The sequence below is a fragment of the Bos mutus genome, unplaced genomic scaffold, assembly GCF_027580195.1.
Source record: "Bos mutus isolate GX-2022 unplaced genomic scaffold, NWIPB_WYAK_1.1 CTG230, whole genome shotgun sequence".
Lineage (NCBI taxonomy): Eukaryota > Metazoa > Chordata > Mammalia > Artiodactyla > Bovidae > Bos > Bos mutus.
In genome coordinates, this window is record NW_027219740.1 from 2,160 (window position 1) to 131,189 (window position 129,030).

Genomic DNA, 129,030 nt, shown 5'->3' on the forward strand with positions numbered 1-129,030 from the left:
AAAGTAAATAAGCATTATTTAAGATTACAGAACATGTAAAAGCTCATTCTGCCTCCACAAAAAAATAACCCCTCACTGTTAGATTTTGCTATTCTGATGTCCTTAAAACATGGCAACAGTCTACTCCTAAAATGGGGAATTAAAAATGCATGAACAGTAGCTGTAAATCAAGAAGTCAGGGCTATGGGAAATCCAAGGCGGCCGCTTGGCTTTTGCCGGCTCCCTGACAAACCTCATTTTTATTTGATGGGTTAAAGCCTTCCCTGGCTTCAGGGCTAATGCCCTCACAATGACAAAAAATATATATTTCACTTAATATTAAGTTCTAGTTTCATTAGTTAAGGTCTGTGTTTACCACGACTCACTTCTGAGATCATTCCTTGTTGTTACGTTATATTGCTAAACGGTTTAATTAATTAAGTTATTTAAAAGGACGCTCTAAGTTTGTTTTTAAAGCTTATCTCAGTAACCAATCTTTGGATAAAGGTCAGGTCCTCCATGATGTACAACCAGGAGATTAACAACTGGCTATAATCACTTAACTGTGTCAGATGACCTGGGGTATACTGGGCTCTACCTAATGAAAGTTCTTGACTTAAATTCTTGCTTGTGACCTTACTAATACCTGCTAGCTATATTATTTTCCATGTTGCTTGTTACAGAAGATTGTTTCTTACATTACTAAATGTGTGACTGACGTGATAAAATGCTGATATGCAATTCCTTATGCTTTTGAACTGTGGTGTTGGAGAAGACTCTTGAGAGTCCCTTGGACTGTAAGGAGATCCAGCCAGTCCATTCTAAAGGAGATCAGTCCTGGTTGTTCTTTGGAAGGAATGATGCTAAAGCTGAAACTCCAGTACTTTGGCCACCTCATGTGAAGAGTTGACTCATTGGAAAAGACTCTGATACTGGGAGGGATTGGGGGCAGGAGGAGAAGGGGATGAGAGAGGATGAGATGGCTGGATAGCATCACTGACTCGATGGACATGAGTCTAAGTGAACTCCGGGAGTTGGTGATGGACAGGGAGGCCTGGTGTGCTGCAATTCATGGGGTCGCAAAGAGTCGGATACGACTGAGCAACTGAACTGAACTGATGAGATAAATGAATGTAATAATGTAACTCTAGATATGGAAAGAAGCAACAAGAGGGAATATTCTCCTGGGCCAAGAGGCTAGTAAGACAGGTATGGTCCTGAGACTTTTGCTACTTGCAAGCTCTGGTCTAGTAACAGCACACAATGGCCTGTCAATGGGATCTTCATTAGACCTGGGACACAAGGGCCCTGAAATGCCCCCAAAGCATGGTCAAATATGTGGTTATGAAGGACCCTGCTGACTGGAAGTTGGCCCTTGCCAGCTGTCTCTACAAAGATTACATCGTGACCACTGCAAGCTGCTGACCTTGAAAGGAGTTCAGGGTGGAGATCAGAAATAAGGCACTCTGTGCTCTGGGAATAACCCAGAAGGACCAGCCTTCAGAGAGTCAGATGTTTTCAGGTAAAGGTTTTTATGAGCCCAGCTTCTCGCCTTTTCTTGCACCTAGAGAAACACTAATGTCACAACCCAATGTCTAGTCCTGGTTCTCCTGGCTAGCTCCTCGGGAGCTTCTCTGCTTCTCTCAATCTTTGGGCCATGTATCTTTAACTTTCTTGTTAAGTTTGTTTCTTCTAGAATACAACAAACCTCCAAGTGATAGTTTGACAAGAATATTCCCTGGCCAACACCCAGACAATGATGAAACAAGCTGCCTTATCATTCCATGGACTCTCATCTCCCTCCGTAAATGCATCCTGGCAGAGAGCAGGCAAAGGGAACCTAGAGCCCCATGATGCCCCTACAGCCTGAAGAAGCCAGAGTGGTCATCACCCTTTCCCCTGAGACCAGGTTCCCAAATGCCTGAGAAGGGAAATAGGTAGATCGTTAGATGTGAGCAGTGTATCAAAAGGGGCCAAAGAATTGGCCCTAAAAATAAAGAGAGGGAGGACGGTGGAGACCCAAGGACGGAAGAGCAGAGAAAACCAAGGAGGAAGGGAAGTCAGGAATGAGAACCAGACCCTGATCGTCCTTCCCTCCCCCACGGTGCAACTACTAACGGATTTCAGGTCCTCCTGAGCAGTACAACCTGTCTCCCCTCCTAGCCCATAAGGAGAAGGTCTTTGCCTTACTCTCCGCCCCCGCCTTCTCATCCAATCAGCAATGACCCGCAAGACCCCTACCTGCTCCCTGTACCCTGGTTATGAAATTGGACTAAGGGCCCCTGTTTAAAGACGGTTCTCTCTTGAGCTGGCCCACTGTTCTAATAGCGTCTCCCATGCTAATAAACTTTATTTCCCTCTCACTCTGTCTCATGTCAGGAAATTCTTTTCCAACCAGTGCCCAGACCATGACAATTTTCCTTACTGTTGTTACAAAATACTGATTAAATTTTCCTATCTAAAATAGGAATGTCTGATTTACTTACAGGCATGACTATAACTGACACAGGAAACCCCACGAGGCTATCAGGGGATTTCTCAGAAGAAAACTACAGGCTAGGAGAGAGTAAAATGAAATATTCAGAGGCAGAGCAATAAAAATTGCCAGCCAGGAAAACTCTATTCACCAAACTTATCCTTCAAATATGAAGGGAAAATAAAGGTTTTCCTAAGGAAACGCTGAGGGAGTTCATCACCACCAGACCTGCCTTGCAAAGAATGCTGAAGAAGTTCAAGCAGAATAAAAAAGATGCAAAGTAACACATGAACACATACAAAAGTATATAACACACTAGGTAAGGTAAAAATGTATAGTCAGATTTAGTTAATTCCAATTACTTAGAAGAATGGTATATTAACAAGCTCAAGTATAAAGGCTCAAGGAAAGGATGACTAAAAGTAACTACAGCTAATATACCTTATCACCAAACACACAGCATAAAAGAGAGAACCGGAACATCAGAACATTGCAGAGGAAGAGTTAAATGGCGGAGCCACTTTATTGGCTAAAAAGCCAGGTTGCCATCAGCACAAGACAAACTGTTTTAGGTATAAAATTTTAATGTAAGCTCCATGATAACCACAGTAAAAATCTAGAGTAGATGCAAGAAATATAGAAAGGGAAACAATACCCTGATGAAAAGCCACCAATTTACAAAAGTAGGCAGAGACAAAGGGAAAGGGAATCAATGGAGACAAAAAACAACCAGAAAGCAATCACTCAGATGGCAGGAGTCAGTTCTTACATATCAATACCCAGTCTAAATGCAAATAGAGTGGGTTCACCAATAAAAAGACACAGATGCTTAAAAAAAAAAAAAACCCAACTATATGCTGTCTACAAGAAACTCACTTCAGCTTTAAGGATACACAAAGGCTCAAAGTGAGGGGATAGATAAAGGTATTTGACAGGAATGAAAACAGAAAGAAAGGGGGCATAGTAATTCTTATATCAGACAAAATAGACTTTAAGAAAAAACGATAACAAACATCAAAGGAGGCCATTGTATGACAAAGGGTTAATACATCAAAAAGTATACACACACACACATACATATGCAAAGATATAAAACAACATTGGATCACCTAAGTATTTTAAGCAAATAATAACAGATCTATAGGGAAAAAAATAGACAACATTACAACCAGAAAAGACTCATGAATAGACATTTTAGAGAAGCCAACCCGTGTGTGATCAGATGACAGAGACTCAGCAGGCTCATTAGGCACTTGTAATCATTCTTTCTGTCTGAGTAGCTCTCTTTTGGATGCCCTGCCCCACACATATCACCTTCTGTGCCTCCCTGGCTCACCTGTGTTCTCAGATCAGGGCTTTGCTGGGCTGCATCTGGGTTCCCCTCCCTGTACCTGCAGCATGGAAATTGCCTGAAGGCAGACAGCTGGGAGTCTTCAGATGGATTTGTGTATCCATCTTCACTCTAGGAACTAAGTCCTGCATAGCCTGCTGTCCAGGACCTGAAAACAGTTGTTCCGAGTATTTTGTTCAGCTTTCTAATTACCAGTGCCAGGTGAGGACGTTCAGATGCTGTTCCTCTTAAAGCTGGAAGTGGAAGTCACATTTTATTTTTACAGACACTCTTTGAATCAGTAATTCTAAGTCGGGTAACCATATATGTTTGAAAGTATCTTTTGCTTCATTTTCTGTGTTTTGTTCTTGCAAATGTAAAAACAAAACCAAATATCAAGAGACACACTAAAACAGGTTTTGTTTTCTGTTTTTCCTGGTTGAACTTTATGCCAACAAATCCTAGGTAAGGACTTAGGAAGCTGCAACTCCAGGGTGGCAAGAATAAAGCAGCAGCATGCACCTCCTGCAGCACGGCAAAAAAAGGCTCTCTGGTACCATTAAGATCCCTGTTGATTGCAGATCCTGTGATCTTGTGCCTTGACTTACTGTGTATTGTCACCCTGCTTATTTAACTTATATGCAGAGTACATCGTGAGAAACGCTGGGTTGGATGAAGCACAAGCTGGAATCAAGATTGCCAGAAGAAATATCAATAACCTCAGATATACAGATGACACCACCCTTATGGCAGAAAGGGAAGAACTAAAGAGCCTCTTGATGAAAGTGAAAAAGGAGAGTGTAAGATCTACCTTAAAGCTCAACATTCAGAAAACTAAGAGCATGGCATCTGGCCTCATCACTTCATGGCAAATAGATGGGAAAACAGTGGAAACAGTGGCAGACTTTATTTTGGGGGGCTTGGAAATCACTGCAGATGGTGACTGCAGCCATGAAATTAAAAGAGGCTTGCTACAGCTGCTGCTAAGTCACTTTGGTCGTGTCCAACTCTGTGCGACCCCATAGATGGCAGCCCACCAGGCTCCCCTGTCCCTTGGATTCTCTAGACAAGAACACTGGAGTGGGTTTCCACGTCCTTCTCCAATGCATGAAAGTGAAAAGTGAAAGTGAAGTCACTCAGTTGTGTCTGACTCTTAGCGACCCCATGGACTGCAGTCTACCAGGCTCATCCGTCCATGGGATTTTCCAGGCAAGAGTACTGGAGTGGGTTGGCATTGCCTTCTCCGAAAAGACGCTTACGACTTGGACAGAAAGTGATGACCAAACTAGACAGCATGCTAAAAAGCAGACACGTTACTTTGCCAACAAAGATCTGTCTAGTCCAGGCTATGGTTTATCCATGTGTCATATATGGATGTGAAAGTTGGACTATAAAGAAAGTTGACTGCTGAAGATTTGATGCTTTTGAACTGTGGAGACCCAACCACTCCATCCTAAAGGAAATCAGCCCTGAATATACATTGGAAGGACAAATATGAACCTGAAACTCCATTACTTTGGCCACTTGATGCAACGAGCTTACTCATTTGGAGGTCACCTTGATTTGCCTGTGAGTGTGGGACCCCAACCTAGGTGGGGCCTCAGGGGCAATTGCTACTGAATAATGACATTAAAGCAAGTGCATTCCAGCCCTGTGTGACTCTCAGCACACGAGAGACTGGGAAAGCTATCTATCTTGGAGGAAGGAAAGGCAGGCGAGAGAATGTGTTTTCAGGGCTCTCCTCGCAGCTGGGGTTTGGCTCCCCAGAGGTCAGACCACCAAGCCTGCTCCAAGGGCCTCAATTCCCAAGTCAGGGCCGTGTGTCACCCTACACTTTCCGAGCCTTGCAAACACATTTCTAGGTCAGCGCAGTACTGCCCATGGGGAAGGAGGCTTCAGGAGTATATCAACACAACAGCGGGGTGCCATGCTGGGGTCACCTAGCCAAGGGCACCTGGCACCTCCCATGGGCCCCCGGCAAAGAGTGGCAGGAGGAGCCCTGGCTTGCGAAAAACCGAAGCAGAGAGCACAGCTAGCTCTGGTAGAAGGAAGCAAACAGCCACGGGAGGCCTTTGCAGGCAGTGGCTGGGCCGCCCCACGTTAGGGCTCCCTGGGCAAAAATCACTAAAAATTGGTAACACCAACAATGTTACACTAATAATTTAGAAAGTATTCCTGATTATGTGTTGAAAACAATTCCTGTAAAACCATTTGTTGCTGTTCACTCACTCAGTCGTGTCTGCCTCTTTGAGACCCCATGTGCTGCAGCATGCCAGCCTTCCCTGTCCTTCTCTGTCCCCAGAGATCGCTCAAACTCAAGTCCATTGAGTAAATGATTATAAAGGACTCTACTTTTTAACAGACGTGTATTCTAACTACAAGTGTACTTTTTCACTTTTAGAAAGTAGTATTTGAAAATGAACAAGTTACACATGAATCCAAAATTTGCCTAATTCACAAATAGAAATATTTAATTTCCTCCACTTTTCTATCCATGGAATATCCTGTTTAGCTTTGTATTATATTTAGCATAATGAACATTTGTTAAAATAAATGTCTATTAAAACAAATAAAATGTTACATATTAAAGTTTTACTCCACTGAGAAGTAAATATGGGAGCAGGGTATTTTAAAATGTCTTTATTCTCTCTATTATTTAATATGACTAAAAATAATCTAAACTTAAAATATTACATATATTTATAAACATTATTTTTATTAAACCTCAATTTTTGGCTTCAGAAAATTATAAATAGTCAGACAGGAGAGTTTGAGAGGGGATATATTTATTTGTTCTGATATTCTGCTTCAGAACTTCTGGGGAACTTCCCTGGTGGCTCAGACGGTAAAGCGTCTGCCTGCAATGCGGGAGTCCTGGGTTCAATCCCTGGGTCAGGAAGATCCCTGGAGAAGGAAATGGCAACCCACTCCAGTACTCTTGCCTGGAAAATTCCATGGATGGACGAGCCTGGTAGGCTACAGTCCATGGGGTTGCAAAGGGTCGGACACGACTGAGTGACTTCACTTATTCTGCTTCAATGAGCAATAATTTCTCAAGTTAAAACACACACGTTTTGGGGAAGGAGCCAAGATGGTAGAGGAGTAGGACGGGGAGAACACTTTCTCCCCCACAAATTCATCAAAAGAGCATTTAAACGTCGAGTAAATTCCACAAAACAACTTCTGAATGCTGGTAGAGGACATCAGGCACCCAGAAAAGCAACCCAACTCTTCGAAAGGAGGTAGGAAAAAATATAAAAGACAAAAAAAGAGACAAAAGAGGGAGGGATGGAGCTCTGTCCCGGGAAGGGAGTCTTAAAAAGAGAGAAGTTTCCAAACACCAGGAAACCTTCTCACTGCCGAATCTGTGCCGAGCTTTGGAAGCACAGAGGGCAACATAACAGGGAGAAAAAATAAATAAACAATTAAAACTCGCAGATTGTGAGCCCTACGGTAACTCCCCCAGTGGAGAAGCAGCGCAGACGCCTGCACACGCCATTAGCAAGCGGGGGCTGGGCAGGGAGGCACGGTGTGGGCTGCATTGCTCAGAGTAAGAATCTGGCCTGAATACCCTGAGCACTATCTGAGCGAAATTATTTGGGCTAGCAAACCAGACTGTGGGATATCTACCACGCGAAAAGCCAGCCCCAACCTAAGACATCACCTGGCCTGCGCACGGAACAAAGGACTGAACAGAGATAGCCGGCTGCAGACCTTCCCCCTCTGGTGACAGGCAGCCAGAGCCGGAAGGGGGCAATCGCAGCCCCAGAGAGACATTATCTATAAAACTGTAAGCAGGCTTCTTTGCTAATTAAAACTTCTTGGGGGTCTGGATGGTCAACATCTGCCTGAGAAGGTGCACCGGTTTTACACCCAGATAACCGAGTGGCGGGGAGGCAATAAGTCGCAGCATTGGCGCTCGCCAAACACCTCATCACCTGAGCTGCTCCGACCTGGGAAGAGCACAAAACTCAGGCCCAACTGAGTCTGCGCCTCTGAGGACTACCCGAGTGCCTGAACCTGAGTGGCTTGGACCTGGGAGGTGCATGCAGCCCAGGGCCGGCCTCGGATTGTTCTCAGTGGAACAACCTAGAGCCCGAGCAGTGTGGGCAGGGAGGCTACACGCACCGTGAGCGGGGACAGACCCAGTGTGGCTGAGGCACTGCGAGCGCACGCCAGTGTTATTTGTTTGCAGCATCCCTCCCTCCCTCCCCACAGCGCGACTGAACAAGTGAGCCTAAAAAAAAAAAAAAAAGTTTCCCCCCACCGTCCCCTTTGTGTCAGGGCGGAAGCCAGACACTGAAGAGACCAGCAAACAGAAGAAGCTATGACAGAGGGAAACACCTTGGAAGCTACAGGCAATAGATTAAAACCCCGTGGTTACTATGGACTACATAGGAAGGGGCCTATAGATCTTGAGAAATATAAGTCGGACCAAGGAACTAGCCAAAAATGAACTGAACCCACAATACTCACAACAAAACCAGAGAAAGTCCTAGATATATATTCAACTGGGGCTGGGGACAGATTCTAAGGAGGGTCTGTGCACCCTGGTATTCATGAGAATGTGATGTGTATATGAGAGTTTTCTGAGACACTTTCACCAGGGAGTCTACTTCCCTAAAGTAATAGCCACTGTTTCACTGGTACATGTGTGTGTGCTCAGCCACTTAAGTCGTGTCTGACTCTTTATGACCCCATGGACTGTAGCCCACCAGGCTCCTTTGCCCATGGGATTTTCCAGGCAAGAATACAGGAGTGGATTGCCATTTCCTTCTGCAGGGGATCTTCCCAACCCAGGGAGCAAACCCGGTCTCCTGCATCTCCTGAATTGGCAGGTGAATTCTTTATGCACTGAGCTACCTGGAAAGCCCACTTCATTTGTATCTAAAGTCATATATAAACCATGTCAGATCAACCAGATTATATATTGATTGATTTTATATACACACACACACACACACACACATACACATATTGATGTTTTTGAACTGTGGTGTTGGAGAAGACTCTTGAGAGTCCCTTGGACAGCAAGGAGATCAAACCAGTCAATCCTAAAAGAAATCAGTCCTGAATATTCATTGGAAGGACTGATGCTGAAGTTGAAACTACAATACTTTGGCCATCTGATGTGAAGAACTGACTCATTGGGAAAGACTCTGATGCTGGGAAAGATTGAAGGTGGAGGAGAAGGGGACGACAGAGGATGAGATAGTCGGATGGCATCACCGACATGATGGACATGAGTTTGAGTAGGCTCTGGGAGCTGGTGATGGACAAGGAAGCCCGGCATGCTGTAGTCCATGGGATCGCAAAGAGTTGGACACGACTGAACGACTGAACTGAACTGATATATATGGCTGATCTATAGATAGATAAGATTATATCTAAAAAATTCCAGAAGATATAAGTCCCCATTTGGTTGCACTTTTTCCACTTATGCATAACCTTATACTAGAAACAATGCATTAAAGAAAAAGTTCATTTACATGAATGCACTTCCATTTGAAATATAACATCGGTAAAGGTTTAAAACAGAACAAAGTTGAAATTCTTGGCTTTTTTGTGGAATAGAGTTGCAGTTTCCCTTGCTTATCAAAGACGCAGCATATAACACTCAGTGCATCCCATGAGCACTAGCAGGAGGTTTCATCTCACACAGTTCTCCTTGCCACTTTCAGGTCTGCATTCTCTCCATCACTTCAGGGCCCCTCCAATCTCCTGGCCTCACTGGCTTCCATCAGCCAATGTAGAGTAAGAACAGACGAGCTCTATGAGAACACAGAGGAAGCCCACATACCTGGGACATCTGGGCCACCGTGTTCCCCTCAGCCCCCATTAAGACCATGGTCAGGACAGGGAGGCTCAGCGGAGAGAAGAACACGTGTCACGAGTGGTCCTCTTCAGCCAACATTTTTAATAAGTTGAAGGCAAAAGTGCAGTTTGCTTCACAGAGAGCATTCATCAGTGGAGGTCTGTATCAAAAGCCAAACAGAAGCACATCAACCATGCCCTCCACTAGTCACCCGCTCATTCATACCCCATCTGTGGACACTGGGTGTGGTCAGCAGAGTAGCTGCACCCTCAAACATCCACATCGAATCCCAGAAACCTGTGGGTGAGACTGAATGAAGGATCGTGCGATGGAGAGAGTCACCTGGATCACCGGGTGAGCTCGGTGTAATCACGGGCTTCTTATAAGGACTGGAAGGGACTTCCCTGGTGGTCCAGCAGTTAAGCTCTGCACTCCCAATGCAAGGGGTCCAGGTTCAATCCCAGGTCAGAGAACTAGATCCCAAGTGCCAAAACTAAGACTTGGCACAGCCAAATAAATCACTATTTTAAAAAAATCAAGGCAAGAGGGTCAGAGGCAGAGAAGGAAATATGAAGATGGAAGTAAAGATGAGGATGATGTGGGGGTCACAGATCAAAGAACAGCCTCTCGGAGCTGCAAAATGCAAGGAACTGGACTCTGCCCTAGAGCCTCCAGAGGGGGGAGAAAAAAAAGTAGCTCTGCCAACCTCTTACAGAACTCTGACCTCCAGAAGTATGAGATGAATCCCCCTATTACTGATCGTTCTCCCTCAATTTGGCATCTCTGGCATAATCTTGAAGCAACGTTCCCCCCTGGGAACACAGATGGGATATGAAGCTCAGATCTCAAGTCATCAGGTGAACACTTTGAATCAGGCACTCATTACAGATCCAGCCTTGACCTTTCCCCAGCTTAACTAAACTACAGACAAGATTCTTCTCGCCTCTAATCCCTGACCTCCCTTTCCTTAAAGAACTTACTTTAGGCAATTGGTCATCTTAAGGTTTTTCTTTGCAGTCTCTTATGGGTTCTGCAGAAGTGGAACCTCTGAACGAATGGAGGACAGACTGTATTCAGCATCTTTTTCTCCCGGGGGCCCTGAATGCCGGCCACCTCCCTGGTCCACCCTCTACCTCTAACACATACATACATCCGAAACGGAATTTGTTCAAAGATCGTTTATGTTGAACTTTCCTTGTAAGATTCTGGAGGAAAGAAAACCAAGGTGAAAAACAAAGGCCATAATTCCTGACTGGGAGCTCCCACCCTTGGGGAGATACGCAGGCATAAATGTTCAGTTTCAAGCCAGCTTTGCACTCTATACCAGGATAAACAACAAAGTGCTAAGGACACCAACAGTAAAGCGGAAAGAATTCTCTGCAGAAGCCCAGGAGAAGGGGAGCAGTAAGCTGGTTCTCAAAGACGGGGCAGGAGCTCTGGAAGGCAGAGTGTCAGGGCCAGCAGGTGCACAGGATGGAGAGGAAGGGCCGGGTCTGCATGGAGCCCAGGAAGCACGTGAGCTCAGTTTCCTATGAGAGACACGGGGCATGAGACCAGAAAGAGGCGCCCCACATACCAGGTTGAGAGTTTGGAACATGAGCTATGATCTAGGAAGCCAGGCACTGTTCTCAAACAAACGTTTTATATGAGTTTTAGAAGAATATTGTGGCTCATGGTTTGGTGTAGAAAAAAACTGGGGATCCCTGCTACTGACCAGCACCTCCCCAACACAGCAGAAAGGTCTGCACTAGAGAGTGGAAGACGGAACTGCCAGGCTGGGGGGCTGGTCACCTGAGGACAAGGAGGACGGAGTACCATGCTGAGGCTCTTAGCTAATCCACCCAAAGGGTGGGACACCAACCACAGGAAGGTGTATGAATCAGCTTGGAATGGGGAAGGTGCTACATTCCATTTGAGATGAGTGGAACATACCATTTCAAGGGATCCTGTGACAAAGACAGCCCAGGGGTGTTTGTCAACATAGAGAGGGGGCTTGCGATGACTAAAAGCTCTAGAGCAAAAGACTGACAGCCCTCAGTCTACACCTCATTCCAGGAACCTCTAGGTAAATGGGTGAAATTAGAAAGAACAAGTGGAGGCCTAAGAGGCGGCGGGGGGAAAATCCACTTCGTTCTGGGAATTTCCAATGTTTGGAGGTAGTGAGAGGAAAAGCCAAGAGACTGGGACCCGACAATCTGGATGTCCTGGGAGAACCGGACATAAAAGAGGGACCAGGGACCTGGGGAGGATGGAGGAGGACAGGAAGGCAGCACCCCGGTCTGCCCTGGGGAGCGGGCTGCAGAGGGCAGTTTGGACTTCAAATCCCTCAGCAGAGTTAGTGGGAGCAGGAGCCAGGGCGCTGGCGTATCGGGGGAATGTAGAATCCATTCTGTGGCTGCTGCGGAGCCCAAACGGGAAGGAAACTCTTTTACGCGAGAGAGAGGGCCTCACTGGTAGCTCAGCTGGTAAAGAATCCGCCTGCAACAGGGGAGGCCTCAGTTGGGAAGATCCCCAAGATCCCTGGAGGAGGGCACCGCACCCCACTCCAGTATTCCTGCCTGGATTTCACCTGGATCTAATGGACGAAGGAGCCTGGCGGGCTACACACAGCCGATGGGGTCTCACGGAGTCAGGCACGACTGAGCGACTAAGCACAGCGAAACAGAGACAGGAGTCCATGAGTAAAAATAGATGAAAGATGTTAAAGAAAAACAAGAAAAAGAATGCAAGAAATGCAGAAAGAAAGAAGGGAGGGACAGAGGGAAGGAGGAACAGAGAGAAGAATGTGGAGGAACAGGAGGGGAGGGGAGGCGGCTGGTCACACCCGATGAGCTGGACCGCAGCGGGGCCGCGCTGGTCTGGAGGTGGCCGGCACCCAGCACCGCCCGGAACTCGCCCGAGGCTCCACTCCCGCCTGGAACGGGGACCACAGACGCCCACAGATCCTCACCCCCGCCAGGGCCCTCCCCACGTCCTTCTCCAGGAACCACAGCCCAGGCGGAGCTCCGGCCGCGCCCTCCCTGCCGGCAAACCGCCGCGCAGTGGAGGGACCACCCTGTGACCAGGGCGGATCCGCGCTCCTGGGCTCGGGTCTCCCAGCCCCACCCTTGGAGACTCACCTTTGAGGCCCAAACCAAGCGGGCCGGGGTCCCCAGGGTGCGGCGGGGACCGGGGCGACCCCAGCCCCGCGGCCCTTCCGCCCGGACACCTCCGGTGGTCCTTCTGGTCCCCTCGCTTCCCTGACCACGGCTGCCTCCGGCCTCCCGCCGTCCCTGCAGCTCTCCGCCTGAGCTCCAGGCTCCAGGAGGCCGCCGGGGGACCCCGAGGGCTCGGGAGCGCCCCCACACTGGGTATCTGGGAGATTCCTGCTTCCCCGGCGGCGGCGGCTCTTCCAGCTGGGTGGATGCTTCGCGTCCGCTTTGATTCTGGCCGGGCTTCCGGCGATTACTCAGAACTCTGGGAGACGGCCGGCTTGTGCAGTGGCTGGACCGTGGGCACAGCCGAACCTCGCGCGTGTCCCCCTACCCCGGCCCGAGAGCGGACAGACTGGCGGCGGAAGCTTGCGCCTGGGCCTCTGAGGGTGTTTGCGGAAGGCCTCTCCAATTAGGGAATGCGTGTGCTTTCCTGGGTTAATTTGCCGCAGTCTTAGCTCATTTAGTGGGCTTCCCAGGTGGACCTAGTGGCATAAAGAACCTCCTTGCCAATGCAGGAGACATAAGAGATGTGGGTTCAATCCCTGGGTTGGGAAGATCCCCTGGAGAAGGAAATGGCAACCACTCCAGTATTCTTGCCTGGGAAATCCCATGCACAGAGGAACCTGGCGGGCCAGGACTGAAGTGACTTAGCAGGCACGCACAAGCTTGTTTGATATGCCTTGTTTAGTACGCCTATGGAAGAGCACTTTCAAAATCCAGATTCCAGTCTGTCTAGTTATATTTTTAGCCATGTTATTTACCTTGTTGTTGTTTAGTTGCTCAGTCCTGTCCGACTCTTTGTGACCCCATGGACTGTAGCCCTCCAGGCTCGTCTGTCCATGGGATTCTCCAGGCCAGAATACTGGAGTGGGTTGCCATTTCCTTCTCCAGGGGATCTTCCAGACCCAGGGATTGAACTTGTGTCTCCTGCTTTGGTTTTCAGATTCTTTACCACAAGAGCCACCAGGGAAACCCATATGCTCTTTAATTACTATACTGCTTTTCCAATTTTTTAAAAATAGTTTTGTTTTCCCTGGGGGAAAAAAGGAAGTTAACAGACCATGATTATTATCTATTTTCTAAAGTCTGTGATACTTCTAAAAAGGCAGGCTATATATATATATATACATTTGCACTAAGGGAGAAAAACAAATATCATCAGCGAATATTTTAAGCCTCATTATTGAAAAAGTCTGATGAGTGCACACACATACGTGTGTGTCCAGGATGACTGCAGTTTATTTTGCAATCACTCTTTGCACTAGCATCCACTTTGAGTCTATTTCCCCCTTGAGTTTGTAAGCTCCATGACTCCAAGAGACAGGGGTCCAGGGTGTTTCTGTTTGGAAACATAGTCTTCATGCCCTAAGTATCAACTGATACAGCACAGATGTCTAGTAACCATTTTGTAAATGAATGACTGCCTGAATGCCTCCTCAGTTCAGTTCAGTTCAGTCTCTCAGTCGTGTCCGACTCTCTGCAACCCCATGAATCGCACCACACCAGGCCTCCTTGTCCATCACCAACTCCCAGAGTTTACCCAAACTCACGTCCATCGAGTCAGGGATGCCATCCAGCCATCTCATCCTCTGTTGTCCCCTTCTCCTCTTGCCCCCAATCCCTCCCAGCATCAGGGTCTTTTCCAATGAGTCAACTCTTTGCATGAGGTGGACAAAGTATTGGAGTTTCAGCTTCAGCATCAGTCCTCCCAATGAACACCCAGGACTGATCTTCAGAATGGACTGGATGGATCTCCTTGCAGTCAAAGGGATTCTCAAGAGTCTTCTCCAACACCACAGTTCAAAAGCATCAATGCTTCGGCACTCAGCCTTCTTCACAGTCACACTCACACATCCATACATGACCACTGGACAAACCATAGCCTTGACTAGACGGACCTTTGTTGGCAAAGTAATGTCTCTGCTTTTTAATATGCTATCTAGGTTGGTCATAACTTTCAGAATGCATCTTACTAACCTGCAATCTCTAGTATCATCCTTTTTCCTCTTTGTTTGGAAAATACTGTGTTGAATATTCTTTGACTGTCAGCTTCTGACAGAGTCACTCTGGTCTTCCTTTATCTTGGCTCGGTTTCCAGGCTCCCTGTTCACTTGTTAGCCTACTTTTCTTTTGAGTCCACATGACACCTAAAACATAAGGACTTTTAATTTGGTAGAACACGGACACAGGGATTTATTTCATTGTCACTTGATGTGAGGTGCTACGGGTAGAGGCAAAATGTCTCATGACCATGTGATAAACGTCGTATATACTACGATTGCCCTTCTTTGGAGCTAAAGCAAAGGACCCGGGTCTCCTGTATTGCAGACAGATTCTTTATAACCTGAGCCACCAGGGAAGCCCAAAGTATAGGATCTTTTTTTTTTTTTTTTAATTCTATGATACCAAAACAAGATCTGATACAGAAAACACATTTTCTTGTACTAATTTATACACTGCTCATATCAGATCCATAGTAGATTATATCTTTCACTTAGTAAATTAAAATGGAAAAAAGCAACTAGAATGATACACTCAGTCTCTAAAATTAGAATAACAGCTGATGAGACTACCAATAAGACATTGTGTATGAGCATTTTTAGTAGAAATTGGAAAAACACAGGCAATTTTGTGGAGATAAAATGTTAGTAAGAATATCTTCTTATACCCAACAATATACATTTATATAAATTAGAAATTTACTCTTCTAGTTTATAAGATTTTTAAAAGCAAAGATGTTAATGTGACAACTGTTACCCATAGTAATTCTTTCTAATAAAATTTTTATTTTAGAATACTTTTAAATTCACATATCAATATCAGTGATATCATTATATCACCTTTATAAAGATTTTTCTTCACTCAATGATGCATGTGAAATATAAGCGACAATGGAGATACAGTGACCAGGTAGGTCAAGCATTGAAGGCATTTGATTGAATAACCGAATTTCTGAAAAGCAAATAAAAGTCACATTAAAATGTTAAAAAAATTAAATTTGCATTCTCTCTAACTATATAGGCCTGATAGGATCACTAGAATATATTATTTCAAGATAATCTTTCTAATATGTATGCATACGAAAGAGTCAAGCTACAAACTGGTTGTATTGTAATTGTGTTTTCCATCATATGTGTATTTTTCACACTTTAGATGCTCTTGTTTGATGAGAGAGATGCAGGGTTTAGGGGGAGCAGAATCTCCCATAAAATAAAATGCCGTTGGTTTTGTTGTGCCTGATGAAGAAGAGGAACGGGTGGTCTGCATTGAATTCGATGGAGGGGAGTTTAATTCTTACACTCACTTCACTCCCAGTACCAGCTGCAGCCTCTGTACCTTGTTCATTTATTTCCACAAAACACTTATGGAAAACACTGGACAGAAATAGGTTTCTCTCTGAGGACATTCCTGAGAAATCAGCTTTGCTCTGGTTAAAGGCATCGCTCATCCCCATACTGCTCAAAGTTGACTTGAGATCGTAAGTCTCTTCCAGCTTGAACTTGGGAAGGTTTAACTGCACGTTGCACAACTCCATCATGTCTGCGCTGGTCCACTCACTCAGCTTCTCATAGGTGATAGCCTTTTCCAGCTGCAATTTGGAGCCAATGAAGAAAGAATCAGTAATTTCCAATTAAGAAATAGGAAATAAAGGTTGAGTGAAATCTCTAGATATTACATAGATGAATTATAATCACTCCCATTACCAAAGGTAACAAAACACACACATTTGGAATTTTTTTGTTTATAAAGAGATCTTTCACACTGTTGACATATCATTTTGCAGATTAATAGTTCTCAGGATATAGGCTTAATAAGTTAGACCTTGATTCAAAACAGAAGTACTTCTATGATATTTGCAAGACAGCAACTACATACACAAATATACTAGTATAAATATACATTTAGATGTCATCAACACAAAAGCATATACTCTAGGACACGTTGTACGCCAGGGAACCAAAAAAATTATTTTTATTAGTTGTATTAACTAGTTTAAAACTAGTTTATTAACTAATAAACTAATTCAATAACTAATTTATTAAATTAGTTTCATTAGCACAGTATACAATCCTTCAAAAACAAAATCTGAGATAAAATGCCTATACTCTATAATTACACCAATATGAAACTAGTAATTATAAATTATGGGGAGAAAAAGAATAGTAAAGAAAGGAAAATCATTCTATCTTAAGAGTAATAACTTTTTAAACAGTGATTTTGAAGCTGCTTTTTCTCTTGATATTTAAATTTTTAAAACAATAAATATATATGTATATACACATATGCATTACATATATAGGATAAAAAGCAACGTTTGATTTTTTAAATAACATGTTTGTTTAAAGCACATGGTTTTGCTAATTTGGAGTTTTCTAGATCCAAGTATTGCTATCAAAGACACATATGTAAATGATGTGCATTAAGTGACAATGTTTCAGGTCAGGAACTTGCACTTTGTAAAAAAAAAAAAGGCTTATAATGATGTAACTCTAATGGTTTAGTGTTCACACTTGGTTTTACCATCCTCTCCAGTTTCACAAATTTTATGACACTATCTAGAGATCTTTCTAAACACCAATAGGAAAGTGGTAGCAGAAATATAAACAATCTGGCACACATGAGAAACTACACACAGTGCACAGAAAGACAGACCACTGATTGCACGTGAATCGCTCAGAAATGTAGTCTGGCCAAAATCAGGCTTCAGTTCAGTGCAGTTCAGTTCATCGCTCAATCGTGTCTGACTCTTTGCGACCCCATGAATCACAGCACGCCAGGCCTCCCTGTCCATCACCATGTTTAACTGGTGAACAACTTAAACAATAACCTGAAGATGCACTGATACAGACTATATCTTCTGAAGAGTGTTTACTTGATAAAAAGCATTCTTTAAAAAATGTTTTAGACTCTGTTTATGTTTTTAAATGTATGTCTAAGGCTAGCTTAATGCATGTGACTTAAAAATTAATTAGGTAGGTTCTACCAGAAGGAGAAAAAAGACCTATACTACCTGAAAGATTGTTATGATCAATCTACACAGCTTTGTTACTCACAATAAATATTTCTAGCTGTTGTTTGTGTGGCTACCCAATGCTAAAGGTGTCTGTAGACTACTTATCCTTCCTGAGAAATAGTAACATCAACCTTACAAAGTTTTGTAAAGCTTAAGTGATACGTGAAAATACAGTAACTAGGGTTGAAGATGTGTTGGTTGCCCCCCTGTGCAGAAATTCAAAAACAGGGAGATCATATCTTTATAAGATCATATCTTTTTTCCCAGGAGGGATAAACACTAGAACCATATTCATGTCAGACTGATGTCTCTTTTTTTAAGTTATTTTTCCATGCAAGTAAACATTCCCAAGTGGTGCTAGTGGTAAAGAGCCTGCCTGCCAATGCAGGAGACACAAGAGACACAGGTTCAATCCCTGGGTCAGGAAGTTTCCCTGGAGGAGAAAATGGCTACCCACTCCAGTATTCTTGTCTATAGAATCCCATGGACAGAGGAACTTGGTGTGTCAATGGGGTTGCACAGAGTCAAACATGACTAAAGTGATTTTGCATGCATTTGCAAAATAGACATAGACTCACAGAGAGAAAACAAATGTTACCAAAGGGAAGAGGAAAGGAGGGAGGTATGAATAGACTGATCCCTTTACCTGATCCAGTCCATCAACGTCTTCTGGCAGCAGTATGAGCAGACTGAGGTCACGGCTCTCATAGTAGAGTTGAAGGCCCATGGCTTGTGGACTTTCTATGTAAAATACTTGAAGTTTTTCTTTCATGGACATCATTTGCACTGGTTTGCTTGTAGTCTGTAGAATATATGCAGCAAAATCACTGGGGAGGTATCTCACCAAATTCTTAATTCTTTAGCAACATTGGTTCCCAGCCATCTGTGACACTGACAAAGATGATGATCCTCTGCTAAATGCTGAATAAAACTATTCAAACTTGCTTTCTGGAAATATGTGTTCCACTGATAACATCGTCAATAAATGATGTGAGAATTTCTTTCTCTGACAGTATTATGGCATCCTCTATGAATCATGGCAAGCTGGATTGTACCAAACACTTAAAACAATATATAATCTTATGCAAACTATGCAAATACCAATGATTCAGAAACTAAGTTGCATTTCAGATGCAAACATTTGAGACAGCCTTTTAATATCATAAAACTGAAATCCACTAAGAGAAGGAAAACACAAGCAATAAACTAGGAGCGAAGAATTGCAAAATATGTGTTTGGTAAAATACCAGTATCTGAAATTTGTGAAGAACTCTTAAAACTCAACAATGATAAAGCAATGAACCCTGCTTAAAAAATAGGCAAAAGATCTAAACTGATACTTCATCAAAGGAAGACCTACAGCATGTGAAAAGATGTTCAATCCTATGTGCTTAGGCAATTGCAAATTAAAACAGTGAAGATTAGCTGTGGAGTGTCACAGCTAATAGAAAGGCCAAAAGTTCAAAACCCTGATGACACAAACTTCTAGCTAAGATGGAACTGACATTCTCTGCCAGTGGGAATGCAAAGTGGAAGCCACACCAGATGGCAGTGCAGTGGTTTCTTCCAAAGCTAAACACAACCTTACCACATGATCCAACAACTGTGCTCCTGGGTAGTCACCAGAATGAGTTACAAACATGTTCATGCAAAATCTTGCACATATATGTTTATAGCAGTTTGAGTCATAATTGCCAAAAACTAGAAAGAATCAAAATGCCCTTCAGCAAGGCAAACGGATCAACAAAATCTTAAATCCATACAATGGGAGATTATTCAGCAATAAAGTGAAATGACCTGTCAAGCCACAAAAAGTGGCTTTAAATACATATTGGAGGAACTTTAAATACATATTGCTAAGTAGAAGAATGTGGTTGCACCTTCAAGAAGATTGCATACTATGTAATTCCAATTTTACTGCATTCTGGAAAAGGCAAAACTATACAGACAGTAAAAAGATCATCAGTTGCGAAAGACTTAGAGGGAGGGATGAATGTGTTGAGTACAGGGCATTTTTAGGACAATGAAATTATTCTGTACGATACTGTAATGGTAGATACATGACATTATGAAATGTCAGTAAAGCCAATGGTAAACAAAAGCAAAACCGTGCAATTCAGACATTTTATACTTGTTATTTATCCACTCTATGTGGTGCTAAATGTCAATCACAAAGCCCTACCTTTCTGCTAAGGTAGTGGCCTCGTGACCATGGCTGTTCACTCAGGATGCTCTGTGTTGAAATGATTGTCTCAAGGATAAGCATATGGGTGGGACCAATCAGAGTCTTCTTTGGGAGCATTCTGTTAGAGCTAGCAGCCAAGACTCTCTCTGTATTAACAATAGAGTTGTGAAGCTAGAATAAAGGGCAGTCATATTCCCTGGTCATATGGATAAACTCCATCCTTAATATCAGAGAATGAGAGCAATAATGATGGCTCAAGGGTAGAGGCAGAGAGGACAGATTATGTTTGAGACTCTAGAGGTCCCACTCCTGGTTCCTCTTAGTTTCTTTGATGTTGTTTAGTTTATTAGTCATGTCTGACTCTCTTGTGACACCATGAACTATAGCCCACCATTGTCTTCTGTCCATGGGATTTCCCAGGCAAGAATACTGGAGGTATTTACTTCTCCAGAGGATCTTCTTGACAGAGGGATTGAACCCACATCTCCCACATTGGCAGGTGGATTCTTTACCCCGAGCCATCAGGGAAGCCCTTGAGCTAACACTAATATAATTCTCATGTCACTGGAGCTAGTTTGGAATGCTTTCCTATCACTTGCAGCTGAAAATCTCTACTGCTTTTATCAAGCCAAGTAACTATCCAGCTTATTTCCAGTTAGCCTGTAGGATTACAAATTCAGTCCTTTCTACATCTTTTCCCCACTGATCATCTGAAAATTGCCTATTGCACACAACCTATTGCACACAACCTATTGTTACAGCCATAAGTCATCAGCAGCAGTGTTTAAGTGAGATAATCCACCCAGGACTAAAACATTTTCACAAACTTTGGCAGTCAGTTCTTTACCTAAGAATTTGGAATGTGACCTATCAAACTCATCTCTAGAATGGAGATCAGACTTCAGATTGAGAGAAGAAGGATGAGAGAAACAGAGTTGAGAAGATAGAAGATGAATCCTGACAATATTTGAATCTTCGTTTCCATTCAATTCTCAAGACCCAGCCACATTCCAGCCCTTGGGTGTATCTGTGACCTTCTGTTCATCTCCCTTGTTGCTGAAGTGGTTCCTACTACAAAAACAAATGCTCTGTGTGCCAGCCCAGAGGGAAAACTTAAAGAAAGAGATGAGATTTTAAAATGTTTTTTATTTCTTTTTCTTCTGGAAAAGTAAGAGTTTGGTGTAAGATGATGCTAGTTTAGTAGAACAAGAACAGAACTCGTAAGTGAAGAACGTGGAATCATGGTTCCGGCAGCCTTCTAACTGAGGCACAGCTCGAGGCACTTGAGGCTTCCCCAGCGGCTCAGTGGTAGAGCATCCACCTGCCACTGCAGGAGACACAGGAGATCCAGGTTCAATCGGAGACCCAGGTTAGATCCCTGGGTCAGGAAGCTCCCCTGGAGGAGGAAATGGCAACCCACTATTCTTGCCAGGACACTCCCATAGAAAGGGGACTCTGGCGGGCTACAGTCTGTGGGGTCACAAAGAGCAAGTAACACACACACCCCTCAACACTGGACATTTAAAGGTTGGTTCCTCTATTGACCAGAGAAACTATAATGAAACCAAAACAAATAAACTTGAAATGAATCTAGCCACTTAGCCCCACTGCACTTCTAACTTGGAAAATAAATGCAATAACTACCTTACCTACTCTACCATGATCGCAGCGAGGGGTGAGTGATAAAATATGTGAGATTAAAACAATGAAAGGGCAACGTCCAGGTGGGATGAAACTGGGGCTTTTAGGTCAGTCATCCCTGCCCGAGTAAAGAGCCATCATTTACAGGAACAAATATTCAGATAGAATGAATTTAAAATAGAATTTCATTTGCAATGTCTTATAAAATACATACTGGTTATTAACAGGCTCCTACCTTGTTTATTTTGAAAGACTTTTCTGTGGTATTTTGGACTAAGAATTGATGTTCCCAGACTCCTTTAAAGTAAAGGGCATTCACCAGAACCATTCTGGTTGTAGGATCCACTGCATCATCAGGTAGGAGATTTAGGATTTTTCCTACAAAAGCAAAGGGACATATTTCAAATGATATAGTTATGTCCTGGTGAAATGCCACACTTATAAAACTTATGATTATGAAATACTGTTAAATGGTAACATCTTATACCCAGAAAAATTCAAACCAGGAATTCAGTATTGATAGAATACCATTAATATTAACAGATCTACTTAGATTTCTTCTTCTAAAAGATAATTTTTATGTAGACCATTTTTAAAGTCCTTACTTAATTTGTTACAGTACTGTTTCTGTTTTATGTTTTCATTTTTTGGCCACAAATCATGTGATATCTTAGTTCCCCAACCAGGGATCAAACCCATACCCTGTGTTTTGGAAGGCAAAGTCCCAACCCCACTGGACCACAAGAGGTGTGCCCTGTTTAAATTATTTCATCTGTTGTTCCAATAGTGTCCTTTTTTTCTAGATTAGAAATCAATCCAAGAGCTCAAGTTGCATTTAGCTGTCATTTCCTCTTAGTCCTCTTTAAGCCAAGGCAGTTTCACATTCATTCTTTGTCTTTCATGACCTTGATACTTTTGGAAAAAAAAAAATTGTAGAATGCTTAACTCTCTGCTCAGATTTTTCTGATGCTTCTTCAAGATAATATTTAAGTTATGTATTTGGGGGAGAATATTGAAGAAAGTGGGGAAAAACACTAGACCATTCAGGTATGACCTATATCAAATCCCTTATGATTATACAGTGGAAGTGAGAAATAGATTTAAGGGACTAGCTCTAATAGACGAGTGCCTGATGAACTCTGGACAGAGATATGTGACATTGTACAGGAGACAGGGACCAAGATCATCCCCAAGAAAAAGAAATGCAAAATGGCAAAATGGCTGTCTGGGGAGGCCTTACAAATAGCTGTGAAAAGAAGAGAAGCGAAAAGCAAAGCAGAAAAGGAAAGATATAAGCATCTGAATGCAGAGTTCCAAAGAATAGCAAGAAGAGATAAGAAAGCCTTCCTCAGTGTTCAGTGCAAAGAAATAGAGGTAAATAATAGAATGGGAAAGAATAGAGATCTCTTCAAGAAAATTAGAGATTCCAAGGGAATATTTCATGCAAAGATAGGCTCAATAAAGGACAGAAATGGTATGGACCTGACAGAAGCAGAAGACATTAAGAAGAGGTGGCAAGAATACACAGAAGAACTGTACAAAAAAGATCTTCGTGACCCAGATAATCACGATGGTGTGATCACTCACCTAGAGCCAGACATCCTGGAATGTGAAATCAAGTGGACCTTAGGAAGCATCACTACAAATGAAGCTAGTGGAGGTGATGGAATTCCAGTTGAGCTATTTCAAATCTTAAAAGATGATGCTGTGAAAGTGCTGCACTCAATATGCCAGCAAATTTGGGAAACTCAGCAGTGGCCACAGGACTGGAAAAGGTCAGTTTTCATTCCAATCCCAAAGAAAGGCAATGCCAAAGAATGCTCAAACTACTGCACAACTGCACTCATCTCACATGCTAGCAAGTAATGCTCAAAATTCTCCAAGCCAGGCTTCAGCAAAACGTGAACCATGAACTTCCAGATGTTCAAGCTGGTTTTAGAAAAGGCAGAGGAACCAGAGATCAAATTGCCAACATCTGCTGGATCATGGAAAAAGCAAGACAGTTCCAGAAAAACATCTATTTATGCTTTATTTACTGTGCCAAAGCCTTTGACTGTGTGGATCACAATAAACTGTGGAAAATTCTGAAAGAGTTGGGAATACAGGACCACCTGACCTGCCTCTTGAGAAACCTGTATGCAGGTCAGGAAGAAACAGTTAGAACTGGACATGGAACAACAAACTAGTTCCAAATAGGAAAAGGAGTACGTCAAGGCTATATATTGTCACCCTGCTTATTTAACTTATATGCAGAGTACATCATGAGAAATGCTGGGCTGGAAGAAACAGAAGCTGGAATCAAGATTGCTGGGAGAAATATCAATAACCTCAGATATGCAGATGACACCACCCTTATGGCAGAAAGTGAAGAAGAACTAAAGGGTGTCTTTATGAAAGTGAAAGAGGAGAGTGAAAAAGTTGGCTTAAAGCTCAACATTCAGAAAACTAACGTCATGGCATCCAGTCCCATTACTTTATGGCAAATACATAGGAAAACAATGGAAACAGTAGCTGACCTTATTTTGGGGGGGGGCATCAAAATCACTGCAGATGGTGACTGCAGCCATGAAATTAAAAGATGCTTACTCCTTGGAAGGAAAGTTATGACCAACCTAGATAGCATATTCAAAAGCAGAGACATTACTTTGTCAACAAAGGTCTGTCTAGTCAAGACTATGGTTTTTCCAGTGGTCATGTATGGATGTGAGAGTTGGACTATGAAGAAAGCTGAGGGCCGAAGAATTGATGCTTTTGAACTGTGGTGTTGGACAAGGCTCTTGAGAGTCCCTTGGACTGCAAGGAGCTCTAATCAGTCCATCCTAAAAGGAGATCAGTCCTGGGTGTTTATTGGAAGGACTGATGTTGAAGCTGAAACTCCAATACTTTAGCCACCTGATGGAAGAGCTGACTCATTTGAAGAGACCCTGATGCTGGAAAAGATAGAGGGCAGGAGGAGAAAGGAACAACAGAGGATGAGATGGTTGGATGGCATCACCGGCTCAATGGACATGAGTTTGGGTAAACTCCGGGAGTTGGTGACGGACAGGGAGGCCTGGTGTGCTGTGGTTCATGGGGTTGCAAAGAGTCGGACACGACTGAGTGACTGAACTGAACTGATTGCTGTTGTGGGCTGAATCTTGTCCTTCCCAAAAGATACATTAATTCCTAACCCCCAGTCCCTGTGAATGTGATCTCATTTCAAAATAGGGTCTTTGCAGGTGCAATCAAGTTACAATGAAGTCATACTGGATTAGGTTGGGCCTCTAATTCAATGACTGGTGTCCTTATAAAAGGAGAGAAATTCGAACACAGACACACAGACTGTGAAAACACAAAGACAAAGGAGAGGAAGAGTAGAAAGCCATGTATCAACAGAGGCAGAGATTGGAGAGATGCTTCTACAAGCCAAGGTTTGCCAGCAACTATCAGCAACTAGGAGAGAGGCATGGAATGGCTTCTTTCCTAAAATTTTCCAAAGAAGTGGAAGCCTGGCATGCCACAGTTCATGGGGTTGCGAAGAGTGAAACTCAGATTAGCGACTGAATAACAGTAGAGCCCTGTCAACACCTTAACTTTGGATGTGCAGCCTCCAGAACTGTGGTGTTGCATGTCTAGCACTAAGTTGTGTCTGACTCTTTGCGACCCCGTGGACTGTAGCCCGCCAGGCTCCTGTGTCCATGGGATTTCCCAGGCAAGAATACTGGAGTGGGTTGTCATTTCCTTCTTCAAGGGATCTTCCCACCCCAGGGATGGTACCTGCATCTCCTGCATCTCCTTCATTGGTAGGCACATTCTTTACCACTGAACCACTAGGGAAGCACCAGAACTATCAGAGAATATATTTCCATTGGTCTAAACCACACAGTTTGTGGTCATTTGCTATGACAGCCCTCAGATTTATGGCACATTTCTATCATCATAGGAAAGTCCGGACAGCTCTGTGATCTGGTGAAATGGATTCTGTCATTCTCCTTGAGTGCATCAGCCTATATGGGGAAGATGGCAAGACCCTTATGCAAACCAATCTTGTGAGCATCAGACATTTACTCTCTACTCAGCTCTGAAAGGATTTGCTTCGGTGAAAGACAGCATATGAGTTGTTCCCTGTCTTCCTGTCCATAAGGCCCTTTTCTGTCTTCTAGGGACCCAAGTAGGCAGAGGGTAGGCATTTGAGAGCTGAGATTTAATTCAGCTCCGGCACTATAATTGCTTCTACATCTACTGGAAAGAACCCTCTGTCAATGCAGGCAGACATAAGAGACATGGGTTTGATCTCTGTGTCTGGAAGATTCCCCTGGAGGAGAGCATGGCAACCCACTCCAGTATTCTTGCCTGGAGAATCCCATGGACCAAGGAGCCTGGCGGGCTACAGTCCACAGGGTCGCAAAGAGTCGGACATGACTGAAGTGACAGCACAGCTACTGTGTTTAGTTTGTGTTGTGCATTTCAATGTGCTTTTGCCTGTACAATCACATTTGGTTCTCACATGAACTGGAACAATGTAAGTAGTTTCTTTCTGTAAATACAGGCTAATCTATAATTCTCAAACCAGACTCACATTTGGATGAATCCAAATCAGGCGTAAGTTAGGAAAAACAGTCACTCCTGCCTCAGCATGGCTTCTGAATCACTGTTGCTGCTGCTGCTAAGTCGCTTCAGTCATGTCTGACTCTGTGCGACCCCATAGATGGCAGCTCACCAGGCTCTGCCATCCTTGGGATTCTCCAGGCAAGAACACTGGATAGGGTTACCATTTCCTTCTCCAATGCATGAAAGTGAAAAGTGAAAGTGAAGTCGCTCAGTCGTGTCCAACTCTTAGCGACCCCAAGGACTGCAACCTACCAGGCTCCTCCATCCATGGGATTTTCCAGGCAAGAGTACTGGAGTGGGTTGCCATTGCGTTCTCCTCTGAGTCACTAGTTCAGTAAAAAAAGAACTGAGAATGTAGGGCTGCCAGCTTCCTCAATTCACTTCAATAAACATCAATGTTCTGAACAAATACCATAGGCGAGGCTATTATTTGTTAGTGATTCAAAGCAGAAACTCAAATAAGGTAGTGTTATTGCACTTAGGTCTTTGAATCTAATGGGAGAGGTAGGGACGTCAATGAACAACTGAACAATTGTTAGTTTTAGGAACGACATGGTAAGTGTCAAGGTAAAGGTTCCCAAAGGGGCTTTGAGAGCAAGGAGGAAGGCTCTTTGTCTGAGGGAGGCCCTGAGTTGTTAACCAGTGGCCATGAAGGGGCTGGGAGTGGCAGGAGAGGGGCAGTTTCTGATTGAGGGGACACAGGAGTAAATATGTGGGGGTGTGAAGTAGCACAGGAATCTTCTGGGATTCTGTGCCACTTGAAATTCCTGAGCATTAGTTTTGAGTCAGAGAATGATAAGAGTTGGAGTGGAGAGACAGGCAAGACCCCATGGTCACGCTGAGCTTCTATATCAGTTTAGGGAGTTAGGATTCATCTTTTACTACAGGTCCAGGTAACTGACTATCTTGGTTTGTCCAGGCCTGAGAGACTTTCAGAAAATAAAATCTGGAAATTCCCAGGCAAACTAAGACAAAATGGTCACCAGAGCATAACGTATGCTGTGTTCCCAAGTTTGGGATATAAATGGAATTGATGTGTGAAAGTTTCAGGGCAGCCACTTAAAAGCAAAGAGGCTTTATCTTCCCTATTTCCTGCTGACTGTGACACTGACAAACATTAAGAATCATCTCCTGTGTGCACAATCTCAGTGGTGTGCCACTCTGCAACCTCATGGACTGTAGCCTGTCAGGCTTCTCTGGAATTCTCCAGGCAAGAATACTGGAGTAGATTGCCATTTCCTTCTCTAGGTGATCTCCCCAACCCAAGGACTGAACCCAAATCTCCTGCATTGGCAGATGGGTTCTTTACTACTGAGCCACCAGGGCAGCCCAAGAATCATCTTAGACAAATATAAAAGCCACATCTTGAAGATGCAGCTCTAATCCACAAGGTATATCTCTGGAAGGCCTCTGGGAAGAGAATGCTTATCTATCCTGTGATGATTAGGTCAGAGATAAACTATCTTTTTTGGACATGAATCTGAGCAAACTCTGGGAAATGGTGAAGGGAAGGCTGGTGTTCTGCAGTCCAAGGGGTTAAAAAGAGCCAGACAAGACTTAGCAACTGAACAACAATAGCAACAACAAACTTCTATCCTATTACTAGGATAGTTACTGCATTTTAAATCTGTTCTAATATATGACCTTATTCTGGAACTTACTTAAGGTTATACAGTATATTTAATGCCACACATTCATTATTCATTAGCAGCCACTTTTCTTTAGAAACCACATGTGCATCAGTATTCCAAAACTTTTTGCATTTCTCTAGAGTCCTCTTTGGAATTAGTAGAGTGTGATCATTCTCTTGTTTACTTGGTATTAATTAAATGGTTGTCTTATTTGTTTTAGATAAGACTTAGAATAAAAACAAATGTTCTGAATAATTAGAATATGCCCACAGTTCTATTTAAGAAATGTACATACTGAACACATAACACAATTCAAAATGATAAAGTAATACTTTTCAAAAATACACTGGTGATCACCTTGCAGAAAGCTTACCCTCAGTCTGTTTTTCAACCCAAGAGTTGATCTCCTTTCTGATTTGGTCAGAAGCTCCTATAAAGTTCACAGACTGTGGCTCTGCACCAAAATATGTTTTCACATCTTCTAAATATTTCTGGAAGATATAGGTAAAATCTCCTTTTGTAGATTTTTTTTTTATCAAAGCTGAGAAATCAAGTCTATTTAGATTGAAAAAAAAAAATACAGCCAGATGGATAACTGCAAACTCTCACCCCATTGTTTTCTTCAGTCTTCCATACTCCAGCTATGGTTAAAACTAAGCTCCCCTGTGTAAACTTAGCTGGATGCAGACTAGCCATGCAGAACTGCAGTTGTGGAAGGAAGGCCTGCCCCCTACAGCTCTGGAGCCCCCACATCCATATATATATGTGCCATGTGTCATGTGGGATCTTATTCCCAGGAGTCTTCTCCACTGTACAGCTTGACTTTTTCTATTGCTATCCTTCTGTCCTATTCAATTTCTTTACTTCTTACCCACAGGGCACCTGGGTCTTCTGGCTCTTTTCTGACACATGCCAAAGAATGTGACAGACAAACAGGAAGAACTAAATGTTTGGCCGGACATAGAGTTGACTCGGGAGAAGGCAATGGCAACCCACTCCAGTACTCTTGCCTGGAAAATCCCATGGACAGAGGAGCCTGGTAGGCTGCAGTCCATGGGGTCGCACAGAGTCGGACACGACTGAAGCGACTTAGCAGCAGCAGCAGCAGCAGCAAAGTTAACTCCTCTGAGGATCTGCATTGTGGGGTCTCAACCATCAGAGAAAAGAAGTTGACTTAATTGCATGTAAATAGCATTTTCTATAGTCATAATGTGAAGTGATTTATCTGATCCTAAAGTCAGCTTTGCTCTTGAGGACAGAGTCTCCAGCCACCCTCTGATGACGATGCCACCCTCTGCTCCTTCAGACTCACCACATGGAACTACTCTAGATCTTTTGTTCTATTTCCCAAGAAACAAATGTTGGCCCAGGGTTTATATAAACCCCATTTCTCTGTGTGTTAGTGGGTTGTACCCCTTTATTCTGGGCATAAAATTCTGATCACTAGATGTGGTTTGAGATACATTGTTGGTTTCCTTTACAACTTGACACATTGGTCAGTTTAAATGATTATCAGAAATACTGACCACAGACATCCTATACATTAAGATTGTCCCGGGATCCCTGTAGAAAAGCACAAAGCGTCTGATTGGTCTCACATGGCTCTTTCTTTCCCATCAACTTAAAATAAGAGGTTTGCACTTACCTTGTGAAATGGAAAAGTTTTCTCCCCGTAGATCCTGTTGGCTGTTTTAAGTATGCAAGCATGGCTGGAACTGTTGATTTCTGAAATAAGTGTCTGGAAATCAGAGTATATTTCTTCAGGCTTGCCCACATTGAATTCCTTTCAAAGAAAAGAAATTGGTCAAATAAAAATGTTGAAAAAGAAACACATGTATATGAACAATTTAGAATAAAAGAAATTATTTCACGTTCATGAACTGATCATGAAATCAACTGCATGGCAGGTAAATGTTTTCTTTGGTGTTCTTAGTGCAGGATATAAAAGTTGTTGAGGCATAATTTGCTTCACACTTAGTATGCAAAGATAACAGCAAGGTTGAAAGTGAAATAGTTTTGAAGGGAAAGAAAGGGGAAAGAATATAACTCTTTCAAAAAGTGTAGACAGTGTACTCTAAAATTTTCCTATAGTTTTAATATCTTTTTCTAAGAAAAATGACCTATTAAAGGTTGTTTGATTTAGCCACTAAAAAAAAAATGCTAAAAGTACCTTCTCCTTAATTATCAAATGGATATTGAAATATAAGACATACCATTTTCCTTTTCTTTTCACTGTCAGGACAAAATTTGCTGTCCTGGTCTCTGCTAAATTGAAGAACCTATAATTTCAATAAAAAGGCAATACATGAGCACATTTTGCAGAGGTGTGATCATTTGAAATACACATCAGTAAATATAAGACTGTCATTCCCATAGCTGCAAAACATATGATTAATGAATCAAGGGAGCTCTGATTTGACTTAAACGGTATATTACCTGGACTAACAGAGTAAGTCAAGAGCTGCTTTTAAATAAATTTTTAAGTTGAATTTAAGTTGTTAGTCTGTTTACTTTAATACTTGGCATTGGACATTGAAAATAACATTGGGAATAGCCTTAAATGTAAAATTCTCATGTTTTCCATGGTTCGTTTTTATCTATCATTGTTTGAGAAGAAAGCTAAGTATTCAATTAAGTGCATCATTTAGCCAGTTTAAGCAAAAGCCACCATTGCCCTAATTATCTGGAAAATTCAGGAGTTTTAGTTGTTTTTTCTACTTAAGTGCTTCAGTTCTCACTGCCGATCATCATCTGACGATAGAGTCAGAGTCTTTGTGTTCCCCCAGCATTTATGTGAAATTCACAGGAAGGATGTGGACTCTGTTTCTCTTAAATTGTCCAAGAGGAGGAAGACACTAATTATACTCCCACATGCGTCCTGGATGCAGCTCACAGAAAGGAACAGACTACTGAATGGCCTTCACTTTCACTTTGCTATATAAGGCTACACACACACATAGAAACACTGTGATTTGAGAATGCTTACATCAGATTAACTGCTTATACAGTAATCAGTTTAGTTCAGTCACTCAGTCATGTCCAACTCTTTGTGACCCCATGGACTGCAGCACGCCAGGCTTCCCTGTCCATCACCAACTCCCGGAGCTTGCTCAAACTCATGTCCATCGAATCGGTGATGCCATCCAACCATCTCATCCTCTGTCCTGCTGTTCTCCTCCCACCCTCAATACCTCCCAGCATCAGGGTCTTTTCAATTGAGTCAGTTCTTCACATCAGGTGGCCAAAGTATTGGAGCTTCAGCATCAGCATCAGTCCCTCCAATGAATATTCAGGACTGATCTCCTTTAGGATGGACTGGTTGGATCTCCTTGTAGTCCAAGGGACTCTCAAGAGTCTCCTCCAACACCACTGTTCAAAAGCACAACTCTTTGGTGCTCAGCTTTTTTTATAGTCCAATTCTCACATCCATACATGACTACTGGAAAAACCATAGCTTTGACTAGATGGACCTTTGTTGGCAAAGTAATGCCTCTGCTTTTTAATATGCTGTCTAGGTTGATCATGGGCTTCCCTGGTGGCTCAGTGGGTAAAGAGTCGGCCTGCAGTGCAGGAGAACCATTTTCTATCCCTCACTTGGGAAGATCCCCTGGAGAAGGAAATGGCAACCCACTCCAGTATTCTTGTTTGGAGAAGTCCATGGACAGAGGAGCCTAGTGGGCTACAGTCAATGGGGTCCCAAAGAGTCGGACATGCCTGAGTGACTAAGGTGACCAGGTTGGTCATAGCTTTTCTTCCAAGGAGCAAGCGTCTTTTACTTTCATGGCTGCAGTCACCATCTGCAGCGATTTTGGAGCCCAAAAAAAAAAAAAATAGAGTCTGTGTACAGCCTTGACATACTCCTTTCCTGATTTGGAACCAGTCTGTTGTTCCATGTCCAGTTCTAACTGTTGCTTCTTGACCTGCACACAGATTTCTCAGGAGGCAGGTCAGGTGGTCTGGTATTCCCATCTCTTTTAGATTTTTCCACAGTTTGTTCTGATCCACACAGTCAAAGGCTTGGCATAGTCAATAAAGCAGAAATAGATGTTTTTCTGGAACTCTCTTGCTTTTTCCATGATCCAGTGGATGTTGGCAATTTGATCTCTTGTTCCTCTGGCTTTTCTAAATCCAGCTTGAACATCTGGAAGTTCACATACTGTTGAAGACTGGCTTGGAGAATTTTGAGCATTACTTTGCTAGCATGTGAGATGAGTGCAATTGTGTGGTAGTTTGAGCATTCTTTGGCATTGTGCTTCTTTGAGATTGGAATGAAAACTGACTTTTTCCAGTCCTGTGGCCACTGCTGAGTTTTCCAAATTTGTTGGCATATTGAGCGCAGCATTTTCACAGCATCATCTTTCAGGATTTGAAATAGCTCAGCTGGAATTCCATCACTAGCTTTGTTCATGGTGATGTTTCCTAAGGCCCACTTCACTTCTCATTCCAGGATGCCTGGCTCTAGGTGAGTGATCACACCATCGTGATTATCTGGGTCATGAAGATCTTTTTTGTATAGTTCTTCTGTGTATTGTTTCCACCTCTACTTAATATCTTCTGCTTTTGTTAGGTCCATACCATTTCTGTCCTTTATTGAGCCCATCTTTGCATGAAATGTCCCCTTGGTATCTCTAATTTTCTTAAAGCGATCTCTAGTCTTTCCCATTCTATTGTTTTCCTCTATTTCTTTGCACTGATTGCTGAGGAAAGCTTTCTTATCTCTCCTTGCTATTCTTTTGAACTCTGCATTCAAACTGGTGTATCTTTACTTTTCTCCTCTGCCTTTAGCTTCTCTTCTTTTCTCAGCTATTTGTAAGTCCTCCTCAGACAACCATTTTGCCTTTTTGCATTTCTTTTTCTTGGGGATGGTCTTGATCACTGCCTCCTGTACACTGTCACAAACTTCCATCCATAGTTCATCAGGCACTCTATATATCAGATCTAGTCTCTTATATCTATTTCTCACTTCCACTGTATAATCATAGGGGATTTGATTTAGGTCATACCTGAATGGTCTAGTGGTTTTCCCTACTTTCTTCAATTTAAGTCTCAATTTGGCAATAAGGAGTTCATGATCTGAGCCACAGTCAGCTCCTGGTCTTGTTTTTGCTGACTGTATAGAGCTTCTCCAACTTTGGCTGCAAAAAATATAATCAATCTGATTTCAGTATTGACCATCTAGTGATGTCCATGTGTAGAGTCTTCTCTTGTGTTGTTGGAAGAGGGTGTTTGCTATCACCAGCGCGTTCTCTTGGCAAAACTCTATTAGCCTTTGCCCTGCTTCACTTTGTACACCAAGGCCAAATTTGCCTGTTACTCCAGGTATCTCTTGACTTCCTACTTTTGCATTCCCATCTCCTATAATGAAAAGGACATCTTTTTTGGGTGTTTGTTCTAGAAGGTCTTGTAGGTCTTCATATTCATAGAACCACTCAACTTCAGCTTCTTCAGCATTAGTGGTTGGGGCATAGACTTGGATTACTGTGATATTGAATGGTTTGCCTTGGAAACAAACAGTAATACTGTTCTACTATTTTAATGCTCTTCATGTATTCATTAGATTCACCCAGACAAGCAGGGACTGAACAAAGTAACAACCAAACAAAGCATGAGAAACAGATTTCACCTGATTTTTTTATTTGTGTCTTTTTAAATCAATTTATTATTATTTTGTTTATTTATTTTTGACTGTGCTGGGTCTTTGCTGCTTTGCGTGGGCATGTGGGCTTTCTTTATTTGAAGTGCCTGAAGGCTACTCTTTGAGTGGGGCTTCCCTTGTTTTGGAGCCTAGGCTCTAGGTGCACAGGCTACAATAGTTGCCCTGCAGCCTGTAGGATCTTCCTCGAGCAGGAATCAAACCATGTCCCCTACATTGGCAAGCAGATTTTAACCACTGAGCCACCAAACAAGTCCTCTATTTGTGTTTTTAAGAAAATCCTTCCAAGATTAGAAAGATGATGACTAACTCTATTAAAGTACGAGCCATGACTTTCTTGAAATATTTTAATAATCAGAATTTTAAAAAATTTTGACATTGAACCAAACTTGATAACCTCATGTCTCCGTCTGATTTTGCCAGAGAACACAGGTTCTTAAATAGTTTTCCTAGAAACAGTTGTCTGTTGATTCACTTTCTCAGCCTTACTTTTTAAGGTCTGGAAAATGTGTGTGTGTTTTATTTTGGAAGACATGATTGTAAAATGTGGACTATTTGGGTTCCAGGAGAGGAATGAAGGTAAAAGCCAAATAAAAGCATTTCATTTTAAGCCAGTAGAGGATAGTTGACCTTTCTTACTCACCTGGGCCATTTGGGCTGCAGTGGTCCCTTTGGTGCCCAAATACACCATGGCCAAGGAGGCTGAGATCCCCCAGGGAGAAAAGAAGATATTTTTACCCTCAGCAGATTCAGCTAGCTTTTTACTAAACTCCAGAGCAAATTGGTTGATAGATTTTGCTAGAAAGTCCATTGGGAAGATCTAAGAAAAATAAAGCAGAGTTAAAGAACATATTAATAATCTTTTCCATTTATTTTACTTTTTTTAAATGGATTTTTTGGCTTACACAATTATCTTTTCTATCATCCTTCATTGAAATGACAAAAGAATGTATTATCCAACCTGATTATATACATAATAACCTATGTAACAATCTATATGGGGCTTCCCTGGTGGCTCAGTGGTAAAAAATTGGCCTGCCAATGCAAGAGACATGGGTTCAGTCCCTGAGTCAGGAAGATCCCTGGAGAAGGAAATGGCAACCTACTCCAGCATTCTTGCCTAGGAAATCCCATGGACAGAGGAGTCTGGCAGGCTACATTCAATGGGTCACCAAGAGTTAGACACGATTTAGCAACTAAACAACAACAATAATCTATATATCTGTATTTATGCCCTCCTAAGAGCTGAATGAAAATAATTCCAGTATTATTTTAAATCTTAGAAAACTGAAGTCCAGAAAGTTTGAGAGAACACCCTCAAATTCTAGCGCTGAAACACCTGAGAGAACACCTGGATTCTGGTCAGTTGGGTCTTCCTGTTGAAATTGCCAGTTTAAATTGCAGTAGAATCAGCCAAGTGCTTCTTTTCTATACACCACATACCTGCTGGCTTCACCAGTAAATGAGGAATAATTATACACCTTTTTGACTTTGTACTTTTTCTCACTTATCTTTCATCCTTATTTTTATACTTTTTAACCTTGTTTATCCATGCGCACCTTGATAGATGGTATCCTGGTTCTTGGAGAGCCTTTATCCTCCTTCATAATAAGATGAAACCCAACCCTGCTCCATACCTTTTCCTCTGGATGCTTTTTCTGAACTTTGGGGTTCACAGGAGCGTGTCTACCACCAAAGTCCCATAAGGTAGCTTTTGCCACTGCCTGGTGCTTATCACACTGCTAGTTCTGTTTTCATATGTTCGTATCTTTTCATCTCTAGAACAAGTTCCCTGAGAGCAAAATTTTCTTATTCTGCTTTGTGCATCTGCTAGCACCCATCTCAGGACTTTGTACAAAATGGAAACTTCCAAATATTTATTTATTTTTTATTTAGAGTGTTTATAGTTAAGGTTCTAGTCACCATTTTTAAAAATCTATTTAAACTTGAAACTTTCACAGTCTAGTGGAAATGCTTATAGAGAAGTAGAGAAGTCAAGACTCTTGTCTTTATTCTCACTCACTTGAGACCCCCTGAAACCAATCATAATGAACAAAGAAACTCAAGCTTTCTCATTTTTAAAAATATTGTATTCAGTTTCTAAATTTCACCTCTAATCACCCTGATATTCTCATTTAAGATTTTTAAAACTGGATTGCTATCAAAGAAATACTGAGTTTAATCTATTGCGATTTTATAGCCAAATAATTTCTCAAACTGATTAAATAATTTAAAATAAACCAAATTCCTAGGCCTAGAGATTCCTATTAGGGTGAGTAATGTATAGAACTTGGTCTTGCACTGATATCATGTGGCCCTCTGAGAAACCTAGAATGAGAACTTTAGAGAAGTCAGGAGATCTCTCTAGCTAAATGGTTGAATCAAGGGAGAGACATGTGCAGACAAAGTCTTGATTTCTTCATGACTTGAATTAACAGTGATACTGTTGAAACCCCTCCTAGTCATAGGCTTACCCTTAACCAAACAACTTCTCAGCCTTTAAATCATCTCTAGTCATAGCTTCTACCTATTGCAGAAGCTGATGATAATTCTAGGCTAACACTATTTTATTAAATGAAAAAAGCAGCAACCCTTGTTTTGTAATAACTCTACACCCTCATAAAATGTTTGAAATTTACATATAAGCACTTTCTCCTGACAGATCCAGTGCCATCCTGGAAATAAGCTCCCTGTTTTCTTTATAGCTATATCCCTTTAAATGATGTTTTGTTTACTACCTATATATTAAGCTTTATCTTTTATTTATTTTTTTTTAATTAATTTTATTCTATTCTCAAACTTTACATAATTGTATTAGTTCTGCCAAACTTCAAAATGAATCCACCACGGGTATACATGTGTTCCCCATCCTGAACCCCCCTCCCTCCTCCCTCCCCACACCATCCCTCTGGGTCGTCCCAGTGCACCAGCCCCAAGCATCCAGTATCGTGCATTGAACCTGGACTGGCATCTCGTTTCATGCATGATATTTTACATGTTTCAATGCCATTCTCCCAAATCTTCCCACCCTCTCCCTCTCCCACAGAGTCCATAAGACTGTTCTATATGTCAGTGTCTCTTTTGCTGTCTCGTATACAGGGTTATCGTTACCATCTTTCTAAATTCCATATATATGCGTTAGTATACTGTATTGGTGTTTTTCCTTCTGGCTTACTTCACTCTGTATAATAGGCTCCAGTTTCCTCCACCTCATTAGAACTGATTCAAATGTATTCTTTTTAATGGCTGAGTAATACTCCATTGTGTATATGTACCACAGCTTTCTTATCCATTCATCTGCTGATGGACATCTAGGTTGCTTCCATGTCCTGGCTATTATAAACAGTGCTGAGATGAACATTGGGGTACACGTGTCTCTTTCCCTTCTGGTTTCCTCAGTGTGTATGCCCAGCAGTGGGATTGCTGGATCATAAGGCAGTTCTATTTCCAGTTTTTTAAGGAATCTCCACACTGTTCTCCATAGTGGCTGTACTAGTTTGCATTCCCACCAACAGTGTAAGAGGGTTCCCTTTTCTCCACACCCTCTCCAGCATTTATTATTTGTAGACTTTTGGATTGCAGCCATTCTGACTGGTGTGAAATGGTACCTCATAGTGGTTTTGATTTGCATTTCTCTGATAATGAGTGATGTTGAGCATCTTTTCATGTGTTTGTTAGCCATCTGTATGTCTTCTTTGGAGAAATGTCTATTTAGATCTTTGGCCCATTTTTTGATTGGGTCATTTATTTTTCTGGAGTTGAGTTGTAGGAGTTGCTTGTATATTTTTGAGGTTAGTTGTTTGTCAGTTGCTTCATTTGCTATTATTTTCTCCCATTCTGAAGGCTGTCTTTTCACCTTGCTAATAGTTTCCTTTGATGTGCAGAAGCTTTTAAGTTTAATTAGGTCCCATTTGTTTATTTTTGCTTTTATTTCCAATATTCTGGGAGGTGGGTCATAGAGGATCCTGCTGTGATGTATGTCAGAGAGTGTTTTTGCCTATGTTCTCCTCTAGGAGTTTTATAGTTTCTGGTCTTATGTTGAGATCTTTAATCCATTTTGAGTTTATTTTTGTATATGGTGTTAGAAAGTGTTCTAGTTTCATTCTTTTACAAGTGGTTGACCAGATTTCCCAGCACCACTTGTTAAAGAGATTGTCTTTAATCCACTGTATATTCTTGCCTCCTTTGTCAAAGATAAGGTGTCCATATGTGCGTGGATTTATCTCTGGGCTTTCTATTTTGTTCCATTGATCTATATTTCTGTCTTTGTGCCAGTACCATACTGTCTTGATAACTGTGGCTTTGTAGTAGAGCCTGAAGTCAGGTAGGTTGATTCCTCCAGTTCCATTTTTCTTTCTCAAGATCGCTTTGGCTATTCGAGGTTTTTGTATTTCCATACAAATTGTGAAATTATTTGTTCTAGCTCTCATGAAGAATACTGTTGGTAGCTTGATAGGGATTGCATTGAATCTATAAATTGCTTTGGGTAGTATACTCATTTTCACTATATTGATTCTTCCAATCCATGAACATGGTATATTTCTCCATCTATTAGTGTCCTCTTTGATTTCTTTCACCAGTGTTTTATAGTTTTCTATATATAGGTCTTTAGTTTCTTTAGGTAGATATATTCCTAAGTATTTTATTCTTTTCGTTGCAACAGTGAATGGAATTGTTTCCTTAATTTCTCTTTCTGTTTTCTCATTATTAGTGTATAGGAATGCAAGGGATTTCTGTGTGTTGATTTTATATCCTGCAACTTTACTATAATCATTGATTAGTTCTAGTAATTTTCTGGTGGAGTCTTTAGGGTTTTCTATGTAGAGGATCATGTCATCTGCAAATAGTGAGAGTTTTACTTCTTCTTCCAATTTGATTCCTTTTATTTCTTTTTCTGCTCTGATTGCTGTGGCCAAAACTTCCAAAACTATGTTGAATAGTAATGGTGAAAGTGGGCACCCTTGTCTTGTTCCTGACTTTAGAGGAAATGCTTTCAATTTTTCACCATTGAGGATAATGTTTGCTGTGGGTTTGTCATATATAGCTTTTATTATGTTGAGGTATGTTCCTTCTATTCCTGCTTTCTGGAGAGTTTTTATCATAAATGGATGTTGAATTTTGTCAAAGGCTTTCTCTGCATCTATTGAGATAATCATATGGTTTTTATTTTTCAATTTGTTAATGTGGTGTATTACATTGATTGATTTGCGGATATTGAAGAATCCTTGCATCCCTGGGATAAAGCCCACTTGGTCATGGTGTATGATCTTTTAATGTGTTGTTGGATTCTGATTGCTAGAATTTTGTTAAGGATTTTTGCATCTATGTTCATCAGTGATATTGGCCTGTAGTTTTCTTTTTTTGTGGGATCTTTGTCAGGTTTTGGTATTAGGGTGATGGTGGCCTCATAGAATGAGTTTGGAAGTTTACCTTCCTCTGCAATTTTCTGGAAGAGTTTGAGCAGGATAGGTGTTAGCTCTTCTCTAAATTTTTGGTAGAATTCAGCTGTGAAGCCGTCTGGACCTGGGCTTTTGTTTGCTGGAAGATTTTTGATTACAGTTTCAATTTCCATGCTTGTGATGGGTCTGTTAAGGTTTTCTATTTCTTCCTGGTCGAGTTTTGGAAAGTTGTACTTTTCTAAGAATTTGTCCATTTCTTCCTCATTGTCCATTTTATTGGCATATAATTGTTGATAATAGTCTCTTATAATCCTTTGTATTTCTGTGTTGTCTGTTGTGATCTCTCCATTTTCGTTTCTAATTTTATTGATTTGATTTTTCTCCCTTTGTTTCTTGATGAGTCTGGCTAATGGTTTATCAATTTTATTTATCCTTTCAAAGAACTAGCTTTTGGTTTTGTTGATTTTTGCCATGGTCTCTTTTGTTTCTTTTGCATTTATTTCTGCTCTAATTTTTAAGATTTCTTTCATTCTCCTAACCCTGGGGTTCTTCATTTCTTCCTTTTCTAGTTGCTTTAGGTGTAGAGTTAGGTTATTTATTTGACTTTTTTCTTGTTTCTTGAGGTGTGCCTGTATTGCTATGAACTTTCCCCTTAGGACTGCTTTTACTGTGTCCCACAGGTTTTGGGTTGTTGTGTTTTCATTTTCATTCGTTTCTATGCAAATTTTGATTTCTTTTTGATTTCTTCTGTGATTTGTTGGTTATTCAGCAGCGTGTTGTTCAGCCTCCATATGTTGGAATTTTTAATAGTTTTTTCTCCTGTAATTGAGATCTAATCTTACTGCATTATGGTCAGAAAAGATGCTTGGAATGATTTCTATTTTTTTGAATTTACCAAGGCTAGCTTTATGGCCCAGGATGTGATCTATCCTGGAGAAGGTTCCATGTGTGCTTGAGAAAAAGGTGAAATTCATTGTTTTGGGATGAAATGTCCTATAGATATCAATTAGGTCTAACTGGTCTATTGTATCATTTAAAGTTTGTGTTTCCTTGTTAATTTTCTGTTTAGTTGATCTATCCATAGGTGTGAGTGGGGTGTTAAAGTCTCCCACTATTATTGTGTTATTGTTAATTTCTCCTTTCATACTTGTTAGCATTTGTCTTACATACTGCGGTGCTCCTGTGTTGGGTGCATATATATTTATAATTGTTATATCTTCTTCTTGGGTTGATCCTTTGATCATTATGTAGTGACCTTCTTTGTCTCTTTTCACAGCCTTTGTTTTAAAGTCTATTTTATCTGATATGAGTATTGCTACTCCTGCTTTTTTTTTGGTCCCTATTTGCGTGGAAAATCTTTTTCCAGCCCTTCACTTTCAGTCTGTATGTGTCCCCTGTTTTGAGGTGGGTCTCCTGTAGACAACATATGTAGGGGTCTTGTTTTTGTATCCATTCAGCCAGTCTTTGTCTTTTGGTTGGGGCATTCAACCCATTTACGTTTAAGGTAATTACTGATAAGTATGATCCTGTTGCCATTTACTTTATTGTTTTGGGTTCGAATTTATACACCATTTTTGTGTTTCCTGTCTAGAGAATATCCTTTAGTATTTGTTGGAGAGCTGGTTTGGTGGTGCAGAATTCTCTCAGCTTTTGCTTGTCTGAGAAGCTTTTGATTTCTCCTTCATACTTGAATGAAATCCTTGCTGGGTACAATAATCTGGGCTGTAGTTTATTTTCTTTCATCATTTTAAGTATGTCTTGCCATTCCTCCTGGCTTGAAGAGTTTCTATTGAAAGATCAGCTGTTATCCTTATGGGAATTCCCTTGTGTGTTATTTGTTGTTTTTCCCTTGCTGCTTTTAATATTTGTTCTTTGTGTTTGATCTTTGTTAATTTGATTAATATGTGTCTTGGGGTGTTTTGCCTTGGGTTTATCCTGTTTGGGATTCTCTGGGTTTCTTGGACTTGGGTGATTATTTCCTTCCCCAGTTTAGGAAGTTTTCAACTATTATCTCCTCAAGTATTTTCTCATGGTCTTTCTTTTTGTCTTCTTCTTCTGGAACCCTATGATTGAATGTTGTAGCGTTTAATATTGTCCTGGAGGTCTCTGAGATTGTCCTCATTTCTTTTAATTCGTTTTTCTTTTATTCTCTCTGATTCATTTATTTCTACCATTCTATCTTCTAATTCACTAATCCTATCTTCTGCCTCTGTTATTCTACTATTTGTTGCCTCCAGAGTGTTTTTAATTTCATTTATTGCATTATTCATTATATATTGACTCTTTTTTATTTCTTCTAGGTCCTTGTTAAACCTTTCTTGCATCTTCTCAATCCTTGTCTCCACGCTATTTATCTGTGATTCCATTTTAATTTCAAGATTTTGGATCAATTTCACTATCATTATTCGGAATTCTTTATCAGGTAGATTCCCTATCTCTTCCTCTTTTGTTTGGTTTGGTGGCCATTTATCCTGTTCCTTTATCTGCTGGCTATTCCTCTGTCTCTTCATCTTGTTTAAATTGCTGAGTTTGGGGTGTCCTTTCTGTATTCTGGCAGTTTGTGGAGTTCTCTTTATTGTGGCTTTTCCTCGCTGTGTGTGGGTTTGTACAGGTGGCTTGTCAAGGTTTCCTGGTTAGGGAAGCTTGTGTCGGTGTTCTGATGGATGGAGCTGTATTTCTTCTCTTTGTTCAGTCACGCTGTGGGGAGGGAGGGAGGGATGCTGCAAACAAATAACACTAGCGTGCGCTCGCAGTGCCTCAGCCACACTGGGTCTGCCCCCGCTCACGGCGCATGTAGCCTCCCTGCCCACACTGCTCGGGCTCTAGGTTGTTCCGCCGGGAACAATCCGAGGCTGGCCCTGGGCTGCATGTACCTCCCAGGTCCAAGCCGCTCAGGTTCAGGCACTCGGGCAGTCCTCAGAGGCACAGACTCAGTTGGGCCTGAGTTTTGTGCTCTTCCCAGGTCCGAGCAGCTCAAGTGATGAGGTGTTTGGCGAGCGCCAATGCTGCGACTTATCGCCTCCCCGCCACTCGGTTATCTGGGTGTAAAACCGGCGCACCTTCTCAGGCAGATGTTAACCGTCCAGACCCCCAAGAAGTTTTAGTTAGCAAAGAAGCCTGCTTATAGTTTTATAGATAATGTCTCTCTGGGGCTGCGATTGCCTCCTTCCGGCTCTGGCTGCCTGTCACCGGAGGGGGAAGGTCTGCAGCCAGCTATCTCTGTTCAGTTCTTTGTTCCGTGCGTGGGCCTGGCGGTGTCTTAGGTTGGGGCTGGCTTTTCGCGTGGTAGATATCCCACAGTCTGGTTTGCTAGCCCAAATTATTTCGCTCAGATAGTGCTCAGGGTATTCAGGCCAGATTCTTACTCTAAGCGATGCAGCCCGCGCGCCGCCTCCTGCCCAGCCCCTTGCTAATGCTAATGGGCGTGCAGGCGTCTGCGCTGCTTCTCCGCTGGGGAGTTACCGTAGGACTCCGCAGTCTTGAGTTTTAATTGTTTATTTATTTTTCTCTCCCGTTATGTTGCCCTCTGTGCTTCCAAAGCTCGGCACAGATTCGGCAGTGAGAAGGTTTCCTGGTGTTTGGAAACTTCTCTCTTTTTAAGACTCCCTTCCCGGGACGGAACTCCGTCCCTCCCTCTTTTGTCTCTTTTTTTGTCTTTTATATTTTTTCCTACCTCCTTTCGAAGAGTTGGATTGCTTTTCTGGGTGCCTGATGTCCTCTGCCGGCATTCAGAAGTTGTTTTGTGGAATTTACTCGACGTTTAAATGCTCTTTTGATGAATTTGTGGGGGAGAAAGTGTTCTCCCCGTCCTACTCCTCCGCCATCTTGGCTCCTCCTCTTTTATTTTTTAATTTTCTTATTTGGCTGCACTGGGTCTTAGTTGCAGCATGTAGAGTCTTTGCTTGCAGAATGTAGGGTCTAGTTCCCTGAACAGTCATCAAACTCGGGTCCTCTGCTTTGGTAGCATAGATTGTTAGCCACTAGACCACTGGGACAGTCCCCTAAGCTTTCTATTTTAAGAACTCATTAATTTTTCATATGGAAAATGCTTGGCTCCATGGCCAAAGCATAATCATCATGAAGGGAAGAGAGGAGAAATTATTATTTTAAGGCTGAGGACTTTTATCTTTCTACCTATGATTTATGATTATTCTAGAGTTTAGATACTGGTAGCAAATTCCTGAAAATGATAATTCTCTCTGATGAAAGAGTTAATTTCTTGTGGAAAGTTAATAGACAGTTATCTTCAGTTTCATTAACTCTCATTAATATCATCATTAATAAATCATATGCAGCCTAGAACATACAAGAGGAACAACTCTTGCCTTTAAAAAAAAGTATCGAAGTGCTAAGCCAGCATTAAAGGTGATTCCTGAAAGATGCAGAATTTGGGGATGAAATTCTCATGAAATAATTTATCCATTCAAGGGATGGAGAGTGATCTTCTCAGAGGATACTATAAATAAAGACTAAAGTCTAGATCAAAAACCATGTGTGCCCTTTTCAGAATGAATTTCTCTTTGCAGTTTCCGGGAGGCATATAGATACATCAGTATGCCTGCTCAGTCGTGACTGACTCTTTGAGACCCGGTGGATTGTAGTCTACCAGGTTCCTCTGTCTATGGAATTTTCCAGACAAGAATACTGGAGTGGGTTGTCATTTCCTAATCCATATATCATTATCCATACATTTATGTAAAATATGTAATATCTCAGTCTGTAATGGGGCTTAATCAAAGAAATATGAAAATAAGAAAAGAATAGTATCATTCATCAAAATGTGTCATTATAGATACACATATTCCCAGCAAATCAGTCTTGGAAAGAATCTTCTAATCCTAATCAAATTGTCTCATTTTATCTGCTAGGAAACTAAGGCCCAGAGAAGTAAAATGTGCTAACATGCACAGCTCCCTAACAGCAGAGCTCTCATTTCAATCCCAGTCTCTGGACTCTAAATACAAATCCTTTTGCCACTATATTTTATTGCCTTTAAGGTTTTATGGTGAAAGGGAGGGATTGGGTGACAAAAGAGGTCGAATAAGAGGAGGGAGAAATGAGCGGTGATGGCGAGTGGGAGGAGGGAGCAGGAAGGACTCTGCTCTGCTTTCCTGTTAGAGGACAGTCAAGGCCTCCTGACCTTCCCAGGGTACTAACAATACTGTCTACTTGGTGGAGTCATGCATGTCAGAAAATGAGCTCTCCACACCCCCAGCACTTCTGAGTTTACCTGAAGCCATTTCTGGGGGAATTAATAGTCTTGAAGGGTTTCTGATGAGCATGTAGTGTAAGGTTAAGGTCTTGATTATTCCATGAAAGAGAAGAAAGCTTTTGGCCCCTGGAATGAAGGCCAAGATTTGAAATTGGGTAGGGGTAGGGGGTAGAGAGTCAAATCATTAGTTCCCTACGCAAATGAGTGAGATCAAGTTCATGTTGCCAAGTCTACTCTTTTGAAGGGATAGAAGGGTTTTGGTTCAATCATTCTGAGAATATCCTATTTCTTTTTGCCCCTGTTGACAAATACAAAGGTAGCAAATCCAAAAATGTGACTGGAAAAAAATATCATTCATAATCCACAATTCATGGTAAAACCACATCTCTCACATCTTTGGAAATGAAAGCGCTCTCCTGCTTAGCCTTTCCCAGAGCAATCTTTGAACCAGTTCAAGGTTAAATCTCTCAGACTTGCACAGAATTCTAGGGGGATGGCCTCAACTATCATTTCTGTTCTGTGGAGGTCTTGATAATTTGTTATTCATCTAGGCAGTACAATGAATAAAGAAAACATAAACATTTTTAAACAAAGAAATATTTACAATACCTTGTTTTCTTCCACTGGAGCAGAATTGGCAGTGGGTTCCTTTAGTAAGAAATTGTGGCTGAGTTAAGTAACTCTTAACTGTAGGAGTAATTTTTAGCAATTTTAGTACCACCCTTTTCTTAGCCCCACCCTCTGATTCACTTTTACAAGCCTATACACTCTTCCTTTCAAGTTTATCTTGGCCAGAAGATCAAACAAAAAGAGAGATAGACAAGGTTTTGCCTCAATTACTTAATGGCCCACATTTTCCATGTCTGTCTGTACACAGAGCCTGGAATTCTGACAAATTGTAACTCACACATTCCTGGCTTCATGTTTTCCCTAGTCTGCCAACTGGCAGAGATTAGTGGCTTCCCTAGATATTTTTCCCCATAAAAACAGAAAGTTTTAAGTTAGTAGAATAATTATGAGCAATGAAATGGAGATTATTATTATTATAAACACCAATGTTTGCTGTTAAATTGCTCACAAGGTATTATGTGAAGTATCCAAGAAATGTTTCTGTTCTTCTCATTTGGGCTCTGGTGTTGACCCCCAGGCATAACTCAAACTATTTCATGCCCATTGTCCCCACTCCAGGGACATGGGGTCTGCATGGATGTTTTACATGCAGTTACTAGGTCTGGTAATGAACCTGCCTGCCAAAGCAGGAGACGTGGGTTTGATCCCTGGGTCACGGAGATCTCAAAGCTTCTCAGTTAGCACTAATAGTCAAGAACACACCTCCCAGTGTGGGAGACCTAAGAGATGTTGGTTCAGTCCCTGGGTCTGATCCTCTGGAGGAGGGCATGGGAAGATCCCCTGGAGGAGGCCATGGCAACCCACTCCAGTATTCTTGTCTGGAGAATTCCATGGACAGAGGAGCCTGGTGGACTGCAATCAATAGGGCCGCCAAGAGTTGGACACAACTGCAACGACTTAGCACACACATGCGCACGCGCGCGCGCACACACACACACACATCATATGGAGGCTCCAGATAGAGGGGTTGTCCATCTTGACTGCCAGTGGTTCACCAGAGAGTGGCTCATGCTTTATCACTGCACAGATCTAGTTATTTGCATTACATTCAATGCATCTATATAGATTTGGGGGGATCAAACAAGAAATTGTTTCATCTCCTCTAAAGCCTCTTCTCTAAAACCACAGACAAGATTTTATTCATGTTTCCCCACAAACCTTCTCCAGATTCCTTTCTCACTTACCTCTTGTTTAAAATTTTTAGGGACTTTCCTGGCAGTCCATTGTTTAAGACTCTGCACTCCCACTGCAGGGGGAATGGGTTCAATCTGCGATCAGGGAATGAAGGTCCCATATGCTGCACTGCACAGCCAAAAATAAACAAGTACTAACATGAAGCCTTTATATGTTGACATACTAGCTATGGGCCTCCCAGGTGGCGCCAGTGGTAAAGAATCACCTGCCAGTGCAGGAGACACAAGAGAGGCAGGTTGGATCCCTGGGTTGGGAAGACTGGCTGAAGCGGGGCAGGACAACCCACTCCAGCATTCTTGCCTGGAGAATCCCACAGAAAGAGGAGCCTGGTGAGCTATAGTTTACAGGGTTGCAAAGAGTTAGACACAACTGAAGTGACTGAGTTCAGCGCATACATACTAGCTATATTGATAAAATTTTGGTTTTGCATTGTTTTGATTGCTGTTTGGAGCTGGCTGGGAAAGAGGTAATGCTATCCTAAGTCAACAATATAATATTATCAGCAGAATTTTGCTCATATGTTTATTTGTTGTTATTAATTATGGCCTGCCCTGTGTATGTTTAGCAATATGTACCAATATTCCTAATGAGAATGAAGGAATAGGAGCTATATAAATGGAGAACAGGCGTCAAAGGAGAGTTTTGCTCTAGCTTTTGTTTTGTTTTTACAATATTTGATGTTAAGATTGCAGGAATTTATTGAGTATTCAAAATGTATTAGAACATAAAAAAGAACTCTAGGTGCATCAGGAATATTCAAATGGAAACCAGAAGAAGAGAGGAGATAGAGTGGAGCTGAGACGATTGTGGATGATGGCTGTCATTCAACCACCGGTCAGGTAACAGGACACCACTGACTAGGTGCCTGGTGAACATGCATTTTTCACAGTTCTGGATGCTGCAGGTCTGAGATGAGGGTGCCAGTGTGACTGGGTGCTTGGTGAGGGCTTACTTCCTGGCTCACAGGTGGTTGCCTCCTTGTCTTTACTTGGCTGAGAGCTCTTGTCTTTTTTTCCTTTCTCTACAAGTCACCAGGGCTTCACAGGTGAAGCACTTCACAGGCACTAGTGGTAAAGAACCCACCTGCCAATGCAGGAGACGTAAGAGATACAAGAGATGCAGTTTCAATCCCTGGATCAGGAAGATCCCCTAGCAGAGGAAATGGCTTACCCACTGCAGTGTTCTTGCCTGGAGACTCCCATGGACAGAGGAGCCTAGAGGGCTACAGTCCATAGGGCTGCAAAGAGTCGGACACAGCTGAAGCAACTTAGCATGCATAGGCGTTACAGAGTCCAAGCTCTCTCTGCTCACCTCACGATAAGCTAATAAATCCAAGACGAGGTGTTAAGTCAAAGAAGGGACTTTATTCGAGAGCTGGCTGACCAAGAAGATGGCAGGCTAGCACCTCAAAATAGCCATCTTGTCCAAGCCTAGATGCCAGGTTATTTTATGGATCAGAGATGGGGAGGTGGGAGGCAACAGAGTAACATGTCACCTTGCAGATGTGCCCGAGAAGGGCAAGCCTCAGGCAGGGGATGCGCTGTCGTTTTCTTACAGTGGTGTCCTGGGTGGTGTGAAACGGACTATCTCCCGTCATATCAATAAACAGAGATGCCACATCTATCTGCAAAACCCGCCTCCCCAAATGTGAATTTCTGGGCCACGCCAGTAAGTAGCCGGTGAGGGGGGGGCCCCACCATATGCCACACAAAGAATTTAAGAATGTCACAGTCTTTCACAGGTGAGCAGAGTCAGGTTATCTCCCTGAGGCTGACCACTATGTATGCCTATAATAACAAAACTGGCAAGATAAGGGTTAAAGTCACAGAGCAGATCCATTGTGGATTCAAAATTAACCCTTCCCGGTTACATAAGAACACTGATCACATCCTTGACTCACCCTCATGACCAATTCTAATCCCAATTATCCCGCAAAGGCCCAGCCTACAGACTACATTACATCAGGGATTAGGGTTTCAACATCTGTGTTTGAATGAGGATAACAAATATTCAGGCCTTAGTGGTGGCTGAGAGTTTCCCAGAACTAAACCAAGACATAGGCTTCCAAACGGAAAACATCTCCTGACGAATAAGCTAAACTTTGGAAACTATTTTAAAGGACTCCTAATACAATGAAATATCAAGAACAGCATCAAAAATAAAAATAAAATTATTAAATTTTAATAATTTAAACTACAAGAAGCAAAACTACAGAGACATCACTTTGCCCACACAAGTCCCTACAGTCAAAGTTAGGGTTTTTCCAGTAGTCAGGTACGGATGTGAGAGCTGGACCATAAAGAAGGCTGAGCACTGAAGAATTGATGCTTTTGAATTGTGCTGGAGAAGACTCTTGAGAGTCCCTTGCACAACAAGGAGATCAAACCAGTCAATCCTAAGGGAAATCAACCCTGAATATTCATTGGAAGGACTGATGCTAAAGCTGAAGCTCCAATACTTTGGCCACATGATGGAAAAGCCAACTCATTAGAAAAGTCTCTGATGCTGGGAAAGAATGAAGGCATGAGGAGAAGGGGAAGACAGAGGATGAGATGGTTGGATGGCATCACTGACTCAATGGACTTGCATTTGAGCAAACTCAGGGAGATAGTGAAGGACAGGGAAGCCTGGCATGCTGCAGTCCATGGGGTCACAAAGAGTTGGACACAACTTAGCAACCAAATAACAACAAAGTGTGAAGAACACTTTGAACCTAAAATTCTACGCTCATGCTCTAATTCAGTAATGATGGTCATATATATCTTAAGACTCACAACCCCACAATGATTCAGAAAGTTACTATTTATCACCTTGCTGAATGAATTGGTAAAATACATTTTTTTAGTGAATCTAAAAGTAAGTAGGAGAAAGCAAGGAAGAACCTCTAATTTTTAAGAATGTCTGATTTAGAGGAAATAAATCACAATTCAAGCCTTAAAGAATTAGCTGAATAATTTTGGGGGACTCTATGTTTGACCAGCTGACAATGAGACAGTTTTATTGCTGACTAAGAAAATAATTATACTCACTAGTATTTATTAAGTAATGTGTGTGCTAAGCATTCATTTAACTTCTTGTTAGGCATGAATTCATTCCACCATCAGAACAACCTTATGAGAAAAGCACTGTTTTCTCTAGTTCACTGCCGGGAGCCAGCGTGAGGAGCTCCACCCATGGCAAAGGTCATGAGGAAGGAGGCTCGGCATATGCAAAGGCGGGATCGAGCCTCAGGAGTCCCCCTGGAAATTCTCGAGCATCTACCCCCAAAACCAGAGTCTGCCTACTTTCTGCTTTGTGCTCTCACCTACACCTCTGACTTTACGGGGGGCTGTCCCCCACTACCTCTCTCTGAAAAAGAGTTAACTTATAGCTCCAGTTAATAAAGTTCCTGGGTGTGACAAGAGTGTTTCAACTTACAAACTCCTTTGGAAGTCCTCTAGCCTGCCTGAACAGGATCTTCCGGCCACATGTGATTGTTCACAGCCTCCCAACCGTGAGAGGCATGAGATGTTCTAAACTGTCTAAATACAGATTCCTTTGAGCAGTTAAAAGATTGATTAGAAATTGTATTGGTGAAGGGTTTTTCACTTGTTGGGCCAATGTTTGCTGCTAAGTTTCCATATCCCTTACCTACTGTGTCCCTGGGAGTATATTGATTAATATAATTGGTGTATAGGAATGTAAGTAGTAGCTTTAATGTTTGTAACCTTGGGCCCTTGAGTTAATTCTTTTCTTGTTATAGCCCACCACACCTTTGCCCTATAGGAATGCAACTTTATCTAGTGCTTTCGGAAGGTCGCACCTGACTTTAGAATAATCACCTTTAGAGAAAAATAAGTTTTCTAAAGAAAGGATCATAAAATGTCAACAGGCCTCCTGGCCAGAAGATGATGTAAATCACCTAAACTTTTGCATATGATAAGTTTGAAAGCCTGGCTTCAATAGGAATCAAGGACTGCTGTCCTTGCATGACTCTACCCCTTCCCCCATTATCCCCTATGCACAACTTAAGGTATAAAAACTACTTTGGAAAATAAAGTGCGGGCCTTTTTCACCGAAACTTGGTCTCCTCAGGTTGTTTTCTCTCACCTTCTGGCTGAATTCCCATCTGGAGTGTGGAGGCTCGTCAAGCCTACTAATTTTGCCTGGGCTTCTAAGATCTGACTGGGGAGGCCTTAGTGTCTCCTCTCCTTCAGGAGAACGGGAGGACACCTGTGGCCTATGTAGGTGATGCAAATTCCTTGTTTTGGAATTTTATTAGCTTTCCACGTAAACCAAGTTATTCAGCCTCTTTTCTCCACTGAATTTTCTCACTGAGCTATCCTTATTTAACCACTCTTTATATCTTTAATTCTATAGTATCCTGATCACCAAAGCCGTCTCCCCTTTGAATTCCCTGGATCCACTGGGGCTGGGCCCCGGCAGTTTACACTGAAAGAAAACTGAAGCAGGAAGAAGCATCATTCCCAGCTTGTGGTTAGCAGACTCATAAGTGTTCGAACTGGGATTTAGGTGCAGTTAAGACAAGGTCATAAGGCTGCCTCTTTAGCCATGATGCTTCAGTGGGTCACCCATCCCTGGATTTCATCATAAAGAGGGCAGTGCCTGGAATGCATTTTCAGGACCAGCCACACTTCTGTAGCCAGGTCAAACTCCCTAAACCTCAGATCTTCCTTATTTCTCAGGACTTAAATTATGTTTTTATGTGCTGCTGATCCACTCAGAAGTATTCAGTGCTATTTGAAGCAAACACACTTAAAAGAAGTCAGCTTATGTTTTCCTTCCACCCTTGTGCCAAGCTCTTCTCTACCCCTCTGAACTCTCTCTCTCTCTCAATGCACTCAGCGAGTTGACCTTGATGCTATGTCTGCACCACTAGACTCAGTGTTTATTCCTGATGTCCTGATTTGAACACAGGGGTCCCCAGAGGACTCTGACCCAAACTATCCTTTTGAATTGCTATACTTTTTGCTGCTGTGAGAAAGCAGTTCTAATCAATTTTTCACACAACTCCATTCCACCCCCAACACTGGGGCCCCTTGCAAAGCAGTTGTTTATTCCCTTGGCTCTCTTATTCTGTTTACTTGGTTCTCACAAATGAGCCGTGATGCCTGATTTCTGAGAAACAAGATAACCAGATCTTATAATCTAAAGACCTAATATAATGTGAACAAACAAATGGTTTGTGAAAATAGGTTTATTTTCTATATTTTTGCAACCTTATGTAAGTTACAGCCACGTGTATGGGATACATAATGCTAGAAATGCACACAATATACATTTCCCTGTTGTTCAATGCTTTCTTCTAGGTTTCTATTACAAAAGGGCATGGAAGGCCACCTACTTATCCTTAATTATAAGAACAAATACATATGCCTGCATGCTTAGCCACTAAGTCGTGTCTCACTTGTTGCAACCCCATGGACTGTAGCCTACTAGGCTCCTCTGTCCATGGCATTCTCCAGGCAAGAAAACCGAAGTGGGTAGCCATTCCCTTCTCCAGGGGATCTTCCCGACCCAGGGATCGAACTCAGGTATCCTGCATTGCAGGTGGATTCTTCACCCTCTGAGCCACCAGGGAAGCCCACAAATATATATATTTCCTTAGAAAGAAAAATAAGTGATAACTGGCTTCAGTAGACAGTGACCATAATTTTTAAAAAAAGTATATAAAACAATAAATAATACAGTAAAAGTTAATGCTATAAAATAAACTGAGAGTAAGAAAGAGCTTAATGACATATCATCCCATTTTAGGAGGCCAAATGATTAATGGCAGGGGGCGGGTAATGTTATGATTGACAGATGTCACGCTATGTCTGTGTTTCTAGTTAGTGTGTAATAGAAGTTCAGAAAAGCAGAAACATGCAGAGGTCTCTAAAGATTTGGCACTTGCAGAAATCCTGAGGCTTATACCTCATATTATAAATTCCTGTGCAGAAACGGAAACTTTCAATTTAGGGTGATGCAAATCTACCCCAAAAGAGAATGCTCTTGGTTATCTTGTGCACAATAAAGAAGAGGAAAGGATGGTCTGCCACGAACTGCGGACCTCCGTGGCCTGTTCTCCCTGTTACGATGGCCCCAGTGCCGGCAGCAGCCTCAGTGCCCTCCTCGTTCACATCCACAGAAGCTTGATGAAACACTTCAGACAGAAACAGGTCATTCTTTTCTGACATGCCTGAGAAATTGGCTCGGCCTTGGCTGAAGGCATCGCCCATGCCCATGCCCGTGAGAATGGTCTTGAGTCCATAACGCTCTTCCAGTTTGAACCTGGGGATGTACACCTCCACGTCATCCTCACCCATGGTGTCCTCGCTGAGCCACTTGCTGAGTTTGTCAGGGGTGATTTCACTCTCCAGCTGTGAACCCAAAACATAAAACCACTGAGTGCTTAGCAGAGAAAGACAACAACCTCTAATGCTGACAACCAATGACTTTACTATATTAAAGTAAAGTAGGTGATATTAAAATTTAATAGGTAAAAATTTTCCAAGAAGATAGCATATACGAGATGTGTTTAAGGCTTCTGAATTACTGGGAAACCTGGCACAATTTGTCTCAAACAAGTTCACATATTCAAACTGCACACCATTTCCTCAGATGTGGGCATGTGCAAGGGCTTCCCAGGTGACTCAGTGATAAAAAAAAATCCACCTGCCAATGCAGGAGACGTGGGTTTGATCCTTGGGTCAGGAAGATCCCCTGGAGAGGAAATGGCTACCTGCTCCAGTAATCTTGCCTGGGAAATCCCAGGGACAGAGGAGTATGGCGGGCTGAAGTCCAGGGGGTCTCAAAGAGTCGGACGTGATTTAGCAACTAAATAGCAACAGCAGCAGCAGACATGTGCAAAGGTGAGTTTAGCCCCAGCGTTTAAAACAAAGGAAGTTGGAATTCTTACCAACTCCAAGCCCGTAGAGGATTCAGCAATTCCATCTGGAAGCAGCAGGAACATACTGACCTCTCCAGCATATGGGAGTTCTAGAATCTGGACCTTCAGGTCTGCTATGTATCCAATGTTTAGCTTTTCATGCAGGAACATCATCTCTACTGATTTGTGCTGAGTCTAAAGTAATTAAAAAGTAAAATATGAAAGTTGATAGTAAGATGTCAAAAGATTTACAATCAGACACAAAAGAGAATGGGTTCTTCTTTCATGCTAAAGAAATAGATTTTTTTAATTAAAAATTTGTTTTGAAATTTGTCAAAAACATCAAAATATATTTTAAAAAATAAAAATTTATTATTTGTATACTCTCACAGTGATTCTGATCTATTTTGTTTTTTCAAGATTATGCCCATTAGTAATAAGATGGACAATTATAATTAAATACTAAAACATTTGTTCAGGACCTACTAGGGGTCAAGTACTCTGCAAAATCTCTTTGAATCTTTACAACAACATTTTGAGTTGGATATTATCATCCTAGTTTCACAGATCAAAAAAAGGAGTGTATGAACCACAACTAACATCATAGTTGGTACAGCCTACATATGAGTCCAAGATTGTGTAATTATAAAGCCCATGGTCTTTACCATTACTCATATGACCTCTCAGAAAATTACTAAGTGCTATTCAGTAACCTGAAAGAGTCAATCAACTATCCAGTGTGTATAATTTATAACTATTAATAGCAAATCATATCAATGAGTGGTCCCAATTTTTCTTTTTCTATTTTGTCAAAGACCCTAAAATATATATTAAGAAAATCTGTTTTATTTTCATTGTCTCATACCGAGTTCACATGGAAAGGATAAAGCCCCTTTAGTTTCTTCTGAAATGGAGTCTTCCATTTTCCTTTGAAGTAGATAGCATTCACCAGGACCATCTTGGTGTCTGCATCAACAGAACCTTCAGGTAACAAGTTTGGGATTTTGCCTACAGAAAATATGATATATGCTTATGTTTCATGATTAACAATTACGAAGTCATTATGATTTCTTGAATCTTTTGAGTCACCATCAAGCTTAGCATCCACATTTATCAAACTCTGCAGAGATGTTGATATTCACATTCAAATTTTTCTCTTAATTTATTTAAAACATAAGTAAAACTTTTTCAGGTTTGCAAAATTCAAAAGCAAATGAAGAAGTAATGTAATTAAGATTTAGAATTGCTATTAGACTTGGGAAAAAAATTTTAAGTTTCTTTTAATTTTTTTTTCTTTGTGCTGCATGCAGGATCTTATTCCTCTGACCAGAAACTGAACCTGCGTCCCTTGCTTTGAGAGCACAGAGTCTTAACCCCTGGACTGCCAGAGAAGTCCCAGAAAGTTTTTAATTCCTTTTATACTGTTTTCTCAAAGTTTTATAGTTATATGAAGTTAGTTCATTCAGATGGGAGTGAAAAAGAGACTCAAGGAATATAATGGGCTTCCCTAGTGGCTCAGATAGTAAAGAATCTGCCAGCAATGCAGAAGACCCGAGTTCAGTCCCTGGATGGTGAAGATCCCTTGGAGAAGAGAATTGCAACCCACTCCAGTATTCTTGCCTGGAGAATTTCATGGGCAGAGGAGCCTGGCTGGCTACAGTCCATGGGATCGCAAAGAGTCGGGCACGACTGAGCGACTGACTCTACCAAGGCATTTAATAGTGCATTTCCCTGTGTGTCAGTAGGCCCTTCTAGGTCTGGTCTAGACAGCCCATAGGTCTAACTCATTGATTCATCCAAACACAGTGTTTTGGAAGTTGTGCTGCACCTGTATCAGGAATAGCACAGATTCATGAAGTAATAAAGGAAAAATTGTCCTGGGGGTGGGGCGGGCTTAGAATATTGGAAGAGACATTCTAAATCATTCAGGAAAGAAAGTGCGGTGAGTTCTATTAAGAGAGCTGAATAATGCAGAGAACTGTAACAACACAGAGAAGGGAATGAATGACTGAGTCCAAGAAAGTTCCCAGAAGTGATAATATCTGAGTGTGTGGTTTTTTTTAAAGTTGGTTTAAGAAACAGCCCATTTATAGTGAATACCTGCTCTGCAATATTTCAACCACATTATTCTATTTACTCCTCACAACCATTCCAATAAGGGAGTATTATTAGTGTCATTTTACACAAATAGGAAATCAACCTTGAATATTTGCTGGAAGGACTGATACTGAAGCTGAAGCTCCAATACTTTGGCCACCTGCTGGGAAGAGTCAACTCATTGGAAAAGACCCTGATGCTGGAAAGACTGAGAGCAAGAGGAGAAGGCAGCAACAGAGGATGAGATGGTTCTATGGCATCACTGACTCAATGGGCATGAGTCTGAGTAATCTGCAGGAGATAGTGAGGGACAGGGAAGCCTGGCTTGCTGCAGTTCATGGGGTGGCAAAGAGTTGGACGTGACTTAGCAACTGAACAGCAACACAAACGGACACCGTAGTGAGATCTTAGTAATCCTTCCAAGGTCACAGTACTTGGGAGCTGCTCAGAACTCCACTGTCTTCCATTTCTGCTGACAGATACAGGACTGAAGCAAAAAGGTCACTGTAGTCTGACCAGTTTCAGTACAGTTATTCAATATCTTCATTCAGTATGCTTGCTATGCTATGCTAAGTCACTTCAGTTGTGTCCAACTCTGTGCGACCCCATAGACGGCAGCCCACCAGGCTTCCCTGTCCCTGGGATTCTCCAGGCAAGAACACTGGAGTGGGTTACCATTTCCTTCCCCGATGCATGAAAGTGAAAAGTGAAAGTGAAGTCACTCAGTTGTGTCCGACCCTCAACAACCCCATGGACTGCAGCCTTCCAGGCTCCTCCATCCATGGGATTTTCTAGGCAAGAGTACTGGAGTGGGGTGCCATTGCCTTCTCCGTCATTCAGTATAACCCCTAGCAATTAAAACTCCTGGTTACCACTTGGAAATCTACTGGGACTTTATTTAACTTTGTGACACATAATATTTGATCATAACAAGGAAAAAAGAAAATTTTCTCAAATTACTATAAAAATTGGTAAAACAATCAGTCTAAATGACTATTTGGCATTTTTGCAGTTTCACTGATTGATTTATAGCCATTCACCACAAATGCTTAGAAAGAAGAGAAACTCTTGCTGTTCTCAAAAAAGCAAAGCTTTCATGCATCTCTTTGATTTTGCAATCTGCTTTGACTTTCATTTTTGTTAAATCTTCACTTTCTCTGCTTCCTTTTTGTCAGTGGTACATCAATCTTTCAGAGCAGTAATGTAAAAATCTAGAAATGAAGAACTAAAGTAGGCCAACTGTTTTTAGAGGAACAATAATTCTTTTTTCAATTCTACAGAACTTAATACAAGTGCTTTTTCTATTATGGTAGCTAAGAGACGAGGACAGCGCACTATGGTTTGAAATGATGTTTTAAACATAGGAGGCAGGGGCTTCCCTAGTAGTCCGGTGGCTCAGATCCCATGCTGCCAACGCTGGGGCCCAGGTTCAATCCCTGGTCAGGAAACTAGATTCCACATGCCACAGCTGTGACCCAACACAGCCAAATAAAAATGTATTTGCTGCTGCTGCTGGTAAGTCACTTCAGTCGTGTCCGACTCTGTGCGACCCCAGAGACGGCAGCCCACCAGGCTCCCCCGTCCCTGGGATTCTCCAGACAAGAACACTGGAGTGGGCTGCCATTTCCTTCTTCAATGCATGCAAGTGAAAAGTGCAAGTGAAGTCGCTCAGTCGTGTCTGACTCCTAGCGATCCCACAGACTGCAGCCCACCAGGCTCCTCCATCCATGGGATTTTCCAGGCAAGAGTACTGGAGTGGGGTGCCATCGCCTTCTCCAAAAATGTATTTAAAAGTAAATAAATAAGCATAGGAGATACGTGAAAATATGTTTTCTGCATTAAGTTATCAAACTCTTTAAACGTTAATTTGAAGAATTCCAGAATTAGACTAAGGCTCAGAAGAAGAGGAAACCCCAGCTGCACCAGGAACAGATAGTGGGATCTTGGATGAGGCAGTTAGAAACTGAGGACACGCGTAATACAGGTAGAAGTAGCTTAGACGGTTAACGGGAGATGAAGAAGGGACTGAAAGAACTGGACAGCATACTGACTCTGGATGGTGAAACAGAAGAAAGAGCTAAAATTTTGTGATCCCTCCTTTTTCCATTGCCCATATTCTCACATTAATTACTCAGTTGAATATTGTTCCTTTTTTCTTTGTTTTTGTTTGCAGTGAACATAAAGTCACAATTATTTCAATACTGATATTTCCTAAATTAGAAAAGATCTGCCTCTTCTTATATTCTATTCAGTAATAATCCGAACCAGATTACTGAATATATATCTTCTATTAGTAGACTTTGATTATTTTTTTCTCACTTGCTGCTGCTAAGTCGCTTCAGTCGTGTCTGACTCTGTGCAACCCCACAGACGGCAGCCCCACCAGGCTCCCCCGTCCCTGGGATTCTCCAGGCAAGAACACTGGAGTGGGCTGCCATTTCCTTCTCCAATGCATGAAAGTGAAAACTGAAAGTGAAGTCACTCAGTCGTGTCTGACTCTTCGAGACCCCATGGACTGCAGCCCACCAAGCTCCCTCGTCCATGGGATTTTCCAGGCAAGAGTACTGGAGTGGGGTGCCATTGCCTTCTCCGTTTTTCTCACTTAAAACACCACAAAGCTCAACAAGAATCAGGTTACATTAGCCAAAATAACTAAGATTAGGTGTAAGTGCTAAGTTCAAGGATTTTAAACGCACACACACACACACACACATCAGAGTTTTCTACGTGGAAAGAAGAGCAGAAACTATTTCTTGGTTTTACCTTTGGTTTGAGTCTTGACCCAGGAATTAATCTGTTTTCTGGCATCTTCTGCACATTCTAGGAAGTCCACTGCCTGCGGTTCTGTAGAGTAATATCTCTTGGAGAGTTGCATGTATTCCTTTAAAGCGAAAAAACAGTGACAAGATTACTTAGAATATATACACAACAAGTGAAAGTGAAAGTGTTAGCTGCTCAGTTGTGTCCAACTCTTTGTGACCCCGTGGACTGTAGCCCGTTAGGCTCCTCTGTCCATGGAAATCTCCAGCCAAGAATACTGGAGTGGGCTGCCATGCCCTCCTCCGGGATATCCAACCATCTGTGGTGTATTTGTAAATTACAGGTTTCCTGTCAAGACTGGGGAGCCTGAAGCAGGGTACAGGGGAGGTTGGCTGGGAGCTGATTATGTGCTCTCTTGACGCCCCCAATCTAGTCCCGACTGCCTTTGTTCTCCTGCATACTTTGCGCAATGAACACTGAATGGAGACGGAGAGGCTGGGCGTGGGGTTAGTGGTTCTGGGAGCACCTGTGCGCACCTCCTGACTTGTGACTTTCCATGTGGGGTTTTTACAGTAGAAATAGGAAACACCCACAGAGGGAACACAAGCATGCCTGTGTTGGATCGTGTCCCATGGCCTCGGGGAGCCTTGCGAGCCTGAGTGGAATTCTCACCCTCTGGGAATGAATCAGAGAAAACAGCTTTGAAAGTGATCTTCCTGCAAGTTTGGGACCCTGCCATTTAGATCGCAGGTTTCACTCACTTCCTTGAATCTTGCAGATTTCTCTCCAAACAGTTTATTGGCACTTTCCAATAAATACTCCCCCATGGACACGTTGATAGTGTTGCTGAGAGAATGGAAGGATGAATGGATTACCCCCGCAGCTTGTGCCTTAAAAGGAAAGGAGAGATTCAACTTATATAACTCAGGACTTCTAAACAAGATATTTCTTAAGCAATAGTATTTTTTTCTAGGATATCAACAAAATGCTGTATTACAATATGCTTTTTTTTTCTGGCACTTTAGAGGTAACTCAGGAAATAATTTTGATATGGATATAGTACATTAAAACTTATCAGATAATTTTTGACTTGTTTCAGATTTTTCTCTGCCCATAGGATTGGATTTATCTGTAACAGAACTGAGATCCTAGAAAAAGTCAGGCTCCTTTGATACTTACCTAAGCTATAGTCTCTAAGCAATTTTTATTATATTAAAATGTTACCTTAGAAATGTTCTTTTAAAAGTTTATATAACTTCTACAAGTCCTTTGGCATAATTAAGGGGTTGTCTGTGCAATGGAATCTGGAGTTTAGAAAACATAAAATCGAGGGGAATTCCAATCCCCAACCTGAAGTTTGCGAGCATGATGACAGACACAGGGCTTAGTCACAGCAGTGGCTGGGTGAAGCTGAGGTCAGAGCCCTGAAGATGGACCATCAGCTGTCCACTCAGGCCTGGCAGAATTGCCTTTTGAAGAGGCCCTCTCATCATCTTGAGTCTGTAATTCCCTGAGTGACAGACAGATGGAGCATCAGCATCCCTAAGAAGGAACCTGTGAGAGGACCTAAATCAGAGTGTGATTGTGGAAGTTATTTACCAGTAGGAGCCCATCTACACCAGGCTCTTATAATGTAGCTGAATAGTGTTTAAGGAAGTGGAGTACTGGGAAAATATACTAACTTGAGATTGACTAGATGAATGGATGGTAGATAGACAGAGAGTAGATGATGATCACAATAATGATGATAAATAGGTGGATAGATTGGTGGTGTTCTTTTGTTAATAATGATGATGACAGATCCACAGATGGGGAGAGAGAAGGAAGATAGATAGATAGTAGATGATGATCATAATGATGACAGTAGGTAGACAGATAGATAGATGTGTGCTTGTGATCAGTCGCTCAGTTGGGTCCAACTCTTTGTGACTCTTTGAACTGTAATCCGCCAAGCTCCTCTGTCCATGGGATTTTTCAGGCAAGAATACTGGAGTGGGTTGCCATTTCCTCTCCAGGGAATCATCTTATCCAGGGATTGAACCTGCGTCTCCTGCATTGCAGGCAGATTATTTACCACTGAGCCGTTGGGGAAGCCCTAGATAGATAGGGAGAGAGGAGATAAAGGATACATGAAGGTCAGTGACCTCTTCTGAAGTCACCAGGCCTGGCCACCTCCATTCCTCAATTACTTGTCACCCCTTACTCTGGAAATCTGCATTCACACATGTGTATAGTAGGAGTCTCTACCGTGGCTTTAGAATGAATTATACATACCCAACTAATGGCAGAGTAATGTGACAGAATTACAAACAGTCTTGACCTGGAAGTCATAAAGCATGGATTCTACCCCAGGTCTGCCCTTCCCTATGAGAGTGGCTGTAAGATATTTACTCAAGGACTGTGAGTCTTAGTTTTCTTCCTATGAAAGGTGGAAGTTGTACTAGGTTCCTTCCCTAATATTGTGACTTTAAGACAAGAAGTTTCTGGAAACAAAATACAAAAGAACTAGGAATGGATGAGTCAGATACCTGCAAAATAGCATCAGGATAGGTGCCCCTCTGGATCTGCTGTGAGAAATTACAACTGCTGAGGCTCCGTGGGGTCACTGGGGTGCCTCTGTGGACTCCAACTTGGTTAAACTGAAGCACCTACAATTGGAATTCGAGAAAATTTGGTACATTTTTCTGCTGCATTATTTAGCTTTTAAACCAATGGCTGTCAAGTACCTCTTAGTGGTCCTACGTCAAGTTCCCTGCCTTTGTGTCTGGGCACAAAGCACAGATGCTCTTCAAGTGTAATATGTGTCAGTCCATGAAATTCCCTTCATGGGAATTAGCATGAGTTATTTTATACTAATTCAAATACTGGCCATTTTGACCAAAAAAAATATAATGAGATGATTTATAATCTTTTAATTAAATTATCTAAATTATCACCCAACTCATAAACTTCCTTGAAAACATCCCAGTATTTTGAAGGAAGTAATAAGGCTAACGCCTGACCCTGTATCTCTCTGTTCAGTGGCCTTACACATTATACCCTTCTAGACTGTTAACCATTAGCAGCCACTGCTAGCTTCAGCACAAAAACAGGGTGCTCAGTATTACCGAGGATCACCTAAAACGTCTGCACATACATTATCTACACATAAAGAAATCCCTCACTTCTGTCCATGTTGGGGGAAGATGGCAGGGGTCAGATGACAATATGAATTCCTTTTTTAAATATTTATTTGCATCTATGTATTTATTTAGCTGCCCATGGTCTTAGTTGCGGCAGGCAGCATCTTTAGTTGCGGCATGCAGGGTCTTTAGTTTCCACATGTTCCCCGACCAGGGATCAGATCCAGGTCCCCTTGTGTTGGGAGCACAGAGTCTTAGCCACTGGACCACCGAGACATCCCAATGTGAATTTCTTTATGTTGTAAGTGGCAGGTCCAGCTAACAGTGAAACTGGCAGGTGCAGACTGGCCCAGGAAGGTGCCTCAAGCCCCCTCCCCAGTACAGTAGATTCCTCCACCTGACCCTGACACCCGCCCACCCCCATCTCCAGCATCCTTTCGGTCCCAGCGCCATGGGGCCCCAGGCAGGGAGGAACTTATTGGTAAAGCATTGATGGTGGAGGCTCTGCCAAGGAAGGGAAGGCAACCTTGCCCAGCAGATGGTGGATTTCTAGGCTGGAAGGAGAGGTGTTAGGATTTCTGGGGTCTTTCTCTGCTCTTCAGATCATATATTATAAGTTCCTACCTAATACTCTCTGAAAAGCAGCCTGACTGACACTGTAAAAGGGAGGAATACTTTGTGTAAGAGCTTCTCTGGTTGTCCTACCTTTTAAGGAAGTTGACCCATAAGCTGGGGTCTCTGGGCAGCACTGAAGCCCACTCGAGTCATGGCAAGAGTCCTTGCAGGTGTGGGGTGTGTGTCATGGTCCTGAGCCAGGCTGAGGCAGGCACCCTGCCCAGAGAGCTGGCCTGGCCCAGGCCGGTCTGTGGCCTTATCCTAAAGATAAGAGCTGGGTAAAAATACTCCTGCAAATCTCACATTGCCTGTACTCTGAAAGAGAGTATCTATTTATTCTATTTGCTCCTTTTTCCCCTGCAACCGTTCCAGCCTTACCAGCTATACCAGTTCCCAAATGTGGGCAGCCTCTTCCTGCCCTGATTTTCTCATCTGTAAAGTTAATATGGTAATCAGAGCACCTACCTCACAGGATTTTGTATTCTGTGGATAAATTCATAAAACATTCTCAGCAAGGTGCCTGGCTGGGGCATTGTAAGTATCAGCTATGAAAACAATTAGTTCTACCACATGCCTCTCCTGTTAACTCTAATCTTCATACTCATCTTGCCCAATACACATTTTCATTTACATTTTAAAAATAAGAAAGTTACTACTAGACTCTTTTGAGTTATCAAATGGTGTTCGAGAGGTCTGCAACTATTGTACAAAATATGTGGTTAACAATCCGCATTCAGAGAAGGCAATGGCACCCCACTCCAGTACTCTTGCCTAGAAAATCCCGTGGACGGAGGAGCCTGGTAGGCTGCAGTCCATGGGGTCGGGAAGAGTCGGACATGACTGAAGCAACTTAGCAGCAGCAGCAGCAGCAGCAGCAGCAACAAAAATCTGGATTATGTATGATCCAATTAATATAGTTTATGGGTACAGAATGTCTCCCATCCAAGTACTAACCAGGCCCAGCCCTGCTTAGCTTCCAAGATTGGGAGGGTTCAGGGTGGTATAGCCATAGACCATACAGAATTCCTTTGAGGAAGAAGAAGATACTCTAAAATTAGACTGTGGTGATGGCTGCACAATTCTTGTGAATATACTAAGAACTACTGAATTGTAAACTTTAAATGGGTGAATTTTATGAAATGTAAACTATATCTCAACAAAGTTGTCCTTATAAAATGAAAAATAAGAAAGCTGAGGCTCAGAGTGTTTAAATGTCTTCATTTACACACCTAGTAAGTGGCAGAACCACCAACCAAGGACAGGCAGGTCTGTCCCCAAAGTCCAGGCTTCCATGTCCAAACTAAAAAGCATCTCCTCTTTTTTTTGGTAGAGAATTAAGCCAATTTGCCTTTGAATTTTAAAATCTTCCCATGTGGCAGAGTTACAAGAAAACTGTATATAAAATTCTTGTCCCACGTGCAAAAAATACTTTCCAAACACAGAAAAGCTGTGTTGTACCATGAGTGACCAATAAGTTATTTTCCTCTGGTAGCAAAATCAAGATTTTCTCTTTAGCACCTAGAGCATGGCGTCTATCCTCAAAAAAAAAAAAAAAAAAAGAAAAAATTGCTTCTGATTCTTTTACATTAAAAAAATGGAGACTTCCCCGGTGGTCCAGTGGTTAAGACTCCATGCTTCCAGTGCAGGGGGAAGGGAATTAACAGTCCTCATGCCACACAGCATGGCCAAAAACTAAATAAAAATAAAAATTGAAGTCCGTGATGTTTTCTAAAGTTTTTAATGGAGTTCACTGCCTTTTTTTTTTTTTTTTTTTCAAGGCAAAGAAAATAAAGGGGAAGGCATTTTGCAAAATGTGGCTGGTATCAAAGAATTGAGCAACTGGGCTTTGTTGTGAGTCTTGATGTTCAAACTGCCACAAACAGAGAGAGAAGCTCCCAGCCCTTTTCCTCCTGCGGTGAAATTGGCTAACACTCTGTGTGAGCCACTCCAAATGAGGCCTGCCTTAAGTGGGTCACCGTGTACCTGGAAGACTGTCCACCTCCCTGTACCCACACACTCAGGTGCGATTCTCACAGGAAACTCCAGGGTGACTGAGGACAGCATCCACGCTTGTGAGAAACAGAGCTTGACGCCCAGCACTCGGTGCTGAGCTCTGTACACACGAGTAGGAAAGAATTTTAACGATATAATTACCTCGTCTCCTCACGGATCCAGGGAAGACAGGATCATGTGAACTTTAATAGCACCACATTCATCCCAGAGGATGACTGCTGTGTACAAGTGAAGTAAGTCAATGTATTTCCACAGTCCCTGACCCAGTGAAAAGGTCCCCTGACTAAGCTGGTGTCCATTCACCAAGGAAGGAAGCCAGAGGCCCTGATAGAAAGACCCCACAGTGCTGGCCCCCCGACCACCTTGACTTTGAAGACTGGCCATCCCGTCAGCCCCGTTTTTTTGACATGAGCTCACGGGGCGGAAAATGTTGTCTGAGGCCCTCCGAAGTTGTGTTGCTCTTGGTGCCTCCCTCAGAGTGCAGAGACCAAGCTCTGGGACAGTTTTCTTCTCTTCATGGCACTCTCTTAAAACCACTACTAGGAATTCATAAACGGAAAGAGCCTGAGATGAGAGAGCAGAAACCAGAGGAACACAAAGAAAGGTGCTTCAGTCCCACTGTCCATCTGTCAGTGATGCTCTTAAAATCAGTAAGAGATAAAGCAGACAAATCTTTTGAAAAATATAAACATTATCAGATGTCAGATATAGTCACTATTAACTATTTCTAATGTTGCAGGATAAGAAAACTGATAATCCTTCTACTATATCTACCATTGAGGATTTTCGTGGTTTGGCTCTTTTATGTATTTGAATCTAAGTAACTTGTGTTGTAATGGCTTGTGATGATTGCTGAGGGCATGGGTTCGATCCCTGGTGGGGGAACTAAGATCCCACTAGCCACTGACTGTTATAGTCCAGATCCTGTAAGCATATAATCAGAGCAGTTCTGCAATTCAGTTCAGGAATCCTTCAGTCCCAACTGGGAACTTTAACAGAAACTCACTTGGGCTATCTGGTCTGCAGTATTGCCCCGGGCGCCCAGGTAGACCATGGCCATGGTGGAGGAGAGGCTCCAGGGACAGAAGAAGAGATTCTGGGTGTCGGCGCTTGTATGTGCCAGATGCTTGAAGAAATTGAGGGCAAAGATGGTATTTGCCACATAAAGTTCTTCCATTGTCTCAATCTGGAAGGAAAACGAGGAAAAGCAACAGCTCTACGAGATGACTCAACATTTTGAGTGATGTCAGCGGCGTAGCACAGGCTGTACCCTGCACAGGGCAGGGGTTTCCTCTCTGTTCTCCTTTAACTGAACAGGGTCAGCAGCATCGTGACCCTGGGACCTGTGCAGCCACTAAAGGTTCCACTCTCGGTGCAGTGCGCTGCTGTCACAACCCGGCAGTTCCTTAGTAACTTTATACAAAGGGTCCTCCCTGCATTTCCCTTTTGCACTGGATCCTGCAAATGACACAGCTGATCCTGCGATAGAGGGAACAGTCCTGGGATGCATGGTGACCCTCCACCTCATAATAATGATAATAACAGCAATAACAATAAATAGCCCTTATTGAGTTCTTAACTGTACAACAGATGCTGTGTTCAACATTTCACCTGTACTAAACCAGTTAATCCTCACACAAACCCTGTGAGGAAGGCACTGCTATTCTTGCGCTTACAAAGGAAAAAACTACTGCCCAAATAGAATCAGAAAAGTGACCCATGTCACTCGACTATAAGGGACAGGACTGAAGCCAGGTTGGTGGATGGCCTTCAGGGTCATACTCTCAACCTCTGTGTTGTACCTACAAACACACATCACACGTACAGACACACAGATACACACACTAGGGTCTTCCCTGGTGGCTCAGTCCGTAAAGAATCCACCTGAAATGCAGGAGACCACCTGCAATGCAGGAAACCCACATTTGATCCCTGGGTCGGGAAGATCCCCTGGAGAAGGAAACGGCAACCCACTCCAGTATTCTTGCCTGGGAAATCCCATGGGCAGAGGAGCCTGGTAGGCTACAGTCCACAGGGTCGCAAGAGTCCATGGACATGATTTAGTGACTAAACCATCACCATCACACACTCGAGGAAAACACACACATATTCAAATGCATGCCACATGCACACATACTCTTGTTGGCCCCAGTGGAGATGGCCAAACTCCTTTCTAGAAGTGGCTTAGACTCACCTTTTGAGAGGGAGCATTTCACACTGCCCTATCTCCCATTCCTACACCCCCTCCACTCACTCACACACCACAGCCTTTCTACCAAAGCGCCCCCTGTGCTGAGCAGCTCATTGCTGGGATGCTGGAAAGGCCCCCCTCCTCCCACCATCCCTAGCAGGGCAGTCAACACCAGGTCCCTCTGCAGGAGTGGTCCTGGATTTATGGAGCTCACATACGCACACATGAACACACACACCCCATCCACCATCTGAAGATAAATGACAGACACACCTTCCGTGACCTAAAACTCGCATGCAGCCAAACGCTTGGACACACCCAGGTGTGGGTGGGTACCTGCTGGTTCTAGCCGACAGACTGTATCTTACACTTTCACAAAGGCTTCAAACACACCCTGCAATTACCAGAATCTATAAATATACCAAGCTACGCTGACACTCATCATTCCACAGGAACCTTCCGGGGACGGTGGCTGGGGAGCCGCTGGGGGAGGCCCTGGAGGAGGCTCTCTGCAGCCTTGGGCTCCCCCATCGGGGCCTCCAGGCTCACGTCTCCCCAGTCCACGGCTGTCATGTGAACACTCGGTTTGCAAACATTTCTCGTGAAGAAAGTGATTGCCATTTGTATCAAAATTTCTCGTGTGAGATACCACCCAATTGTATTTTATCAAGACAAAATAGTAAAGTAAATAAAACATGTCCCCAAAACTCTTTCATGCCTTCTTGTCTCCTTTAATTTATAATATTCACAGGATCAATGTGAGGTACATATTCTGATCTTTATTCTATAGGTTACATCCTGAGACATATATAAGGTCACAGAGTTTGTATGTAATGATGCAGGGATTCAAGCTCAGGATTCAAGCTTCAGAAACCCACTCTGTCCAATGTCACTCACACTTCACCTGCTGGTGTTTAACTGCTACGTGTAAGTGTTTCAGCCAGTTACTGGTTTGAGAAATGCTAGAAAGAGGAAATAAAAAGAGGAAGGAAGTCAATTTGTAATACTACTAGAAGGCTTAAGTTTCAAAAAAATCACTTTTTTCTCTTGCTTCATCACTGAGATTAGATTAACCTGGGTGACTCAGGAATTTGTTTCCTCTTCCTTCTCAATTTTAAAATCATCCTTATGATGAATTATTCCTCTCAAAAACATTTCAAAAACAGAGAATTAATAGCATAAATATTTCTCTATTGTGTGCAATAAAATAAAGAATTGGAGCTATAAAAATAAACTTAAGCCTGGGAATTCCCTAGTGATCCAGTGTTTAAGACTCGGAACTTTCATTGCTGAGGGCACGGGCTCAATCCCTGGCTGGGGAACTGAGATCCCACAAGCTGCATCATGTGACCAATTAATTAATTAACTAGTTAATGTAGGCTTCTCCTATACCTAATTCTTTATAATGACCTGAATAGCCAGTCACTTTGACACTAGCAAAATTTGTCAAGACAAATGAAAAGTGAGGGGTTTTAATGCCAAGTTAGAAGTCCAGTTGACTGTGACTATTTTATTAAAAAAATTAAAAAGTAAGGACAGAATTAAATCACTCCAGATATATTTACTTGTTTTTAAAATAGTCTAAATTCTATCTTTCAAATAGGTGAAATTAACTGCATTTAACATAAAAAATAATGTGTGATGTCTCTATCACAGTTACCACATTCCTTCGGCCTCACTGTTTTATTTCCCTTGCATAATTACTTGGCTGGTAAACCTAGTAATTCTTGTTATACCAATGAAAATATGAAGATGTTGACAGCACAGCTGGTTTCAAAGCGTAGACTAGCTTCCAATTCCAGCTCTAGTGCTGTCCCTTGGAGAAGGAAATGGCACCCCACTCCAGTGTTCTTGCCTGGAGAATCCCAGGGACCAGGAGCCTGGTGGGCTGCCATCTATGGGGTCGCACAGAGTCGGACACGACTGAAGCGACTTAGCAGCAGCAGCAGCAGTGCTGTCCCTACAGACCTTTCAAATAAGGTTTGAGAAGTTTATATTCGTAGAAATCTGTGAATATATCGTATATATGTGTATATATACACAGTGTCTTCTGACTCTACCACACATCCACCCTACATTTAAGTGGGAATCTGCCTAAGACCGTGTAAAATCGAAGCCACTGAGTGACATCAGAATCTCTCAGAACAGGAAACACCTGTTGTGAATTTCTTAACACTAGGGTGAGTTACACAACTTCAACAATTTCTAGGTATTATACTCTTAAGCAACGTTTGATATTATCTTTAGAAGAACAAACAGATGAAAATCACATTGGGGCTGGTCTCTGTGATGCTTGTGTTGGCTCCTGAAATGCAAGCTGACAGACGTGCCGCTGAAACTTGGCACAGGCGGCAGGGAGCTCAGGCCTGTGGCCACACTCCCTCTGCTCACTGGCATCGAACGGTAGATTCGAGTTTGCTGTAGCATTTTTAAGTGAATTTTTTTGCAGCAACACAGTGTAAATATTTTGAAATTGACCAGAAAAATTAATGACACAGAGAAAACAATAACTTCAAGGAAATATCCCATTCCAAATTACCAAGTTTTCCCCCATAAAATTAAAAGCCTTTTCTGTATTTGATTTATTTCATAATGAATAATTATTTGTTTATGGGATATTAAATTATTTATTGAACTATTACTTCAGTCAGTCTAGCAACTAACTGGGCTGTTCTTTCTCTTTCACTAAATTGACCAATTATCAAACTAAATTCAATAAGTATATTCTGGTATTGAATTGAACCACTCAGTTTCCTGCTTTATTTCTGGTTGTTTCAGATGAAAACTGAGTCCTCTTTTTGTCTTTATCATATTTATGTACAATTTATAAATTACTTTCAGTTGCTAAAAAAATACATTTTAATTGGTCTAGCTATTTTCATTAAATTCAGTGCCAAACAAGAACTGGTAAAGGATACACACATTCTAAGCTGTTCAGGAAAACTGACATCACAACTAGAATGTACATTTGGGTTTGGTGAGTGTTACATAGGCATTTGCTGATCTCTGAGATTTAAGATTATGTATAACTTAATTTAATTCAAATCTTGAACCAAAATATTCTCAAACAAGCAACTAAACAAGAAAACACTGTTAAACTTTTACTCATCCTCTAAAAACATCCCACAGTTTAATTTTCATTATGTTAATAATACCAGTATGCAAAATAAAACCCTATTTCACAGAGAGAGACATGGAAATGGCTGAAATACCTGGTCCTTCTCTGCCTGACAGGAAACGGCCTTCTCAGCGTTGTTAGTGTTCAGACATGGCAATGACAGGTTTTATAAAGCTCTGCCCCTCCCACGTGGCATTTTTTCTCTCTCTCTATCTGTGTCCTTCGAGTGATTCAACATTTTACTCAGAAGGACATCATTAGAATAGAAATGCTCATTTGCTAAGGCATCATTTACAAAGATGACATCATTCAGAAACTTTAAAATTTAGCAATACCTACACATGCCTGTTAAAATTAGCTAAAATCTAAAAAAATGAATAAAATAAAATAAAATTAGCTAAAATCTGTCAGCCCCAGTTTCAACAGTCCCCTCTTTAGCTTGCTCTCTTGGTAAGAAATTCTACAATGTCTCTTCAATCTTTTGACAAGAATGGCCTGGGAGCTTTTTGCAATACTTAAAAAGCAATGGAATCCTTTCTCTTTTGAATCTAGACAGCCCCCAAACAATTCTTTGGGAACAGGGAAAAAAAAAAAAAAACACTTTTCTTCCTTATAAATTCTTTATTTTAAACCCTGTTCCATTTTCTCAAGCTATAATTACCTAAATAATTCTGGGTTCCACCCTGCTGCTGCTGCTGCTGCTAAGTCGCTTCAGTAGTGTCCGACTCTATGTGACCCCATGGACTGCAGCCCACCAGGCTCCTCCATCCATGGGATTTTCCAGGCAAGAGTACTGGAGTGGAGTGCCATTGCCTTCTCCGGGTTCCACCCTAATCTGTCACAAATCACACCCAAAGAACATTTCATTTGCCATTTTTTAGAACATAAATCTTATCTTTAGTTAAACAGTGAAAATCCATTGTGCACTTTAAGTTAATTTTTAAGTGGGTAAATTAAAGGTGTTAATTGGAATTTGTGATGTTAAAATCATGATTCTGAAAATCACTAAATTTTTAGATACAGCCAAAGGAATCTGATAAAAACAGATAAAAGATATGGATAATGAAAGAGAATCTGAGTTTTAAAATGTTCATCTTGTTAGAGCTTATTGAAAAGTGTTTGCAACACATTGTAAAGATGATTTTCTTCTCACTTTACTTCTTTACTGGAGTATAGTTATTTTAAAATGTTCTTCCAATCTCTGCTGCAAAGTGACTCAGTTTTACACACATATATAGTTGTTGTTGTTGTTGAATTTTTATTTTTTATTAAATTTTTTAAATTAATTAATCAATTTTTTTTTACTTTACAATATTGTATTGGTTTTGCCATACATCAACATGCATCCGCCACGGGTGTATACATGTTCCCCATCCTGAAGCCCCTCCCACCTCCCTCCCCATACCATCCCTCTGGGTCATCCCAGTGCACCAGCCCCAAGCTTCCTGTATCCTGCATCGAACCTGGACTGGTGATTCGTTTCTCATATGATATTATACATGTTTCAATGCCATTCTCCCAAATCATCCCCCCCTCCCTCTCCCACAGAGTCCAAAAGACTGTTCTATGCATCTGTGTCTCTTTTGCTGTCTCACATACAGGGTTGCCATTACCATCTTTCTTGTTGTTTTTAATATTCTGCTATCATGGGCTTCCCAGGTGTCACTAGAGGTAAAGAATCCTCCTGCCAATGCAGGAGACTAATAGAGGTAGATTCCATCCCTGGATCAGAAAGATCCCCTGAAGTAGGAAATTGCACTCTACTCCAGTATTCTTGCCTGGAAAATCCTATGGACAGAGGAACCAGGGTCAGACACGACTGAGCACACACAAACACCATTATGGCTTATCCCAGGAGATCGGATGTACTTTCCCTGCACTATACAGTAAGACCTGGCTCTATACCCATTCTAAATGTAGTAGTTTGTATCTACCAGCGCCAAAATCCCAATCCATCCCTCTTCCTCTCCTCTCTCCTGCTTGGCAGCCACAAGTCTGATCACTAGGTCTGAATCTGTTTCACAGATGTTCGCTCACATCACATTTTAGATTCCACACATAAGTGATATCATATGGTATCAGTCTTTCTTTTTCTGACTTACTTCACCTAGTATGATCATCTCTAGCTGCACACTTAACTTTTATGCATAGGAAATCCCCAAAGTGATAAGGATGAAAAGAAGCAAAAGCGCCATGCTTCTTCTCCGCTGGTGTGGCAAGCCCCGTGTCTCCACTCGAAGAGCTGTGTTGACAATCTGGAGTGTCCTTGAAACCAAGTCTGTGGGTTTGAGCCCTGTGTGAGCTTCTTAGCTGGGCTGTGGTCTACAGAGCCAGACTTATCTTTAACTCTTCTTGCTAATGTGAGTCTCTGGTCAAAAAGGAGTGGACTAACTTAACCCAAAGTGTTAGTTGCTCAGTTGTGTCCAACTCTTTGCGACCCTATGGACTACAGACCACCAGGCTCCTCTTTCCATGGGATTCTCCAGGAAAGAATACTGGAGTGGGTAGCCATTCCCTTCTCCAGCAGCTCTTCCCCACCCAGGGATCAAACCCAGGTCTCCTGCATCGCAGACAGATTCTTTATCATCTGAACCACCAGACTTAACCCAAATGCCTCATTATTATTAAAGGGGCAATGAGATAGGTGTGTTCTTCAGAATCTGGCCTTCACAAGCCAAATTATTCAGTTTATTAAGTTCTGGAAGATCTCAGGTCACATAAAGAAAAAGAGCTTCAAGAGTGACCTTTCAAATCCTCTGTTTCTCCATTAGACCACAGAAACCTTGCAAGCAGCCACTAACCCTTTTATAAATTTTCACATCCCTTGGCACTCAGCCACTTCTCTGTCTCAGTGAACATTCAGTGGGTGCTATTGCCTGGTGGTCTAGGTCTCTCTCTTTTTTCAGTCTCAGTCCCCTGGAGGGCACCCCTGACACTGCAACCAATTTGTTCAACTGTTTTTTAACCACACATAGGCAGCACAACAGTCTGCTAAGCCAATAGTGAATGTATTATCACAGCAGGATCCTCGATGACCCCCCTTCCAGAGTAATGGAAATAAAAGCAAAAATAAACAAATGGTACCTAATTAAACTCAAAGACTTCTGCACAATGAAGTAAACTATAAGCAAGGTGAAAAGACAGCCTTCAGAATGGGAGAAAGTAATAGCAAACAAAGCAACTGACAAAGAATTAATCTCAAAAATACACAAGCAGCTCCTGCAGCTCAATTCCAGAAAAATAAATGACCCAATCAAAAAATGTGCCAAAGAACTAAACAGACATTTCTCCAAAGAAGACATACAGATGGCTAATAAACACATGAAAAGATGCTCAACATTACTCATTATCAGAGAAATGCAAATCAAAACCACTATGAGGTACCATCTCACACCAGTCAGAATGGCTGCTATCCAAAAGTCTATAAACAGTAAATGCTGGAGAGGGTGTGGAGAAAGGGGAACCCTCTTACACTGTTGGTGGGAATGCAAACTAGTACAGCCACTATGGAGAACAGTGTGGATATTCCTTAAAAACCTGGAAATAGAACTGCCATATGACCCAGCAATCCCACTGCTGGGCGTACACACTGAGGAAACCAGAATTGAAAGAGACATGTGTACCCCAATGTTCATCACAGCACTGTTTATAATAGCCAGGACATGGAAGCAACCTAGATGTCCATTGGCAGATGAATGGATAAGAAAGTTGTGGTACATATACACAATGGAGTATTACTCAGCCATTAAAAAGAATACATGGAATCAATTCTAATGAGATGGATGAAACTGGAGCCTATTATACAGGTGAAGTAAGTCAGAAAGAAAAACACCAATACAGTATACTAACACATATATATGGAATTTAGAAAGATGGTAATGATGACCCTGTATGCGAGACAGCAGGAGAGACAGATGTATAAAACAGTCTTTTGGACTCTGTGGGAGAGAGGCGAGGGTGGGATGATTTGAGAGAATAGCATGGAAACATGTATATTATCATATGTGAAACAGATCGCCAGTCCAGGTTCGATGCATGAGACAGGGCGCTCAGGGCTGGTGCACTGGGATGACCTGAGGGATGGGATGGGGAGGGAGGTGAGAGGAGGGTTCAGGATGGGGAACACATGTACACCCATGGCTGATTCCTGTCAATGTATGTCAAAAACCACTACAATATTATAAAGTAATTAGCCTCCAATTAAAATAAATATTTTTTTAAAAAGAAAGAAAAAAAAAGTGAACATATTAATACCTAGAACATTAGTCACCTTTATTTCCATTGAACCAAAGCTGTGAGATTTGATTCACACTCCATAGTGTCCAGTCTGACTTCTACCAACTTTGGTGAATTTCTGCTACATAGAACCATGCCCCTTCAAGTTGAACTTGCAACATAAAAATGTATGATTATTAATTAATTAACCTTGTGTGTTCCAGCTGTTTCATCTAGGTTGAGCTTCTGTCACTAACTAGATTATATACTTCATTCCCTTTTAGCATCAAGAACAGTGCTGAGCATCAAGTGGGTACTGAATATTTTTTGATGAATTGAATAAGATGTTAAAACTCTCTAGAAAGACCTTATAGTGTGGTGAGCAGACTGACAGACAACAAAAGTCTGATTTGAATCCTCTTCCTGCCATTTAGTGGGAAGCCCTGGTGGCTCAGACAGTAAAGAAAACACCTGCCTATGAAGGAGAAGCAGGTTCGATTCCTGGGTCAGGAAGATCCTGTGGAGCAAGAAATGGCAACCCATTCCAGTATTCTTGCCTGGGAAATCCCGTAGACAGAGGAGCCTGGTGGTCTTACAGTCCATGGGGTTGCAGAAGAGTTGGACACAACTTAGTGATGAAACAACAAAGATGCTATTTGCTAATTGCACGTCCTGTCCTTGTGCTTAGTCACTCAGTCATGTCCGACTCTGCAACCCTGTGGACTGTAACCCACCGGGCTCCTCTGTCCATGGGGATTCTCCAGGCAAGAATACTGGAATGGGTAATCTTATGCAAATACCTCAACTTCTCTGAGCTTACATTTCCTAACATGGCCCACAGCTGGTACTGTTTGTTGCCAGATAACCCAGTTTTAGTTAATGAGATGTGGGAGAAGCCTGCTGGGAAAAATCTGGGGAAATTTTTCCTTCCTGATAAGAGGGAGATATGTGAAGAGAACCCCCTGTTCTCTACACCACCCCTCCTACCCAACTTTGAGCAGGGTTGTATGACAGTGTGATACCGAAAAATGCTACAGCCATATCGCAACCACAGGGAAGCCAGAAAGACTTGTAGAGATGCCAAACCAGAAACCTAACCTCAGAGTTCCTAAGCCAATGCTAGAAACCACCTACCTCCGGTTTTTTCTCTTGTTGTTACTGTCATAGTATATAATAAATAAATCTGTATTGTTTAGGCATTGTGAGACATCTTGGGTCCTTGTTTGCAGCCAAAAGCATTCCTAAAAGATACAGACTTTTCTGAAGAATGAATGAGCTACTGTCTGTCAAGTACTTAACATATTATCCTTTACATGGCAAGTGCCCCATGGTGTTAGCTGGTATAACAGAGTGATCACTGGTGTCCAGGTGTGGAAGTCACCACCCTGCCTAGATTAGAGCAATTTGATGAGAGCAACACCCGAAAAAGACATTCACCAAGCAATTGGAGAAAGCTGTAAAAGGCAATATATGATTCAGAACCAAACTGAATAGCGCCAGAAGCAGGAAGCATCATAGGGAGGAGGTGAAAGCACTGAGACTGTGTGAGGACCGCAAGGAAAGGGTTGAGATAAATTTAAAAAATGGAGATTGAAAAGAAAAGACACTAAAATTACAAAGTGGGGAGCACACTGACTGGCTGTCCAAAGTCTGCCTGGAGCAGTCATTGTCCAGGAGCTGGAGAGAGGAAAGGAGACAGCATCACACAGAGGGGCCTCTAATGCTGGATGGAGCTGAGTGCTAATCTAAGGTGTGCTTTTGTGCCCAGTTGCTAAGTCATGTCCGACTATTTGCAACCCCATGGATGATAGCCCACCAGGCTCCTCTGTCCATGGAATTTTCCAGGCAGGAACACTGGAATGGGTTGATATTTCCTTCTCCAGGGGATCTTCCTGACCCAGGGATGAAGCCTTCATCTCCTATGTGTCTTGCATTGGCAGGCAGTTTCTTTACCGATAAGCCACCAGGGAAACCCCATCTAAAGGCAGCCTACTGCACACCCTGGAGAAGGGAAGTAACCTGTAAAAGGTGGTGTTTTACCAAGAAAAATCTGGGAAGTCTGGAAGAGAAAGAACCCAAAGGGTGAAACAGGTCTTAGGATACTAGTTTGAAAAGCACAGCTTCTACGAAGTATTCCTTACTATTGTAAAATATATTTGATTTGGTTTTATGGTAAGATCAGTGACCCTGAAATAGTACATGTAACAATTGTAGAACAGATCACTTCTATGGAAGTAAAGAATAAAATGAACAGAATATCTTTTACCTTCTCATTTTCTTATTTTCTAGGAAATGTGTATATGATTATCTTAAGTGGAAAAAGGAAGGATATATAATTAAATATACAGTATGATGTGAACTATATATAATTAATATGTGCAAAAATATGACTTGAAGGAAATATGTCAAAATGAAAACAGTGATGTCTCTGCATTATAGCTTCATAGATGTTCATCATTTTTTCATTTACTTTAGAAATTTTTTACATGTACTATAACTGGTATGCATTTATTTTAAAATCAGAAATGTATTATCAAATTATCTATCTTGAAGTGTTCATTTTCTTTCCAGTAGCACTACAATGAATTATGTATAAAGTAGAAATAATATGCAGAATACCCAAAATAAGAAAGCAACTTTATGAATACGGTTCTAATATTCTAATTTAGAGATGACATACCCTGTCCTTTTTTTTTTAACACAAGTTCAACTGTGATTGAATAACGCTTGCAGTCAACTATTCAGTGTCTGTCTTCCTGCCAGATGGGTAAACATCATGAGTTCCATAACCACAGTCATCTTTCCTGATGGCCAGGATAGACACTTGGCTCAGACCGTTCCTCACTAAGTGCTTGTTAAATGACTTATTCACCCTCAATGCACTGTGATGTCTTCCTGTTCTCTCCAACTTGAATGAGCAAACACTAACACTTCCTAATTACCCTTTCCATGTGATTGGGGACTGTATGATTTAGGAAGATATATCTACCCTGGCAGTAATGTCATTATTGAAGTTATCCAAAGGATAATGTAAATGTAGGTCAAAAAGGAAGCCCCGTTTGACACAAAAGTCCATATAGTGGGACTTCCCTGGTGATCCAGTGGTTAGGACTCCGAACTTCCACTGCAGGGGGCACAGGCTTGATCCCTGGTCCAGGAAATAAGATCTCGCATGCATGGCACAGCCAAAAAAAATAAACAGCCCTTAAAGATAAGACATCATGGAGAGAGAGAAAATGTATGGAGGAGAATGCCCCAAGTTGAACACCAACTGAACTCAGACAGTTCCAACAAATATCAGATGATTCTAACAAATATCACTGGAACAAAAAAACAAACAAACAAAAAATCCAGATAATCCACAACACTGTAAGAAGAATAAATTATTTTTTAAAAAACTCCATATAGTAATCTTACTGTATAAAATACTTTCAGTTAAGTATATTAAAACATTGTTTTTATAACAAAGATCATTAAAACAAATTAGCCTGTGTGTTTAAATAGCCTGATTCACTTTAGAAATTTGAACAGTTGTTGCTGGGAGCAGGACCAAGTGTATATGAAAGTAGTTACCCCTGTAGTGTGAATTTGGGGTCACCTTGACTAAAACATCCTCCAACATACATTCCTTGAAGTATCTTTATTAGAGAATAAATATATCCTTTTACAATTGGCAATAAAAAATATAGTATGTTAATGTCTGAAATTCCTGCAGAGAGGATTTTGATGGAGTGGAAGGAGACATGGTCAAGGAAGGAGTTTTGGGGTGTGTGAAGACGATAAGCTAGAGAATAAGAAGGTTTTTAATGAGTTTGGGGCTAGGCCACAGAGAGGGACAGTTCCAGAATCCAGGACAACAAAAAGCAAACCTCACGTATTTTACGATGTTGCCCCAGGCTAGCCACAAGTGTGAGAAAGTTTGTACATGAAACGAGCTTTGTTAGGGAGTGTAACACCTCATCAGAGTATTTATCCTGTTGCCAAGTGATAAAGCCAACGTGGATGCCATGGTTGGTAGACTGTGGGAATATATATCCAAGGTTCTATGATTCAGTGGTTTGAGAAAGTCAACAACCTTCCTAAGACTTGTCATGACAAAAGCATGCAGAGACTGCCTTTTCAGAGCAGCCTCAGAATGCATTGTGAATCATGAATTCACTCACCATACACATCAGGTGAAACTCTGCACTTACAATGATGCATTTCCTTCAAGGACCCAGTGATATATTAGTGGACTCCTGAAGCCACAATTGCATGCATCATTCAACTCTATTATCCTTGTGGATTACTTTCCTATAAATTGATTATTATATCACTTAACACTCCTTAATTTACTCTCTGTCTTCTCTAGCATGTTCCTACTACATCTCAGTCAATGGCGTATGCCTAGTAAAAGTAAACACTTCGGTTTCAACCTTCATAAAACATACATAGACGATAAATAACCACATCTTCATTTAAGGCACTCCAAATCTAGGTATCAATTACTTTTGCTTTACACTACTATGAATTTCTGTACTTTTTTCCTTTGAGTAGATAAACGACCTGAGAACAAATTACATGCCTGATTCACATACACATCCAGATTTGACCTCATATAAAATGACTAGGAGAATCCTTTAATTTCTAGGAAGGACATGGCAAAGAAAAGTTAGATGAATTGTGAGGCAGGGACGTGTTTTATCATAGGATCAAGCCAGAGAATCCACACTGTCTTCAAATTATGATAGCCTTATTTAGACTTGTGTCAAATGAGGAGGAGGGAGAAGAAACTTTTGCTTAGTTCTTCCCTGTTCATCAGTCACAATTCATGGAACGTATGGACAGCATTATGGGGATGTGAGTGGGCTGTGTGGATGACTGGGGAGGAGGAGGTAAAGGAAACAACAAAGACTCCTACAACTCTATCTCCAGCCTCGACCTCTCCCAGACTTTGAGATGCCAAATTCAACTTCTTACAGATATCTCCGCTGATTGGCCATGGCCACTTGGGTTTCAGCATGTCCAAAACTGGACACATCATCTCCCCATCATTCTCCCAGACATGTGTCTCCTTATCTACTCCCCATGTACTAGTCATCCAAGCCAAAATCAAAGCCACATCCTTGACGCCTTTATTTTCATCCACTGTCACATCTATTATTTAACAGATCTCACTAATTTTAGTTTTAAGATATTTTGAGTTGAATTCTCTTTTTTTTCTCTTAAACTATTGCCCTGGCTCAGATCTTCATCATCTTTGCCTTGATCTGTCTTTCATGTCTTGGTCTTTAAGCCACAGCTTATTGCATTTACAATGTAAATCTGATCCAGCCTTGACTCTTCTTCAAATTCTTCAGTGAGTCCCCATTATGCTACCTGTCACTTAAGGCTTCCTTGGTGGCTCAGATAGTAAAGACTCTACCTGTAATGCAGGAGACGCAAGGGATATGGGTTTGATCCCTGGGTTGGGAAGATCCTCTAGAGAAGGAAATGGCAACCCATTCCAACATTCTTGCCTGGGAAATTCCAGGGACAAAGGAGTTTGGTGGGCTTCAGTCCAAAAAGGTGGCAAAGAATCAGACACAGGTGAGCTCACACACTCAGTCCTGACTGGGTTCACATGAGTCCAAGAGCACTTGTTATCTGCCCGCCTCCTCTCAGATCACATTAAAGACTCCAGGTAAGTTTTCATCATAGTATTGGGTTGGCCAAAAAGTTTCTTTGGGTTTTTCCACACAAACTTTTTGGTCAACCCAATAGCCGGCACATAGTAAGTACTCAAAATTAATGATTACTATCACATTCACCTCTATCATGTACTTAGGAATTATATTAAAGTGCTATCTTTGCATATTTGTTTCCCCAGTAAGGCTCTTTCAGGGAAGAAATTGGGTGTCTCATTTTTTAACTTGGTATAATATGTGCTTATTGTGGATACCTACTTACTGCTTTTTGAATTAAACTGAAAATGAGCTTTTGTGTCTCAATGCTGATCTTCTGTACTGAATTACCTGGAGTATGGTTTTTTCTTCTTTCCCCTTCACTATGAGGATAGAAAATATCAACTAAAAAAAAAATTCACAACCAAAGAGTTGCATTTTATTTATTTATTTTGCAACAAAGGGTAGGTAGTCTGAATGTCAAAGATTATTGTAAATTAAAGAAAATCAGTATTCCAAGTTAAGGAATTTAGCACTTTTCTATATGTGGGAAGATACAAGAGTCTGGGCTCACTGAAATCATTCCTTTGGTATGTATCTCAGCTATCTGGGGCCAGGATCCTGTGTTTTCACATCCTGAGTTTCCTCAGGGCTCACTCTAGGGAGTGGGTGCAGTCTGATCACTGCTGGATGGCAGATATTCTTTCCTTCCTGCGTTTTCTCAGGGCACACCAGCTCATCATCCATGGTGACTGCAATCTCTGGTGACTGGGACATTCTTTTTTTACCAATATGGCAGCAAATACTCCATTTCTCAAAAACTTAATCTTCCAGGACAGAGAGTAGTTAAGAGTGAGCCCCATGAACTGGATGTGAGGTGAATGCTGGGACCCTGGGTCTAGGAGCTCAGAGAATTTCAGGGGCAGGTAGGCAAAGGAACAGACACCTTTATCTTGTACAACAGGCATGGAAGGGAACAGACCTGTGGAAGGGGAAACATGTCCTCTACTCCAGAGTTTGAGTGAAGTTGGGACCCCAAGAGTCTAAACAGTGAGGAAGTAACAGTACTAAGGAAGGAGGCAAAGAACTAAAAGATGATAATGGTCAAGGCCACAGAAAGTGGACTGTACAGGGGAAGAAGTCTACTCTATCTGCCTTTATTTTCTAAGTTTTGTATTGGACACTTGACTCCAAACAGAAGTGAGTAAAACTTTTGATCAATAAAGGAATTTTAAAAGATGCTGCTAAACACCACCTTTTGGGTTATAGACTTTGTGAGATTGGCAAGATTACTAGCTTCATTGAAAGAAATCAATGATTTATGTCAATGGCACTGAAGTGAATAAGCTAATGAGATCATATAAAGATCAGGACATCTCAGATTTCCATCAGGTCTGGACTTGTGATGACTTTTTTTTCCTGACATTTGCTTCTAGTTACTTAATCCATTCCTTTGGAGCCCTTGCTGATCTGAAGTCTGAGTCAAAGGAATGAATATTCCCCAAAGTATATTGTGTCTCCGTGAATTTTGCTCTTATCACCCTTCCAACACTATTTTAATCCTATTTCTTGGTAATTTCCATACTTCCCCCCACAAACATGTTGCCTTAAAATTGGGTTGGCCAAGAAGTACATCATGGAAAAACACAAATGAAATTCTGGCCAACCCAGTTTGAACGTGCTGGCTTATCTGTTTACACGCTGGCAGGACATGAGATTGAGGACAACAGTCTAACTTTTCTTTAGTAGTTACAAACTCTTACTCCATAACCAATTCATGAAATTGTCCAGGCAAACAGAAATTGATTATGGAATAAGAGTTTGTAACTAAAGCTCATTACAAAATTTTTTTGGAGAACTCCACCATCAAGGAAGAACCTTTGGTCATCATTCTTAGCCTGAATCTATGACTCATATTGAAATTACGCTGCATGACTTGCTAATATGGCATCATAAACTTGAAGCAAGATCCTCTTCCTTCTTATCATATCAGTGTGAAAATTTGCACACATATCCTGCATTTCCAATGTTTGATACAGTCATCTAAAATATAATAAATAATACTCATGAGTTCCAACAGCTTTGGATAAAATTATAAAGTAGGAGAGATTTTAAAATAATTACATGTTCTGTATTCAGAACTATTGTTGTTATAAATGAAATTATGCAGGTGAAGCATGAACAAAACGTCTGATCATATTAAACACCCAATATTATTATTATTGGAGAAGGACATGGCAACCCACTCCAGTATTCTTGCCTGGAAAATTCCATGGATAGAGGAGCCCGGTGGGCTACATACAGTTCATGGGGTCGCAAAGAGTTGGCCACAACTGAGCAACTAAGCACATTGTTAGAGTATTATTAGTAATTATCTCTTGAGATATTAAGAGATATAATTAAGATATAATTATTTCTTAATTACAACAGCTGAGTGTTATACTGACATCTGATAATAGTTGTGTGATATTGGCTGGGTCATCTTAGCCTTTCTCTTCCACACTGTGGTGAAGTGAAGTGAAGTTGCTCAGTCATGTCTGACTCTTTGCGACCCCATGAACTGTAGCCTACTACACTCTTCCGTCCATGGGATTTTCCAGGCAAGAGTACTGGAGTGGGTTGCCATTTCCTTCTCCAGAGGATCTTCCTGACCCAGGGATCGAACCCAGGTCTCCCGCACTGTAGGCAGATGTTTTACCCTCTGAGCCACCAGGGAAGTCCACCACATTGTGCTGGTCCCATACAAATTATAAATATTTTAATGTACATTGTGTTGGTTGCTCAGTCATGTCCAACTCTTTGCGACCTCATGGACTGTAGCCCATCAGGCTCCTCTGTCCATGGAACTCTCCAAGCAAGAATACTGAAATGGGTTGCATTTCCTTCTCCAGGGAAACTTCCCCACCCAGGGATTGAACACAGGTCTCCACAATGCATGCAGATTCTTTACCATTTGAGCCACAAGGGAAGCCCCATTAATGCACATTATCTTATTAAATATGTTCAGTGACTATTTAACCAGATAAATCATTGTTTTACAGCTGAAGAAATAGGATAGGAGAGCAGTCAAAGAATGTACCTCATAGTTAATGAATGACCAAAATTAAATTAAATCTAAATGTTTTAGGTCAAGGCTCTTTCCACTTTTGAAATGTATGAGTCTGTATTTCTGTGATTATTTAAGGAACTACCAGGACCACCAGGATCAGACAATGTGGTATTTGTTCTTGACTTCCCCAGAGCCTGGCAAAGTCATTAGCAAATGATAAGTCTTCAGTCAATATACTAAGCTAGACCCTCCCAGGATATGTGACCTCTGGCAACGCATTGTCTAACATCACAACCTACTTATGGCTGGGGTTTTCTCTGCATTAGATGCTGCCAGAAAGATAGGTGGATAATTTTCCAGTATCTGATTAAAGTTTTGCTTATGGGGGGGAGACTAGAATGAGGATAAAACTAAATGATCAATAAGCAGAAATCATTAGAGGGGTGAAGGTTAAGGGTGTTTTGTATTGTATGAGGGGCACAGTGACTTCACTTTTGTCTGAGTTTGGACAATATTATGAGAGGACCTTATTTTGTCTCATTTTTTTCGTGGTCTCAGAGTGACTTGTCAGAGGTCAGTATCCCATGACTTGGTGGTTTATGTCTAACAGGAGGGTAATATGACCTGGCTGTGTCAGACCAGCTTCTGAAATGTCAGGGGCTGCTGCTCTTTTCATTTGTATGTTTTCTTCCTGATAGTTAAACAGCAGTCATTCTGGAGAAAGAAACTTACATGAATTGGAAGATAGCACAATATGCTAAAGTGCTACAATGAAAACTTCCCAACCCAGGGGACAAACCCAGGTCTCCCATGTTGCCGGCAGATGCCTCACCATCTGAGCCACCAGGGAAGTCCTAGCACACTGTACCGTCTTCCGATTCATGTCAAGTTGCCAAGCTAACATGGCAAACTGCAGGAGATGGTTAGGGACAGAGAAGCCTGGTGTGCTGCACTCAGTGGGGTCACAGTGTCGAAAGCGACCTGGCAACTGAACAACAGCAACATCACAAAGCACTAAAGAGATTATAAAACTATCATCTCGCGCTTGTGGATTTAAACCAACTTGCTTGAATGAAAGAAATAAAAGAAACATAAAATATTCCCATTAGCTTCTGTTTACTGTGGAGTCCTTCCCATCCTATTTTTTGCTTTTCTATCCCTACACTACTCTGAGTTTATACTCATCAGTCCCTTGTTTTATTTTTATGCCTTTACTACCTTAAAGTCTAATAACAGGTTGTTGAGTTTAGCTTATGTGTGAGCTTTATAAAAATTTGGCCCTATTTGTACATACCCTCGAGTGGGTCTCAGCAAATAAAGAGCCAGAGAATCCCTAAATGTTTTGGTCTTTGTGAACCTATGGTCTCTGCCGCCTCTACTCTGCTGTTGGGGTGGGAAGGCAGAGGGGGCTCACCCATGTTTGAACACAATTTAACCTAGAAAGCAGGTGACGGGCCGTGAACTGTAGTTTGCTGCTCTCGCTCCAGAGAAACTCTGAACACGTACATACACAGAAAATGCAAGAGTTTCTCTATGGTGTGTACAAAACAATGCCAAATCGGTTACAAAATTTTACATATGCCATCAGGTCTTCTGGATCTTGGTGATTCCATTTTACATTATTCAGCCCAGGTTGCTTCTTGTAGGGATAGTCCATTTTTCATTACTACTCCACTGAGGTAAAGTATTACTGATTTTTTATCCATTCTGTTGTCAATATACATTTAATTTGTTTCTAGTATTCATCTTCTGATGTAATTTTCTAAGATATACTCTCACCAACACTATACAAAGATATCTCTAATACTCACCTCTCCAGTATTTGACATTGTCAAATTTCTTAATTTTTTAACATCTAACTTATAAAAAAAAGAGAAAGGTAGGTCATTATTTGCATTTCCCTGATGACAGAAGAGGTTGAACATTCTTTCATAATATTACAATGATGTGGACTTCCTTTTCTGTGAAATGCTTGATTTTCTTTTCTTTTTTTTGTGGGCAGAGCTTAGGAAGGCATTTTTTCTTTTTTCATTTTTAATTTATCTTTATTTTATAGACTTATTGGAGTTCTTTATACATATTTTCAGTTATATGTGTTGCAAAAATCTTTTAATTTGTCTTTTAAAAATAATTTTTTGTTTGTGTTGTTTTGGCACTTTAAATATGTCTATACTCTGTTACACGCTTAGTGTTTTGTGTCTTTTTAAGGAAATCTTTTCTATCTCAAAGTCAGAAAGATATTCATAACTATACTAACTTCTAAAATTTTTGCCTGTAAGGAGGACTAGAGCTACTTGAAAAAAATAAGTGATTTCGTATCTAGGCCAGGAAATATACAAGATGAATCTGGAACATAATTGTCTTACCAGAAAAACAAGGAGGCCATCAAAGATACTAAGGTCATGTCAGAAGGACTCAGAAGCCAACTTGCAAAAATCTTCCACTGGCTAAACATAAGGCAATTTGAGGATGAAAAAATAATAATCACAATAATAAATGGAAACATTGCAAATATATTAAAATTATATTAAAATTATATTTAATTAATATATTAAAATATAATTAAAATATGTTAAAATTAAAATTTTAAAACAGTTAAAATGATAGCTAAAGGAAATAGCACCAAAGAATGTAATCAGCAAAACTATTGAATTTCATGGGAGAATATGTAATAAAATCACTAATTTCCTTCAAAAACTATATTTCAAGGACAAAAAAGGAGAAATCTAGATTGAAAGAGAGAAGAGATATTTGTAAAGCAATTTGTGGATCTTACTTGGATTCTGATTTAAAATCAGCCAGTTATAAAAGGAGAAAATGAAGAGTCGAGTGGAGAAATTTAAACAGATATTGGCTTTTTGGATGATACGATTATTTGTTCATTGTGTTAAAGGATCTTGTATTTTGATTTTAAACAGTCTTTACCTTAGTGAGATGTGCTGAAATATTAGTGGATAAAATGACATGATACTTAGAATTTGCTTCAAAGTATTCCAAGCTGAGGGAGAAAGTGGAGTTTCGGTGAATTAAGAGGCCATAAGGTGATAATAACTAAAGCTAGTTGGCAAGCATCCTGAGGTTCATTAAACTGTCATCTCTACTTTTATGTATATTTGAATTTTTTCATAACAGAAATAAAATAAACTCAACACCATAATCAAATAAAATAATTTTTTTCAACTACTCCATGGACCATGTGAATCAGTGGGTAGAGGGTGAACGGTCTGCTCTTTACATTAATTCCCAGACCAGGTGTAGCATCCTGTGTTACCTAAAAAAGAGCATAAGGCAATGCTTACACACTAAGTGTTAATATAAGGTATAATCCCAGGGCATCAAGAGGGAAGGAAGAAGGGAAGTGACACAGACAAAGGAGAGCTGTCACCAAGAGGTTCATCACCTGGTTGGCCACAGCTTGAACACCCAGCCAGACGCCCATTCACACAGAATGTCTCTGAGAAGCTGGAAAGAGCACACACTGAAACAGTGCATCGAAACAAAAGAGAGGCATTCATCAATGGGCTGATTCTAGTCTCCTGTCTCTCTCTGATCCAGGATTGTCCCATGGCACATGAATTCTTTCAGCTTCTGGGCTGTGTTTCCCAGCCCCTCTGGACAAGTGCTGGGAGAAGTATCTCTAACATGGAAAGCACTTTGACACTGTTGCCTTATTTTACATGCTTTCCTTAGATCTTCGTGGATCCTAACCAGTTTTATTTCAGAATGGGGCATCAAAAAGCTGACTGCAAGTTCTGCCTAGAAGGGAACCTGGGAAGAGGGGAGAAAAGTGTTGAATGTAGGCTCGTCTAGCTAGATGATTCTTCAGGATAATCCCAATATCTTTGCAGGACAGAGAATCCCAAATCCAAATTCAATTTGAACTTTCACTTGCTTGTCCTTTTTTATTATGGCAACACTGATCTTATCTATGCCTGCTGCAGTGTAATCTGGAGGTCACCCTCTGATTGACTCTCTAGAGAATCAACATCCAGGTCACCTACCTTCCTTCCAGGTGGGGGAGGTGCAGTCTGCTGGCTGTGTGTAGTGTGGGAGAGGATCTGGATGTCAAACTGCTTCTTCAGCAGTCTCCCACTCTTTCTATTTGTATGTTTTGTTTTTTTTTTTTCACTCAGTCCTGCATTTCTAATGTATCCAGTGCTGCTTTCCTTAGAGGTATTCTGTGGGTCCCAGCCTTCCCCATCCCTCACTTTCTAGGATTCAACATTTGGGATTTTGCTAAGTCAATTACCATTCTTAATAATCAGTCCACTTTTTAACCTCCAAAAAGTTTTATGGCTGCTATATTCTGTAATCCTCTTTATCTCCCTAGATTAGTGCTTTAAAACAACAACAGCAACCACAAGAAAACTTCATGATTTTCTTGTGTGATTTTAGGAAAGATCTGAGGTTAAATGAGCGTGTGTAACTTACCATCTTCAACCAAATGTCTCCCAGAATTTCCTAGCGCAGCCTTCGGAGGCTATGTTAGGTGACTGACTCCACCATGACTGATGGCAGAAAGTTTTCAGTGTTGTGGAAGAGACATTTTTGTGCTGTTTGAGGTCTTTTGGTGATCCATGTATTTGACCCCAGAGATTTCCCCTCATGCATGAGTAGTGCCAGGCATGACTCCTTAGTGATACGTATCTGAGTCCAGTGAATTACAGGCAATTTTTAAAATGCCTTTCAAGCTTAAATTGTGGTATCAGCTCTAAATCTTGCCTTATTTCATATTTTTCTCTTTCCAATGTCCACACCCAAACCCTTCCCCCTTAGCTTCTCTCCCTGCCCTCCATCTCTTGACGGTCAGAAAGATATGGATTCCAGGTAGCATATGAAAACTGCAGAGCTCGGGAATTTGGGGCCTGCCAGCTGGGCATAATGGAGCACAGAGCAGAGAGGTAGACACTGACCTGCTTTCAACAAGGACTGTGTTCTCTCTCCCTTGACTTCAGCTGCCAGACCAGGGAATCTTCACACTGAGAAGTTCCCATGTCCACCACATTGCAGCTGTGGTCTCAGAGCTTATTCCTGCCAGTTTAGGAATCACTTTCTCAAACATCAGGGGCCAAGTTTCTTAGAAATTAATATGAATACAAACTTCCTGAAGATTTAATATTCCAATTCTGTTTAACTCGGTCTTCCATGATGAAGCTTAAGATTTCGCATTCCCAACAAACTCCTTGGTGATGGATCTTCATTAGACCAGATGCTGCTATTCTGAGGACCACATTTTGCAGAACAAGACTCTGCATACTCTTTCCTTCTGTAAAGCCTGTCCATCCCTCCCACGCTGTGTGGTGCCGTGGGCACTGCTGGTGCCTTGCCTACATGCTCATCCCCAGCCCTGTGTGCTCGGCTGCTGATGGCTTATATCTGCAACATCCAGAGAAGTTCTACGGGTGCTCAAGCCCCATCTCCAGTCCTGAGAGCTGGGAGAACAGGAGCTCCTATGGGAGGGCCGTAGCCAATAGCTGCCATAGGTGAGAATCCAAAAGTTCAACTCCTTTGCTTTGTTCTGATGTGGTACAAACCCTGAAATTTAACCCCTTGGAGCTCCCCAGGCAATTAGACTGAGTCTGGGGCTTCACTTGAAATCCCACCCTTATTTAGATCCCTCTCCTTCTTCCCCTGTACCCTTTCTGGTTTCCCCTGGGGTTACTTCCTTAAACCATTCACTTCTACAAAAATCCTAGGCTTAAGGTTTACTTTTGAGAGAACTCATCCGCTGGAGGGCATGGCAACACACTCCAGTATTCTTGCTGGAGAATCCCACAGACAGATGAGCCTGGTGGGCTATAGTCCATGGGGTCTCAAAGAGCCAGACACAACTGAAGTTACTCAGCACGCACACACACAACCTATCAATAAAACAAGTGACTTTCTCCAAAACAGTTCTTAGACTCTAATGAAACCTAAGAAGAGAGGGATTATAGCATAAAGTTTTCAAATTAAGGGATGGTGCAGGGACTTCGCTGGTGATCCAGTGGTTAAAACTCTGAGCTTTCAATGCAGGGGATGCCGGTTTGATCTCTTGTCCGGAAACTAAGACCCCACGTGCCTCACAGCATGGTCAAAAAATTAAAAAAGAGAGAGATGGTTGGCTGCTGTTTCCCAGCACAGCACCTGACGTGTAGTAAGTGCTTCATTCATTTGAGCTTGATAAAGTTCATTCCTGTATCAGGACCCACGAAGTGGAGGCTGACCCAGCACCCAGCCCACATCACAAACCTAAGCCTAATCAGCCTCCACTTAGGGGCAGCCCCTGTCAGGGGAAATCACCATCCACCAGTCACCACCCTCCAGCCCAGCCTTAGCTGGCTCACCTTCCCCTAGAAAATAGGACCTGCTACCTTATAAGGAGATCCCTGACTTCCTGTCTGATAAAGTTCAGTTGTGACGTTGCCTCTTCCATTTCCTGGATGATTCAATCAAATTTCTTGACAGACTTAATGTAAAAACCTTATCTAATTTTTTAAAATAGTGTTATTTACTTATTTATCTTTGGCTGTGCTGTCTTTGTTGCTGCGTGGGCTTTTCTTTAGTTGTGATAAGCAGGGGTTACTCTCTAGCTGCAGTGTGTGGGCTCCTTATTGAAGCGGCTCCTCTTGCCGTGGAGCACGGGCTCCAGGGTGCATGTGCTTCAATGATTGTGGCACGTGGGCTCCACAGGTGCAGCTCCCAGGTTCTAGAGCACGGGCTCAACAGTTGTGGCACACGGGTTTAGTTGGTCCATGGCTTGTGGGATCTTCCCAGATCAGGGGTTGAACCCATGTCCCCTGTGTTGGCAGGTGGATTCTTACCACTGAGCCACCAGGGAAGCCCCCAAAAACCTTATCTACTTTTTTGATGATGCAATCAGGCCAAACCTGAGTCCTCTCTCAACATACCTGAATGTTACCAAGTCCAAGCTCACTCTGCTCATCATGCATGAGGCCAATAAGTTTACAGACTAATTGGAATAATGACTTTACTCTGAAAGCTGGCAGACTGAGAAGACACGAGACTCGTGTCTCAAAATAACCAGCTTATCAGGGTCTGGATGCCAGTTTCTTTTATAGAACAGACATAGGAGGGGGTGGAAGATAGAAGGGGGATAGGAGGAGGGTTGAGGAAACAAATTATAAAGTCCATTTATTTTGCAAAATAGGAGAGGATGTATTAATGTCTTCTTTCCTGCAGCCATTCACAGGTTGGCAGGATCAGGTGGTCTCTCTGTGAGCTGAACAAAGCCACTTTAACAGTCAGGAATAGGGTCAGGGTTCTCTGAGGTAGGCCATTATTTGCTGTTCAGTTGCTAAGTTGTGTCCAACTCTTTGAAATACCACGGACTGCAGAATGCTAGGCCTCTCTGATCTTCCCTATCTCCTACAGTTTGCTCAAATTCATATCCATTAAATTGGTGATGCTATCCAACTATCTCATCCTCTGTCATCCCCTTATCCTCCTGCCCTGAATCTTTCCCAGCATCCGGGTCTTTTCCAATGAGTCAACCCTTCACATCAGGTGGCCAAAGTATTGGAGCTTCAGTTTCAGCATCAGTCCTTCCAATGAGTATTCAAGGTTGATTTCCTTTAGGATTGATTGGTTTGATCTCCTTGCTGTCCAAGGGACTCTCAAGAGTCTTCTCCAGTACCACATTTTGAAAGCATCAGTTCTTTGGTGCTTCAGGCCATTATGTATGATTATAGTAACAAAAGCAACTTTACTTTTGCAACCAAAAGTAAAGGTTAAAGTCAAAGAAGGGCTTCCCAGGTAGCACTAGTTGTAAAGAACCCACTTGTCTGCCGGAGACCCAAGAGACATGAGTTTGATCCCTGGGTCAGGAAGATCCTCTGGAGGAGAACATGGCAGCCCAATCCAGTATTTCTTGCCTGGAGAATCCCATGGACAGAAGAGCCTGGAGGACTGCAGTCCATAGGGTCTCAAAGAGTCAGACCCTACTGAAGCAATTTAACACACAAGCACACAAATCAAAGAAACAGATCCAACATGGAGTCAGAATCGGCTCTTCCCTGTTACATGAACAACTGCCTAGGCAGGGCCAGTCCACTAGCTCCTCACCTCTAGCCACCCAAATGATAGTTGAGGATCTCTGGAGGTACAGAAGGCTCAGCACCGTATATACCCAGACTCCAGTCCTTTAACAGAGATCTGTGCTGAAGACTTGGTGGTCGGCATCCCTGTACCTTTGCTCCCACCCTCCAGCCCCGCTCCAGGAAAGAGCTCCAGAGCATCTAGTCATTGCCACATCCACCTTGAGTGCTGACCCAGCAGCTCCTCCCTGATGATATGTTTCTGATCATGAGGAAAGACAGGAAGACCGCTCCACACGCAAAGCCCGGTTCGTGTAGATTCGTAATGGCGACACACCACGCAGCTGCTGTGCCGTGGGGCAACCCAGCTGTGTGCGTGTTCTTGCAATGCTTTTGGAGTGCAGGCCCAGCGACTGTGTACGTGGTAGGAAGCATAATCATTCTGAGCAAAGTTACTTTCCACAGACCATTTCGAAGGAATTGTCTACACATCTGGTTTTTTATGGTTTCTTTAAATGACTGCATAGAAAAAGAAGAAATGGAAGTAAAAGTGAATGGTATTGTGAAATTTAAAAAGTTTTCACAACATAAAAGTTGACAGTTACGTTTTATTCAGCAGGAATTTTTAGGACTTCGAGCCCGGGAGGCAGCATCTTACTTAACCCAGAAAGAATTGCTCTGAGGAGGCACTGGGGGGAAGGACAGATTGTATGGAGGTTTGGCAACAAAGGGCAGGTAGTTTGAAGGTCACAAGATTATTGTAAATTAAAGAAGACCAGACATCCCAAGCACTTTCTAGGTGTGGAAAGATGCAAGGGTCTGGACCCGCTGAAATCATTCCTTTAATATGCATCTCAGCTATCTGGGGCTGGGATCCTGTGTTTTCACATCCCGAGTTTCCTCAGGACTCGCTGTGGGTGGGGAGTGGCTGCTGTTTGATAACTACTAGATGGCAGGTGTTCTTTCCTTCCTGAGTTTCTTTAGGGCTCACCAGCTCACCTTCTCTGGCAGCTACAATCACTGATGCTTGTGACATTCTCTGTTCACTGATATGAGATGGTTGGATGGCATCACCAACTCAATGGACATGAGTTTGAGCAAGCTCCAGCAACTGGTGATGGACAGGAAAGCCTGATGTCCATGGGGTCACAAAGAGTCAGACACGCCTGACTGACTGAACTGATGGTAGGAAATATTCCATTTATCAGTATCACCCAGATAAAGCCCACCTGAGTTCTACATGGATAAAAGACATGTGTAGCCTATAGTGTATTTTTGTCCAGATAAACAGCAACCAGAAGTAATCAAAAAGAAATTCCACCCTTTCCTCCTGTGTCTTGGAAGAACACCAAAGGGTCTCCACTTGGGAACCCATAGTGCCATCCTGTAAATCCCTTTGCAGCTCTCCCAGCACTGGCCCTGCCCCCAGCATCTCCCTCTCACTCTGGACCTTGCTCTTCGGTTCCCTTCTCTCTCTATTCACATCCTCTCTCAGACCTTTGGAACTCCTCACTCTGCGATTCACCCTGCTTTCTCTCTCCCTCCCTTTTCTTAGCCCTTGATTATATCTGTTTATTTACCCTCTGGCTTCTTGTCATTTCCTCTTTGTGATATGCATTAGTCAACTTTCCCTACCTGGAAGCCAAGTAACAAAACTCCCTACAAAATAGAAGCAAAGAAAGAGAAGGAAGCAGGGATGGGAGATTGTGAACAATCATTCAGTAATAAATCTTTCATTAAATTTATTCACTTTATTCAATAAAAATATTATAAATTTAAAAGTTAGCTTAAAATGAAAAGGTATATTGTATTAATTTAAAAGTGTGATGCTCTTTGTCATAAAGTTCTTCCATGAGCACAAACAGCTGGGCAAAATATTTGCCTCTCCCTACCCCACCCCACCCCACCCCTCCCAACTTGTTTAAACATATTTATACCCCCCTCTCAGTTTTCATACTTGTTTTTGCCCTTCGTTCATTCTGGCAATTCCTAAATTTCACTTTTCATGTTTTGTTTTGTTTTTTTTAATACAGATTTTCCCACCTGACTTCTAGTTCTTCCTGCTGCTTCTTATATTTTATACCATTTCCCGAGATGAGAATGTCCCCTAACTCCTCATCACACACACTTGGATTCTCCACTCCAAATTCAAACAGGTGTGAATTTACATGTCTGTCCTGTTCTCTGGGCAATGACCTTACAGTAAAAACAGATTTATCTTTGCTTTGAGTTAAGCAGGCCTTCAGTGAATGCTGAGTAAATTCAATTTCATTGAGTTATTTTTCAACATACTGACTCAAGTCCTCCTTCTACACAAAGCTATCCTCCACATTTTTTGCACCTCCGTTCCAGTATCTTCTCTGTGTACCCTTCAGGAACCATTTCATTTCTTCTTTTCTCCTCCCTAAGCCTGCAGCCCTCTTCCATCAATGCTGGGCTAACGTAACCACCTTATATGTGCTCCCCTAGTTTTGTAAAACTTTTTTCAGTAAAAAGAGCACAAGCTTTGATTAAATTAACAACAATAATACACCAAAGTGACAGTTGTTGAGTATCTACCATGTGTGTTCACTGTATAAAGCAATTTGCATGTATTATCTAATTTAAAGTACACAATGATCTTCTGCATATATACTGTTACTACTCCATTTCATAGAGGAGAAAACTGAAGCTTAAAGATTTTAAGGCATTTACTGAGGGTTACACAGTTAGCTATGTCAAACCTATGACTTTTCCAGTAGTCATGTTTGGTTGTGAGAGTTGGACCATAAAGAAGGCTGAGCACCGAAGAATTGATGCTTTTGAGCTGTGGTGCTGGAGAAGACTCTTGAGAGTCCCTTGGACAGACAGGAGAGCAAACCAGTTCTTCCTAAAGGAAATCAATCCTGAATATTCATTGGAAGGACTGATGTTAAAGCTAAACTCCAATACTTTGGCCACCTGGTGTGAAGAGCTGACATATTGGAAAAGACCCTGATGCTGGGAAAGATTGAGGGCAGGAGGAGAGGGGACAACAGAGGATGAGATGGCTGGATGACATCACTGACTCGATGGACTGAGTTTGAGCAAGCTCCGGGAGTTGGTGATGGACAGGGAGGCCTTGCGTGCTGCAGTCCATGGGGTCACAAACAGTTGGACACGACTGAGTGACTGAACTGAACTGAACAGTTAGCAAGGGTCAAAACTGGGCACAGAGTTGAAGATGTTCAGGCCCTTGGATTTATGCTTTGCAGGCAGCAGGTATTATGAGATACCCCCCACTGGGGGAAGGGGCCGAGATCAGCATGGGACATGCCTCTGATCTCAGAGAGCAAGCACATGGTGCGACACATCACCTAGCTCCATAGTGCTTCGCTTAGTTGACGCCACCACTCATTTTGGAGGCTTTCCAGGTCATGCTAGCGGTAAAGAATCCGCTTGCCAGTGCAGGAGATGCAAGGGAAACGGTTTTGATCCCTGGGTCAAGGAGACCCCTTGAAGTAGGAAATGACAACCCACTCCAGGATTCTTACCTGGAGAATCCCATGGACAGAGGAGCCTGGCAGGCATCAGTCCATGGGTTCGCAAGGAGTTGGATATGAATTAGCACAGCACACCACTCTTATTTAAGTCTCTTTAAACAATTTCAGCCTGTCCTGACTGTGTCTCAGTATTAAAATGTAGAGGATGTTTGGCAACCAAGAATTGTCTTTTCTTACCAACCGTGGAGAAGCCAAGTTTCATTTTCATTAAGGAAGAAGGATATTTTCATACTTGATCCTCACAGAGCATTTCTTAGCTTTCCCCAACTGGATTATCTGGTTCTCCTCTCCTTGATTAAAGACTTAAAGTATTCTATTCTTTCTACTGTGACATTTATTATACTGTTCTTAGCATTAGTTTTAGGGGTGGTGTTTTCATTATTTCCTCCACTGGATTGGATTCTACGTGATAACTGGGACCACGCCTTTTTCCTCTTTAATTTCCTATAGCCTCTCACTGTTCGCATTTCAGTTCAGTCTCTCAGTCATGTCCACCTCTCAGCGACCCCATGAACCACAGCACGCCAGGCCTCCCTGTCCATCACCAACTCTCGGAGTTTACCCAAACTCATGTCCATTGAGTCGGTGAAGCCATCCAACCATCTCATCCTTTGTCGTCCCCTTCTCCTCCTGTCCTCAATCTTTCCCAGCATCAGGGTCTTTTCCAATGAGTCAGCTCTTCGCATCAGGTGGCCAAAGTATTGGAGTTTCAGCTTCAACATCAGTCCTTCCAATGAACACCCAGGACTGATCTCCTTTAGGATGGACTGGTTGGATCTCCTTGCAGTCCAAGGGACTCTAAAGAGTCTTCTCCAACACCATAGTTCAAAAGCATCAACTTTTCTGCGCTCAGCTTTCTTTATTGTCCAACCCTCATATCCATACATGACCACTGGTCTCAGCTGATGTCAGTGAGGAAAAGTCCTGTGTGTGTTTCCAGAGCAGGATTTGCCCATCTTGGCACTGCTGGCGTCTGGGGCTGGACTGTCCCAGACTGACGGTAAGGAGCATTTCTGGCCTCTAGTCCCTAGCAGCCCTCCCCACAAATCTGACAAAATATCTCTGGATATCGCCCAGGGTCACCTGGGAGGCAGAACCACTCCTGGATGAGGACAAATAAAAAACATCAGCATTCAAAGAATTTAGCACAATAGATGGCTATTAAAAGCTGAATGAGGGGAATTCCCTGATAGTCCAGTGGTTAAGACTTCACCTTCCAATGCAGTGAGTTTGATCCCTGGTTGAGGAGCTAAGATCCACGTGCCTCAGGGCCACATAATCAGATGATAAACAGCAGAAACAATCTTGTAACAGATTCAATAAAGACTTAAAAATATTGAATGAAAGAAGTGATAAGTAAAATATGGCTTAAATTAGTTAAACTGTATGATTTTCAATATTTATTTTGGAAATTTGAAACAAGTCTCAAAATAGATGGACAAAGGGGAACTCGCATTTATATATCTACTAGGTTTTAAAAGTTTAACTCTTAGTGACTCATTTAGTGACCCACAAAATGTAATGAAGTAAGTTGCTAGTAGAACTCAGGGAAGGTCCTGTGTTCTCAGATGATCTCCAATGAAGATTCACCATCAATCTAAAGTAAAAGAACAGCAAGATACTTAAACCCATGGGCTATAGAAGTAGAGAGTGAATTCCTAGCCTGATTTTGCCACTTACTAGCCATGGGACTAGGAACAAGTAACTTAAACTCCCTGACCTTCAATTTACTAACCCATGAAGATGGATCTAATTATAGCACCCTTTTCAAAGGGTTTTGTGAGGATTAAATGAAATAATGCCTGCAAAGTGTTTAGAACACTGTGAAACCTTAGTACTCAAGAAATATTAGCTTCTAAAAGTATGCATATAATATTAGTTTCTGTAAGTTTCCATATAAAGGAGCACTTGTGTTGCAAGCTCATCAATTATATGATGTAATCCAATTTTTGAAGCTTTACAATATACATTTATCATGTCCCTGAGGACTATTGATGTTCATCATCTTTTCATATCCTGTCCTATTGGTCACTTGATTCTTTTCTTTTGTGAAATGTCTGCTATTTTTTAAACATTGAGTGTTTGCGAATGAACTTTTATGAAACAGAAAGAGACCCTTTGCTGTACAGAAAAATTAAGACAACATTGTAAATCAAGTATATTTCAATAAAAAATGGAATGTTTGTCTTTAATTTAATTATTATTTTGAATACAAGTCCTTTATCTAATATACGTGTACAAATATTTTTCTCCCTCTCTGTGACTTGCCTTTTTGCTTTCTTAGTAACTTCTTTCAAAGAGCAACCATTTTTTAACACTGATAAAGTCCAATTATATTTTGTTCATTTGCTATTTGTTCAGTTGGTATTCTACGAAAGCTTTGCCTACCCTAAGATTACAAAATTTTATCCTGTATTTTTCTCTAGAAGTTTTAACTTGCACACAAAGATCTATGACCCACCTCAAGTTAAGCAAAATATGATATAACTCTATGATGTAATACTGTTCAAAAAAAAGACAAATCATTGACACATACAACTTTAGATGTATCTCAAAATCATTAGTTTGAACAAAAGGAAGACACGAAAGAGTGGATAGTCTACCATTTCATTGATGAACATAATCTAGAAAATGCAAACTCATTTATAAAGACAAATTAGTGGTTGTGCATGATGGGGATAGAGGCAGGGTGGGCCACAAAAGGGGTTGAGGAAATGTAGAAGGTGATGGGAATGTTTAGTATCTGGAGTTCCTGGTGTATGCACAGTTGTCAGACATCAAATGGTTCACTTTAATTATGTGAAGCTTATATAATTCTGTCAATAAAGTTGAAAAATACACATTTGCAACCATGGAGATATAGAATTTTGTTCAAGCTACTTGGTGCAGAATTAAGATTTTACATTCACACCATGCTAATCCCAGCATTTGTCTGACTCTTTATACCACCGTACTACTCATAACTCATTCAGTTCAGTTCAGTCACTCAGTCGTGTCTGACTCTTTGAGACCCCATGGACTGCAACACGCCAGGCCTCCCTGCCCATCACCAACTCCCAGAGTTTACTCAGTGTCCATTGAGTCGATGATGCCATCCAACCATCTCATCCTCTGTCATCCCTTTCTCCTCCTGCCTTCAATCTTTCCCAGCATCAGGGTCTTTTCCAATAAGTCAGTTCTCTGCAACAGGTGGCCAAAGTATTGAAGTTTCAGTTTCAGCATCAGTCCTTCCAATGAACGCTCAGGACTGATTTCCTTTAGGATGGACTGGTTGGACCTCCTTGCAGTCCAAGGGACTCTCAAGAGTCTTCTCCAAAACCACAGTTCAAAAGCATCAATTCTTCAGCGCTCAGCTTTATGGTCCAACTCTCACATCCATACATGACTACTGGAAAAACCATAGCTTTGACTAGACAGTCCTTTATTGGCAAAGTAATGTCTCTGCTTTTTAATATGCTGTCTAGATTGGTCATAACTTTTCTTCCAAGGAGCAAGCATCTTTTAATTTCATGGCTGCTGTCACCATCTGCAGTGAAAAATAGCCTGTCACTGTTTCCATTGTTTCCACATCTATTTGCCATGAAGTGATTGGACGAGATGCCATGATCTTAGTTTTCTGAATGTTGAGTTTTAAGCCAACTTTTTCACTCTCCTCTTTCACTTTCATCAAGAGGCTCTTTAATTCTTCTTAGCTTTCTGCCATAAGGGTGGTGTCATCTGCATATCTGAGGTTATTCATATGTTTCCCAGCCATCTTGATTCCAGCTTGTGCTTTGTCCAGCCCAGCATTTCTCATGATGTACTCTGCATATAAGCTAAATAAGCAGGGTGACAATATACAGCCTTGATGTACTCCTTTCCCGATTTGAAACCAGTAACTCACTAGTACCTGGCATTGGCTCTTAATGCTTCTTTTACATACAACACCTGTCCTCTAGAGGTCAGGCTTGCCCCAGAAAAATAATCCAAGTTGGTAAATACATTGGCTCATCTTCTTGAAGTGAGCCTGTGCCTCTGGTGTGTGTGTGTGTGTGTGTGTGTGTGTACTCGTGCGCACACATGCACGCCTGTGTGATTTACTTAACTCACATCAAATCAAGAATCAGTGTGCTTTAATGTGATTTCCATTCTGTTGTTCAGTTGCTAAATCAGGTCTGACTCTTCGAGATATCATGGACACCAGGCTGCCCTATCCTTCACTGTCTCCCGGAGTTTGCTCAAACTCAGGTCCGTTGAGTCGGTGATGCCATCCAACCATCTCATCCTGTCACCCCCTTCTCCTCCCGCCTTCAATCTTTCCCAGCATGAGGGTCTTTTCCAATGAGTCAGCTCTTTGCAGCAGGTGGCCCAAGTATTGGAGTTTCAGCTTCAACATCAGTCCTTCCAATGAATATTTCCATCCTAAAGTGATTAAATATCCAGTACAAGTAATGGAATTTGGAAACAACTGAGACCCTGAATAATACAGATCCTTGAAAAGGGAAATGCCTATCAAGAATGATATCCCACACTTAGATGATTAAGACTTTTGCATGGTCTAAAAGGACATGAAATAAGGCAAAGGGTAAAGAAAGACAGACATCAGAGCCTATATTAGACTCAAAAAGAATGATATGAAACAATAAAAATTATCAAATAAAAAAATGACATCCCAGCCATGCCTCCAATACCCTGATTCATGAGTCAGGGGCCTTGCCCTCAATGAACTCCATCTCTTTATTCCCTTTTTCAAAAAATCCCAAACTTGGTAGTACTTCCATTCCTTCTTCTGTGAAGCAAAGATGGCATTATGGTTAACTGAAAATTTAGGAAGAAATGTCAAAGATTCTGATTACCATAAAGATGTCCTGATACATGATTTGGGGGATAACCCTTGTATCTCAAAGCAACTAAGACATGTCCACCAAGAAGGCTGAAATTTAAATTTAGGAGTTTCCATTGAGATGGTTGGATGACATCATCAACTCAATGGACATGAGTTTGAACAAGCTCCGGGAGATAGTGAAGGACAGGGCAGCCTGGCATGCTGCATGCAGTCCATGGGGTTGCAGAGTCAGACACAATGGAGCAACTGAGCAACAACAACAAACAGCAAAGGCTAATCTGCAGTCAGGCAGAGCCCCGTGTTCTCTGCCACAGTCCCTTGGCGAGTGTTGAGACTGTGAACTAGCCTATGCATTGTGACAGAAAAGGTCTAAAACAGCAACTTTAGATTTTCAGTGACTTACCACTCTTAATTCTGGCTTGAAGTTAGAGGACAAAGTGTCTACAGAGAGTTTAAAATAGATGAAACAAAAAGAGGTGAAGAAAGGGGATATTCAAGTTGATTAATTGAATTGCTCGATTACTTTTGCCATTGGGCATCAATCCATCAGCACGACAGCATGGAGCTGGAGCAGGAGCCCAGAGGCCTGCTGCCGCGACAGACAGTAAGACTGACTTAGTAGTCAGTGGGCTTCCCAGGTGGCACTAACAGTAAAGAACCCGCCTGCCAGTGCAGGACACATAAGAGACGCAGGTTCCATCCCTGGATCGGGAAGATTCTCTGGAGGAGGGCACGGCAGCCCACTCCAGTATTCTTGCCTGGAGAATCCCATGAACAGAAGAGCGTGGTGGGCTACAGTCCATAGGGTCACAAAGAGTCGGGACACTACTGAAGCAACTTAGCACACAGCACAACTGGGAATCAATCAATTTCACAGGTACCCTGATGGAGATTAGTCAAGCTGACACTGATTGGAAAGATAATCAATGATAGATCAAACACAAGGCACAACAGAAAACAGCCCTGCCTAGCTCACTTGACTATCTTGATGATGAAATGATACATTGAGGACTTGTCCATATTCTTCAGCTATTTTTTTATTTTAATATAATTCTATTTGAAAAGTTTATATCAATTGTTCAGATAAAAGTAACAAGTTCTACAGTCCCAGAAAACATCATTAAATAAATCAAACTGAAAAATTCTAGTAATGGCTTAGATTTTTTACTCAGAAAGTTAGACTTTATTTTGGCCCTGCCACGTGGTATGTGGGATCTTAGTTCCCCAACCAAGGACAGAACCCATGCCCCTTGAAGTGGAAGCATGGAGTCAACCACTGGACCTCCAGACAAGTTCCAAAAGTTAAGTTAGATGTTTATGCTTACAAAGTATTTGTAATAATTCCTTTCTGCTTCATGTCTAGATAGACTGGTGGTTCTCAACCAGGGTGTGATTTTGGCCCCAGGGGGTGTTAGCGATGACGTTCTGGACAGTCACAGCTTGAGGAAGTACCGCCATTCGTGTCTAGCAGGTAAGAGGCAGCACATGCTGATATACATCTACACATCTTTCAACGCACAGTGTGGCTCCTCACAGCAAAGAATCTCCAGGCACACAGCATCAGCGGCGTTGAGGCAGAGAGAGCCTGAACCCAGAGCAGGCAACACTTCTATGAATAACAATTTAGAAACTACAGAAACATCAAAGAAAACACTAGGGGGCAGTAAGAGCTCACTGAATGTCACCTCCTGTTAAAAACAGTTCCAAATCGATTCTAAAGCGTTTTTTGTTAAGTATTGTAGGAAGTGAATATACACTGAGGTTTTTGAGAAACAGGCCTTTTCACTGCGAGAGAAGGATCTACAAACAGGAAAGGGGGCAGGGTGAGGAAAGCACCTGCAGGGCTGCTCTTCAGTTGTCCGTCAGTTCAGTCGCTCAGTCGTGTCCAACTCTGCGCCCCCATGGACTGCAACACGCCAGGCCTCCCTGTCCATCACCAACTCTCGGAGTTCACCCAAACTCATGTCCATCGAGTCGGTGATGCCATCCAACCATGTCATCTTCTGTCGTCCTGTTCTCCCACCTTCAATCTTTCCCAGCACTAGAGTCCTTTCAAATCAGTCAGTTCTTCACATCAGGTGGCCAAAGTATTGGAGCTTCAGCATCAGCATCAGTCCTTCCAATGAATATTCAAGGCTGATCTCCTTTAGGATGAACTGGTTGGATCTGCTTGCAGTCCAAGGGACTCTCAAGAGTCTCCTCCAACACCACAGTTCAAAACCATCAATTCTTAGGTGCTCATCCTTTTTTATAGTCCAATTCTCACATCCATACATGACCACTGGAAAAACCATAGCTTTGACTAGACGGATCTTTGTTGGCAAAGTAATGTCTCTGCTTTTTAATATGCTGTCTGGATTGGTCATAGTTTTTCTTCCAAGGAGCAAACATCTTTTAATTTCATGGCTGCAGTCACCATCTGCAGTGATTTTGGAGCTGATTTCAGTTGTGAATCAGTGCAAATACATGAATATATCATATCTACTGTATTATATAGCCTATCATACTGATTTTCTATCTCTGCTTACTGAAAAGTCTTATAAATTAAGGCATCCATAAAGCCAGGAACACTCCGAGTACCCAAATTTTGTTTTCTAAATATCATTCTCTATGAACAGAGAAACTAGAGATTCTCAAAGAATTGGCTGATTCCAGGAATGCGACGATAAGCCTAGGATATCTTTTTGGGCCTCAGAGCACGATGTTGCTGTTGTTGTTTAGTTGCCAAGTCATGTTCTACTGTTTTGCAACCCCATGGACTGTAGCCCATCAGATTCCTCCATCCATGGGATTTCCCAGACAAGGATACTGGAGTGGGTTGCCATTTCCTTCTGTAGGCTATCTTGCTGACTCTGTCAAAAGGACATGGGACCTGACTTGTGGGGGCTTTCGGTGGCCAGATTTGGGGAAATTTTTACATGATAAATGAGAAAAAGCTAACAAATGGAATATCTTAAATTGATTTTTTTAAGGTACAAATTGAAGAGAAAAAAAAATACTATATTTAGAAGAATGCTGGCTACGTAAACCAGGAGGAAGGGTAGAATATTTTTTGTCCCTGCCTCTCAGCATACAGGATCTTAGGTCCCCAAACAATGAGCAAACCCACGCCCTCTGCAGTGGATGTGCAGAGTCTTAACAACTAGATCGTCAGTGAAGTCTCAGGATAGAATTTTAGGATATGGTTTTATGATTTTTAATCTTAAATGGAGTTGTTTCCAGAAAGCATCTTCAACAAGTATTAAAGCCACTCGATGCTGGAGAAGAGTATGCTCACTGTCTCGGACTATCACCCCGTGGGTTATGCATAAATTACGCAGAGAGGCCTGTCGCATTTTCACGAGGTTGTCAGGTTTCACTCAGCTCCACGAGTGGACAACTGGGCGTCCTGTGCCGCCAGTGTTGCACATGGGCACGTCGCCCATGTAGTAATCTTGCCAAAACGCCCAAACGTTTAACCTGAATCTACTGTGAGGAAAAATTTTAAAAACCAAAATGGGGGACTTTAAACAAGACCATTGCTCTAGACCCTTCAGAAAAAGTCAAAGTCACACACAAAAAATACAAAAATTCAGGGACAGATCCATATTAAAAAGATTAATGAGACACCACCAAATGCAGGGTGAACACCTTGAGAAAATCAAAATGTTACCATACATTATATGATACATATAATTAAAGTTAATTTTCTTAGTGTGAATATGGTGTTGTGGTTTGAGGGAAAATGTCCTTATTCTCATGAATATTAAAGGATTTAGATAAATGTGCCATGGTGTTTGCAACTTATATTTAAATAGTTCAGGAAACATAGATAGACAGATAGCATATATCTCAAAATGTTGACATTGATGAATGTGGATGAAGAAAGTGCATACATTCATTGTATGGTTTTGAAACTTGTCTAAAAAAAAATAAAGGAAAATTTTGCACCAGTCAATGGCAGGAGGAGAAAAAGCAAAACTTCACCTTTCGTTGTCAAATTATTTTTCTTTAACTCCATATGCTATTGACAGACTCCAGTATACAGACAATGTATTTTTAACATAGAGGACACTGCCTTGGGTGTCCTTTCTGCCACAGATGATTCACCTAAGTTTCATATTCCTGTCCACCATTCTACAGATGCATGTTTTGGTTTGGTAACACAGTTTGTGAAAGCGCCGCCCTCACCATGCCAGCAAATGTGGAAAACTCAGCAGTGGCCACAGGACTGGAAGAGGTCAGTTTTCATTCCAATCCCAAAGAAAGGCGATGCTAAAGAATGCTCAAACTACCACACAATTGCACTCATCTCACACACTAGTAAAGTAATGCTCAAAATTCTCCAAGCCAGGCTTCAGCAATAAGTGAACCATGAACTTCCTGATGTTCAAGCTGGTTTTAGAAAAGAAAGAGGAACCAGAGATCAAATTGCCAACATTCGCTGGATCATCGAAAAAGCAGGAGAGTTCCAGAAACACATCTATTTCTGCTTTATTGACTATGCCAAAGCCTTTGACTGTGTGGATCACAATAAACTGTGGAAAATTCTCAAAGAGATGGGAATACCAGACCATCTGACCTGCCTCCAAGGATATCTGTGTGCAGGTCAAGAAGCAACAGCTAGAACTGGACATGGAACAACAGACTGGTTCCAAATCGGGAAAGGAGTATGTCAAGGCTGTGTATTGTCACCCTGCTTATTTAACTTATATGCAGAGTACATCATGAGAAAAGCTGGGCTGAATGAAGAACAAGCTGGAATCAAGACTGCTGGGAGAAATATCAATAACCTCAGATATACAAATGACACCACACTTATGGAAAAAAGTGAAGAAGAACTAAAGAGCCTCTTGATGAAGGTAAAAGAGGAGAGTGAAAAAGTTGGCTTAAAACTCAACATTCAGATCATGGCATCTGGTCCCATCACTTCATGGCAAATACGTGAGGAAACAATGGAAACAATGACAGACTTTATTTGTTTGGGCTCCAAAATCACTGCAGATGGTGCCTATAGCCATGAAATTAAAAGATGCTTGTTCCTTGGAAGAAAAGTTATGACCAACCCACACAGCATATTAAAAAGCAGAGACATTACTTTGCCAACAAAGGTCCGTCTAGTCAAAGCTATGGTTTTTCCAGTAGTCATGTATGGATGTGAGAGTTGGACTATAAAAAAAGCTGAGCACTGAAGAACTGATGCTTTTGAACTGTGGTGTTGGAGAAGACTCTTGAGAATCCCTTGGACTGCAAGGAGATTCAACCAGTCCATCCTAAAGGAGATCAGTCCTGAGCGTTCATTGGAAGGACTGATGCTGAAGCTGAAACTCCAATACCTTGGCCATCTGATGTGAAGAACTGACTCATTGGAAAAGACCCTGAAGCTGGGAAAGATTGAGAGCAGGAGGAGAGGGGGACGACAGAGGATGAGATGGTTGGATGGCATCACCGACTCAATGGACATGAGTTCGAGTAAACTCTGGGAGTTGGTGATGGGCAGGGAGGCCTGGCGTGCTGCAGTCCATGGGGTCACAAATAGTCTCACACGATGAGCGACTGAACTGAATGGCTGATATCGTGTCCATCAGTGGCCATGCCCACTTTGTGCTCCTGCATAATAGGTATTTGGAAAGTATGATCAAACACAGGACAACACTGGACCCCCCTGGCAGTCCAGTGGGTGAGACCCCATACTCCCAGTGCAGAGGTGCAGAGGGTGTGTGTTTGATCCCTGGTCAGGGAACTGAGATCACATGGCCAAAAAAAATAAAATAAAATAAAAGTGGTTTATTTTTCAAAGCAGGGAGCAGAGTCCAGTAGCTTGATGAAAGCTTCAACCTTTCAAATCCAATGTGAAAGTGAAAGCCTCTCAGTCGTATCAAACTGTTTGTGATCCCATGGACTCTACAGTCCATGGAATTCCCCAGGCCAGAACACTGGAGTGGGTAGTCTTTCCCTTCTCCAGGGGATCTTCCCAACCCAGGGACCAAACACAGGTCTCCCTGAATTCCTCATGGCAAGTGGATTTTTTTTACCAGCTGAGCCACAAGGTGCTGCTGCTGCTAAGTCACTTCAGTCTTGTCCGACTCTGTGCAACCCCATAGACGGCAGCCCACCATGCTCCCCCGTCCCTGGGCTTCTCCAGGCAAGAACACTACTAGGTATAAAAAAAATGCAAATACACATTGTACAGCACAGGAAATACAATCAATATTTTATAATGACTCTATATGGAGTATAACCTATAAAAATATTGAATTACTATATTGCACTCCTGAAACCAATATAATATTGTAAGTCAACCATGCTTCAGTTAAAATAAGTAAATAGATACAAATAAATGGAGGATTTTACAGTGTGTGCATTATATCTCAACAAAGCTGTTATTTTTTTAAAGGAAAAAGAAATGGTATGGATTATAATTTTTAATAAGTATAATTAACAGTGTGCTCTAACTTGTTTAGTCAAAGTCAACCAAACCAAAAAGGGCTGGGTTGGATGTTCTACATGAGATAGTTGAAGGCAAAACATTGCTAAAAAGTATGGTGTATCCCTTTTAGTTGTACCTATACTGAGAGTTCTCTGCAAGCTAATTTCAAGAATCAGAAAGCTGACTATAAATCCCATCCCTTCCTTAAGGGTTGGAGACTCTGCCATAGAAAAGAATCATCTTAGTTTCCTTGTGTAAGATAAAGAAGAGAAAAGGATGATCCACCTTGAATATTTCAGGATTTTCTACTTTGATTGTTTGGTTGGTTAGGGTGAACTCTGAAGCACTCTCATTAACCTCCAGCATGGCCTTGTGTATTATCTTGGAGACCCCAAGGCCTCCTCCTGCAATTATGCCAGACAAGTTAGCCCTCGAGCGGTCAAAGACATCCACCATTCCCAGAGCCGCCAGTACGGCCGCCAGGTCTTCAGGGAACCCCTTGAGCCTGAGCTGCGGCAAGTGCAGGACCACAGCTGTGTCTTTCATGTTGCCTGAGCTTATCCAGTTATTGAGTTTCTCAGGAGTGATCTCTCTGATAACCTATGGGAAAGAAAGAAAGAAGAAAAATATGAACATTTTTTTTTTTAGAAAATAAAATTACACCAAAATGTGAAATATCCTAAGGACTAGATGTGAGGCTGTAAATAGATGAAGCTACTTCTCATTGTTTGGAAAGCAGAATCTGTAAGAATAAGTGGGGAAAATGCAACCACGATCAATAACTGAATAAGAGGCATGCAGCCCTGGGATCTATGCCTGGGCACACCATCCGAGAGTTACTTGGAAAAGCAATAACTTATCACAGGGAACATTTACTTTTGCTTCTCTCATAGTCCCTCTCTAAGCTGCACTATTTGTGTATTATAACAATAAAATTTATATGTGTGCCTACCCTTCCTTTTGGCCACATTAAAAGGCGTCTTTGGAACCTGAGATCTTCAGATTCTGAGGATATAAGTTGTAATTCTGGGCTGTTGTTTTTGTTGCTGTTAGTTGCTCAGTCATGTCTGACCTTTTGTGACCCCCTGGACTGTAGCCCTCCAGGCTCCTCTATCCACAGGATTTCCCAGGCAAGAATACTAGAATTGGTTGCCATTTCCTCCTCCAGGGGATCTTCCTGACCCAGTGATGGAACCTGCAATCTCCTGCTTTGGCAGGTGGATTCTTTACCACTGAGCCACCTGGAAAGCCCAATTCTAGGCCGACCAATGTGAATTTCTACCTCAACTCCAACCAGAATTCTCATTAGTCAGACATCCATAGGGACTGAATTTGTATCAAACTAACATTTCTGGATCATTAGAATCAATTAATCTCAAATGTGAAAAAGATCATAGAGGAGGCCCTTCAAGGAGCATCTGAGACACCCACCAGCATCCGCTTGAGAAGTCCTGACATCGACCGCCCACTTCTTTATAAACAGCCTGGTTTGGTGGCTGCACAGCTCAGCTTGCAAGAAAGACCTCTCCCATTTTGACCATAAATCTGCTTCCCTGTAATTGGTACCTATCAGTTTTAATTCTCACTCTGGGAACTACAAAAAAATTAGTCCATTTCTTCTTTCATGTGACAACTAAATATTTTAATACAGTCAACCTACTCCCTAAACTACAGTCCCTTTTCTCATTCATCCCTCAATTCCCTTGGTCTGAAAGAGGTGCTGATACATAACACATAAAAACTACATGTAAAGTAGCGACTCATGAAGATGGACGAGGACGCATGTGACCGTGCTTTCAAAACTTAAACCTAAAACCGTTACTCATGAAGATGGACGAGGACGCATGTGCCTGTGCTTTCAAAACTTAACCTAAAACCATTACTCATGAAGATGGACGAGGACGCATGTGCCTGTGCTTTCAAAACTTAACCTAAAACCATTAGAAGTAACATACCCTAGTGTGGGGGTGCTTTATTGGGGATTATTTTGCTTTTTAGGTGCACATAGCCACTTCTTAGCCTTTTGGCTAAGATCAAGCATAGTATGGGGGCTTCCGGGGTAGCACAGTGGTAGAGAATCCACCTGCCAATGCAGGAGACGCAAGAGATGCATATTCAATCCCCAGGTTGGGAAGATCCCCTGGAGGAGGTCGTGGCAACCCACTCCAGTATTCTAGCCTGGAGAATCCCACGGACAGAGGAGCCTGGTGGGCTAGAGTCCATGGGATCACAGAGAGTAGAACATGACTGAGCATGCAGCACTGCATTAAGTATAAGCAGTTATTTGGAATCTCCAGCTTCCTGCACGTGTAATTTTCAAGCACAGACCCTTTTCTGGTGTCTGTGGCTGCAAAGACTGAGTGGTTTACCTGTCCCAGACTGGCATCCTTGCTGGGTAGGATGATGACCATACTCAGGCGATCCTCCACATCGGGCAGCTCCAGAACCTGCCCTGGAGGCTCTGTGATGGAGCCCAGTTTCAAGTGCCCTTGCAGACGCATCATCTGGACAGATGTGCTCTGAGACTATAAAAGTAACAACAGTGAGATGAAAAAGCCAGCTCCTTTCTGTGTTTCCATTTAAAGCATGAGGAATTTACATCTTATCCTCCAAAGTTTCCCACAAGGAGTGACCAAACCAAAATCTATCCATCTTGCCACAGAAATATCCATGATTGATCACTGTTGTACTTACTGAAAGGGGAGTGGTAGCCTAAATTAAGTAGCTACTGAAGTGCAAAGTGTTTATGCCTTTCAATATATTATTTTTAGTCAAGTGTATATTTTTGATGCCCGGAAGCAGTTAATTTATGTCAAAGAATTGAGAAATAAGCATCATAAGATCTTATCAGGATAACCATTTTTTAAAAGTCAAACAGGTCCTTTAAGGAACATAATTTAGTGTCTTTCCAGCTCAAGTACTGACTAATCTGGACCAATTCACAGCATTGGGTTGCAAATTACAAAATAGCTACAAAATATTAATAGCAAAGCACATAACAATGGGCTAAGTGAATTCCACATACTGAGGTCAGTTAAAGAAATTTAGTTATGACCATAACCTTATTTTATGTTTTTCTCTTTGAAAGGCTAGTCATAACATAAAGATAGCTGCATCATGTAAACCAAATGGACCAGATTTTCCTGTGAAAATAAAGATTTTGACATTAACTTGTCAGATTCTGACTTGTTTCCTCTAGAAAGTCTGCTTGCTTTGGGGTATGTTTGCCCTTTTAAGTAGCTCTCTATGATCCCTATTAAAATCTCCTTTCCATCTTCCTTATACTATGGTCCCCAAACTTGGCTAATCTTTGGAAGGACCTACATGACTTAGCAGCAGCAGCAGCAGCACACGGGTTACTTAAAAATACAAGCACTCAAGCACTTCTTGCAAATCAGAATCTCCAGGAATGTGGCCCTGGTATTTTCATTAAAAAAAAAAAAACCCACAACTTGTAATAGCAATATAGTTTCACTATATGTCCAATGACCTCAATATCTGATGACAATATTCTTCGGAAAGATAATACTGGATAATTCCAGCTGTGACTAATATGTTTGGTTAGAGAATTATGTTTTCCTTAAAATCATTCACTATTTCTTTTACATGAAAAAGTATTCATGTAATAAGTATTCTAATATACTTATCCAGAAATATAAATCCTCTGTAATTTTATAGTTGGCTGAAAGTTATGACCAACCTAGATAGCATATTCAAAAGCAGAGATATTATTTTGCCAACAAAGGTTCGTCTAGTCAAGGCTATGGTTTTTCCAGTGGTCATGTATGGATGTGAGAGTTGGACTGTGAAGAAGGCTGAGCACCAAAGAATTGATGCTTTTGAACTGTGGTGTTGGAGAAGACTCTTGAGAGTCCCTTGGACTGCAAGGAGATCCAACCAGTCCATTCTAAAGGAGATCAGCCCTGGGATTTCTTTGGAAGGAATGATTCTGAAGCTGAAACTCCAGTACTTTGGCCACCTCATGCAAAGAGTTGACTCATTGGAAAAGACTCTGATGCTGGGAGGGATTGGGGGCAGGAGGAGAAGGGGACGACAGAGGATGAGATGGCTGGATGGCATCACTGACTCGATGGACGTGAGTCTGAGTGAACTCCGGGAGTTGGTGATGGACAGAGAGGCCGGGCGTGCTGCAATTCATGGGGTCGCAAAGAGTCAGACATGACTGAGCAACTGATCTGATCTGATCTGATGACAAATGTTTAATTGACCAATAATGGCAAGCATTTTTGGAAATATATTTGATAGAGTATATACAATTGATAGTTTAGGAACTCATTTATAATATACAGACCCATTATTTCTTGTTAAATAACAAGTATTATTTTGGTCGCAGCCTGACATTTAGGAGCCAACACTTCCGATGCAAGGGCAAGTGTTCAGTCCCTGATCAAGGAACTAAGATCCCACATGCTGCACAGCATGGCCAAAAAATAAAAACTTTAAAATTTTTTAAATATATTAGGAAGGAAAGAAGTTGGGGAGATTGCGGATAGCAGGACAGCCTACCTAGAAACTTTTTATTTATCTATTTATTTTTAAAATATTTGTTTACTTATTTGGCTGTGCCAGGTTTTACTTGCAGCACACAGAATTTTTAGTTGTGCCATGCAGGATCTAGTTCCCTGACCAGGGATGGAACTTGGGCCCCTGCATTGTGAACATGAAGTCTTAGCCACTGGACCACCAGGAAATCCCAGGAACCATTTATTCTGATTATGAATATTGTTCTCCAGTTTTGCTTAGCCTCTCAAGTTCACACCCACTTTACCATTGACCTACATTGTAAGCATCTATTGCAGTTATTATCTACAACCTGATTTCATTTCCAGTGTGCAGTAAATGAATTGCTTAGCAACGGTTTAATCTTAGCCCAAAGCCCAGACTTGCCTTAAACCTGCCCAAGGTCTATGTTTTATTCCAGTTTTTCAATTATGCAACTGTCATGCTAAATAGAGCAAAATAAAACAAAACTTTCATTTATCTATTAATAAATCTGGACTTTATCTGGTAGGTACTTGGGATAGTCACTTGGAAATTAACCTACCTAAGGCCAGAAATTATTTAACATATTTTAAGGCAAAATTGCCGGGGACCAACTTTAAGAGAAAAAGCAAATTAAGTCAAGAGTCTACCTCATCCAATCTGAAAGGCATGGCCATAGTTTGGTCTTTTTGAAATGCATACTTCCAGGCCCCTCTGAAGGAGATGGCATTAATCAGCACCAACTGGTCGGAGGATGTGAGGCTACTGGGGAACAAGAGCTCCTTAACTTCACCTTTGGGAGGAGAAACAGTGAGATTATACATGACTGACCATGCAATGGAAATTGGTTTCATTGGTTTTGCTTTGCATTTTGTCCCATTTTTGAATTTATATTTGTATTAGTAATCGCCACTCAATATCTTCAGGAGAGCCAAGAAGACTTTTGAGCAAATATCTAAATAGTCACAGTTCTGTGGTACTCAAGTGAAGCCATTATTTAAGGCACTAAACTTCAGCCTGACTTGTCACCCCTAAAATGAGCCCAGTCACTGTGTCCAGGGGCCTGGGGCCACTCCCTGGGAGGGTCATGGACGTGAATGGCTATCTGATCTCACTGTCATGTCATGTGTCATGGACCTGTTTGCAAAATGTAGTGCATTTGTGCTTTAAGGAAAATTTGGTTTTGCAAAATTTAAATTAATTAACTAATGTAGAATGCAAAAGAAAGTAAAGTGAGTGTATAGCTTGCTGCTGCTGCTGCTAAGTCACTTCAGTCGTGTCCGACTCTGTGCGACCCCATAGACGGCAGCCCACCAGGCTCCCCCGTCCCTGGGATTCTCCAGGCAAGAATACTGGAGTGGGTTGCCATTTCGTGGAAATGAACAAGCATGATTAATTTATATAACATTAAATTGCCCAGTGAAGAGATGGTTTATAAATACCAATACATTAACCATTTACATTTGACTTTGCTGTGACATTCCTCCTGATACCATCCTATGTTAAAAGCAATGACTATCTGAGTCAGTGGTTTTACAGATCACTTCTATTATCCAATGATTTTCTACTATAATCAAACAAAAGAAATAACTGGGAAAGTTGAAGGAGAAAGACTTGACCTTTTATGCCTCCTCACTTCTCAGGCGGAGAAGGCAGTGGCACCCCACTCCAGTACTCTTGCCTGGAAAATCCCATGGATGGAGGAGCCTGGAAGGCTGCAGTCCATGGGGTTGCTGAGGGTCGGACACTACTGAGCGACTTCACTTTCACTTTTCACCTTCATGCATTGAGAAGGAAATGGCAACCCCCTCCAGTGTTCTTGCCTGGAGAATCCCAGGGATGGGGGAGCCTGGTGGGCTGCCATCTATGGGGTCGCACAGAGTTGGACACGACTGAAGTGACTTAGCAGCAGCAGCAGCAGCACTTCTCAAGAGTAAAATTGATAAGATGTTAGGAATTTTCATTTTATGAAATGGAAAAAGTCTTGAGATATTTAACACCTGGTACTAGAATAACCAGTTATCCACATGGAAGGAAGAACCATTCCCCCTCTTTCTCATCCTACATTAAAATCACTAAAATATGATTTCATTTGTATTAAAGAGCAGAAAAAAACAAAAGCTGATCTAGGAAAAAAATAGCTGTGAAGGACCCTGAAGGCATCTAGTGCCACCCATCCAGGTCAGGTGGATCATAAACCTAAATGTAAGCACTGAAGAAATAAATCCACTAAAAGAAAACAGAATATCTTTGTGACCTTCAGTTCAGTCACTCAGTTGTGTCCAACTCTTTGGGACCCCATGAATTGCAGCACGCCAGGCCTCCCTGTCCATCACCAACTCCTGGAGTTTACCCAAACTCATGTCCATCAAGTCGGTGATGCCATCCAGCCATCTCATCCTCTGTCATCCCCTTCTCCTCCTGCCCCCAATCCCTCCCAGCATCAGAGTCTTTTCTGATGAGTCAACTCTTTGCATGAGGTGGCCAAAGTACTGGAGTTTCAGCTTTAACATCATTCCTTCCAAAGAACACCCAGGGCTGATCTCCTTTAGAATGGACTAGTTGGATCTCTTTGCAGTCCAAGGGACTCTCAAGAGTCTCCTCCAACACCACAGTTCAAAAGCATCAATTCTTTGGTGCTCAGTTTTCTTCACAGTCCAACTCACGCATCCATACGTGACCACTGGAAAAACTATAGCCTTGACTAGACGGACCTTTACTGACAGAGCAATGTCTCTGCTTTTCAATATGCTATCTAAGTTGGTCATAACTTTTCTTCCAAGGAGTAAGCCTCTTTTAATTTCATGGCTGCAGACACCATCTGCAGTGATTTTGGAGCCCAAAAAAATAAAGTCTGACACTCTTACCACTGTTTCCCCATCTATTTCCCATGAAGTGATGGGACCAGATGCCATGATCTTTGTTTTCTGAATGTTGAGGTTTAAGACAACTTTTTCACTCTGCTCTTTCACTTTCATCAAGAGGCTCTTTAGTTCCTCTTCACTTTCTGCCATAAGGGTGGTGTCATCTGCATATTTGAGATTATTGATATTTCTCCAGGCAATCTTGATTCCAGCTTGTGTTTCTTCCAGTCCAGAGTTTCTCATGATGTACTCTGCATATAAGTTAAATAAGCAGGGTGACAATATACAGCCTTGACGTACTCCTTTTCCTATTGGAACCAGTCTGTTGTTCCATGTCCAGTTCTAACTGTTGCTTCCTGACGTGCATATAGGTTTCTCAAGAGGCAGGTCAGGTGGTCTGGTATTCCCATCTCTTTGAGAATTTTCCACAGTTTATTGTGCTCCACACAGTCAAAGGCTTTGGCACAGTCAATAAAGCAGAAATAGATGTTTTTCTGTAACTCTCTTGCTTTTTCCATGATCCAGTGGATGTTGGCAATTTGATCTCTGGTTCCTCTGCCTTTTCTAAAGCCAGCTTGAACATCTGAAAGTTCACAGTTTGCATACCTCTGAAGCCTGGTTTGGAGAATTTTGAGCATTACTTTACTAGCGTGTGAGATGAGTGCAATTGTGCGGTAGTATGAGCATTCTTTGGCATTGCCTTTCTTTGGGATTGGAATAAAAACTGACCTTTTCCAGTCCTGTGGCCACTGCTGAGTTTTCCAAATTTGCTGGCATATTGAGTGCAGCACTTTCACAGCATCATCTTTCAGGATTTGAAATAGCTCAACTGAAATTCCATCACCTCCACTAGCTTTGTTCGTAGTGATGCTTTCTAAGGCCCACTTGACTTCACATTCCAGGATGTCTGGCTCTAGTGAGTGATCATACCATCGTGATTATCTTGGTCGTGAAGATCTTTTTTGTACAGTTCTTCTGTGTATTCTTGCCACCTCTTCTTAATATCTTCTGCTTCTGTTAGGTCCATACCATTTCTGTCCTTTATCGAGTCCATCTTTGCATGAAATGTTCCCTTGGTATCTCTAATTAGGTAAGCAAAAATTCCTTAGAAAATACACAGAAAGCACAAACCATTGATAAACTGGACTTCATTTAAAGTTAGAAACTTCTGCTCATCAAAAATACAGTGAACAAAATAAATACAGAGACTAAGAGAAAATATTAGCAGCACAGGTGTCTAACAAAATATTTGTACCCAGAATATGTAAAGAATTCTTGCAACTCAATAATAAAAACTAAATAATCCAATCAAAAATGAACAAATAAATTGAACAGAGCTTCATAAATTAAGATATATTAAAGACCAACAGTCACTGAAAAAGAAGCTCAATATTTATAGTCACCAGAGAAATGCAAATAAAGACCACAATGAGAGTTAAATGAAAAGTTAGTAAATCTAAGTTAGTAAATGAAAAGTAGTTAAATCTACTGAAAGAGTTAAATGAAAAGTATTTACAACACCAAAAATCAGAGAGGATTTGGAGTAACTGGAATTTTCATACAGTCCTGGTGAGAATGTAAAGAGTTCAGCCACTTGAGAAATCTATTTGGCAGTTGCTTAAGAAGTTAATGAAATTAAAAGACGCTTACTCCTTGGAAGGAAAGTTATGACCAACCTCGACAGCATGTTCAAAAGTAGAGACATTACTTTGCCAACAAAGGTCCATCTACTCAAGGCTATGGTTTTTCCAGTGGTCATGTATGGATATGAGAGTTGGACTGTGAAGAAAACTGGGCACTGAAGAATTGATGCTTTTGAACTGTGGTGTTGGAGAAGACTCTTGGGAGTCCCTTGGACTGCAAGGAGATCCAACCATTCCATTCTACAGGAGATCAGTCCTGGGTGTTCATTGGAAGGACTGATGCCAAAGCTGAAACTCCAATACTTTGGCCACCTCATGCGAAGAGTTGACTCATCGGAAAAGACTCTGATGCTGGGAGGGATTGGGGGCAGGAGGAGAAGGGGACGACAGAGGATGAGATGGCTGGATGGCATCATCGACTCGATGGACATGACTTTGGGTGAACTCCAGGAGTTGGTGATGGACAGGGAGGCCTGGTGTGCTGCAATTCATGAGGTGGCAAAGAGTCGGACGCAACTGAGCTACTGAACTGAACTAAGAAGTTAAACATCCATCCATATGGTCTAAGACTTAGAATTTATGCCAAGTATTTACTCAAGAGAAATGAAAAAAAAAATGAATGCAAAAGCTTTTTACAAAAGTGTTCATAGTAACACTATTTGTGATAGCTCAAAACTAGATATAACCCAGATATCCAACAAGAAGAAAAAGGATAAACAAACTGGTATATTCATACAGTGGAATATTTCTCAGCAATAAAAAGGCATGAGCCACTGATGTATCCAAATACATGAATGAAAAAACACAAAACAGCACATCCTGTAATAATCACTTATTGGAGCTTTAGGTAAGATTAACCTGTGATGTAGAAGAAAATCACTGGGTGCTCAGGAACGGATGTGGAAGAAATTTTCAGGGTAAAGGAAATGCTCTGTGTCATGATATACATTTGTCAAAACTGCCTGAATAAATGTTTTAAGATCTGAGCATGTCACTGAATGTGATCACACCTGAAAGAAAAAGAAGAGAAAGAAGACGGCGTAGATCTCCTACCTTTTGTCTTATTTTCAATCTGTTCATTAATCTGTATTCTGGCTTCTTCTAAGTGATTTTTGAAATCCAGATTTTCAGGTCTTAGTTTATATAATTGTTTAATACAGTCTACATATGTCTATAAAATGAGCATAGAAAAAGAAAAGACATAGCATATAAATTGAGATTTTAAAACATTTAGATCATACTTGGTAGGAATTATATGAAGGGGGGAAATATATTAAATATTATAATGCAGGTCTAGGTCCAACCTAGTAAAAATATATACAATTTTCATGCTTTCAATGTTTAAATGAAATGAACAAATCACTGCAGGATGTTATTTCATGATAAGAACAATCCTCTTAAGCCTCTGAGATTATACTTTATACTTATAACTGCATAATTAGGATAATCAAATTTAGCATAATTAGAGTCCTCAACTTGGAGTTAAAAATATAATTCCTCTTTTATTATTGATACAAAAATTTTGTCAGTGTTGTTTTTAATCATAAATTATATAAAATTGTGTTCTTTATGCTTCACCTGGGTCCGTATGAAACACAGTTGAACGTGCAACAAACTTGCATCTGAAAATTAAAGCCCTTTTGCACTTTTTCTATGTGAAATGAAACGTATATATAAAATATATCGCATGCTATCTGTCTAAATATAAGAAAAGATAGAATATACATGTATGCAAGCTCAGTTGCTTGGACTCGTGTCCAACTCTTTGTGACCCCATGGACTGTAGACTGCCAGGCTCGTCTGTCCATGGGATTTTCCAGGCAAGAACACTGGAGTGAGTTAACATTTCCTTCTTCATAATATATATAATACACATTATTTCTTTTATTATTAATAAATATATATCTTGTATCATTATATACATGTAATATCTTTTCTACTTTCTCACCATTGTGATAGCACAAACAATACTAGAATGAATTAAATGAAGACAGAAAGGAAAGACTTCTACCCTACTTATGGAAAAATGTCTTATTTTAACTCACCGGGAGGAAGGGATGGGCTTTTTCTGCAAACAGTCCACTTGCCATGTGGACTTGACTATGGCTGGACTTGCTGATTTCAGAGAGGATTGCTTGAATGAGTGAATGGACTGCTGTATCTTCACACTAAATGGAAGTTTACAAACACTTGAAAACAGGGACCCTGTTCTCACACACGTAAGTATCAACTGAGGCTACACAAGAGGCTCTTGGGTTTGCATTAGGGCAGCTGTGAAAGTGAAAAAGTGAAGTCGCTCAGTTGTGTCCAACTCTGCGACCCCATGCACTGTAGCCTACCACACTCCTCCGTCCATGGGATTTTCCAGCAAGAGTACTGGAGTGGGTTGCCATTTCCTTCTCCAGAGGATCTTCCCCACCCAGGGATTGAACCTGGGTCTCCCACATTGTAAGCAGATGCTTTACCATCTGAGCCACCAGGGAAGTCCAGGACATGTTGTAGCAGAATAAAAACAGATTCGAAGAGTAATTCTACCACTAGGATGTATGGAAATGTTTGCCTTTCACCAAGCAGAGTGGCCTGATGATCTGGTAACAGTGCATCACAATCATCTTACCAGCATGAGGGCCCTGCTAGGCCTCTTCCCTGGTCAGAGCTTGCCCTGTCTCCTCCACAAGACAGCCCAGAGCACATATATCAGTACTGACGTATTTAATATAGTTTGTGTCAGGAAAAATGTTTTTCTGTATTTTGTAATAAAGGAGAATTCTGAGCAATAAAGTTTGGTCTTAGTAGCCCCACCATAGGTACTAGTGAGAAAGTCACACCTAAAATGCTACAGAAGGTATACATTACAAATTTCCCCTGAAAATTAGCAATATGGAAAAACATTGAACACTAAAACTTATAAAGACAAGCTATAGAGAAGGAAATGGCAACCCACTCCAGTATTCTTTGCCTGGAGAATCCCATGGACACAGGAGCCTGGTGGGCTATAGTCCATGGGGTCGCAAGAGTCAGACATGACTTAGCGACTAAACCACCACCACCATCTTTAGCTAAAGTGAAAGTGTTAGTTGTTCAGTCATGTCTGGCTTTTTGTGACCCCATGGAATGTGGCCTGCCGGGCTCCTCTGTCCATGGCATTCTCCAGGCAAGAATATTGGAGTGGGTTGCCATTCCCTTCTCCAGGGGATCTTCCCAACCCAGGGATCGAGCCCAGATCTTCTGCTTGGCAGGCAGATTCTTTACCATCTGAGCCACCATTTCCCCCCAGATGATATATTTATACCTAGTGAGCACTGACCCTGGGCAGGCGCTGTTTGAAGCACTTCTGTTGCCTGAGTAGACTTGGGGGTTCCATCCTGAAAACTCTTTGAGAATAATCTCTCTTCTGCTGCTTTTCTTTAAAGGCTGGGGCTCTACCTCAAATTTTTGACAGTTCTCATTTTCTCATCTCTTATTTCAAAATTTCAGCATGATTATTTTAAAACAGCAAACCTAGAAGGTTGACTGTGTCAATATGAAAGTGAAAGGCTCAAAGCATGTCTGGAATAAATACTCTGTTTTATTGCCTGAAGCCTTTAGTCCTCATGGACTGAAAAGAGACTGCTATAAGAGAAGTAAAAGGGAAAGTAAGAATTATATCTACCCTTGTGTTTGAAGAATTTGCAGTTCTTGTTAACTCATTCAAGTGCAGCACCTACAATAGGAAACAAAGAATCTGTGTCAAAGCGTAAGCAAATACCTCTCCTTAAGACCAGGGGTGTGTGAGTGTCTGCGTGTGTATGAATGTGTGTGCTCAGTCATGTCCAACTCTTTGCTATTGAACCTGTGTCTCTTGCATCTCCTGCATTGGCAGGCAAATTCTTTACCACTAGCATCACCTGGGAAGCCCCTCCCCCCATATAGAAATCACTTTCTTGCTATAAATGTTAAGCTCTTACATTTTTACGAATTTTCTATGATTCAGACCATCTTTCTTCTCATCTGCATATTAGTTTTGCTCCTCATTTTTTTAAAAAATGGAAGTCTCTTATTTGTTTTTTTTTAAAAAAGAAGTCCCTAGATTATGAAGCAATATGTCTTATGACAGGAGTGTATGTTTGCAGTCGTGTCCAACTCTTTGCTATGCCATGTACTGTAGCCCACCAAGCTCTTCTGTCCATGGGATTTCCCAGGGAAGAACACTGGAGTGGGTAGCCATTCCCTTCTCCAGGGGATCTTTTCAACCCAGTGTTCAAACATGGCAGATTCTTTACTGTCTGAGCCACCGCAGAAGCCTTTTTTTTTTTTTTTTAAAAAGATGTCAAAGAGGACAGATGAGTTTTTAAAAGAAAACTCTTCATGTGCTCTTAAGCAGAAGTCTAACCATTGAAGTGTTAAAGACATGCAGGCACTGACTAGTACTCATCTTTGTGGGCAGAAGGCAAACTTTGAGACAGAATGAAACCCGAACGTTTAGAAGAGTGTTTCAAAATCAGTTCAGGCTTAATAATTTCTATTGTCACTTAATTTGTTCATCCCTACCTTCCCAGTTGTGAAACATAGTACGAACCCAACAAGTATTTGTTGAATGAAGAACAAATAGTTGTATGGATAAAGAAATGGATCTTAATTTATTTGTGGACAATTAATAGCATTGGTTACTCACCGAGCAGACAAGATAATGGATGAATTCACATAATAGGTAATTATTTTTAAATGATTTTTATAAACATTACCTGATTTGACACTCACAGTATCCCCTTGAGATTTCACAGCTTATATCACTTTCTCCACTAAGAATTAATGTTTGCTATAGTCCTGTTGGCTTAAAAGAGGTATAATTATACTTTTCTAAGGAAGGCCTTCATCAGAGAACAACTGAGATAAAACATTGCAATCTCTTCAAATATTTAAAGGGTGAGTACATTTAACTTGTTTTGTGTGATTCCTTAGAGCCTGTCAGGCTACAGTCCACAGAGTCACAAAGAGTTGAACACAACTGAGCACAATCAAGAGCAAGAGAGCCCTAGAATAAAAATGGGGTAAGAAGCAGTAAGTAGCAGCAGATATTATAACTTTCTTAACACACATGGAACAGGACATGATTTGCATGTGTGTGTATCTTTTAAGAACAGAAAAGTGATAAGGGAGCTATGCTTATAAGAAAGGCAAATTTTAACTCAAGGCTAGAAAGAACTTTCTAAAACGCAGAGTTGTCTGATTCTTTTGTTAAAAAGCTAATTCACATTAAACTCTGCCTCATCAGAGGACTTTGCACAATCTCTTGCCTGTTGGGTCCCTGTGTAGACTAAATCATAGAGTGGAGAGTGGGAAATTTATGGTTTCTTCCAGTTCTGAGATTGCCTGGTGATCTTCAAATCATAGAGCTTCCCAGGTGGTACAGTGGTAAAGAGTCTGCTTGTGAACACAGGAGACACAAGAGATGTGGGTTCAAACCCTGGGTTGGGAAGATCACCTAGAGTAGGAATCCTTCCTTGGTGGTTCAGACTGTAAATAATCTGCCTGAGCCAAGTTCAATCTCTGGATCTGGAAGATCTCCTGGAGAAGGGAATGGCAACTCTCCATTATTTTTGCCTGGAGAATTCCATGGACAGGGGAACCTAGAAAGCTACAGTCCGTGGGGATGCACTGAGTCAGACATGACTGAGTGACTAACATTTCCACTTTCTTTCCTGGAGTAGGAATTGGCCACCCATTCCAGTATTCTTGCCTGGAAAATTCTATGCACAAAGGGGCCTTATGGGCTACAGTCCATGAGGGCACAAAAAGTCAGACACGACCGACCCCAAGCACGCTCTCCTATATCATAAGGCATTTTGTTCCATAGTCTAGGGACTTGGCATGCTTGTGCCCCTGATGTTGCTTCAGTCGTGGTCCTCACTCTAATCAAAAGAGAGCATGATGGTTGAACCTAGAATTCTGAGCACTGGACTCAGTCTTTGAGTGTTGTAAAATAATCGTTAACAGGATGAAAATATGAGGAATTTTTCTCCATTTGTATGGAAATCAGCAAGGGAGCTTTTTGAATTATTTGATTCCCTTTTAACTCAGAAAAGACAAAGAAGAATTTCTACTCCAGACTCTGTCTCTGCCTAACTTGGGCCCTTAACACAATGACCCCACCATCTTTCTGCTTGCAAAACCTCAGGCTTGCACAGGTGTAGACAGAGTCACCTGCTGGCAAGCTCTCACTTTGAAGGAAGGGAGAGGGGAGGGGTGCACAAAGAGAGGAGAGGGGAGGAGAGGTCTGCGTGTTCTCATCCCAGGATGGTTTGTAAAGATTCCCAGATCATCCTCATTCTCAGCTAGTCCTCCCTCTCCACAAACATGAATTTATTGAGCATACATTCTGGGTAAGACACTGGAGACCTCTTCACCAATTGCATGGAAATAGAATAAAACTGAACATAAGAGCATTTACATTTACTTTTTCTTGAGTTTAAATATATTATTAAATTCAGGATTTGACTCCAGCCTTCCAAATTCATTTCCAATTTAAACCTGACTGGAGAGAAGCTTTGTTCCATGAGTCAGTCATTCCCTCTGTAATAAGCAGAGAGATGATTAAGGTATGTTGAAAGATGTCTACTAAAGAAATAGTTTTTCTAGTCACCCACAATCATTGGTTGAGTTAAAGCACTGGTGATCTCCTTGGGAAGATAATTGCATAGTCTATAAATCCTTGCAAAATGCTTTTTGTGTGTCCCACAGCAGGAAGGCCCTGGGGACACAAGCAAGCGAAGGGGTTGGGGTGGGGGTGGGGAGTCCCGACTCCCGGGGACCAGGTCGCCCTCGACCATTTACCTCCCTGTTCACCCTCTGCTGCGCCCACTCATCCCCCACCTCTTAGAACAGAGCTATGGGAAATCTGTTTGTCTTTTCGATAGAGCCAATATGAGGTCTTCTCAAGTGAAGGTGAACAGTCTCTTGTGTTTACAGAATTGGGCATCTACGTGTGGGTTAGTCATGTCCGACTCTTTGAAACTCCATGGACTATAGGCCACCAGGCTCCCCTGTCCATGGGATTCTCCAGGCGAGAGTACTAGAGTGGATAGCCATTCCCTTCTCCAGGGGATCTTCCCAACCCAAGGATCAAACCCGGGTCTCCTGGATTGCAGGCAGATTCTTTACCATCTGAGCCACCCAGGAAGCTGCATCTGTGAAATCTCCATAACAAGTCAGGGTTTGAAATTGTCTTTGACTGTCTGTAGACGTGGCTGAAAGTGTGTCTATGACTTACCTTCTCCATCTGGGATGCACTGTTTCCTCTGGCCCCGAAGAGCACCACAGCCAGGGCGGACAGAAGACTCAAGGGAGAAAGGAGCACATTCTCAATCGTGTGGTCACAGCTTATCTCTTTAAAGACATCAAAGCAGAACTGGGCATTTGCCACACTGAGTGAGTCCATTCCTTTACCTGAGGTCTAGAATACAAAAGCACAGGTCGACAACGACAGAAATGTAGGTCAAAACATTGCTATTTCAGTTTATCTCTAATGAGAGTAAGAATTATTTCTAGTTTGTGAACCCTAGATCCTCAAATAGGGTCTTCATGGAAACAAAAAGAATACAGATTTTGGAGTCAAATACATTTCCAACTCTGCCATGTTCTAGCTTTATGTCCCCGGGCAAGTTACTTAAGTTCTCCTAGTTTCTATCTTTTCTTCTGCAAAAGTGGTTAAACAAGAGTTTCCTTATAGGATTAGTGTGAGGATTAAATCATGTACTGTTTGTAAAGCGCCTGGGACTTCATATATTACACGGACAAATATGGCAGTGGCTATGGTCGTTACTGTTACCACTGTTACCATGGTTAGTCCATTCAGTTAAAGTAATGACAAAGAGGACAAGGTTATAATGTTGGTCCCAATGGATACATAACCTCACTTGAGTCAAAAGTACACAAAAGGGACTGACTGAGTGAGACGGTAGGGGCACACCATTCGAAACCCACTTCACCACTAGAAAAACATCTCAAAGTGCTTATCTCCCTTCAGCAGGTTGATGGCACCATCAACACATAATGGAGCATATTATACATACATATGGACTTCCCTGGTCACTCAGTGGTAAAGAAGCCACCTGCAATGCAAGAGACGCAGGAGATGTTGGTTCAATCCCTGGGTGAGGAAAAACCCTGGAGGAGGGCATAGCAGCCCACTCCAGTATTCTTGCCTGGAGAATTCCATGGAGTGAGGAGCCTAGTGGGCTACAGTCCATGGGGTTGCAAAGAGCTGGACATAACTGAAGCAACTGAGCACACACACACACACACACACACACGTGTGTGTGTATTCACATATTATTACTATTTCTTACATATATAATAAATATATAATTTGATGGTGCCATGTGGCATGCAAGACCTTAGTTCCCGACCAGGGATTGAACCCACACCCAGGAGTGGAAGTTCAGAGTCTTAAGCACTGGACAGCCAAGAATGACCTTATATTTAAATATATATACATGTGTGTGCATGTATATATATATACCAGTTGCTTAGTCACTTCTGACTGTTTGCAACCCTATGGACTATAGCCCACCAAGATCCTCTGTCCATGAGGATTACAACTAAATCTTCCCCTATACTTTGTGAGAAATCATCACCAATTACGAAAATCATGGCAAAGAAGAGACAATTTAGTATTTGCATTTTTACCTTGTCTTCAGGTTGGTTACAGTTCTGCTTGGTGAGCTCAGAGCTGTGTCTGCAACACAGAGACTTACACTGCACTCAGCACTCACAGTTTGCTCCTCCTGTGTTCTCAGGATTTCGTTTCACAAGTCATTTTCCTTGCATTGTGAACTGACTTCAAGTATTTATACAAAAGGGTAGAGAGTGAGCCAGCTGATGTATGCATTGTAAAATAGACTGCAACCTTGCGTCAACAGAGTGACCCAAGAAATGCATAGGAAAAAATGAAACATTTAATGGCATGGATTTTATGTAATAAATTAAGTAGCCTTTTAAAATTAGCTATAACGTGTATGTCTATATTACACACTCTCTCTGGCTACGACAACAATGTATTGGTGTTTAAAAGCTAGAGAGAAGGAATTTTGTCTTGAGCACTGGCATCAGGTTTCTTTTCTGACTCCTACAATGAGACATAGTGAATGAAATGCTCTTCTGTCTGGCATGGAGGCGGCCAGGAACAGAGTAATCCTCATTGAATAAGAATTTCAAACCTACCTCATGATAAACAAAGGGAGGATTCCCACACGGAGTGACAGATCAGCTGCAGCTCCAACTCAGAGAGAGACCAGTACGGTACCTTAGAATGTTAGTGAGGAAGGGGTCTTAGAGAGCATGTCTTCAGAGATTTTCAGTCCCTACTAAGAACTAATTTTTATCCTGTGACCCAGGATATATCTTCAATACTGAACAAAGAATTTCACATACAAAGCATTGAAAGCAGAACCTCCATATGGTCCAGTAATTTAATTTCTGGGTATTTACTCTAATTCCAAGAGATATACGCACACCAGTGTTCACTGCAGCATTATTTACAACAACCAAGATATCACAGCAACCTAAATGTCCATGGATAAATGAGTGGATAGAGAAAATGTGTTACTTATAAGCAATGGGATATTCTAAGCTGTAAAGAATGAAGTCTTGGCCATTTGCAGCAACGTGGGTGGATGTAGGAAGTATTACATTAAGTGAAATTGCAGTGAAAGACTAATAAGTTGATCTCAGTCATAGAAGGGATCTAAAAATGGAACAAACCAAATGAAATGAAAACAACTCAGAGTTACAGAAAACTACTGTGCCTTAAAGTATTTCTTCTAAAAATAGACTTTTAAAAAATTTTATTTATAAAGAATCCTTCCAACAAACTATTAGCTAACTCTGCTGCTGCTGCTGCTGCTAAGTCGCTTCAGTCGTGTCCGACTCTGTGCAACCCCAGAGACAGCAGCCCACCAGGCTTCCCCATCCCTGGGATTAACTGGGTACAATTGAAGTGAAATCCAGGCTTGTGTACTAGCAACTTTTTATCAAATTGCACACACACACCACACACACACATATACATAAAGACAGATGCTTTTAGTTTTAAAAACAGTGTCCAAACTATAAATATATGCACAGGAAGAAGAGGCTAATTAATAAAAGAAAAAGATCCAAAGCCATTTTTAAAAAAGAAAAGAGCTAGAATTTAGATCTTTTGTATTTCCATTAAATGACTCTTGATTTGTGTAGGTTTAATCCCAGTGTTGAAAAGATCCCCTGGAAAAGGAAATGGCAACCCACTCCAGTCTTCTTGCCTGGAGAATCCCATGGACAGAGGAGCCTGGAGGGCTATAGTCCGTAGCGTCAAAAAGAGTCAGACACGACTGTACATCTAAGTACCCACACATGTGAGAGAAACGGACTTCAAAATGGTGCAAATCTTCTCTAGAGCCTCAAGGAAACATACCTTGAATCAGACTTCCACCAATTTAGAGAACTTTATATCTCTCATATACAGTCCTGGGGAGAGCTTGGATTCAAGAACAAAAAGCAGGGAGGGGTGGTTCACAATGAGAAAAGAACTTCACAGAGACTGATTAATCTGTATAGATGCTGTTCCCCCAGAGATACAAAGAATGGTCATTTTTTTTTGGGGGGGGGAAGCAGTTAGTAATTCACTAGCTAACTATTCATAGAAGCAGGAAATTGTTTGCGAATAAATGTCTGGAGCATTGTTCCATAGTTTATGTGCTATTATTTCCTGTAAACAGTCTCTTAACCAAAGAACACTTGCTGGTTTTTCTTGCCCATAAAGTCCCTGACCTATAAAGGCTCTGATTAATAGCTAGGAGTGAAGGTGTGTGTCCCGTCTATTGTTCTAGATGTTTAAAGGAATATATCATAGTATGTGGTCACCCCTAGAACCTGAATTTCACAGAACTTGCATCCGTCTAATGGTCCTTGTCTCTTGCATTTGCTTTGTGCTGCAATGAATGGTTCCCACCCAGAATGTCCTCATTTAGGTATATATGGCAGGGATTTTTTAATGACCTGATATTTATTAGATTCTCATAAACATTCATTTTCATTTCTTTACTAAAATTGTCCGTTTTGTGGCCACCCCATGTGGCATGCTTAAAACTCAACATTCAAAAAACAAAGATCATGGCACCTGGTTCCATCACTTCATGGCAAATAGATGGAGAAATAATGGAAACCATGACAGACTTTATTTTCTTGGGCTCCAAAATCACTGCAGACAGTGACTGCAGCCATGTAATTAAAAGACACTTGCTCCTTGGAAGAAAAGCTATGACCAACCTAGACAACATATTAAAAAGCAGAGACGTTACTTTACCAACAAAGATCCGTTTAGTCAAAGCTATGGTTTTTCCAGTAGTCACGTATGGATGTAAGAGTTGGACCATAAAGAAACCTGATCACTAAAGAATTGATGCTTTTGAACTGCAGTGTTAGAGAAGACTCTTGAGAGTCCCTTGGACTGTAAAGAGATCCAACCAGTCAATCCTAAAGGAAATCAGTCCCAAATGTTCATTGGAAGGACTGATGTTGAAACTGAAGCTCCAATTCTTTGGCCACCTGATGCAAAGAACTGACTCATTAGAAAAGACCCTGATGCTGGGAAAGATTGAAGGCAGGAGAAAAAGGGGACAACAGAGGATGACATGGTTGGATGGCATCACCAACTCAATGGACATGAGTTTGAGCAGGCTTCGGGAGTTGGTGATGGACAGGAAGCCTGGCGTGCTGCAGTCCGTGGGGTCGCAGAGTCAGACACGATTGGGCGACTGAACTGATGTGGCACACAGGATCTCAATTACCCAACAGGCGATAGAACCTTTGCCCTCTGCAGTGGAAGCATGGATTCTTAACCACTAGACCACCAGGGAAGTCTCTAAAATTGTCCTCTTTTAATTGAAATATAGCTGATTTACAATGTTTCAGGTGTCCAGCAAAATGATTCAATTAAATATGGATTCTTTTTCAGATTTTTTCTACTATTATAGGATATTATTAGATTCATCAGACTTATCACAGTGCCTACAACTTGTGAGCATTGTGACAGCTTTTTCCAGTCTAAGAATCAAACTCTTAGCAGCATTGACAAGTCTAGTCTGAAGAGGTGCACTTGCAAAGAAATACCTTTAAAGGTGGATTATTTTTTAAACATTTGAAAAGCATTTTGGTCCATCTTTTCTTTCCTCCATGCTTTCCTCTGCGTTCTGCATCCTTTTCTCTCCCTCCCAATGCACTGAGAATATATGAGCATGTATTGCTTTGCTTAAATTACAAGCCAAATTAGGCAAAAATTCAAAGGTTTTCTAAAATATATATGTTATACATATTATTTGGGGCTTCCCTGGTGGCTCATATGGTAAAGAATCCACCTGCAATGTGAGAGACCTGGGTTTGATCCCTGAGTTGGAAAGATGCCCTTGAGGAGGGCATGGCAACCCACTCCAGTATTCTTGCCTGGGAGAATCCCATGGACAGAGGGTCCTGCAGGCTACAGTCCATGGGGTCACAAAGAGTCGGACATGACTGAGTGACTAAGTCCAGCATGCATATTATTTATATATATGTATATGTAAGCTTTTTACTACACTTGATAAAAGTTTGTGAAAGAACATTCAAAAAATAAAAAGAGAGATGGAGTAATTGGAAAACATAAACTAAATGAAATGGAAACACTGAATATGAAATAGAAAAAGTGGAACAAGCTAGATAAAAGATCATCATATAGTTTAATTGTTTTCAAACATGGCCTAAACATTTGGCTAACCAAAAAATTTATGACATTTTGATTCCATTTTGACTTAGTATGAATAAAATGTTAGATTTCTAATTAAAAAAATAGATATTCAACGAGCAGCAAAGGTTTACTGTACAGTACAGAAAACTACAATCAATATCTTATAATAACCTATAATGGAAAATAATTTCAGAAATAATATATGTGTATATGTATAACTGAATCACTGTTGTGTGCTGGAAATGCTGTAAGTCAACTATACTTCAACAATATATATATTAAAAAATTACAAGCCAAGAATAAATCTCCATATTTTGAAAGATTAGTCACTCTAGCTTCACTTAAGTATGCTGTGTCCAGTACAATGCTGTTCTTGTCTCGGTTCACAAAGCCACAGGCAAGGAACAAGCAGAAGACAGAGAGGATCAAAGGAAGGTCTCATGACACCACTAAGTTCTGAAAGTCACAGGTTACCTGCTTTGTTAGGTAAGTTCCCTGAGGCTTTCTCTTCTCAAAAGTGCTGTTGGCATCTACAGTGAGGGTTAGTCTTATTGTTAGACCCATGTTTTTCTAGTCATGGGTCTTCACATATTCCAGGTTGTCTACTGGGGCAGAAACTAAATATTAGCATCAAGAGATACCCAGATGATTAAAGACACATAATGTTTTTCTCTGTTGAGTAGAATCTGTCAGTCAGTAAAGCATGCACTGGAGAGAAATTAGAAAGGGAGCAGAAGATTACTGTCTTTTCTCTTAGAGAGCTTGTGCTTAGGGGAGTGTATTCTTAGAAGAGTTTATGTTATTCTTCTATTACAATGCAAATTGTCAGAAAGTTTATTATTAAGAGAATTAATACCTACCCATATGAAATCAACTGAAAGTCTGCTGCTGCTGCTGCTGCTGCTGCTGCTAAGTCACATCAGTCATGTCCGACTCTGTGCGACCCCATAGACGGCAGCCCACGAGGCTCCCCTGTCCCTGGGATTCTCCAGGCAAGAGCACTGGAGTGGGTTGCCATTTCCTTCTCCAATGCATGAAAGTGAAAAGTGAAAGTGAAGTCGCTCAGTCGTTATTGACTCTTTATGACCCCATGGACCGTAGCCTACCAGGCTCCTCTGTCCATAGGATTTTCCAGGCAAGAGTACTGGAGTGGGGTGCCATTGCCTTCTCCACCTGAAAGTCTAGATGACCCAAACATGAGAACATGTAGTATGTAATTATGAATTTGCCCAAATTTATAAGGGGTGTCATCTTCCAGAAAAGCCTGAAGTCATCAGAGACACTTGGCGTCAATCGGTAAGCATGCTAGAGAAGGGGTGAGCCATGTGAGGTGCTAGAATGTGAGATGAGAAGACTCAGCGTAGCCAAGGCACAGTGAGGTTTGCACTGAAGTCCAAGGCATGTCTTGACAGAGCACAAATCATCTCTGGCAGTTGCTTAATGTCTATGAAACTTATTTTCCTTATGAAATGAGAATAACAATGATAAATAATAATTTCAACCTTACAGGTTTGTAAGGAGAATCAAGATGAGGTCTGAGATCATTTTATAAGTGATAAGTGGTGGGGGGCTTCCCTGGTGGTCCAGTGGTTAAGACTTTATCTTCCAGCGTAGGGGGGTGATTGTTCGATCCCTGATTGGGAAACTAAGATCCCAAATGCCTCAAGGCCAAAAAACCAGAACATAAACAACAGAAGTAATATTGTAACAAATTCAATAAAGACTTTAAAGATAGTTCACATCAAAAAAAGTCTTAAAAAAGTAAAGTAAATAAGCTATGATTATGATGATAATGAAGGTGATGAGGATATTTCTCCTCCTTTCTATTAAGAGTTGTGAGAAAAAGCTTCTTTCTGCTCCTTTAGAAATAGAAACTCCAAGGATGCTCTTCCCCTCACCTCAGACATCATCCCTTTGTTTAGGTTTGGTGTGTGTTTAGCAGAACACAGAATGCTCTCAAGGAGCCACGGATGGAGGTGGAAATGAGTATGTGTGGACATGATGTGTTTTGTGAGTCGGCCTGAGTGGAGATCTCCACAAAGAACATGAATGTGGTCAGGTTTTTCAACAATAAAATTACTATGGGTTAATATATGCAAATTGTGTAACCTTATGAATTTAAATCCTAATATTTAATTTTAAATTAGATGATCTGCTTATGTAAGTATCTGTAAAAGTAACTTTTACGTGTAATAAAACAGCAACATTAACCAAATCAGTTTTATATTAAAAAAGCATTCTTTCTTTTAATTGCTTGCTTGGCCTAGAGAACAGTGCCGGTAGTCCCACAATTCGTCCAGGGAAAACAATCACACGGTATAATTATTTTGTGTTTTTTTATTCTGATAAATAGAGAAAAAAAAACTATACAGCATATGAAATAACATGCTGTAAACAACAACTGGAAAAAGTTAAAAGACACTAATATTTGAAAAACTATGTACACATCAAATCTCTATCAAGGAAAGGCTGAAAGATATCAAGTCAAAATTATTGACCAACTATTTTGTTGGTTCCCAATGCCAAGTCCATAATTTTTAGCATCTAGATTAGATACTAATTTCAAATCAGATATACTAAAAGTAAATTCTGATGTCTTCTTAGCTCAGCAAGGAAAAGTTATCCTTGACACTTATTTCCAGCAGCTGGATCTACTTCCTAGATATTTGCAATGAAACTAGAATACTTGTGATAACTATAGTCTCAAAAAATATCCCTAGGGCTGCTTCTACGTTACTACTCTAACATTACAGGTAGAGCATCCCACAGTTCCCAGATAGTATACCCAGATCTTTGTGCAAGTGGCTATGGTGAAGACTGGCAGAAATCAATGTGGATAGAAAGACGATGAAAT

At 41.5% G+C, this 129,030-nt stretch overlaps 2 protein-coding genes across 2 annotated transcripts; both read right to left on the reverse strand.

Annotated features, from left to right (window-relative positions):
* Positions 1-15,978: 15,978 nt before the first annotated feature.
* Positions 15,979-34,319, reverse strand: LOC102270419 (serpin B10). Its single transcript, XM_005904090.2, has 7 exons — positions 34,152-34,319; positions 30,069-30,134; positions 29,501-29,638; positions 28,229-28,346; positions 21,870-22,012; positions 18,455-18,610; positions 15,979-16,383 (listed from the first exon to the last, which is right to left on the reverse strand). The coding sequence occupies exons 1-7, from the start codon at positions 34,317-34,319 to the stop codon at positions 15,979-15,981; spliced, it is 1,194 nt and encodes a 397-aa protein (XP_005904152.2).
* Positions 34,320-51,134: 16,815 nt separating this feature from the next.
* Positions 51,135-68,874, reverse strand: LOC102270133 (plasminogen activator inhibitor 2). Its single transcript, XM_005904089.3, has 8 exons — positions 68,825-68,874; positions 64,428-64,607; positions 60,200-60,319; positions 58,433-58,561; positions 57,675-57,792; positions 53,680-53,822; positions 52,845-53,009; positions 51,135-52,305 (listed from the first exon to the last, which is right to left on the reverse strand). Exons 2-8 carry the CDS (start codon positions 64,596-64,598, stop codon positions 51,901-51,903), a joined length of 1,251 nt encoding a protein of 416 aa, XP_005904151.2. The 5' UTR covers positions 64,599-64,607; positions 68,825-68,874; the 3' UTR covers positions 51,135-51,900.
* Positions 68,875-129,030: the final 60,156 nt, after the last annotated feature.

Bases quoted from the DNA above. Each gene is read 5' to 3' on its own strand.
- LOC102270419 (XM_005904090.2), bottom strand. From the start codon at position 34,319: ATGGACTTTCTAGCAAAATCTATCAACCAATTTGCTCTGGAGTTTAGT. The intron at 30,135-34,151 runs GTGAGTAAGAAA...TTGAAATTATAG, and splicing joins CTGCAGCCCAAATGGCCCAG to GTTCTTCAATTTAGCAGAGA. The intron at 22,013-28,228 runs GTAAGCTTTCTG...TTGCTTTTGTAG, and splicing joins GGTTGAAAAACAGACTGAGG to GAAAAATCCTAAATCTCCTA.
- LOC102270133 (XM_005904089.3), bottom strand. From the start codon at position 64,598: ATGGAAGAACTTTATGTGGCAAATACCATCTTTGCCCTCAATTTCTTC. The intron at 53,823-57,674 runs GTAAAACCAAGA...TATTTTCTGTAG, and splicing joins GGTCAAGACTCAAACCAAAG to GCAAAATCCCAAACTTGTTA. The intron at 52,306-52,844 runs GTAAGAATTCCA...TTGGGTTCACAG, and splicing joins CCTCTACGGGCTTGGAGTTG to CTGGAGAGTGAAATCACCCC.